The sequence below is a fragment of the Micropterus salmoides genome, unplaced genomic scaffold, assembly GCF_014851395.1.
Source record: "Micropterus salmoides isolate LMB-PRFRI ecotype aquatic unplaced genomic scaffold, ASM1485139v1 Ms_hic_scaffold_16, whole genome shotgun sequence".
Taxonomy (NCBI): domain Eukaryota; kingdom Metazoa; phylum Chordata; class Actinopteri; order Centrarchiformes; family Centrarchidae; genus Micropterus; species Micropterus salmoides.
The window spans coordinates 7,445,380-7,556,801 of NW_024040707.1; the positions used below are offsets into that span (position 1 = coordinate 7,445,380).

At 39.9% G+C, this 111,422-nt stretch overlaps 2 protein-coding genes across 7 annotated transcripts; both read right to left on the minus strand.

Annotated features, from left to right (window-relative positions):
- Positions 1-1,091: 1,091 nt before the first annotated feature.
- On the minus strand, positions 1,092-23,969 carry LOC119905144 (ankyrin repeat domain-containing protein SOWAHC). Of its 3 annotated transcripts, none has more exons than XM_038721893.1 (13): positions 23,832-23,969; positions 17,850-18,070; positions 17,172-17,294; positions 12,985-13,041; positions 12,189-12,290; positions 9,943-9,954; positions 9,778-9,780; positions 6,576-6,662; positions 5,919-5,921; positions 5,505-5,507; positions 5,205-5,277; positions 3,730-3,825; positions 1,092-2,841 (listed from the first exon to the last, which is right to left on the minus strand). In XM_038721893.1, the coding sequence occupies exons 2-13, from the start codon at positions 17,880-17,882 to the stop codon at positions 2,669-2,671; spliced, it is 765 nt and encodes a 254-aa protein (XP_038577821.1). In that variant the 5' UTR covers positions 17,883-18,070; positions 23,832-23,969; the 3' UTR covers positions 1,092-2,668. The 3 variants fall into 3 exon arrangements, with proteins under 3 accessions (XP_038577821.1, XP_038577820.1, XP_038577822.1); XM_038721892.1 differs by lacking the exon at positions 9,778-9,780 and adding an exon at positions 7,171-7,175 and having other exon boundaries at positions 9,942-9,954; XM_038721894.1 differs by lacking the exon at positions 9,778-9,780.
- A 9,972-nt stretch (positions 23,970-33,941) lies between these two features.
- plekhg5b (pleckstrin homology domain containing, family G (with RhoGef domain) member 5b) lies at positions 33,942-109,324 on the minus strand. 4 transcript variants are annotated; one of them, XM_038721863.1, is made up of 21 exons: positions 108,227-109,324; positions 87,892-87,968; positions 62,924-63,065; positions 61,704-61,803; positions 61,436-61,496; positions 60,972-61,063; positions 60,741-60,877; positions 57,367-57,533; positions 44,860-45,051; positions 43,334-43,504; positions 41,526-41,621; positions 41,056-41,256; positions 39,986-40,096; positions 39,730-39,879; positions 39,491-39,628; positions 39,277-39,396; positions 38,964-39,096; positions 38,564-38,679; positions 38,287-38,447; positions 36,467-37,471; positions 33,942-35,631 (listed from the first exon to the last, which is right to left on the minus strand). In XM_038721863.1, exons 1-21 carry the CDS (start codon positions 108,306-108,308, stop codon positions 35,622-35,624), a joined length of 3,462 nt encoding a protein of 1,153 aa, XP_038577791.1. In that variant the 5' UTR covers positions 108,309-109,324; the 3' UTR covers positions 33,942-35,621. The 4 variants fall into 4 exon arrangements, with proteins under 4 accessions (XP_038577791.1, XP_038577792.1, XP_038577793.1 ...); XM_038721864.1 differs by lacking the exons at positions 87,892-87,968; positions 108,227-109,324 and adding exons at positions 63,976-64,116; positions 74,048-74,305; XM_038721865.1 differs by lacking the exons at positions 87,892-87,968; positions 108,227-109,324 and adding an exon at positions 74,048-74,305.
- Between the last annotated feature and the right edge of the window lie 2,098 nt (positions 109,325-111,422).

The window sequence follows — 111,422 nt, forward strand, 5'->3', positions numbered from 1 at the left end:
AAGAAACTCCATATTGAACAAACTGAAGTTCATGCATTAATCATTTTCTCTCTATAGCCTCACAGAGAGCAACTAATGAGGTTATTGGGCATCTGTGACGTGACATCTACATTTTGGCCTATTTGTGAAACAATGGTAACAAGGAAGCCAGGGGCATTGGACTCTGTGTTCTCCAACTCAAAATAACAAAGCCAAGCAGCCGCTGGTGGGAGGCTGTGCTCTCATGGAAATGAGCAACTGAACCAACAATGTACCGCCTAATCTCTTCAGAGAGAGGAATCAGTTACACAGCAGTATGCACCCCTCAATGCTTTTCATTAGAGTCAGCGTGCTATTGAAACAGTCACTCCACCCCCCTGACTCACACACAAATGCACACATACATGCGTGCACACACACACACACACAACCCTCGTGTGTATCCACAGGCCCTACTCATACATGCACTGGATACAAGGTAGCCCCTCCAACAACAGAAGGGTTGAAATAAGTGGGGCAGAGGGTGGTATGGGGGTGCAAGGCCTCAAAGCATCGGATTAGAGTTAATGTGCCCTCCCTGGGTTATAATCTCTTCAGAGGGGGACTTTGTTTGAGGGGCTTGAGGGCAGTAAGATAAGTATCTATTACAGAAACTCCCTCTTATCCCTCAAACATCCTCGCTTCAAAAATGAAGCACAAAAACACTTGCCTATGTTCCCCTCTGTGTCGTCTGATATCCAAGACCTAAAAGCAAGTGCTGCCCTTTTCAGCTAATCAGGAATTAAGGTCTAAAGCCGTATGGAGAGTTTGCAGGATCCCATATTTACTCCATCTGTAGCCCACAAAGTCAGGTAGTTAAAGTGAGATCAAAGGCAGCTTAAAAAAACTAGGGTTATTGTATTGAAAGAAAGGGAAAAAAGTATTATCACAAGTTGTTCTTCTCTGCTTTTTAAGTAGGAACTGTGTGTGTATGTGAGCAGCCAAGTCACTCAGTCCAAAGATTGAAGTTTGATGTAGATCATTCCAGTGTGACAGAGAAGTGGACACACAGTGACTTACTACTGTGTTCAAAGGGAACAATGCACATGCATGAGTGGTGTAAAACATGCATATCCAGTTTGATATAAAATATAGTTTAATAGTAAACTATCGTCATTATATAAATATTGTAATGGAGGCAGGTTTTGTAGTTTAGATTATACATTTAGCTTGAAAAATACATACAACTATAACTTTTACACTGGCACCAGATCTTAAAGAAATAGTTACGCTAAGCATCTTTTACAGCAAATGAAAATGATGTCTAAAGCTATACAAAGGCCCTTTAATACCAATGGACAAAATAATTCAGAAGACTCTGATTCACAATGTAGTAGTGCAAATTTCTTTTGCAAAAGTTAACTTAGTACTTTAATGCACAGGGGGTGGACAAATTAGATTAATAATTAAAAGAATAATTTAAGCACAATCCGTTAACATTCACCATGTTGACGCAAGAGGTTTCAGAGGTAACTAAATCAAGTAACAGAGCGGCAAAGATGTTAGATCATCTTTGCTCATACTGCAAGTACATCAGTCATAAAAACTCACGTCAGTGACAACAACAATGTCAAGCACAGATGAACTGAACCATGACAGAAAAACAGTCATTACAGCCTGACAGTAGCCAGCAGAGGAATGACAGACATGTAAATACTGAGGGTGGCGGACAATCTAAACCTTGACCTGTATTAGAGTTAGCAATGGTAATGAGAAAAATGTGGCTCAGGTAGGAACACAATGATGTGATGATATGTTTAAGAACATTAACTACAAATTGCAGACACTTTAGAGACTCATTTTCTACCTTCCAAGAAGCCACTGTCTTCAGTACAGTTTGAAAATTAACTTTCAGGAAACTGAATCTTGCTAGTTAAGTAAAATTTAACACACACTGAATGTTTTATTGACTGACTGATCGATTTTTGTTGATTTATCCATTTAAGTTGTGTTATTGTCTCATAATAATTCTGTTGCTGTGTAACAGATAGGAAATCAGTATAACATGTAAATTGCAACAAACTGGTATGTTTTGGAAAATATTCAGCATGGTGATGCGTACAAATTATTTTATCTGTTGTACTTGCATGCAGATATAACAGACTAAAACAAACCACCAGTGTGATCCTTTGAAAGACAAGTCTGGTTACAAACGCGGCTGCTTTTGGTTTTTATCTCCAGTGAAATGAATCTTGATCATCTGGACACTTTTACTGTCCAGTTGTTGTCTGCTCTTCAAAATTGCTCACTTTAACACAAACAAAGACGATGACAAGCTTAAAGACTCCGTGTGGCCTGAGCCTATTTTAAATTGTAAGGCATAAGTAACTGTTAGCAACATTCATTAAAATGTAAAGGCTTCAAGAAATATTTGTATGGTTAGCATAAATATTGATAGTAGCATAGCATCATCTGCAACACCACCTGTTCACTGTTAAAGCATCTGCGTTCAGTACTTGGATGAGCCGTTTAGGTGCATCAGCAAACGTGTGGGATTGTTTCGGTAAGCATAGGTTGAATGGTGTGTGTGTGTGCACATAACATATGCATTTAGGTTTACATTATGAGTGTAATTTATGTGAATGTAAGGATTAAGTGGATGTGTGAGTGCAGGAGAGCTAGCAGAATCAGAAATGGTGTCGGTTTCTCCTCAGCGAGAGAATTTTCTGGGTCTGAATGCAGGAAGGGCGAGCTGATTCGACGCCGTCCTCTCCTCCTCTATCGGAGCCAGCTCCTCTGCTGAGCCCCACTTCTTCTTAGATTGAAACAACGATACCAACTTCCTGTTCTTGTTCCGCTCTCTGGCCTGAGGGCCTTGAAACTCTGGGATCACAATGAAACAAAAGTTAATTGATTAGGGAAAATTCATGATTACCATATTACCAACTAAGTTTTCATATCCTAGATAGCAGAAGTGAAACGCCGGGAGGTTAATTTTCATTTTTCCGAAGTTTATCTAATCAATATTTTAAATGTCTTTTTTGGACAGCCACATTGGAGATAAAAGAGATAGACTAGCTGTTTCCACCTGCTTCCAGTCTTTATGCTAAGCTAAGCTAAGTGACGGTGGCAGTAGCTTCAATATTTGAATAAGAGGAATCAGAATCACTTTTACTGGTAGGTATGTGTACACATACGAGGAATTTGAGTCCGGTCTAAAATTGCTCTCAATGTACGTACACAGAACAAGCATAAGCAAACAGGACAAAAAGCTCAACAAAAACAGACAGAAACTACCATTTGCTGATACACACAGACATCAAGTATTTGGCATACAGACGTGAGAGACGTATCTAAATATCTAACTTGTCTTACTTATAAAGAAAAATATCTTATTTTTACTTTTGTTTTACAAATGTATTTAAATAAAGTTTGGTCACATGTACTTCAGTTGTGACAAAGACGATACAATTAAATAACTTCATCTAACTCTTAACATTTTATAGAGTGCCTCAAACTTGTAATTGAAATTTGAGCCCATGACTCATTTTCCAAACAAAAAGCTACAGTACTGTCCTACTACTTACTTTAAGTAAGTCAACTTTATTTCTATAGCGTGTTTCAAAAGCAGAATTAGAAAGTGCTTTGGGGGATAGCTAAACAGAAAGAAAATACAACATATTAGAAAAGAAAAACATAAAACCTAAACAAAGTGAAATTGACAGTTATTATCCATCAAATAATTTGTAATTCAGCAGCAGGGGCACTCACGCAGCTCACAGTCTTCCTCTGGACCCTCTTGTTCTTTGATGTTCAGATAATGGCAGGCAAGATGGCCACTGTAGTCTCTTAAGTTTTCTTTAGCCCCTGATAAGAGGAAAAATTATATCTCTTAAACTGAGACACGTCATGGGAGGCAGCGGGTAAGCTACTTCACTGACACCTTACACCTAAAGCTGATGCATGATCCAAAAGTAAACAAAACTACTCAGGTAAGATTGGAACCTACTGTCACTCTTAAACTGAATGACTGCACTTACACCGAACAAAATTATAAACACTTTTGTTTTTGCCCCCATTCATCATGAGCTGAACTCAAAAACCTAAGACTTTCTCTATGTACACAAAAGGCCTATTTCTCTCAAATATTGTTCACAAATCTGTCAAAAATCTATGTTAGTGAGCACTTCTCCATTGCCGAGATAATCCATCCACCTCACAGGTGTGGCATATCAACATGCTGATCAGACAGCATGGGTATTGCACAGGTGTGCCTTAGGCATTCCACAATAAAAGGCCACTCGAAAATGTGCAGTTCCATCATACAGCACAATGCCACAGATGTCACAAGTTTTGAGGGAGTGTGCAATTGGCATGCTGACTGTAGGAATGTCCACCAGAGCTGTTGCCCGTAAATTGAATGTTCATTTCTCTACCATAAGCCGTCTCCAAAGGTGTTTCAGAGAATTTGGCAGTACATGCAACCGGCCTCACAACCGCAGACCACGTGTAACCACACCAGCCCAGGACCTCCACATCCAGCATCTTCACCTCCAAGATCGTCTGAGACCAGCCACCCAGACAGCTGCTGCAACAATCGGTTTGCATAACCAAAGAATTTCTGCACAAACTGTCAGGAACCGTCTCAGGGAAGCTCATCAGGGTCCCGACTTGACTGCAACTTCGCACAGCCATTGAAGAGGAGTTGACCAACATTCCACAGGCCACAATCAACAACCTGATCAACTCTATGCAGAGGAAATGTGTTGCACTGTGTGAGGCAAATGGTGATCACACCAGATACTGACTGATCCCCCGGATACCCACATTTTTGAGTGGCCTTTTATTGTGGCCAGCCTAAGGCACACCTGTGCAGTACCCATGCTGTCTGATCAGCATGTTGATATGCCACACCTGTGAGGTGGATGGATTATCTTGGCAAAGGAGAAGTGCTTACTAACACAGAATTTGACAGATTTGGGAAAAATATTTGAGAGAAATAGGCCTTTTGTGTACGTAGGGAACATCTTACATCTTTGAGTTCAGCTCATGATGAATGGGGGCAAAGCCAAATGTGTTGTGTTTATAATTTTGTTCAGTGTATATTGCAAAACCATGTATTTTACATTAAATCAAGATTTTAATTTTCTACATTTACTAGTAATGATTGTAAACACTAGCGTGATAAAGACTTGTTTTAAAGTGCTATCCCTGCAGCCAAGAGGTTAAATGAATGCCGTTTTTACCATATGTCCCTATGAGCAGGTCTAGAATATGCCGATGACCATGTAATGCTGCAATGTGTAAAGGTGTATATCCCTGCAGAACAAAAACAAGAGTAAAACAAAAGAAAAACATGCATAAAGAAAATCAAAAACGTGTATTTTTAAGTTCAGAATTATTCTCTATTTAGGGACAGTGGTGATGCAACCTTAACATTCACTTCACTGACACAGAAAGGGCTATGGCAGTTTAAAATTGACACTTTTTTGTGTTGAGTTCAGGGGGATAACTGTGGCAAAGTGCTGGAAAGGTTTAGTACCTACCCCCTAGAGTTTCCCAGGACCAAACACAGCCAATGAAAACAGCATGGGAAAAAATATACAAATTAGCAAAGGTTATAGAAACAGAAGATAATGGTAAAAACATAATTGCTTGGTAATTCACTGAAAATTGCATAGTTCTAGAGTTGTGCATGCTGGCACATAGACACACTGTTTTGGGAAACAATTAACATGACATGACATGATTTATTAGCGGCGTACTCCTGCAGCCGAACAACACATGCTGCTGTAATACATTTGCACAGCTGGATGTTCACAGAGATCATTTAGAAACATTACATCACTGAGGGGCACAGAAGAAGAAACTAGCAGCCATATTGTTATCCTCTTGATATCCACTCCAATCACTTACTGTACATACCCGTCACTTCCTGATTAAAAAAACAGGATACTCACATGCTGCAAGAAAGAACAATACCATGAATAAATCGGTGATTGTACACAACACAGGAAAGCAAACTGCATTGCACCATAGATTTAAAGAAGACCAGCTCCCAGAAGTAAGACAAGCTCCCAAAATTGCATTGATAATGATGTTTATAATATATAAAGTAATCTTAACAGTATGTCATGTGGTTCACACCATATGTTTGCTTAAGGGAAGTAAGTTTGTTTAATGAACACTATTTCATTAAATAATCGTTTAATGAACCATCACAGGTTAAATGTCACAACTTGACATGAGAGACTAGTCTATGAGAGAGTCAAGGGGTCGAGGCTAGCTTAGGGTTAGGGTAAGGTCTGTTACAGCAGGAGAGAGATGACTGAACGCTGTAAAAGTGTTTTGGCAACTGAGATTACGACTAAAAAGTTGGGAATAGGACTTTAGAAGATTGTTGTTGTATTTTATGGATATGGAAGAAACCCACTAAACCAGAAAAAGACCCATATTAAAAACTAAAAGTCTGCATATCTTTGCATCTGTTGTTTGAATTTTGACCATTTCACCGTCTTGCACAGAACCCCCTAATTCATTGATGTGCAGCAATAAATAGCTGTAGTGCCCCTTTAAAAATCATTGTCTAAAAATGAACAAAATTAAAATGCACTCACTGATTTGGTGTTGACATCAGCACCAGCATTTGCCACCAGAGTGGCCATGTCCCCACTGCCATGTTTGGCAGCCCAGTGCAGTGCTGTCTGTGTGCAATAAGGAAAGAAGAGTTATTCATACAATTCTTCTTCTACAATGTTGTGTACCATTGTTGGGCAAGGAAATTGCTATAGCATCATTACAAGTTGTCTAAGCTGAGCAGGCCAGCTTCTTATTGGCTGTATGTGGGCAGAGGGCCAGCTGCGCACAGAGGGGAGTGGATGGATGGAGGGATGGTGAGAAAGAGGGATAGAGAGATGGTTTCCTGCCATCTAACAGAGCCTAATTACAAAACAACACAGCACTGTGCCCACAGTTGGGGGGCCTGGCCGCCTGTCACCAGGGGGAAGATTGATGATGTTAGTGTGACCTGCAGAGTGGAGACCCACCCAGACATCACTGCACTACTGTCAGCACACATCAAGGAGGGAAACACGGGCCCCTGCAACACAACTCTTAGAGATACACCCACACGTCTACATGCAAAGATACTTAAATGTGTGCATAGATGTGAAAATAATATATGTACAACGCACACTAAAACACACAAGTCACAAACCAAACCACATCCACCTGTCGGGCTAGAACTGTGATCTCCACAGTTTTTAGTGCACACTTTAAGCTGCGTAATTATGGGCTATCAACAGGTGAAAGCGGAGCGTAAGTGCAAATGTCGCCTAAGTAACCACATCCACCCCTTCTGAGTCTGACCCTTAACACGGTAAATCAAACAGTAACCGTTTGAGAATTACCTATTAACTGTGGAAGGATGAAAACCTTACAACCTCATTGAACACTGCTCCTGCGCAATATGAAACGAGCCGGTGAGCGCTAAAAACAATCATAGCTCAGAAGACACAGCATGCTGAAACATTACCTTGTGAGTGTTTGACACACATACCATATAACTGCTCCCAGCTTGTGCTTCCATTACATCTGAGTCACAGAGCTAAGCATCTGAGAAAATAATTACCTGGAAATCTTTGGAAAACACAGAAAGTCATTAAGTCAAAACATTTGTAACCTGTTCCCAAAGCTGCGCCTTTTTATCCTAATCCAAACATAGATGGCATCTGCAAATGACATACAGTATGTCCTTGCTTAATTTATTCAGTGTGTACCAAAACTTAAACATTTTACTTTATTTTACATTTTCATTTATATTTGTTTATATTGATGTTGTTGTTCTATTTTCAATCTCAATTATAGGTTACTATTTTTCTTGAGTTGTACAAAAAAGTGATGGAAAATTTTTTTTGGCTATCTGGATTAGGAAATAGTCGCAATTTGAGAAACAAAAATTTTCTTGTGGCAGAGAGAATTTCTTTTCATCCATGTGTTTAGAAAAGCCTTTGAGGATCCTGGAAATACCTTCAGAACATCTGTTGTTAAGTGACATCGTCGGGCATTTATTTTGCAGAGAAACAGATGTTCAGCTCTGTGACTCGAATGTAACGACAACACACGAGAGGCACGAACTGGGGCTAACACGCTGCTTGAACTGGACAGACATCCTTTTGTGTTTAGGGGTTATGATGCTAATTGTGCTAATTGTAGCACGACAAGCCTGTCCAACAGCTGGCAAGAGAAAAATGTCTGCTTGTAACCACTAAAAGGGGGTGAGGGAGCGAAAGGTAGCTACACCTCTATGTGTCGGGCGTCTGGAAGACATATTGTGATAGATGCTGTCTGGCTCAAGTATCTCCATCTCTTTTGTCTGTCCCCTGTCACACCTTAAGACAGATTGGCCAAAGGGCTGTTTGACAAGCGGCTTGGCGGCTCTCCTGGTGGGTATGGGTGATGGACGAGGCTGAACAGGATGCAGCGTCTTCCCTTCCTGCACCTCTCGTTTCTGTTCCTGCCCCCCCACCTGTCCAATCACTCAGGGACGGCTCTGTCCCCACCACGCGCACCCCAGTGAGGGAAGTGGTGGCAATAGAGGGCTCACATCAACAGGAGACACAATGGCCAGTGTTACTGACACTTGATGTGGAGGAAGGCAGAGAGGAGTGATGGGCTAATGATGTACTTACAAACTGTGTGGCAGAGGAAGTCCGTCACAGCAGGAAAAGAGGTCCACGTCACGAGCAGTGCAGGAAGAGAAAAAGAGCGTGAGACTTCGGAGTGAGAGGTGTTTGACTTAGGTGAGCTCTGGGTGTTCTGACCTGTGTCATGTCTTCACTTTTAAGCAACTTCACGTTTAAACCACTGTTTGAAGTGCATATCTACTAAACCACCTGATCCCAACAAACATTTGGTCTGAACAGGAAACACTTAAGTCCTCCCAGGATGAAGAGTAATCCCTTCAGTCCTGGTCAAACATGTGATTTTGGAGCCTGGTATTTGGTACACTTAATATAACTTCTGTTGAGCAAAGTCAGGACATGACAGATCAGATCATTCAGAATATAATAACTCCTGGTTTTAAAGACTGTGGTTCTCATGAGTCTTGTGACTTTTGTGATTTGAGGTGGACGTTATCTCTGGAAAGGCATCCACCTCTGCTGAACAGGGAAAGGCTGAGGGCTAAAGGGAACATCAAAGAGGCCTGAAGGGGACTTAGCACCTTCCCAGGGACACAACCAGCATTGTTCTACAATTAATCCCAGCCTGCTCTATTACTTTCAGATTATCTTTAAGTGGGTGAAGTCTTTGTGGTGCATTAAGACTCTCCTTAATCCCCCCCCCCCCCATCTCCCTACACTTCAATGGCGACCGTGCTATCTTGTCCGGGTGGGGATGGCAGAGGCTTAGGGCTACTCTTAGAAGGTGGTCTGCCATGGCCACAGGACAGTGTGAGAACTGTGACACAGGGGAGGGACAACAAACATGAGCTCAAATCTCTTAAGCGCACAGGGAGACAAATAAAAGGATTTGGGTTGTCAGGGGGCCACAGGAGCTAAAAAGCTATCTTTCATAATCCTTTTGATAGTGGACCTTTTGAAATGCATGATCTGGATGTTTTAACACAGGGTTCTCAGAATACTATTAAGGGGAAAAAATGATACAAGCAAAACACGGGTCTGAGGAGTTTTGTGTCACATACTGATCGACACAACGCAAGTTTTTAATGCAAGCTGTGAATCAACTTCCATTTCAACAGGCTACAGTAGGTGTTATTACACACAAGGTGCAGACAGATGTACGAATGATGAAACTTACCCCCTGAAAGGGATGGTCATGGTCACAGTTGGGAGGCACAGTGTGTCAAAATGAGATAATAAGAGGCTTTAAGTCAGACAAAAATCGTAATAATAAACTTCATCCATAACGTGCAGCATGTTAGATACATTCTATTATTTTCAAAGTGCCACATCAAATACTCACTGAGGTGAAGTCCTAGTTTGACACCGCCCCCCAAAAAAAAGAGAAATAAGCAAATATTAGTGAAGCTTTGTAAACCATGTATCCAACTTCAAGAAATAGTCTTTTTGTTATTGTTGTTTTATTCACTGTGTAGTTGTGTTACATTAAAGGATAATTCAGGCTTATTACAACTCTGATCTTATTTGTGTGGATGTGTTTTGACAAAACTGGTCCACGATAATAAAACCTGGCATCTGGGAACTGGAGTGACATTGCAATAACAAAAAAATACAGGTACTAAACTAGAAACTTAAAAGTCCCTTTAGCGCATTCCTGTTTGTACGAAGATTAGGCAAATTAGACCCATGAGCAAACTTGATTTTCACACACAAAGAAACAAACAGTCTCAACATCATGTTCTTTGTATGTACTGTTGCGTGACGCTGATGTTTGAATGGATGAAAAGAGAGACTGAAAACTCCACAACCTCTCCCTCTAGCAATGATCAGTTGAGGGTGTGAAGTGTTTGCTATTTATTTCCATTTATATCGTAACTTTTTATTTCTCTTGTTTACTAGCTTTGTCCACTTATTGCTGCTGCCTCTTATTCACTTTCTGAAACGTCTCTCTCACGTTCATTCCATCCATCTAGCTCTTTTTTTTATATTTGGGAAGCCAACAACATAACTTTGTTTCTAACGTCAAGAAACATCACAAGAAATGTCATTGATACAAGAGACACCCAGTCCTTCCTTATTTTGTGAATGAAGCCGTATGCAAGTTGTAAAAGATGACCAATCACTGTTGAGCACTGCAAACTCCACTCCAATAGTAGGGATGCACCGAAATGAAAATTCTTGGCCATGTAGACTTCATGGCCTCTCTTCAGGTCAGACTCTCATACTGCAACAGGACAGGATAAAGTCGCCAACCTGCCTGTCAGCTTGCAATGGTCTGTTTCGGTGGATTTACCATAAAGCATTGAATACGTCTGCACTCCAAATGTAGGTGCGGCTACCTTAATTGCCTTCTCAGAAACAAGTGACAGAAACACTTAAAGCGGATCAGACCGTTTGTTACCTTTTCTAAGAAGTCGGCCACAGATGTAGTGGATGTGCAAGGAGACAATTCAGCCAAACAGCGTCTGCAACCGGCAATTTTTGCATCTTTCTCGGACACTTTAAAATGCTTCCACACTGCTGACATGTCAACGTAATTGTTCAGTAAAATTTGTTCGATCATTTGACTTATTACGCCTTTTTTTGCTATTTTCAGCCGATTAATTTCAGTGGCCAAACATTCGGTGCATCCCTACCCAATAGTTCCTCAACCATTAGAAAGAACTTCTCCAGGAGTAGGGACTTTTTTGGCAATTGAAGCTATAGTAGAGGAACTACATTTTTCTCTGGTCCCTCAAATCGAAACTCAGGTAATGATCCTGTGTTGCTGGTTCTTTGTCCCTTTGTCCTTGTAAACAAGCTTTAACCAGATTATGTAAACCAGTTTATTTGGAGGTTAAACTGAAAGTGACATATCAACATATCAGTAAACATCCACAGGAAATTGAGTGCACCCCTAACTACAGCAGGTACAGTAGGATGAAGCTGAGCCAGGAGGTTGGTCTGTCAACTGTGATGAGTGTTTACGACAAGAGACTCACAAAGGACATAATGGACAAGGGGTAGCCTAGCTAGCACTAGTGTTGTTAATGTGCTAGCATGTTTACTGCTGACTGCTGGCTCTGCAAGCTATCAAAATGTTATCTTATAGACCACGTTGGCTGTGGCTTTTACAGTGTTGTTTTGCACAACTCAATGCTTTATCACAACTAAATAGTCAAAACTCATCAAATAGAGATGAAATAGTAAAGAAACTGTTAATTAATAAAAATTTTCAAATTGCTATAGTTGTTTAAGGACAGTTTTATTACAAGTTGACAAGTTAGCAAGGCTACCAAAAATTTTCATAATTACAGCTTTGGCTGTTTTTGTCTTGTCACGTGCCCCTTGCCTTGCTAGCCATAGCAACCACTCGAGAGTCTCTCTGTATACAATTTTACTGTAAGTTTGGCTAGCCTTGGTTTGTCTTATCTGTCTGATCGCTTTACTGCTTACGTTTATTGTCCTATCAGACTTTGTAGTGGTGATAGCACCACATTCCCAGATGTTATTAGTATAGATAGACAGTGGATAAAAATATGAAAATAAGATCCCATTTGCAATAATGTGGAATTATCCTTTAAGAGGCAGAGCAGAGGGCAGCACTACCTTCTTGTGTGCCAGCGAGGGGTCCTGTCTGAGCAGCTGTGAGAGGTCAGGGACTCGAGCACCGGCAGCGGAGTAGATCCACTCCTTCTCTATAGGATCCAGCTATCACAGAGAGGGGTAAGGTTAGATATGCACACACACGTGCACAGATTTGTTTCTCTATCCCCGTGGGGACACATCATTGACATAATGCATTCCCTTGCCCCTTACCCTAAGCTTAACCATCACAACTACATGCCTAACATTAACCTACCCAAAACATTAACCTGATTGTAACCTGTACCCTAAAACCAAGTCTTAACTTTCAAAAAGTCTGACAGTCTTTACTCATGTGGACCTAAGGTTTTGTCTCCACAGTGACAGTCCCCATTTATGGTTTAAATCCCCACTGGGATATATAAAAAATGACAATGACACGCACACACACCCTACTGTCCACATCCTGTTGTGGGCTCTTATATATGGGCTCTGATAATGCTGAAACTACAAACCTCTAATCCATTTCCTACAAATGACTGAGTCACTAACTGACACATTGTGGGAGACACCCATGATCACACTGCACATTCAACAGTTTTCTTATGTTATCGGTTTAAAGGGAACAAGGACTGCCGGTAGTGACATCACAGGGAGAGTGGATGTGTATTTCAAAGACCAAACCCTAACGGTCATCTATCATTAAGATAAAAGAGAAACTCCAACTCTGTAGATTTGACACTGTACATGTTTTACTTACTACTCCTTTAAGCCTTTTGTTGATAAGAAAACAACAGGAAAATGCATGAAAAGGACTTACAGCGACAGCAGCGGAGCCCATACTCCCCGTACACTCCTCGTCTTGCTCTGACTCGGACTGAAAGACAGAAAACAGATGACTATTACTCAGTGGTGACGAAAAGCCCAACTTTGACACAACTTAACTGTACCGTAACAGTCATAATAGTCACACAGCATAATCCAGCATCACATGTGGTCACACTGCTGTGATGTTTTCCAGTTGACGAGACGTGACCAAAGGGTGTCAGACAGATAGAGAGGTAATGAGACAACAAGACAGAGGTGCTGGTTTCACACATAGGGGTAATGAATAACAATCCAATTAACAATTAACCAAAACACAACACGCCTACAGTCAGGCCATGTGTTTTTGTCACCATTTCAGTCTGAAGGGGTCAAGAGAAAAACTCTTCTAGCAGTGTATAAATGTGTCTCTTTAGCTGATTTATGTGAGAGGGGAGAAGTTTTTTCTTCTCACCTTTTTTACGGGGGACGTGATTGCAAATTGTTCTTAGATCATGCAGAGACATGATTTTAAAACACTCAGCCCTTTCATGTCTCTTGCACAGACTGTCACACGTCAGCATGCTGGACATGAAAAGTGGATGGATTGTATTTATCCAGCCTGTTCCGCTCCAGCACATGTCAATTTTTTGGCACTTATGGTGGAGACCAATAATAACGGGCCGAGAAAAACATTATTGAGTGTGAATGGAAAGTATGTTTCATTAATTGTAATTTTAATTGCTTTTAGGGCTGCAACCATTATTTATACTACACATTACAAATACTGATACATTTTTCAATTATTCGTAGTAATTTTTCAATTATTCGTGGTAATACAGACATTTTCCATAGCTTAAAGTGACGTCTTCAATGTTATGTCTAACCAACAGTATAAAACACTATATGGCATATTTGCCCTGATTTGCCCTGTTTTGTCTTGTATCACTATGTTCACCATTTCAGGTTTAGCCTGATGGCATGCTCAAATTTACTATTTAGCACATGTTAGCATGAGGCTGAGGCTGATGGGGGTATCATCAGTTATTTAAGTATTTAGTAGCATTGATGTTGGACCAATTCAGATTTGACCTGATGACGGGAAGAGGTTAAGGAACCAATAAATTTATTACAATTCATCCTTAAAAGGGCACGGATGTCTGTACCAAACTTCCTTATGATCCATCCAATAGCTGTGAAGACATTTTACTCAAAACCATAAATGTCAACCTCATGGTGGCGCTAGAGAAAAAGTCCTGAGATCACCAAGGTCAATAGGATTCTTTCTCTGCGAACTATGAATGTCTTTCATGACAATCTATGCAATTGTTCTTTAAGGCCAAAGTGTCGACCACCAACCAACCGTCCCTGTAGCCAAAATAACAAGAACCAAAATTAATTAATCTCAAATGCTAACTTCCCGTAACAGTTGTTTGGTCCCCACCAGAGAACTGTATCTATAGCTAGAATTCATTGCAGTTACATTGGATTTCTACAGTAATAGATTTTACGGCTTGGGGGAAAAAATGTCCATAGAAACTTCTCAAAACTCCTGCAGCACACCATCTGTCACATATCTTTTTTTAAGACGTGACACCAAAACTGGTACTGAACAAGACATGTTTCCAAAAAACTTCTGTTCTCTTTCTGGAGGACAAACTAAATGTATTTGTACTTATGGGCCGATTTATATGCTGATACCAGTATATCAGTGCAAGCGGTTGAGCTCTAATTGGAATCCATTGTAATCAACAGGAATTCAGGCTGATCAGTCTTCCCTATGAACGACCAAAACAGTGACTAAGATGCCAGGCAAGGACGATGCTCTCCTCCTGAATCTAATTTAAACTTAAGGGAAGCAGAACTGATCTGCCCCCAGAGTGTCGTCCTGCATTTGGGAGCATGATTTAATAAATGACAAATAACAACAGAGCTTACAGCCTCAGGTGTTTTGTTTAAGAACAGTGTATAAACCTGCTAGGTAGCTTCTGTAATGTGAAAGAACTTGTCCTACATACAAAGTTCAATGGTGTGACTAATACCTTAAGCAAACACATTTAATCTGATTGTGGTGCTATATTAACACACTTCAACACATTTCATCTGCCTGTTGTGCAGGTCATCAAGGAGAGACACATATCTTTCTCTCAGATAAATCCCAATCTCTTTAATGGGCACAAATGATTATTATCTTTCTAATGAGTTCCAACATGTTGCTGCTTAACATAATAACAGAGAGCTTAATTTAAATGCATATTCTTCCCCTTCTCCCCCAGTGGGTTCTCCTCCCACTAAAAATCAACATACTGTATGTTACAAATCCAGGTAATTTACTTAGCACCACCTTGTGGGTAAAGGAGGAACTACTACAGAGTAAGCACTGAACCAGTGTTTGTCCCTCACTCTCAAACTTTGAGATACAGTAAGTCCAAGGTGTGTCTTTCATCTGAGCAACTACAGTGAAATGTAATTCAAAAAAGGAAATTCACCAACATTAAATGTTCATCTAAACGTCTTTCAGAATGAGAGGACATTAATTATGAAAACTTTAAATCTATTTCAAAAAGGTGCCGCCGATCAACTAATGCGCTTACATTTATACTTCTAGTTCATCACTTCTACACACAAAAAGGTTTAAATTAAAAGAAACAATTACAACATGATAAGACAACTACCCAACAGAATATTCAAGTACAGCTAAAACGATTAGTGTTGAGTTCATTAATTAGGCAAATGACAAAAAATTTATTTGGCAACTTAAAGTAATTTTTCATGAAAAAACATTTAATGGTTCCAGCTTCTAAAATATGCTTACCTTTGATATTTATTTTTAATTATTTTGAGGTTTGGACTGTTGGCTGGCATTGTGAAGGTGTCACTTTGGGCCTGGGTAATTGACTATTGACTATTTCAACACCTAGTCTATGTTTATACTGAGGTTCCTGAATGCCCAAACACTAAAACAGTGCAGTAACAATCTATTTTCGTGTTATTTGTTTAGTTTTTTATAATGACATCATATTGTCTGTTACTATTAATTCTAATAGATTTTCTATACTGTCTGACTCACTTCTAGATCCTGACTAGATTATAATTCTGGTGATTATTACAGTAGGTTGGTTGTTTTATGCATCCTTATGTCCCTTAAATGTCACTCATCGTGTTCCAAATGTGTTGTTCTGAATGGATTTTGAACTGGATGTAACATAACACTATTAATTAGATAAAACTGGATGCTACAATATTTTTCTTACAGAAGACAAAGACATCCAAGAACTGTCTATTTTTAGGATTTTCTTTTCTCCATCTTTTTAATTTGTATTCATATTACTACCCCTTAGAGAAGCAAAAACTGGTCATTTAAATCATATATTGATTTATTTTAGTTTTCAATTTCGACTTCTGTGCTTGCTTTTACTAGCTTTCTCACTCTCAATCTCAGCACGTGTGTTACAACTGACTGAGGTTGGGGGACACGTTTCCTGTGCAGTCAGCCTACCGTAGCTGGAAGTTTCCAGGTTATTGTGACAATAAATATAATATAATATGCTAAAGAGCAGCCTCACACCAATTTGTAATCCTATTTGTGTCTTTGTGTGGATATATTTCTTTACCAAGTAATAATTTCTGTTTGTTTATTTTCAGATTAGTTGAGCTTCTCCTAAATCTTTCCAAATACCCCTTTGTTAGGAAGTATGGCCTAAAAAACTTTTCAGTAATGAAGCTATAAAATCGTCTGCTAAGAAACGATGTGGGGTTAACTTCCACTTCATGGGATTTAATCCATGAAAACCATGTTAAAGGCACCTGGCCTGATGGCAGCAGACTACTTAGTATGGGCTGCAACTAACAATTACAGTTGTCCTTAGCCATTGTCCCAGAGCAAAAAGTAATGTCTTCACATTGTCCAAAACCCAAAGAAATTCCATTTACAATCATAGCAGTATAAATAAAATAAAAACAAGAAAATATGAATAAGGGGGACACATTTCAGTTTAGAAAAAGACTTACAAAAATGAATGTATTACTAAAATGTGTTTGTGTTGATCAAATAATGACTAATTGTATTCCAGTCTATCATACTTCTGCCTCTTTTCCAGCCTTGTTTGGCCAGAAAAGGAGTGATCTAGACTTAAATTACCTACAAAACTGTCAGTAAACAAAATTAACAGTATACAGGAGGGCAATCAGCCAGACTGTCACCTTTGACCCCGAATCTTTGTCCAGCTCATCGTCCCCATTGCTTTGTGCTGAGGGTTCCTGGATTTGGATGACAGGGCATTGCAGTACAGTGTGCTGCATGAAGGCTGTTCCTGTCTGCTGGTCCTGCAGGAGTACAGACATAATGTGCTATAAATTCAAAGAGTCTCTGATCCAAATGTGTGATCTGAGTGTTCACAGGCCAAATGTTTAGCTGTGTCGAGTGCTGGCGGAGGTTAACACACAGCATTAGTACTTGGTTTGCTCTTTTCTGGATGTGGACAGTGCTGTTGCTTTAGTGCCTGTTTGAACAAATCATGTGCAAAGATATTCAACCAGCACACAGTGTTTATTTTCAAAACAGAGTTCTTCTCTGCATTAGTTTTAAACAAATCGCCCTTTATGTAAGAGAATCTTTCTGCTCCACAGTACTCCACTGTGTAAATGTGCGCCACACGACCAGCATTAAATTCTGACACATGGTGGTAGAGAAAAGACAGAGTACACTAACAAAGACGGCCTTGTTTAGAAATAAATGTGTCATTCACATAAAGACTAAACATGGTGTGTTGGGGCGATAGCAGATTCAGGAAGTTGCATTTCAGCACCCAGTGTTGTTGCTGAATCATCCCAGCCTGCCCTACAATTTACTGTTTTTACAAATGACAAGAATCGATTCACCTCTGCATCACTGTCGGGCTCTCTGCATGGCATCGGCTCATCCGTGGTTCCTTCTGGTGAGAAGAAGAAGTCGAGGCGTCCGTCACGTCCCACAGTACAGTGGCAGAAGGTCTGGCCGGCCTCGAATGTCTCTGTCCGTCCCCATCAGTCCCTTGATGTTTGGTGTATCGCTCATGCAGCATTTGCCTGTATTTCTTCTTTAGGACAAGATACTTTTCACCCTGCAACAAACAGTCAATTAGCACATTATTACTTTTGAAAAAAGTAAAACATCCACAATAAAAACCCATGTGGGTTATACTGTCTTTCTTTCTTTGTGTTTTTTATGTGTTTATCCAATAATGGGAATTTATCTATAATGCTTTATTTTTAAAGCCCCCATCTGCTAAAAATAGGTTTTGCTTATTGTTATTTCACTTGGATGTTTGAGCTTCACTGTCCATATTCTATGTGCAGAGGTTGTTTTCGCAGTCATTGCTGGAGGGGGAAGGTTTCAATACGCTCGCCTTACATATGTTTTATAGACGTGTAAGTCCCCTCCAAAAGTATTCGAACGGTAAGGCCAATTCCTTTGTTTTTGTTGTTCACTGAAGACATTTGGGTTTAAGATCAAAACATGAGTATGAGACAAGAGTTCAGAATTTCAGCTTTTATTTCCTGGTATTCACGTCTAGATGTGTTAAACAATTTATCAACAAATAATCTTAAAGTAAATAACATTTGGTGGCATAACCCTTGCTTGCAATAACTGGCTCAAGCCTGTGACCCATCGACATCACCAAACTGTTGCATTCTTCATTTGTGATGCTATTCCAGGCTTTTATCGCAGCTTCTTTCAGTTCTAGTTTGTTTTGGGGTGTTTCTCCCTCAGTCTCCCCTTAAGGAGGTGAAATGCATGCTCGGTTAAGGTCAGGTCATTGACTTGGCCAGTCTGAAACCTTCCACTTTTTCCCCTGATGAAGTCCTTTGTTTTGTTGGCAGTGTGCTTTGGATCATTGTCCTGCTGCATGATAAACTTCCTCCCCATTAGTTTCAATGCATTTCAGTGTTTCTATACACTTCTGAATTCATTCTGCTGCTACCATCATCAGTTACATCATCAATAAATATTAATGAGTGTGTTCCAGAAGCAGCCATGCACGCCCAAGCCATGACATCGCCTCCACCATGCTTCACAGATGAGCTTCGGATCATAAGCAGTTCCTTTCTTTCTCCACACTTTGGCCTTTCCATCACTTTGGTAGAGATTAATCTTGATCTCATCAGTCCATAAGATTGTGTTCCAGAACTTTTGCGGCTCATCTCTGTACTTCATTGCAAATTTCAATCTGGCCTTCCGATCCTTCTGCTGATGAGTGATTTGCATCTTGTGGTGTGGCTTCTATATTTCTGCTCTCTGAGTCTTCTTCCAACAGTGGATTGTGATACCTTCACCCCTGTGTGAGGTCGTTGGTGATGTCACTGATGTTTTGGGGGTTTTCTTCACAGCTCTCACGATATTTCTGTGATCAACTACTGTTGTTTTCCTTGGCTGACCTGTTCGACGTCTGTTGCTCAGTACACCAGTGGTTTCTTTCTTTTTCAGGACATTCCAAATTGTTGTGCTTGCTTTGCCCAATGTTTGTCCAATGGCTCTGTTGATTTTCCTTCTTTCCTCAGCTTGACAATGGCTTGCTTTTCTCCCATGGACACTCTCTGGTTTCATGTTGGTTTATCCTCTTTAACGGGAAATACAGTCTTTATAGGTTTGAACCAAGGATGAAAACTTAGAATAGTCATGCAGAGCTATTTAATGTTTGGACAATCAACCTAAAAGGCAACACATGGGCAACAAGAAACATCTGTCAGTCACATGTTCCGATAGTTTTGCTCACTTGAAAAATGGGTGGGTTCAAACAAAGGGTGATATGTCTGATTGTTTAACACATCTAGATGTGAATACCACGAAATGAGAGCTGAAATTCTGAACTCTTGTCTCATACTCATGTATTGATCTTAAACCCAAATGTGTTCAACAACAAAAACAAAGGAATTTGCCTTACCGTTCCAATACTTTTGGAGGGGACTGTATGTACAAGCAGGCTTTGTGAAGCCAGTCATTGCTTTTGTAGATTTGTATTGTTGACAGTTTGTATATAAGATTTAGTCAACTATGTATTTTGTTTAGAGTCTCGCTTTTAAAAAACTGCTCCATTTTTGAAATACGCTTATTTGCTTTCTTGATGAGAGTCACATGAGAAGATTAATACCACTCTCATATCTGTCCATAAAGTTTGAAGCTACAGCCAGGAGACTATTAGCTTAGCTTAGCATAAAGACTATAAGCAAGGGGAAATAGCTAGCCTGACTCTGTCAAATGTTTAAAAAAGTTTAATAATAACTTGTTGTTTGTTTAAATTTATACAAACAGAAATGTAAAACTGGTTTTATGGGGAAGTGCATGGTACCAGGAGGTACATGGTTCATGGGGAGGGGGGATGCACGCACATGCACATGGGTGAGGCAACACACACTCCTGTGTCCAGAAGACTGCTTGCTAGTACACATGGATGTTAACAATTAAAAATTGAAATCAAATGATTTATGAGGAAGGAAATACATTTACTACAGTTGTAAGACCTCAAGGATACATACATGTGTTTTGGTAAGTATCATTCAATGTAAACATAACTTCAATAACAACTTCACAGGTTGCTTAAACAAGCAGCTTTAACAGAAAGGTAAGACAGTGGTTTCAATCTTCACCTAACTCAAAGCAAATAAGCATACCCCCCCTCCCAAACAAAAAGTTGAAAATACTTAATTCAAACATTAAATACAGTCACATAATAACTCCTTTTAGTTTGGACTGATTCATCTTGCAGTAATATTTTGTCAATAGGTGAAAATACTTCATAAAAATAGTTTCAAGAAAAATGAAAAGTGCAGCTGCAGTCCCTTCGGGGGAAACCAGTGGGTACAAACAGTTCTGTACAAACTACGTAAACATATCGGACAGCCCCTTGTTGAGTCATGATACTTTAACTGAACAGCATCCTTTCATAGAAGTGATACTTATGCCTCAGGCTTGAAATATGACTGCTTTGAAGCAGGGCTTTTTCCACAAAAGGTAAAAATATTTGAATAGTTCACTTACATTTTCTGACTTCACCACAGCAATTCGGTCAATAATGAGCTTGAATTCCTCTCTGTATTTAGCTGCAAGGAAAAATATGTTGATGTGAAAAACTGAAAACTAAACATAGCTTTGAATTCCTACATTTGGTAATACATCAGTAGTCCCAAAGTCAAATCATATGAGGAAGACAGTAATTATAAACTAAAATATTTGTAGATTCGGCTAGAATGTAATAGTGTCTGTTTCAAATAGCTGTGTGGGTTTGTGAGTTGCAGTCTGCAGGATGAGCTGCTGGTTTCTGTTTCTCCATCTGAAGTAAGATGAGGCAGTGCACATCTGGCTGTCCAAACTAGATGCAGCTAACATAGCAAAGAAACAGTTGCTTTGGTGCAGAAGGAAAACACTGCAACACAAGCTAACAAGAGAGAGGAAAGAAGTTCCCCTCCAGCAAAGATCCAAACAGATCACAGTGTGTCCCCAAAGGCAAAAACCTGAGTCACTTAAGACCTATGGGAAATCTTTCCTGTGGGAACCAAACAAACCACAGCTGACGAGCTGATAGGCCTCATCAGATAAAGCTATCTGTCTTTGTTTACACCAGTGAGCATATATTAAGACATGTGCAAACTCTGTGATTAAGAGCTGACTCTTGTTATCAAGCAGCCAGATCGGCTACACAGACATTATTCCAGGCGTAGGTATTCAATTCATGCCTAGCTGTACACTGGCATGCAGCTCAGGACAATTGAAGTGTTTCCTTTTCCTGATGCAGTGAGATGAGTTGCACGCCTCACATTCACAACAACAGGAAAACCAAAGGAAGCAGCCACTTACATCTGTCTCAACAAAAGAATTCCTCGCTCGCGAGAGAGTAACGTAGCATACATGCTAGTTATTTATTAGCAAAAGGTCTGCACAAACATGCAACTAACACATACATACACACACATGCACACATCCCCCAACACCGCTACATTCCCCACCATGCCCCAGTTTTATTATCTGATGAAAAAGCAACCCCATTAGAGGTCTACATCCAGTCATGCATGTGGACTTAATAATGATTAAAACACTATCATCACAATTACAACATGAAAATCTGCAACCACATGTTATGACAGACTTTAAATATGTGGGAAGCACTTTTCTAATTGGACAGCCATGTCAGATGGCTGAGTATCAAGGCGGCCCTCTAAACCTCTGTCAACAACTGCAGTGCTGACATAGCATCTGGACAGTACATGCTGGCAACTGCAATACAAGGTCACTTTGGATAATCATTTAGGGAGGTTAACGTACAGTATGTATTCCAGGCAGTGCCAAAGGCAAAGGCCCTTTTTTGAATGGATAGATAATTAATCATTACACGCTTGTTATTTGTCTTCTTGGCCAAATATGTTTTAGTCATTAGTCAGTAATGCATGCTTTGTCAACTTTCTGAAATGAATAAATGACAAGCTTCCAGTTACGAATAAAAAAAAGTTGAATCTATCAGCAATAAAACGCAATACTGCTCAGCTAATACACTAATATGCTACCGCCTTAGTTGGTCAGGTATGACCAATAGCTCCTGGTGGCTAATGTTACATTATCAAACTTTAGATACATATTCCTGTGTACCTAACATTACTGAGCCAGTCTGTTGACTCTTCTCTCTTGTGTACAGATAAACATATGTAAAACAAAGAGTAAAGCCATAGTATCTCACCAGGAGACATGTTTGTTGAGTTCTGCTGTTTATTGTCTTAATCTAACTGATTCATCGTTTGGTTAATAAAACATCAAAAACAGTAAAAAGTCCATTGCAGTTTCCCAGACTCCAAAGTGACTCTTCAAATGTTCAACAAACAGTCCACAACCCATAGATTTACAACTTACTGTAATGGAAGGCCAAGAATATCCTCACATTTGAAAACCTTGAACAATCAAAAATGTGGCAAAAATGTGGCATTTTTGCTTATAAAATTACTGAAACCATGAATCAATTATAGATAGAGCTACTCATTGATTTTCAGTCGATTAACTCGTTGATTAATCAGCTACTGAATGTTAGCCAACAGAAGTGATTGGTCATACAAGACCAAGTGGCTCTCGCATGTATGATCTCTATGTATTAGCTGAGCAATATTGCATTGTATTGGTTTTTCATTTGTGACAGGAAGATTGTGTTTATTCTTATTTCACAGTGGAGCTTTAAAGTGGGATGGACAGGGTTTACTGCATTAGATAGGTGTGCCTAGCAACTTAACATTAACTTATACTCAAAATATTTGTCTGTTGAAGCCAAATATGAGAGGAGTTTTTGGTGTTAGCAATGATCAGGAATGAACAGGATTGCATAAGCATCTGTAGTGTGGGTGAAGAGGAACAGCAGAGAGATGCAGCTTTGCAGCAAGTAAGGTATTACTGGGCTGAACGCTACAATAGTGAATTTATAACTCCTCATCCTCATTTTGCTGAGGGACCCCAGCTCTGTCTGGGGAGTGACACTGCATGGCGACATGTTTTTGGTGATGGGTTGGTTCAGGTCCTCTGATCAGCTACCAGCCAGGCAGCTCTACAACTGGCCTGAAGGGAGGAAATGACACAATTCCTGCAGATCTTTGGAGGGGCATTTAATGCAATCCAGATGTCTGCTTTACAGCAGAGAACAATGAAAGCACATGAAAGCCGTTTGTTAAAGCAGACTGGGGAAAAAAACATGAATCATATGTATCCAAATATGAGACCTGTCCGGCAAACACGAGGTCAGTTGGTATTTGTAACGAGCAGTAACTGATGCCGCGCGTTCACATCACATTTCTCCATTTTCGGCCAAATATTTCCATTTACTTGAACCTACGATTCAACGACTCGCTACTTACCACGCAACTGCAAGTCACTATGGCCAATAAAGGGCTTAAATGTCTTCAGTATATCTGCATTTTTGACTCTGCCTGAATTGCCTCCGGTGGAGTAGAAATAATCCAGCAGCGACTCTTCACTCACAGCACTCATCTCAGCTCAGTCTTTAGCAGCGACCTGGCTTGCTGGGTTTCCCTTTTTAAAAAGATGTTTTCAATTCTTTTGGTATTCACACAGCCATTATGCAACCCTCTTGGCTAATTTGTTGTAGTATAGTACATGTCTAAACTTCACTCCACCCAGACGAGCTGACCACTGCGCCTCCTCCTGTTAACCCTTTAAAGACCCCAGATCTCAGCATCTTATTTTTCAAACCTCTGCGTCAGCATGTCGCCTATAACTGCTGAAATCGTTCTTTCTTTTGTGTTTACATTTACATTTGTTGTTCAACACACTATTATGTTAGTGTGTGATCGTGAATGTCTCATATTCATGTAGTAGTTCAAAAGAGACGCTTGTGTACTGTGTAGTTTTATGGTAGCCGTTCTACTTATGTAGTTTTATTCTCATAATGAATTCAGTGGTGGAACAAGTACTCCAATCTTTTATACCACACCAAGTAAATTCTCAAAAGTATCAGCATCAAAATATACTTAAAGTACCAAATGTAAAAGTACTCATTGAGCAGAATGGCCCATTTCAAAATAATGTAATCTATACTTTTATTATTGGATTAATTATTGATTCATTAATGTGTAGTCACTATAATGTTGCAGCTAGTAAAGCTGGAGCTAATACTATATACTGCCTGTTAGCTGTTTTGCCTTAACTAAACTTTTAATTATTCATCATCATTTATTTGTTGATTTTATTTAGTATTATTATTCTGAATCTGCAACTGAACTGGCAACCGAAGCTATCAAATAAATGTAGTGGAGTAGGTACATTTACTAAAGAATATTTCCATTCTAGCCTTTCTATAGACCTACCTAAGTGTAATTGTGAGGTACTTGTACTTTGAGTATTTCTATTATCTACTACTTTGGTCTACTACATTTCAGAGCAAAATATTGCACTTTTTACTTCACTACATTTATTAACAGCTTTAGTAACAAGTAACTTTGCAGAATCAGATAAAAATAACCATGATCCGCTTTGTATATTCAACTACCCTAACAGTATATGAATAAGCTCTAATAACATAACAATGAAAGGGGCCATTCTGCATACTTTTGTTTTTAATATTTTAAGGTCATTTTACTAAAATAATGATTGTTAGTAAAGGATCGGAAAGTTGCGGAAGAAATAGAAAAGAAGAAATGAAAAGATATAGCAATAACACAATGAAAAAATACTCATACGTACATACATTCGTATAACTGTAAGCAGCAATTTGTGCCACACTTACTAGGCCTAGTAAAAAAAAATCTTTTGCCGCAGCCCTAGCGAAATTCCTCTGTGTAGTTTGCAATCGCTAAGACAAAAGATGTAAGTATTGTCATCATGATAACTTTTCAAAGTTGTAAAACAGAAGCATCTGATTAAAACATGGCTAAATGACTTTACTGTCTATCTATTGTTTCTTCATCAAGACAACACTTTGGAGGATAGAATGTCACAAGTTCTCCCTGTTATGTCTGGTTGGCTAAATTGCATACATTTAGGGCAGGGTTTGGCACATGACCCCATTATGAGGTTCTCTTTTGTAATTTTAGGTGCCAGCACCCCCAATCTTATGTGTTACAATCCAAGTGTGAAACATTCTGGCAATTCAGGGTCGACATCAGCTAGGTACCAGGATCAATCTAATCCAAGTGGCAGAGGATAGAATGACTAAGAAGGTTTTTTTGTTTTGGAGTAAGTCATACAGTTTTAAACTGTACAAAGGAGCTTTATTCAATCTATGAGGAGGAGGAAATGCTGCATATCTACTGAATAATGTATGTTGTTAAATGTTAAATTCTTTAAAAAAGAAGCTCTTACTGAAGTTTGAAGAAAAATGGTTTGAACATATTCCATCATATGTGGACATATATGCATACAAATTTGGCCCTGAATCATACATGTCATTTATGTAGAAGCCAAATATCTTTATTTACACAGGTGAGAGCTTGGTTCTTCTTATGGCCTTGAGGTTGGTTAAAAACTATTGCGTGAGCTATGTGATTTGGGTGCAAAGTGAGTCCCATTTCCGTTAATATGATGATTATTTTTATTCCTTGAACCGGCTTGACAAACCCCTGAAATGTTCTGGTGTAGGCCTAGAGATGGGTAAAATTGGAATAGCTGTTTGATTTTGATGTGTTTAAGTTTGCCAAATTAAGCATGGAAAAGAGGGCGAAATGGATTATTTTATTAATATTTATTCATATTTTTTCAGTGCTACACAGCAAATGTTTCTGTCAGTGATTTATGAATTTTGCTGTTGTGATGGTCTGAAGATTGGACCATGAAAGATGCTGTAGCTGTTGTTCTACTTTTGGACTTTCTTGGTTTGAAAATGTGTACTGTGCCCTGTAATATGAAACAATAATGCAAATAATATAATAATTCATTCATTCATAATAATGAATTCATTCATTCATCCTAAACCACAGTTACCACATTTAAGCTAGACAAATCAAACTACTTTCAAAAGTGAAAGTTGTTTTTGGTGCAGATATTCCATTTTGCATGATGGGTTGCATTTGGATCACAAGTAAACAGCCCCCACTCCCGCTAACCCCGCCCCATATGCACACAACTGATAATGGTGGAGGGCCCATCAGTTCAGGTATTAGACACAGAACACATTGTCAGATTAATTGTGTGACTGTGCAGTAAATATTAAATGTGCCGGACTTACACGTTAATCCCTCTGTCCTCTAGTATAGCTTCTCTTTGAACGAGTTTCCATTTAATTTTGAAATGGGTGATTTGTATTTCATGTTTTAGGCTGCGGCCCCAAGAAGACAATATTGTAATTACAGTAAGCTTCTTATAAGCTGATACAATTATTGAGGTGAGGAGTTTATATTGTCGCATGAAAGTGGGACCTTATGCTCTTTCAATTTAGAAAACAACACAACTTTCATGAGGATAAAGACATTTGATCCTCTAGCATATGCCACGTCTTTGTGGGATGAATTTATGCCAGGGAGCAGCTGGCAATACATTATCACCTTGTTACGGCTGTGAGGTATTGTGTGGCCAGAAGAAAAAACAAGAGAGATCATCAGCCGTGATTCATTTTGTCAAGGCATCCAAACTGACCTGTGACAGAAGAAGTAGTCAGATATTTTACTTGTTTAAAAGTAATAACATAAAAAATGCAAAAAATGTCACAAATGCAACAAAAAAAATAACGTATTAACTGCTACTTTTACCTAAAGAAATAGTTCTCATTCTGCAGAAAATTGCAGATTGTGAGTGACTGATATATACAGCATATTACATTATTTGATTGTTTATAATAAAGCATCAATGGCATTTTACTATTATAGCTGGTTTGGGTGGGGGTAATTGATCTACTTTAGATACAGTTAGTCCGGTGGTTCCCAACCTAGGAGTTTGAGCTTTCTCTAAAAGGTTACAAAAGGTTCTACTACACCTTTGATGTTTCTGTAATCTTTTAACTGATTGGGCCCCAAATAGATAAAGTTAAACCATGTGAGAAGTTTAAAGGGGGGAATAAAAGAAGAAAGATTTTCAAACACTGTTGTTTATCTTTAACAATGTGTTGCATTGTGTAAGCTAATCATTATTTGTTTTTTTATGTACAACCTTAACCAGAAAAGTAACTAGTCCTTACACCTGGTAGATAAATGTAGAGAAGTAAAAAGGACAACGTTTGCCTGAAATGTTGTGGAGTAACATAAAATGGAAACACTCAAGTAAGCATGAGTACCTCGAAATAGTAGGCTACTTAATATCAGTGCTTGAGTGAATGTAATTAGTTACTCCACTGAAAGATGTAGCAATAGTGCAATAACCTGAGTGATGCTTTTAAGTGAGTTAACCCTAAATGGGCATTTCAGAATGTTAATTAACAGCAACACTGATAAATATATTATATTAGCTCATAGCAGATACATGGGTGTATATGCATATTTTTTTTTCAAATCTAAAATATCTCACTTAGTATGTATCTTGGTCACTAAACAGACCTATGAGATCCAAATCAAAACCCGGTACCGGGGGCAACTGTTTGGGCGAAATTACTGATTGACTTTTTTTTTTCCCGCCGTTTTAACTCCAAAACCCACCGAGATACATAGACATGCAGGGTACCAAATGGAAGGTCTGCTCAAGCCGGATTGAGCCCCCCATCACTGTGGGATGTTCCGTTGTCAATCTACAGGCCTGTAAAGCATGGGTGTGCTTTTGGTGACAGGAATGTTGATGAATACTCACTGTTTTTATCAATATTTCAATGTTATGTTAATTGCTCAGAGAAAGTATTTTTTGTGTGATTATTTTTTCATTTTAAATGGTGAAGTTGAAAGTATGAATTGCATTACAAAATAATGGTGCCTTTATTCTGAAGTCTAGGAATTTGAATAATTAGTTCACTAATTCACCTCTCTATAATCTGTGGGGGGCGGTTTCCACTGATATTTGTCTTTCAGTACACTACTTATTACATTTGTGAAAAAGCCATACCTAAAGTGTGTGCTTGTGAACGTCCAATATTAATGTACTACTCGAAACGAAACAATTGTGCACTTGCAGTTTTAAGGTAGAAGTCCAATTTCTGTTTTCGTCTTATTCAGTGGTGGAGCAAATACTCAAAGCTTTAGAAACATTTAGAAATGCTGTAACATGTAAAAGTAAAAGCATCAAAATTTAATTTAAATATAGCGGCAATGATCGGGTTCCAAGCAAGTCGTGAAAAATTGAATATTTATATTGAATATAAGAGAAGAACAGATGCAGATGACTTGAGAGATTAAAGTGATGAGAGAAACTGGACTTTGAGTTAATTGCGGAAACGCAAACTTGATTTTTACAACATAACCTTGAGATCAGAGAGTGTCATATGTACCTGACTACTGGATGAAATGTTCAAGCCACCTGCAACATTTTGTGTTTTCAAGGTTTAATGTTTAAGCTGCACAAACACTTTTTAGCAGAGAAAAATAAGAAAAAAGTGTCACTCGATCCAAATAAAATAGAGAACTTAGACTCACTCATGATCTGTTCACCCCAAGTGTCAGCAAGTCTGACTTGGTCACCTGAGGATTTGAACTCTAGAACTTCAGATCTCCAGAGTAGGGGACTTACTGACTGAGCTACTGGTGAGAGGTTGTTTACACACACCTTCTCACAAGTTGAGGAAGTGATATCATAAGTTGAGGAAGTGATGTGCCAGACATGGATAGTTTTGTCAGTTTAAAATTAAAATGCTTACAACAGTCAAAATATTGGTGAGAAAATTCTGAAAAAAATCACACATCATTCTGTGGTTTTGGGTGTGTTGTCAGTTATTTTGGTTGCATTGTATCTGAAACTGAGCAAAAAAGAAAATGTTTTAGCAAGATACTGAATATCACTGTAGACTCACCATTTGACCGATCTAAAAATCCTTTGAAACACTTGATATCGGCCATCCAGAGAATGTCTGTGTTGACTTTGGTAACATTTTAAGAAAGATTTATGGAGATATAGATTTTAGTTGATTTAGCATATTCTGTAAAACACAGAGTGACTGTCTTCTGAATTTACCATAGGTTGCAGTGAGGCAAACGTTTGTCACATATCAGTGTATGTGCTGAAATAATTTCAGCTCTCTAGGACTTACGGGTGATTTTCTTAGATTTTTTTGAAGTTTGGAATGAGAAATGTCTGGAAATTTACATTTCTTGTAATAAGAAATAACAAATAACAAATTTTATGCATCAACTGAGTAGTGACCTTAGATTACACAAACCAAATTTTGTACGAATTGCAGGGAATTACAAGATATAAACTTTTTGCAAGTGTAGTGCCCCCTAGTGGAAGAATATCCCAGGGAAGCTCGGACCGAGCATCTGAACAGATGTGTAAAGTTTGGTTACAACAACTTTTGCCAATTTTGATTTATGGTAATTTGTGTAAAATTGCACGTAAAGACACAAAAGTAAAAATTTATGAAAAAAACAAATTAATGTATCAAAATTCTTTTAATAACTTTTGATCAGCGCTGTCCGTAGATGATCTAGCCAGTTTTTGCTGCCCAAACACTTTTAGCAGAAAAAGAAAGAAAGAAAGACAATAGGGCTACAGCAACTTTGCTGATTGGATCCCTAATTAGCAAAAGTACTTATTATGCAGAATGGCCCCTTTTAGAATCATGTATATTATATTATTGGATCATAATTATTGATACATTAATGTGTTCATTACTTTAATGTTGCAACTGGTAAAGGTGTGGTTTATTTTGGTTACTTTATATACTGCTAGGTAGCTTGTGGATTCCCCTTGGGGAAATATCTTTTTCTAACCTATAATAAAACATAAATAAAACATAATAATTTATTTGTTGTTTTCTCTGCAGTTACCTGTCTGCTTACTGCTGTTTTCAGCAGTTCATGAGAGCAGAAAAAGGGCCAGATGTTCCCGCACACCATGTGGAGGTCAAAGCCACCGGTCAAATGGCAGTGCGTGGTACTGATCGAGGGCAGATGTTCACAGGGTTATCCATTCCATATGGCTGCCACTCGTCCACTTGCCTTTTCACAGCACAGCTCTTGTAAACACGACTTAGTTCACTGTTCTGTTTTTTTCTGCCCCTGTAAAACATGTCCTAAATCCAATCACCTAGTCCCTGTAAAGGGGATGATGTTGATGAATGGGAATGTGTAGTGGTTGTAGTGACCTATAAGCCCCTACTGAGATTACAGGCAGGCGACCAGCCAGCCAGCCAGCCAGGCCTGGCCGGGGCACCAGGAAACAGCTAGAGCTTAAATAGGGATTGTTTAGATAGACAATGGTGTCTACCTGGTTTTAATCCCCGCTCAAAAAGAGTACAGGGGATTGGCAGAGTTTAATAAATGAAAGTGCTCCTATAATCAGGATTTTTCAAAGTGCCCCTTTGTGTTAATCGGACATTTTTTACAGCATGGTTTTTGACATCTGCCACAGCAGGTGGTGTTAACCCCTCCACTGCCCCAGCTGCATGCGATGCACATATCCAGTGGACCTCATGCAGAGCGCACAGAACACAAGGTGCATACGTAGACAGAGAGGATGCAAAGTGTGAACATTTTACATATGCACTCAAGTATTATCAAGTGTTGTGTTTTTTTTTTTAACAAGGATTAGTCCAGGGGAGAGAGAAAAGAGAGGTGAAATGCACCTGTTAGACATAACATCACATACTTGAATATAATCTATGGGATGCAGCTGGCCTGCAGCGTTCATGCTGCCACAGCTATACAGCCTATGGCACAACCTGATTACTTACTTAGTAAAGGCTAATAGGACAGACATGTGTAATTACTTCATTGCTAAAATAGAAAGCTGCATTTTAATAATTAAAGTCCAGCGTATCAGCGATAAAGCATAATAAATTTGTTTTAAAATCAAGGATTACAACAGTAAATCCTGACAGGCCAGATGTGAGAGCGGGAGGGGCCGCCTCGTTCTGGGACCAGATTAAAATGAAAATCCCACAGGACTCTTTTCTCTGCAGTTTAGAGGCTTGTGTGGATTCAACATGCTGTAATCCACCGATTAGCTGATATAATCACCTGTAAATACACCTTGGCCATGATGTTACAGCTGCCCATCAAGCCCTGCTCTGCCCTCCATGACGTCCCACTGTTCGCACGTGTGTGCTGAACACTTTTGTCATCGAGGCGGGTTAGATTTCACTCGGGAACTTTCTGGGAACCAGAAGCAGACAGTCGGACCAGACAGACAGCTGGACAAGATATGTGAGCTGAGGGAGTTCCCAGAAACTAAACTGAACAGATGAATGCTGTTTAACTCCAAGTAACCCTAAATAATTCTGGCTTAAGTTTTTTGAAACAGCACTTTGGTACTTCCAACAGGGATTATTAAAGGAGTGTTAGAAGTGGTACTATATGTTTACTCAAGTACTGCAATTTTGAGGTAATATTTCTATCATCTACTACTTCTGCTCCACTGCAGTTCATAGGGAAATATTGTATTTTTACTCCACTACATTTATTTGACACCTATACTTAAATATTAATACAAATTGTAACATACAAGACATATTCAGAGCTTAAAAAGCACAATGCATTTAAATAGATTCACTTTATAACAGAATATAAAATAGACACAATTATCTCCAACTTGACCAGCTATAACATTAAAATGTTGCTTACACATGAATGCATTAACAATATTAATACAATGATATGACAGTATACCGCTCTAGAAGGGGTCACTCTGCATAATGAGTACTTTTACTTTTGATACTTTAAGTACATTTTGCTGCTAACACTTTTGACTTTTACCTGAGTATATTTTACATCGCTGTATTTCTACGTTTACTGAAGTAAAACGATTGAATACTTCCTCAACCACAATAAGATGGGACCCACTATAAGAAGTGCACAGTTCTGGAAAAAAAATGTAAAAAACTAGAGTCAGACTTAACTAATCTAAATATATGCTTGAATCTGCAATGCAACTCATTGTAAATTTGAATTTTATGCTGGTAGTGTCCATTCATGAGTGTTTCCTCACCTCATGTTTTTATTGTCTTTTACTTTAAATCTGTGTGTGTGTGTGTGTGTGTGTGTGTGTGTGTGTGTGTGTGTAGAGGGGGTTGGGGTGGCATTATTGTCCTTGTCTTTGTTTTTATAATGTGAAGCACTTTGTGTTACATGGCTTTTGTATGAAAATTGCCATACAGATAAAGATTGATTGATTGAAGATAGTTTCCTTAAAAGTTGCAAAACTACTCCATTACAAGCAAGTATCACAAAATGTTCTTAAGGTATCAAAAGTAAAAGTCTTATCAGATTTAATGGCCTCTTTCACAATGGTATTAGCGTTATTATACATCATACTTTTGGATTATTATGACTGATATGTTATAGATATATAACTGTTTAACCTATATGGGTATTTAATCATCTATTAATTGTATTAATAGAGCTGATTATACCTGATCTCAAGCTTTGTATGCTAAAACCTTAACCTGCAAAGTAACTATAGCTGCCAGATAAATGTAGTGGTATAAAAAGTACTATAATTTCACTCTGAAATGTAGTACTGTAGAAGTATAAAGTAGCATAGAACGGAAATACAAAATCAAGTGACCGTACCTTTAAAAATACACTGACGTAATAAATTTACTTCAGTCCACCTTCGTAAATATGGATGTATTAAAATCACCCTCCTCCAGAAGAGGAAAGTACATTTACTCAAGTACTGTACTTCCATTTTAAAGCTACTTTATACAGTAGTTCAACTCTACTACGTTTCAGAGAGAAATATAGTACATTTTACTCCATTACATTTATTTGACAGCTATACTTGTTACTTTAAAGATCCATATTTGATGCATATTCTGAAATATGATGCATTTAGGACTGCAACTAATGATCATTTTTATAATCATTCAATCTGACCATTAATGATGTGGTCTGAAAATGCACAATATGTTCAGTTTATAGAGACAAGCATCAAATCCTCACATAAGTCACAGAAGTTTGCTTGCAAAGTTATTGATGAACTGACTAATTGTTTCTGATCAAGATGCATTTATAGACTGAACTATCCACAAGTATACAGTTAAAATTAGCTCTTAAAATGCATGCTGCTTATAGCCACCTAATGTACTTTTAAGTAAGTACATTTTGTACTACTTGTATAACGTATATTATGAATGCAGACTTTTACTTATAATGGAGTATTTTTATAGTGTGTTATTGTTACTTTTACTTAAGTAAAATATCTCAGTACTTCCTTCCTCCAGTGCAGGCCTGCTTTGAAAACTGGTCCTGTTTTACACTCACTGCTCAAAGCAACAGGTTCGGCTTAACATCATGACATAAAAACATAGATGATGTAATGAATTACTGCCACACACTGTCACGACCTCTCTGCTGTAATTCTTCTTCACCTCCCCAAACACATTCTTTCGCCACCTGCTGTCTATCTGCGTTAAAAACACGAGGGAGGAGAACAGAACGACCAGTTTATATTGTTTTAATGTGACGCCATTCGGATTTAACCTTTCCCCTCAAATTGCTCCATTACAACGGATTAAACCATTAAAAGAGGGATTGTATTTTAGCATTTATTTTGTAAGACACTTTAAAGTCATTCCTGAAAGAGGAAAACATGTGATTTTGGTTCATAACACATTCATGCCTGGCAAGAAAAACATTATTAAGACTACATAACAAAAGAATGTACACATCATGGAAGCAAACAATATAAACAATATCTTATATATAAAACATAGCAGGCATAATAAATATTACACATAAACAAAAAAGTAAAGTAAACAAGAGTTAACCAATTTGGTTTGGGCAATGTTTGGAGTACGGTTATAAATCACTGAACATCAAGTGTGAATGTTAAGTCTCTCTGGTGGTTAAATTTTTCAGTTTCCGGGGGGGTGGGGGGGAGCTGCGTTCAACTAAAGCTAGCTCTGCAAATTCACTCATTACAGAATATTCAACCCAAATCTTTTGTTCAATCAATTATTAGTGTTACCATAATAAAGAAACACAGGAAATGAAATGTCTCAGAGAAAAAGGTGCTCCAACACAGGGATTACTCAAGTGTAGACTTCTTGATTTTCCTATGACCATGTTCTTGCTTGTGGTTTTGATACATTTAGGCCTCCAGAGGGAGTGCACACTCAAGCCCCATTATATATAGTGCAGGAAATTCCACAATCAACTCATTCTCATGAGTTCCACATGCCAAAGATTAACAGTAAAGAAGGAAGTCCGTCTGTGTGGTGACGCAGCTGTTTTATGAGCTGAAAACATGATTGGCTAGTATTGGACCTTTGGGTGCACTTTTTGTTGGTAATCCACCGGCTACTCACGTCTTCTATCTTTGGGCGTGTTAGCACATTCACAGGAGATGTGACTCAGTTTTGGTTCAGTCAGGAATCGAGGACCATGTATCATTCGAACACAGACAGACATTCATTCACACGTCCACACACACATCTGTACACAAGCAGACAGCAAATAATAAATTCAAATTCACTGTGTGACTGTAAATGTAAATTCACTCCTTAATGATTCTTCTACCAAACATAGATAACTGTGCAATTTTCTTTTTTTTTCTTTTGTAGTAGCAAACCAGGAGTAGTACAAATATTAGGATGACATCCTAGGTGCTGGGTTGGTTTTTTTGTTTTTTTTTTGCCGTGTGTAGAGAGCATTTTGAAGACTTTGTATCCGTCTTTTTCACTCTGGTAACAGAGAGGGAGAAGATACAAGATACAGCTCCACCTCCTCTCCAGTGCAGAGTGCAGGGATGAGGTAAGACCTCCGCCTGGATGTCTCCTCTCTCTGCAGAGGGCAGCACTTCCACACCTCGCACACACCCCCAGTCCACCCTAATAAAAGGTCCCAGCCCCCATAATGCTACTTCCGTTGCAAAGTGCAAGCATTTAATGTCTCTCTGCCTCTCCCTTCCACTCAAGAAATTCGGGAAAACCAACGCAAAAAAGGATTGTTATTGTTCAAATGCCAAAATTGTACGATCAGTGTCCAAAAAGCATCAGGAAGGGAGAAGGCAGCAAGAGAGAGTGCATTTGTGTCTCAAGAAATTCAGCCCATCGATGCAAAACAAGTGTTATTCCTTATTATGCCCACATGCCACTGGTCAACGATTTGGAACAGTGGTTATACCTCCCTGGAAATAACAAAAAGGACAAAAAACAACATTAATATACACATTCTCTCAAGTAAAATGAATACTATACCTAGAACCAAACTCAATATAATTATAAAGTATAAAAGGAATGTTTTCTTGCCAAGTTTTAAAAGAGAAGGTTGATTCCACTCATGTTTTTACACTACATATTAGGCTACAGTCAGCAGCCGCTTAGCTTATCTTATCTTAGCTTATCTTATCTTATCACACGGGGTGGTGATGGGGCAGTGGATAAGATGCATGGCTTTGGTGTGGGAGACCCGTGTTCCAACTCCCCACTGTGACCCACCAACCCCCCCTAGTTGCTCCAGAGGCGTGCGTCCTCTGACATGTACAGTATAGTAATTGTAAGTCGCTTTGGATAAAAGCGTGTAGAATGTAGTATATCTTAGCACAAAGACCAAACATAGGAGCAACAGCTTGCCTGTCCAAAATGTAAGAAAATCCACCTACCAGCCTCTACAGCTCACCAATTAACATGTTATAAAGTATCTTGTTTGTTTACTATGTACAAATAAGTGTTTCCTGCCGGAATATCTCTTGGCAATGCACAGTTACTTCCTGGAGCCTTGGATTAGGAAGATTTTGCTACAAGCTAGCGGTTTCCCTGCCTGTTTCAGTATTAATGCTAAGCTAAGCTAACTAGGCTTCATATTTACTACAGACAAGTGTGTTGTATCGCTCTTCTCATCTAACTTGGCAAGAAAATTTCAATTAAAAGTAAAGTAAATTAAAAAGTCTATTCTCAAAGTGTCAAACTGCTCATTTAAATGTAGTAAACCCATAAACTGGTATTACAGAACTGATGACTTACGATGCAGTGAGTGTGGAGTTGAGGACAAGAGTGGTGCGTATCCTATACAGCTGAGCCAGTGTCAACTTCTTGTGCTGCTGGGTTGGTGATTTCCTCTTTTTAGGAGACATTTCCCCCGAATTCTTCTGATCAACGCAGGCAGGTGGAGCCATTTCCCCGTCTGAGCTGTTACTTTGGGACTCGTTATTCTCAAACGGTCCGGCGGGCGCCGTGGAGCCTTGCCTGGCCTGCACCCGCCTCAAGGTGGCACAGAGTTTTTCAGTGGGCATGCTCATGCTCAAGCAGTCATCTGACTGGTCGAGGTCGCTGGACAATAGCTCCATGCAGTTTTGGCTCAGCTCTGACAGGCTTTTACTGTGTGCCAGAGGTGATGCGTTCATGTCCGGTGCCTTAGAGCTTAGTGACTGTGTGTGGAATATGGTGTTTTTTCCACAGATGCGCTGCAGCAGATTATCCTCAGAGCGGGACAAGGCCAGAGTGGACAGCCTCTTGAGGCAGTGGAGTCGTGACTGTACATGAGGCCGCCGGCGAGGTTTAGAAGACTGGACTACTGAAAGCTGGGAACCCACTGAGGAGGTAGCATCATCTTCCTCTTCTTCCTCCTGCTCTTTTTCTACCTCCTCTATTGCTTCCTCTTCCTTCTCTGCCTCCCCACCCTCCCTGTCTCCCTCTTCCTCCTCAGTCTCCTCTTCTTCACTTTGGCCGGGCTGTGGCTGAAGTTCTCTCATGAGGGACTCGGGGGAAAGGGTACCGTAGGCGCTATCCATGGAGAGAGAGCGACATGTGGGGTCCAGCTGCTCACCATCAGTCCCCATCTCCTGATCGTGCTCAAAGTAAACATTGGAGTGAACTCCGTGGGGGCTTGTGGACTGAGACTGCTGGACATCAGACCTTTCAGACAAGGGAGCCACATCGGAGTCTGAGCCTTTATTAGTGTCTCCCTCGAGGTTCATGTTGGGGGCAATGTCCATCACCGACAGGGTCTCAGTGGAACCATCTGATTGACTGAAAGAAGACATTTGGTTGATTAATTGAATGGTTAGGCTTACAACAACAACGAGCTAATGATAAAAAGTGTATAAGGAGTAACATCTGCTGAACTGAAGATACATTTATCACATACTTAATTCCAAGACAGTGTGGATTTCAGTCTTTCTAGCTGATCCTTTGACCAGAACATGAGTTGAATGAGGTTTAAACTCATCAAGAAAATAAGTATGAATGGAGCTCCAGGTGTGTGTTTTGTACTTTTTTAATATAAATGATGAAATTACATTTGCACTTGCAGGCATCTATTTTTCTTCCTCAAAAAGAAAAGTTCAACATTTTGGGAAATACGCTAATTTGATGTCTTGCCAAGACTTAGATGAGAAGATCATTACCACTCTCTATAGCCAGCAGCTGGTTAGCTTAGCTTAGCATTAGGACCAGAAACAGGGAGAAACAGTTAGCCTGGTCTGCCCATAGGTAACACAATCTACCAACCAGCACCTCTTAAGCTCACTAAATAACATGTTAGATCTTGTGTAAAGACAAAATGTTGTTTTAAAGTGGTTTTACTAGGAGTTATGTACCGAGCTGTTTCTAGGTCAGGAGCACTGATATTCTGGAGTATCATCATCACTGTGTGGTTGCCAGATTTAAATTTTTATAGCTCATCTTTTGACCACAACACGATTCCATTTGTGTTTAAATTTTGTCAATAAACAAGTAATTGGGTGTAATTTGCTACTTTTGAATGATTACATTTACAGTTGCATTTTTCTATTTTTCTTTTTTGAATTATCACTTTATCACACCTGAGTTGTACACTGTAATACCTTGAGTTCTGCTGGTCTTTGTGCCTCAAGCATGGGGAACTTGTAGTGGAGTTGCTGCTCTCATCTGCATCCTCCTCATCTTCCTCACCTTCCGTACATCTCTTCAGACTCTTCTTCTGCCTTCTTCTGTCCTCCTCAGAGCGGAGCCTCTGGAGCTGGTTCTGCAGTGTAATTATACAGCCACATTAAGTATGCAAACTGCAAAATGATGTCTCTGAATTGTAATTCTGGGCTCCATGTGCAAAACATTTAAAAATATATTAACTGGCTCTCCAACCTGGACATTGCAGATTGCATCGACCCAGCTTCGCCCCTGGGCGGCGCTGTTGGCTTGGAAAGTGTAAGCTGCCACTGCACTCTTAAACTCATTGAGGTAGATGAGGATGAATGAGCCTACCAGACAAAAAGCACAAACATTCAGTATTAAGTTATAGCTAATTATCCAGTTTAATGTCTGCAGAGAATTTTTATAGTAGTTCATCAGTGGTCTCTGAGTTCTACATGATTTAACATTCAGTAGCTTTAAATTCTAGCTCAAACAATTAGTTCACAAATCCAGTAGGTCAATAATCAGTTAAATCTTAGATATTCGCTGGTTATACCTTCTCAAATGATTTTGAAAATTTGAAAAGATTTCCTGATTTTCTTTAACAGACAACATCGACCATCAAACTCACCAGGATCTTTGAGCTCCTTACAGACGACATTGTCAATGAGGAGAGGCTGGCGGATGATTTTGACTTTCTCCACTCTTTTCACTGGCTTGGTAATTATCAGCAGGTCAGTGAACAGGACACAATAGACATCCATCTATAGAGAGGGGGAAAAACTCATCTCAGATCTGACAGAAACACATTTCATTTTGTTTTATGGTCTATTACCATTTTATGTGAAATGCGAGGTGGCTGCAGAGCAAACGTAAGAAACAAGCTGTTGAGTATAAAGATAAGAGCTGGTGTGTTTACAAGCGGGCTTGTGAGTCAGTCTTACCCGACTGTCTTTGCCCTCTTTCATCTTCAGTGCTCCCTCGAGATGCAGCTGTCGTGTCTCCTCCGGTGATATTCCTCTCATGGGAGCCATGAGGTCGAAGCAGTTGTACTCCTTGAGGATCTGAAAGGGAAAAGACAAAAGCATGAAAGCGATATGTTAAATCTATCAGATCTTTCTTTTTTGAAGTACTGGGGCCCCGTAAATGGTTTCTTACCTTCTCCACCTCTTCACTGCTGCCCTCTACAGCCTCGTAGGAGTCTATACGGGCAGAAATGGTGGCCAGCTTCTGTTGTTCCTGACGCTGTCTCATCTGGGAGTCCACGCTGTTGATGAAGCCCTCTACTGTGGCCACCTTTAGGAGGACAAACACAGCAATACACACATTGTCAGGCATTTTTCCATCAGTATAAATCAGAAAAAGAGCACACGTTATCAATTGTTCTACATCCTTACCATGCTGTTGACAATGTCGCGGGCTGACGGCTCATCCGTTTTCTTGAGAACACTTTTCAGTAGAAGTGGATATTTGGTCAGTCTCTGATGAGGTTTTGCCAACATGTCAGCCAGCTTCAGACGGTTACACTGCTTATGGGTCTCTCCCCACTGACAAAGGCAGGAAATAAAACATTTAATCAGTCAGAAATATATCAGTATCAGTACTGTAGTTATGTGCAATTAGCTTTAAGGCGAGAGGGCAGAGAGAACTGACTGTGACGTATGTTCTGAAGAGCTCGTTATCCCTGTGAAGCGTGCGCATGTACTCCATGCAGCCCTCCTCCTCCATGCAGTAGCGGATGTAGGGCTGGAACCTGGTGCCAAACTGAACCCACACACATAAACAAAGACGTGCGTCAGAGATATTACTAACATCAACATGAGGGAAAACATATTTTGCTTCAGCCTTGGTCACAAGCAAACGCTTTATTAGATGCAAAAAGTTGTTTTCTGGAATTATTTCATAAGAAATACAGTGAAGAGAAAGTCTGTCTAAACAGTGTATTTACGTAAGTACAAGGTATTCTGGGTGCTGGCTCATATTAATGTACAAATCAAAAATATCACAGAATAAATCGATACATAATACACTTGTGTAAGTGGTGTTTGGTAGTGTAATCTATGGGAATGCATCATATTTTATAAAGTGAGCATTAGTTTGTATATAAAACCTTAATCTGCAAAGTAGCTAGTAACTATAGCTGAATGTAGTGGAGTAAAAAGTACAATAATTCTCATTGAATTTTAGCTGAGTTTTAGTACTTAATGAATTAAACATGTACTATGACAAAATTAATGGAAAAAACTAAGGAGATGAAAAACAAAATGAGCTAGTAAGAGATAAAAAGGAGACTAAATAATATCAAATCTCTATTCCTAGCAAATGAATGAAGGTTTAAGGAAAGTATTCTGTTAATCTTTAAGACTTCATTTCAGTTATTTCACTAACCGTAATATTTATTGATGTATTCAGTAATATTTTTGTCTTGGCTTTGTGGCTATACATTATTGAGCATTTTATCTATGTCGAAACAGTTTATAAGCTATGCAGTGACCACTCCAAAGATTTGGTTGGGGTCAGTGGATCTGAATAAGACCTACAGTACAGTAAACTATCAGCTGGTCAAATGACTAATTAGCCTGGGTATTTGGTTAACAAAGCCACAAACTAATCAGTGCTTTGTGGTCAGGACTACAGCTGTACACGAGGCCATGGTTTCTTAATAACCCTTTTTTGTGGTGCCTGTGGCGATGGATTATATTTACAATGTGATTACAACTAACCGTCCTGAAGCCCTGGTGAAGGTCAGTGGGGTCAATCAGGGCCCGGGCCTTCCTGGCCTTATCCAGGACAGGCACCATGACCTTGTTCCACAGGGATGTGTGTAGGCAGACAATCTCTTGGATGTTGCTGAACAGCTTGGCAGGCTCCACTTCTGTCAGCAGACCGCTCTCCTGCAGGTTCAGCAGCCCACACAGGAACAGCTGTAGAGGGTGATAAAAAAGGTTTTTTTTTAAGACACTAAGCTGACATAATGCCTTTCTAGCCAAAGGTTATCAGCCTTGTGGTTAAAACAAGTCTTTTTCTTAGTGTAGAGCTTACGGAGTAGTGATAAAGGCCGGCCTCTATTCTTAGATCTCAACAAGAGGTTCATTGTGAGTCTGTCTATCTCAGTACAGAAGCCAGTTCATCTTACACAACAGTCAGACTTGTATCTGTACATGATCTTTACAGTAGTTCTCTTCACACTTACATCAGTGATGACTCTTAGTTTCTTTATGTAGGTAGCCTCTGTTTGCAGCAGCTCCCATATCGCCTCCTGCTGGTGGAACTGACGCCTTGTCAACGTCTGTGCGCACACACACACACACACACAGACACATACGCAGATCATTTTATTAAATACAGCAATTATATTCCCAGGTTCTACTTTACTATTACAGTAATCTTGAATTTTATTATTTCATTCACCTCAGTTCTGATTGGAACTGTGGTCAATCAAACATTTTCAAGAAACTGACACGCTTGAGGGTTCTCATTAAATTATGTTAGCTGTGACAATCATTCATCATGGAGTACCTTCCCCGAAGATGTTGCATTATATTGCAGCGAAATCTGAGCCAGGCTTTTTTGCTGGACAAATTTTTTACGTCAAATTCGGTAACAAATTAGGAATTTCAGTTATATTGTTAAACGGCAATATACTGCAAATGGTTTTAATTGACTTAATTTTAACATTGCACACATTTTGATAGCTGTAATAGGAGAAACTGTAGGGTACAGGTCTGTCTGTAGAGTACTAACACCTCACCTGTTAATATCAGGTTGACCTTTGGTCTTTTTCCATGTAGTTAATGATGATGTGTGTGTGTGAAATAAATATGACATGAAAAAAATAAAACAAAGACACAATAATCCTCTAGTGTCACAGACATCAATGTGTTCAGTAAACTGAAATACTATGGCTGCACAGTGATTTGTAACAGCATAATGGACAACTTATTGTTTATTTAAGATTGAGTTTAAATGTGAAAAATATGATAACTAACTATCTTTTATGAGAGATACATTGTTTAAAAACATCACTGTATAAGAGTTAGATTTGATAAGAAGAATAACGATACTCTTAAAATTGTATATTTGTACAATATATAATTTCCACTGCTCCTGGGACATTATATGTGGGCTATTCATTTTTGTATGAGGTCAATTTGTTGTGCTATAAGACGCTGGTGGTTTAGTTTCATTCATGTAATATGTAATAACTTGCTACATTTTCCAGTAGCTCAAATTACCAACTTCATCTGGGAACTGCCAGCAATCAAGTCAGTAATATGTCTTATGTAACTATCAGGTGAATGTGGGACTGTACAGCAGCTGTGTAGTATCTTACTGTCCTGATTAGTCATTTATACATTAACAGGTGGAAGCTAACGACAGTATGCAGTGAGTGTTATAATTTATATAGACGTGCGGTTCCCAGACGCAATAACAATTAAATTCTTTATAAGAAGCAGTCTGGGACAACAGGCATCGGGGCAAGTGTGACAAAGATAAATTACAAGGAAGTAAGAGACAGGTGCAAACCAGGAAGCAGATTGTGGGTGCATTGATAAGGGACTGTGTGAAAATTACCGTAATAGGAAGGTTATGCATTTTCTCTTTTTGCAAAGGGAGATTATGGGGGGGGGGGGTGATCAGGGGAGGAGCCTATATTTTATTGTATTTTTCAAAAATAGATTAAATGCAAAAACAATAAATTTAATAATTAAAACATATTTTTATACAATTTTTATGCTTTGCCTCTTTTAGTTATTAATGGTGAATCAAGTTGGATTAATGTTATTTTATTATATACATAGATGAATATTGGTGGAAGGATTGCAGCTTTTTCTGGGTAAAAAAAAAATGACTACTCTGTGTGGGCTCTTGTTTTTAATTTTTTTTTAATATGAAACAACCCTCATTCTCCACACCAATAATATTGGCTTTAAAACAAGTCTCACAATGACCTTACTACAAAATTAACTGTGATGGAAACAGGTACTGTGTGTGCTGTACCTCTGAGTTGTCCAGTAGCATTTGCCAACTGTCCTCCAGGGCCAGGTCTGTCTCTCCCTCCTCCTCCTCCCAGGAGTCATGGTGGAAGGATAGCTGCCGCGGCACCTTTGGCAGGCCGAACAACATGTAGGAGTGGAGCTTGTTCTGGAGTTGTTCCAGACGGTCCACCTCCTGTGAGAAGACAAAAACGATTTAGTAAACAAGCCTAATTGGTTTGAACAAGGTTAACGGCATGACAGTGAAAGGAGATGCAAAAATAACTCTCAATTTCTGTCCTTTGTGTGTCGATTTATTGTTACATTGGGACTGTAAGTAAAGATGAGTCCACGCATTTGCATGTAAACCCCGTCCTTACTGGCGCCTTAATTCTTAAATCCAACAGTAGCTGCTATTCAGGCCTTTGTTCAGTCTGGCAGGCCTTATGTAGTTATGAAAATGAGCTCTGTGCATTGAGACCATTTTAACAATAGAAGAGCAGGCAGTGGGGGCAAAAGCTACAGCATGGAGGGGGAAGATGGAGTAGTGGTTTATGGTTCACGAAAGCTTTCGATAAAGTACTGTTTTACGTTCATTAATAGTGACAAAATCACATTGATTAAAGTGATAAGAAATGAGCACTCCTTTTCAAAGTTTTGTGAAAGGACGGACTGACAGTGGTCCATCCACACAATATAGAGGGTGCAAAAGGTCCAGGGCCTGGTGAAGAATCTCTGGCCCTGAGGGGGTTAAGGGGGACACTCAGGGTGAATAGAGATGAGCCAGGCAGTGACAGGTGACTGACAGATCCTGTCTCTATCGGACATCTGCTACTGTGCAGGATGTGACCTTAGGAGGGAAGATACAAAGGGAGCATGTGTGTATAGGCGTGTGTGTGTGCTTTATTAGAATAACAGTTGATTATTATTGTTCAAGACCTCTGATACATAAGTAAAGGAAAGGTTCAACATTTTAGGATTTCCGTTAATCAGTGAGCCTTCGATGTGCCGGAAGGCAGATTTTTTTACCTTTGAGCAGAGACAAGCTAGCTGTTTCCTCCTGTTTCCACTCTTTATGCTAAGCTAAGTTAGCCGACTGCGTACAAGACAAGAGAAATATCAATCTTCTCATCTAACTCGCTGCAAAAAAAGCAAATGAGCACATTTCCCCAAATGTACTATTTATGCTTTTTTTTGTAAGCTGAGTTTTTAATGTTTACAAAAAGTTGGATAGAACTGAGGGAGGCTTTTCCTCCACCTACTCATTTCCAGAGCTGCTGGGAGGAAAGTATGTGAGCTAGCACGTTAGGAGACGTTAAAGGGAAATGACCTCACCAGGACTCAGGGGATATGGCCTTCTGACTAACTCCCACTGCTGCTTGCTACTGTTTTGTTTGCATTTCAATGTTCTTTTTAATCTGAGAAGTGTCTGGGCAACAAACTTGCCCCGCTACAGCTTTTAGAATTTCTGTTTCATAGCCAAGGGAAAGTGCACCACTTAAAACAGTACTCTTGCACTTCACATGATCACCTTTGCCTGATCAGTGTTACCTTGCCGAAGGACCCTGCTCCAGCGTTGGAGCTGAAGAAGCCACTGAAGCGGCTGGCAGCGCGGTTCTTCCAGCTGTCGGGCCCAACACCGATGCCAGGCAGAGAGCCACCGATCTGTCCCAGAGTATCCGGGGTAGGAATATTCGTCTCCCCGAGGAACTCTGTCATGTTCTTCCTCCGTCGTGCCTGACCCTGCAATGCAGAGTGCAGACAGAGAGAAAATTTACACAGTGTAAATGAAACAGAAAATGATAGAAGACAGACTGACATCAGTTATTTTGTCATCTCAAGGGGAAGCACAAAAGTTTCCAGTCAGACGGATGGAAAGAGACAATGAAGGAAAGAGAGAAATATACAAAGACAAAGACAAACAGGAAATCGGAGGGGAATTCTTTGCGAGGGATGACATCAGCACGACCGTTAAAGCCACCCTTATGATCAGAAACAAACAGGAGAGGGAAGGACTGCCACTTCCTCGCAGTGAATGCTCATTACATCAGAAGGAGCAGGAGGGAGGTTGTTCCATAAGAACAGACGGCCCGAGTCTGGGCCATTGTTCGTTCCCCATTGTCACCCTGTCAGCAGGCCCTGCCACGCACCCTCACTCATGCAATCTCTGTCCACTTTACGAGCACCAGCAAAGCAAACAAACAGGGGCCACCTCAGTATCTGAGGAAGCAGTTGTTTTTGCCGTTATGAGTGAGGAATCTGCTGGTGGGGAGTCGGTGCAAGTCAGGCCACAGACACCCCCTCCGCTTCAAACACAGTGACAAGGACCTTCACATTCCAGGACACTGACACTGTTGGTGAAACTGACCGACCATTCCAACAAAATTCTTTTACTGATCACCCCCCACATACACATACAAACACACACACAATGCAATCAAAACATGTATGCTGCGAGGCTGTTGGGTATCACAAAATCAAGAGTGTAAGTTTGGTTTCAGAAGAATTCCTCAAACCCTGCAAAAACCAAACATCTATATCAATACATCAGAATAATGACATTGGTTGCATGGCTTTCCAAATGAATGGTGATCTAATCATTTGAAATACTATTTGCATTAATACACTGACCGCAATTAAAAAGTGAGTACTCCACTGACTTAGCGTTGCACTCCTATATTCTTGTCGGACTCATGATGGACAGTTTGAAAGAAAAAGTGTCAAGACTGTCGCAGCAGAACCAGAAATATCCACCAACACTTCAGAGATTTTGGTGCGTTACGCCAGTAGCGGTAGCCTCAAGCTGCTAACATCAAGCAGAGGTTAGGAGCATGCCTCACAGGTCTGGTAAGCCCACTCCCCACCTTCATTTTTAAAATTTGCCATCTTCCCCAGATTTATCCGACATCAAACAGCTCTCGCTTTTTACTACTTTTTTCACATATGCAGTAGTCCTCCACAAAACATGTAAACAGACAAAGTACTGTATTTGCATCTTTACTAAGGACTCTCCTTTACGGTCTTGTTGTGTTGTTGTGACTGGGCGTCAATTCTATTAGTGTCCTTTTAGCAGAAGATTGACTGTAAACAAAAATACAGATTAAATGATTTTTTTATCCCAAAATACATGCAGAAGAATTCACATTAACTTTTTCCAGCCCTGCAGTACGCCTGTCAGACTTTTATCAACCCCTCTATTCCATCATGTGAATAATGGCAGCTGGACAGACAGAAGAGTGTTTTTTATAGAGCTTTTAGTGACAATATCAAACTTTAACGGTAACAATAAGGGGGGCAAAACAGGAGTCAAGCTTTGACAGTCAAGCTTTGAATAAATGGAAAACAAATTGTATGAACAACCAGACTGGATAAAGAAAAACATTTGAGGTTGTGCATCCCAGCTATTTAAAGTGATTTTCCATTACACTACAGATAAGGACATATCAAAGTATTGTGGCATGTGTATGTAACAAAATGAAATGTAAACATTATGAATAGCTCTAGTCAAATTGCAGGCTCCCATTTAGGATTTTTTTAACTAGAGTAAAAAGGCACACAAGTCTATACACAGTTGCATAACAAGATAATAAATCTGAGTGGTGGGTCCTACAGGTTTTCAAACAGCTTTTTGTTCTTTTATCTTTTTTAAATGATTACCAGAGAGTGACTTCACTGCAAATAGACACGGTGGCTTTAAAACAAAAAACTAGAGTGAAAGGGGAAATGGGACAGATTTAGTGGCTTTCGTGAAAGGGAAACGAGCCTGGACCCATTTAGGGTTTTTTTTAAGGGGGAAAATATGGGCCAACTGGTCAAGGACACAGGTGTCAGGAAGTGTTCAGTCTCCATGGACAAACCGGGAAAGTCTGGACCTTGTGCAACTGACAGCACACCACTGGGAAAACCGAAACCAGGAGAGTTAAGTATGTGACAACTTTCTTTTTACCGTTTGAAATGTAAAACAGATGTGATAAAGACAGAAAGGGCAGACAGTGTTTCTGCGTATCATCTGTAAGAACAACAAACAGACTGTGGTACACACTGTAGTTACGATTAAAGGAAGCAAACATGTTGAAGATATCTTTAACAAGAAACTAGTTTGACAAGACAAAGACAAGTCTAGGAAGTTGTAATTAAAAGCACACAGGGAGAGAAGCTACCAGCAGTTTCCCACCACATTAACAGTGCTCACCATTGAAGCCAGAGGCATGTCAAAAGTAAAAAATACCATCCTAATCCTTCAATTGGATTCATGGATCGCAGCCCATTCTGCAGCCAGCTGCTGCACTCAATTTCTAGCCTCCTCTCTCTCTCCACTCCCACTGGTAAACAGACGCATCCACGCCGTCAGGACTTGTGATGCCGAATCAGTCCGAGAGGCTGAGTGACAACTGTTAATGCTGCCACGTTATTCCACCATCATCAAGAGACCTGTGTTGAACTTCATGCGGTCCTGAAACGTCCCGTTCCAGCTGACAGGGTCTGGGGTTGCTCACCAAGAGCGGTGTCTGTCTGCCGTGTCCTGCCGTGCCTGACTGCAGCTTCTCTTTGAGCATGGGATGTATCTCCTGTCCTGTCCTGCTGTCCAAACAGTCAGTGGTTGCATTTCATACAGACACTGGCCTGAAGTCATAGCAACGAGGAGGATCCTGCCTCATTGTGTTGGGCAGAAAGGAGGAGGCAGGGGTGGGGGAAAAAAAATAAAAAAAACAGGGGGAAGGCTGATCTGAATATTTGGAGGTGGAGTCAGGGTGACAGCTTGTAGGGAGTACACACACATCCTGGTGTTTGAAGGTGCCAAATGCTCTTTAGGCCAGTCTCAACAGGCTGCTCAGAAGTAGAAATAAACTAACCACTCACTGCAACATTAGCTTTCTTTTCGAGCAATTACCCGAGTAAAACCAAGAAAATTACAGAGTGACGGTAAACGGATAGGACGCTTCATTCTTTACTTTTATTTGAAGTTGGTCCACTATTCTTTATGCTATCTCAAATCACTGTTTTGCCTGAAGACCTTTGAACAATGCCACGCTAGTTGACCAAAACAAGGAAAGAAATGCCCCGATAATGGCCAAACGGGAAATTCCCTTTGTTTGCTTGCATGTTTCAGCACAGTTAAATAGGCTGCTTATGTCTGGTAGATAAGCATGAGCACACCACCTTAGCAGAAAAGTCTGAAAACTTTGTAGAGGTGAAAATATAAATAATACTGAAACAATAACTTTAGCCCAAGTATAGTAAACATAAAGCAGCACTAGACGTATCTGCCTAACTAATTATGTTTACAGGGTTTCACTTGTGCCTCCTGTGTAAACCTGTCAGTCAGGACAGAGGGCAGCGAGATCCTGAGCTCTCTTCGACTAACCCGGTCAGGTTAACGATATCAACACTTGTGTTCCCTCCATAGTCTTATCTTATCACCTTGGTTTGTGGCATTAACCTTGGCCGGGAAAGGATAAAATCTTTAAAGGGGAAGAGACTGTATTAAAATAAGCGGTGACAAAGAAAGAGCAGCAAAGAAAAAAGAACACCCCCCCCCCCCGCTACTGCCTTTATGTTAGTCAACTGATAATAACTCCCCTTGATCAGGTGGGTTGATTAACGATGCAAAAACTGCATTAAACACCTTACTGAAAACATGGACACACACCAACACAGGCACACAGACACACACACATTACAAGTGTTCAAAACCAGGAAACAGAAGCTAAAAGAATCACCCCCAGTGGTCAACACATGCTGCGTGTTTCAAGGCCAGTTCATTTCCAATAACCAAGAACCGATGACGGCTGCAACTGTGATGCAAACAGAAGCTTTCAGTCTGTTGTGAGAGATGAGAGTTGTCAAATCAATGCTCCTTTTACTTGACATTGTAGTAACTAATTTAATGAGATCCGGCCACCATCACACTTCACCACAATACACAATCACCCACACAAACAGAAACATTCAAACTCTGATGTACCAGAAGGGAGATAAGATAGGATAACGGTTTAACTCCTTTGTATACGACATTAAATTGACAAACAACTAGCATATATTTTCATTATGGATTAATTGCTTAATTTTTATAAAATGTGTAAAAAATGCATGTTACAATTTCCCCCCAGCCCACAGAGACATTGTTTTCCCACCAACTATCCAAAACCAAAAGAAATGCACTTTTCTCTCTTGTGTGAGAATGACAAGCTAAAGCCAAGAAACATATTGCACAAAAAAGAAAGTTACTGCAGATTAATTCTCTGTTGATCGCTCAATCTTCTAATAATTGCAGCTCTAAAACATTTTATTTCAACTGCCAACAGAAGCAGCGAGAGATAGCACCTTTTTAAACTACAACATCAGTCTTAGCGATGCACACTGACGTGTCAGCAAACGTCTCACCTGACTGTCAGTTGGTGTTGGTTTTGTGTCAGGAGAAGGTGACTCAGGAATCTCTGAGTCCACATGCAGCAGGTTCCAGCTGTGCCAGGATGACAGACGACCAAAACGAACCATTTTCCGCACAAAAAAGTCCAAGTAAACAAAAAAAAATGCTAAGACGCAATTACAAAAGTCAGAAAGAATCCATTTCCAGGAAACCACAATCCAGACAAAAGTGCTGTGCAGAGTGAAGCATCGCTGCTACTTCCCTTTTGTGTTTTAATCCTGCAGTTACTGTGTACCGCAGGCCAAAGGCCACAAATAACAATCATAAAGGTGTGTGTGTTAACCCTGCAGTGATCCTCACCTTCAGACATCAGGGGAAGTTCTTTGTTGCTCCAGCAGGCGCGTGCGCACACACACACACACACACACACACACACACACACACACCTTTCTGGCACAGACACACATCTGCTCAGCCTTCTCAGCATGTAGCTCCTCCCTTGCCATATGGTGAATGAATAATAATCTCCTGGCACCTGATATAATTAGTTTAATTAGCAAGTGTGCCAGTAAGAGGCATGAGTCACTTACATTCTTCCAACACAAACTAAAGAAGTGGTATTTAGCAATTAGGAAGGAGTTAAATAATTCTAACATTAGAATTTACTTTACAATAATATAAATCTTGGAAATGCAAATTCTCAGATTGGAGAACCTGAAGTCTAAGAATATCTTGCATTTTTAGCTGAAAAACTTAACGATAAATTGATTAGTAAAATAGTGAAATAATACTCAGACATACTATAATTACTTCAGTCCATGCAGTATGTACAAACATGCATAATGTAAATTGTATTATGTTATAAATCCATGTAAATCAAATAAGGTTTTCTTACTTTACAAACCAGCACTGATGTCAGGGATAAAAAAGTCCAATATTTACGCCAAAGACCTTATCAACTCAATCAGACACTTGACATTAATATAGTTTGTCACACTATTAACAAACAATACTGACTGTTGTATAGAAGACCTCAAGTTTCATTGAAATGATTTAAATCAAACACGGCAATGAAAGCTCCGTGTGATCACAGCTGATTCAACCATTATCATTCAAAGTGACTTTATGTTAATCGACAACTGCCCCCATTGTGAGCTATCACAGAGGTCCGATAGTGAGAGAAGAGGTGGCTGACGGATTGAGAGCCCAGCTGAGGAACAATCGCAGTTGTGTAATGCAGGGAGTAGAAAACATACTGCAAGACCCAGTTTGAAAAAGAGGCACTGCATAATGACAATTGCGTCTGCAACATCTTTCACCTTCCAATACAAAGCACACAGAGTGCACTGTATGAGATGAATACAGCTACATGAATAAGATATCATTCACAACAGACTTTAATCCTTCAGTGGTGAAGAAAACGCACGTGCCACTCTGTTTTGGGTTCAGCATGCAAACAGTAAGAAGACAAGATACCAGCCACTCCTTTCACTTCGGGCCAGCTGAAGTGTGGGCTCTCTACATTATCACAGTGCCTCCAGCCCTGAAGGCCCTTTGGGCTTTTTTTGTCATAGCATTTCCCCCATCACTCATTGTTTATGATAAAACAGCACTATCCACATCTCCTATTTATTTCATAACAAACCCTTTCACCCCCAAGGACAAAGCCAAGAGTCACTGCCTCTTTTTGGATGTGTGAAGTAGAGCTGGCTGATGCGCTAAATGGCATTTTCTAAATGTAAATTACTCAAAAATAAGATTTTTTTGAGAAATATTTTGAATTAACAAAAAAAGCAAAACTTAACTAAATGTTTAATTTTGTCTAAATAAAAGCAGCAATACAAGACTTTTTCAAATATAAAATATTAATATAATGTGATCTGGGGCTGCAGCTAGTGATTGTTTTAATTATTGATCCATTTGACTATTATTGTCTCGACTAGTTGATTATTTATTATTATTATTTATCTTTGATCTATGAAAGGTCAGAAAATAATGGTAAATGCCCCTGATTTGGAAGTAGGTGAAGTTTATGTAGATCACTACTCTGCAACAGTCTAAAACCAAAAGGTAACATTTCCGAATCTGAAACTAGAGTTGGCATTTTTGCTTGAAAAATGACAATTAACTGATGATCAAAATAGTTTCTAATTTTTCCTATTGATTATCTTTTCAGCTCTAATGTGAACCTTGGAGGTATTATTGAAGCAACAAGATACTAGTTAGTACATCACTTTTAACATTAGTGAGGATATAATACCTGTGTTTCAGTACCGACACCAAAGTAATGCTTTCTTTGAGAAATAGAAACATATTTTTTTCCCTGATTGTTGTCCTGCTTTCTTGTTATCCTACTTGTTAAGTTAAAAAAAAGAAGCCACATTTTTCAAACTTTAAATATTACCTAAACGAAAACATCAATACAATAATTTTGGCAACATTTTGTTTTTAAGATAGGCAGTCAGTCAAGAGCAGTCAGTACCACAAGTATTTTCCCATACCCTGCCCTAGAATTGACTATAAAAAGTAATCCCTAATGTGATGGAGAATTGCATTATGGGGAGGCCTGAGCACTAACACTACGCTGTACCGAATAGCTCAAAGCTTCGTTCATAACATTGACATTCGAATTCTAAATAAACGCCGCTGCCCACAGCAGGCAAAGCAGAGAGCAGACATAAAATCCCTTCCGTAAACCAAAAAGATCATATCACTTTTCAAACTGAGGATTCTGTTCAAGGTTTAAAAAAAACAAACATTTAGTATGAAGTCAGAAAATATGACAACAGACATTCAAAGCTTCATTTAAATACCTCAACAGAAAGTTTGAATATAGAAAAATTATATTCAATACAGCCCTAACTGACACACACATATGGAGGATCCATTAGCTGACATTAACTCCCTACCAAAACCACCCAACTGCAAACTGTAATGTGATTTAGGTCACTGCAATTTGCAATCTTTGGATCTAAAAGAAACAATCTTAATGTAAATTAATATCCTGTTAAATGGGTTTTATGTATTTAACTTGAGTCAGAGAAGGTCAGTGACTGTGACAGAAAGGCAGAGCTGGCCTGCCACTCTAGTGCTATATTTAGTGTTCTATGTTAATTGATGGCCGTGTGGTTTATAAAAAGGCCAAGTGACAGAGCGAGGATCAATGTACTGTACGCTCTTACTGAAAATCACACGGTCCCAGACGGTTGAGCTATCTTTATGAGAGCTGTAAAACTTGCAGTTTCTGTTCTCAGGAAAAGGAAAGACAGGCGAGTGCCTGAACTGTGTGTGAGACTGCGTCCCCAGAGGATGCTATGATACTGTAAAAGCAATGCCAGTATTTTATGTGTCCCTTAAGAATAAAGTGTTGTTTTTGCTCCAACCTGACGTCATATTGCACTGCATATGGTCCAAAAACATCCTGAGCCATCACCCTGGGGATAAATGGCTTCAACATGCCAAACAGGTAAAATAAGTCACAGCTACTACAGTCTATACAGTAGGGGGATCCAAATTTCAGATTTGAGTTTTAGTTTTGTCCACTTCCGTGACTGCAATTGGTTATTCATCTAATAATATAGTTTGTTGAATTTGTCTTTGATGTCATGAATGTGTTTTTCTAATTGCACACTGAGTCGTGCAGGTTAAAAGTTGAACTTGTTAAAGATCAGTTGATACACTGCTGATATTGTAAGGATGTAAAAGGATGCATTATTTGCGGATGGCGCAATAATTGCGAAGCACCGGCGGGTAGCGGTGCTTTATGGGAACTATCAGCATGGTTGGAATGTGTCTTCGACCAATCAGAGAGCCTGGTCGAGGCACCCTGTTGTAATACAATCAATCTGGATCATCAAAGCTCTCTGCAGCGTATCACAATGCTGCCAGAGCCTATAAAATGTAACATGCACACAATAATAAACTTGAAATACCCCAGTAAAACAAGAGTAACTCTATACAGAAAAGGACAGCACTTGGCTGCGTTTACTCCAGAGCCTGGCACAAGCCGCTACGATGCCAGGCCATGAATCCGGTCACTAGGCAAATATCTAAACTTCTTTAAGCAAAGCCCTTAATTCCATAAAAAGTAGGCACGCATGCGTTTTATGGCGAGTGCCAAAGCTGCTGCCATAGAAACTCAAAGACCGCACTGAGTGCCCACATGTCCAAGTGGAGCTTTTGTCCTGCAAACAGCTTTCATAAAATATGGGCTGGCACCCAAAACGGATCACAGGGTTTCTGTTGAGTCTGACAAAAGTGTCAATAGACTTTAATGAGCTTAGGTTCTATGGCTATTAATTGGGTCCAAGAGTGAAATAATGGAAATAATAAGAGTCATTCTTACCAAATAGTTTCACAAAGACAGAGAAATTAGACATTTAAGGCTTACAATTATTTTCATTTTTGATTACTCTGCGGAATCTTTTCTCGATTAACCAATTCATTATGTGGTCATGAAAATATTAGAAAATAGTGACAAATGCCTAAGATAACATATTCATACTGCTTGTTTTGCCCTGGTTTTGCCTGACCACCAGTGAAAAACCGAAATATATTAGTAGTTTAATAATCCACTCATTTTCCTTTATTGACAAGTGCAGAATCTATGCAAACATTGATGAATGTGATAACAACGTCTATCGTCAAATCTGCACATCATTCTGCAGAGTGAAGCTCAAACATCCAAGTGAAGTAACAGAAAGCAAAACGCACTTTTGAGTGGAGGGGTACTTAAATGATTAATCGATCATAATTGTTGCAAATGTATTTTCTGTCCATTGACTAATCGATAAATTAGCTGATTGTTTTGACTCTACAGCAATTCCTCTGTAACGCCATTCAGTTACACTGCAGAGTGCAACAGTACCACTAACAGTCAGAAGCTCAAAGTATTTTACCAGATATCCAACACATGCACCAGAGTATGAGAAGCAGCACATCACTGCCCCCCTGAGGACTGTACTCCAGCTGATTTAATCACTCTCATCACTCTTTCCATATTCACAGCCAACAAAACTGACAAGTCATTACCTGCAGTGTTGGTGCATTGAAATTCTTTGGAAAAAATCCTTGAGGGGAATTAACACTGTCAGTAGTTTGATGGCACAAACAAAATAAAATACAGCAACAGGAGGATATGACTAAAACTCAGCTTTCCTCAGCAACCTCCAGTGTTTATGTCTCCGCTTGGTGACTAACCTGATGATTAACCGAGCCACTACCTGTCTCCCTGCCCGAAGAAACGATGACATCAAGACTAGTCAGCTTACACAATCAAACTCACCTGTAAGTAGGCCTGAACTTGCCTCAAGGATGTTGCCTAAACCTGAGCGAACACCGAAAACGTGAATACACACTTGTAGGGCCACAGAGACATAACGAAAACTACACACACTGTGCAGTGCAGTTTATCAAAAGTGCACTGCAGTTTATCCTAATGCTTTAGGTTGAGGGCTATGATTCCTTCTGTGTAGGGGATATCACCAAATATGGTTTCCATCTGATACAAAGTAATATTAGATATGTTTTACTGTTAAAAGCAGCTAATGTACTAATGTGTCTTTTTATGTTTCATCATATCAGTGTTCACCTCTTTAGTTCAGAGAATGTACTCATAATAAGCATTTGTGACTGGCCATTAAATGCTGTCTTGGGTTTTTAACATGCATGTGATTAAGTGATTAACAGAAAATAGAAAAATGAAATGCCATTTGGTAGTAACTAAACTATATAAATATATACAGAAGTAGACTATTAATAATACATTTACCTCATAAATCATGAAATATTTCTCTCTCCTACATAATAGTTTGATAGCTGCTTTTAACAACAAAAAATATCAAAACCACCCTGGCCCTAGTATTACTTGGTAATGGATAAAAAACTAATTCTGCATTGTCGCCCACCCCTAACACATGTTTAAACATAAGTAGCAGAGATGCAAATATTGCAGCAGTAAGAAGAGCGTGTACGTGCCCGGGATGTGAAAATGTGAGCACTAGTGCTATTAGAGGGCACAAGGGTGACAGCATAATGATGATTCAAGTCTGAGCAACTGTTAAACATCTGGCTATAATACACAGCAGTGACAATTCAACTGTTCATGTGAATATTATTGTGGTGAATAAAAAATCACTGCTCATACTGGAGTGGATGTTGCTAAGCAACCACTTTGTTCGGCTCCTCTTCAGTGACAACATTGTCATGCAGAGGAAGCAATTTCAATAGATGATTTATAAATATTCAACCTGGTGAATTGTGTGCTACTGCTGTAGAGCTAGCCAAGCCAGTGAGCACATAAACCTGTACTGTTGTAGAGTTGAGAAGAATTATTCAATTCAGTGATTTATCAAGAGACAGAAAATGTATTGATTTAATCAAGTCATTTATCAAGCAATCTGCCGCTCTTCTCTGTAAATTTAATATCTTTGGGTTTTATACTGTTGGTCAGACACAACAAGCAATTGACTGTTTGCTAATCTTCTCTCGCACACAGCGATTGTCCAATAATAGCCAGCAGCCATAACTAGGCTTTTGTTAAGAAAAGGCCCAATTCATGACAATTACATGCCCTGTGTAGTATTTCAACAGTATTTCACGGTGTGTAAGCCTGTCCTACATGCTATCAGAGTTTAGTGTAACATAATCGTTTGCTGTCCTGCTCTTCATTGGACTGAACATTAGCTTAATTAGCTAGCTAGCTAAAGCTCATAAAATCTTAGCTCATCTCAACATGCAAAAGCGAAAGCCGCCAGCTAGAAAAGTAAAGCCTACTTTTGTCTGAAAATAATTGTTGTTTCAATAATTACAAAAAAAAATCATTACACGTGTAGCAACACTAGCTAAACTAGTGGGGCATTGCAAACAGACAATTTATCAAAGTGGTCTCTGGGAACTCATGAGGTGCATTTTTCATATTTAGTGCCACTTTATTAATACATGATTAATAAACAAAGTAGTAGACAGATATATGTGATAATAAAAATAATTGTTAGTTGCAGCTCTACGGCTAAAGAATGGTCAATTGCTAAAACTAATCCAAAGTGCTGAAAGACCGAGTCATCATCGTTGAACTCCTGGCCCAATGTCCCAGAGTCACTATATGCCACAACATGAACCCGATGACTGTCTGCCCTATTTCCATGCTACATGTGTGGCAGCCAAGTGCATCAGGAGGCAGGCCTCAGTTAGCCTCTCAGCGTCTCTCATCGGTAACAAAACAACCACTTCCTGTCCCTCCAGGAAGTGCTGAAGTGGCACAGAGCGTTCCTGAGTGAACTTATATGACATACAAGGGATCAGTTGGCAGCACTGAGCAGGCTGGCATGCACATACAAGAGTGTGCACACAGAAAAAGAACACACACACACACTGCAGCTGGCAGTAGACTGAAGCGGGGAAACAATTACCCAGATACCACACTGGCCCAAAGCATCATGGGACTGAAGGAAGAGGAGGTGAAGTTATGGAAAAAAGGGTGTGGCAAACCAGTACGAGTCACTGGGTGTGTCTTTGTTTGTGTGCGGTATAAAGGGGTGGTGTATTTTGGTTTGATGAGTATATATATATATATATATATATATATATATATATATATATATATATATATATATATATATATATATATATATATATATATATATATATATATATATATATATATACCACTTCGGCTAGATGCAACTCACCAACAGATCTATGCTTTCTCGGCGTCCCAGGGATCCATGCTCCACCCTCTCACTGCCTGGGTTGAGGATGTAGGGGCTCTGACCGGCAGAGGGCTTCATATTGGGAAGACTGAGCGACCGCAAGTCCTTCACACCCTGCTCCACCTTCAGCTCATCACCTAGCCGTGCTAAATGAAAAGAAGAAAAACAAGACGTTGAGCAGTCTGGGAAAGGGAATCTTGGTCAATGCTGAAGTGCTATTGTTTCAAGTTCACTTCAAGTTTGAGTCATGTTCAACTGAGCATCACACCCAAAGTATTGAGCTCACTGTTTTTTCCTGAAGTTAAATCCTTTAACAAGCTCTTGTAAACATTATGGAAAGGATACTAAGCAAAGCAGGACAAACTTGGACTTAAAGCTGGGATAAGCGATTCTGGAGAAATCCAAAACCATGACAAAAAACATGATATAGAGCGAACGACACAGCAAGTAATGTAACTAACGTTAGCTACGTTGTGGGTTAGCAGACTGTTGCTACAGTTGCTACTGCAAAGCTAACATACAGAGAGGATGCAGTGGTCCTAGAGCCAGCACAACATCAGATAGCGATACTCAACTCTCCTGCAGCTATAGCTAACATTAACAGCATGTCTTTGCAAACTAGAATGTAAGCCAAATGTCTGTGAGCAAGTCATTTAATATTACAGGAAACAAGATGTGGACTCAACACTGACATACTATCAACTTTTAAGTTGATATGGCAAACAGTTGTCTCTTTTACACATCGCTGCAGACAGCCGCCTGCTGAAGATGAAAACAATGCTATGAGAGCGATGCGAGTGACCCAACACATTAAAGTTGCGGAGTGAAAAAAACAAAACAATAATTTGAAACACAATGAAACGCTTCATGTAGCAGAGGGGAACTGCAGAGTTGGGTACTAATTCTCTGTGGTTAATATAAACTTATACTGTTAACCTATACTTATTATAGCTGCTTTACTATTTGTAAAAGCTTAAAAAAATAGAGCATAACAATATAGATTCTCAGTAGTCGTCTTCATGAAAACCTCTGAATCCTCCAACCACGTGACCAAACAGCTGTGGACTGTTTGCCCTTGACCTCTGTGTTTCAGACTATATGTAACTCCAGACTGTGGTCAAGAGGTGTCGAGTCGGGAGGGTGACAATTTCAAAAGAATAGCAGTTAGTCATGGCATAGGATCTCTTTTATGGTAGGCTTAAATGGGCCTTTGATCCAAAGGCTGCAACAAGTGTAACTACAGTGATCTCAGACGGGAGGCACCAATCCCAGTTTCCACCCAGGCATCAAGGGAAAGAAAGCTGGCAGAGTCATCACGCTGCTACTGTTATTAAGAGTTATGGGAATCTTATTAACAGTTGTTCTGATCACTTATAAGGACACAGTCCACTCCTTTTCCTTCTAGTCAGAAACACGGGTGTGAGAGGAAACTGGCGCACGCCATCTGTCCTCCTCAGTCATTGTTAAAAGGCACACAGATAAGAATGGCGTGACGTCTAAAATACACCACAACTGCAAAGTAAAAGACTGAACCACTTTCTATTTTGAGATTTTTATGATGTTGTTGCTTATGTTTTATTGCTCGATTATTTCACTGTTTTTTGTTGTTGTTGTTTTACAGTGGTCTCTTATTATATATATGGCTTATTTTACTCTTATAAAGCATTTTGTGACTTCTTGTTCTGTGAAAAGGTGCTATATTAAATAAACTTTACTTACTTACTTACGGTGAACAAAGTGAAAGACGTTTACTATTGCTGTTATTATAATTTATTTCACAAGTTGGTGTGATTGTTTGCCCATCATACAATGACAAATGTCCAACAACTGAATGATAATTATGACTGGATTAGAAATAAGTGAGAAAATACCAACACGATCCATCTGCTACCAGCAGTGTTGCTAGTCATTTTCAAGAAATAAAAATGGTGGTGCAGGTGAGGATACTCAGCACACACTTGTAAAAATAAAAACTAACAGAGCAAGAAAAAAAAGGTACCAAAAAAAAGTCTCCAGTTATTAATGGAACATCATGTCATCATATTAACATAAGAACTCTCAATAACACATAAAACTTGACCCTGATTTAAACTATTATGTGACACTGAGAGATTCATGACATAAAAAATTGTTAGGTAAGACAACACAAAAACAATGGGGGACATATCCTACTGCAAATTAACCTCAAGGATCTATGGCATCAAAAGTTTTACTGAGCCCAGCAGCAGTTCATCTGATTTGCATAAAGTGCAGCTAAATGAGATCTGATGCTGGACTGTTTTGACACCTGGTGCATATGTCTGAAAAATAATGTTTAAAACTGAAGTGTTTCCTGCAGCTTCACATGACATATTTGTTGAATAGAATACATTTTAAGAAGTGTAAGTAAGAATACATTCTGCGTGAGGAAGGCTATGCGTGAAGAAATATTCATCAAGCAGCCTGAAACGGAGGATTTAAGTGAAATGTCTTTGACTAAATTATTGTTGGAAACAGATTGAATTTTTTTTTATAATAAAAGGTCTGTTAGTGGCTGCTTCAAACATCTTGCGCTGGACTGGACCTGCTGTGAGCCATTACAAGGTCAGAAGAAATACAGATTTGAGAAGGAGCCCACTGAGGAAAACCAAAAGGTAAAATTGTGTCACATTGTTGCTCTTTTGTCTTTGAATGTAGAACTTTTATAAAGCAGTGAATCTTTTTTGTTCCAATATTCTTTGCTGCTGTCACTGAAGCATTTTCTGTGTGTGAGCCCTCACCGTTTCGATCTAGCTAGAGAGTGACTACTCTCCCTCAATGTGTGCCAAATAAAACAGTGCCACAAATTTTACACCTGCTTTTCTCAGACATTACATTTCAGATGCAGCCTCATCTGTGGCAGTGGTCAGTATGCAGTGATAAATCAGGTTTGTATGAATTTAGATTAGATTTGTTTTTTTATTGTCCATAAAGGGAAATTAATTTTGATCAGTTTCAATACCATACATCAAACAAGAAAATGAATAAACACCACAGCACAAAAGATTCTAAAAGAAAAGCTATGCCTTTTACTAATTCTGTGAATGTGTGCATAAGAAGCCTAATAGAAGGGATAAAGCTGGCCCTGCCCCTGTTTGTTTTAAGCGCAGGAGCAGCAAATCTCCTACCAGAGGGCAGGATCTGAAAGCAGGTGCTTCACAAACTTCTTATTCCCTGATCCTCTCAAATTTTGTGCCTCTGGATAGGACAGACTTAAAACACAATTTGCATGAGCTTAATGCAATTTTCAACCGTGCCACTTTTCTTATTTAATCAGCGCAAGCTGGGGTTAATTCCGTGCTGAAATTCGTATATGGGTCATGTGGTGTTTTTACCTTTGACTTTGAGGTAGTGTCCTCCAAAACGGTAGGCCTCGAAGTTGAGAGACAGCGGTGTGTTGGACTGATCTAGGAACAAGTCGACCCGGGAAAGCTCAATGCCGTTCCTCTCAAATACTGGACCAAGAACCTCTCTGTTAACGATACAGATAAAGAAGAAGCTGTTAATTAACATCCATATCAAACTCTTGCAATATTTTTTTGTGGCCACTCCTCCTCCCCTCTTACCTCAGGGTTTTCTTTTTCATTGCAGGTACAATCTCTGTGTTTATGTCCACGTTGAGATCAAACTTAAGGCTGAAGCACTCCTTACTGGGGTCCTGCAAGGGGAACAGACACAGTTTAGTTTACACAGGTGGAGCTGCAGCTTTGCTGGCCCGCCTCGGGCTTGAGCTGTATGTGTGCTCTAAGCAGATCCACAGGGGGGCTCCTTCTCACTACAGTGCTTGACTTAGACAAAGAGCAGCGTGGGAGACACCATTATGTTATATCATCGTTACAGGAAATGATGGTGGCTGCTTTTGTATTGCACAACTCTCTGCTTGTATCATACACATTTATGAAAAACAATGCTTGCAAATAATGCCACAAAACAAGTGACAAATACTGTCAAGTGAACTAGCTGTAGACTACTTTCAGGTATCATGGGGAGACCTTTTATGTTGAACACTGCAGCCCATGTGTGTACTTACATCAGTGTGTCGTCTCCGTGCCTTCTTTTTCACCATCTTCATCCCCCCTGTTTTTTGCTCCCTGCGATACAGTTAGACACACATTATCATACCTTTATATGCCAGTTCTTCAAAAGAACCCAACATAAGAGAAACTGCCTGCTTAATGTGACCATCGAGACTTGGAAAGAAGTGATCAGTAATTTATCCTCCAGTGTGAAAAGACAAGAGCTCTACTGACAGGCAGGAATACATGAACACTAGCATGATATAACAGAGGGTCACCTACCCACGGTCATTGCTCCCCTCATCCTCTTCCTCCAGGTCGGAATGGGGGCTGGTGCGCGGGGGACAGGAGCGCGTAGACACGTTCCGAGCCAGGATGGAGGCTAGAGGTTAAGAAAACACAGCCATTAACTCTGTTGGATCACAACTAAGGCAACCTTTAATATCAAGCTTTAAAGGGTCAGTTCACCCAAATGAAAAAGAAACAGATTTTCTCCCCTGCCTCTTGTGGTATCTAGCCATGCAGACAGTTTAGCTTCAATTTGTCGAGGGTTTTAATATACTGTATTTGTCTGAGATTTCTTCCTCCACCCTAATACATTTAATTTGTTTGTGGTGTTTACATTACATTTACAAGAAATCAACAGTATCACCTTTTTCCAGAAAAAGTGATCATGATCATTATCTGTGATATCTCATAACTCCAGAATTTGCCTGAGAATCAATACAGCATCAAAGTAATCCTGTGATGGCTGTCTGTATATCCATGGGTACACTACAAACAGGAACATCATACTTTTAATGGTGCCAATTTTCCAAATGTAGATAAATATACAGGCTAAAAGACAGGGCTCGGGTTATACCCTAGGGCCCTCAGGGACTGAAAAACCCTGCTCTGGATAGTTTCATATGGACTATTTTGAGAAAGTAGATCACAATGAGGTCTGTAGCCTGAGTAACCAGATTCAATTCAGTTTACCTCCATTGTGTTAGGATGGAGACAGAAATCTCAGATCACAAGGCTGGGGCAAAAAAAAAATGCTCTGCATGGCTAGTTAGCACTAGCCTCTGAATTGCTGTTCTCATCTATTATCAGTGCAGCAATTCAAACAGGTCTCGCATTGACCCCACTGCCAGTTGGAAAAAACAGTCGACCAATCAGAGCTTTGTCAGCAGGTTTAGGAATGACGATGTAACCTTTCTGCATGGCCACAGGCGTGGATGAGATTGACATAGCTGTACGGGTTGTTGTAAATCCAATTACAGAGTTGACAACTTTGAAATAGTTTAAAATGAAATGAAATGAAAAAGGCAATGTACAGTTAATTGCAACCACTAATTCAGCTTCAATGTCAACCAACAATTACATCAATAGGATGGATACTTGCTGTACATTTTTTGCCTTATTTAGACAACATTTAAAAACTCTGTGTCCTTTAAGGCAATTGGTATTACATCACTGTAAGAGGGGGAATAACAAATCAAGAAATAATGTAAGTCTACCTTGAGGTTGTAAGTCAAATCGGGGGTGCCGGTCAAAGTGCATGTTGTCTGTGTTCTCTGAATGGCAGCGTGAGTCACATGACTCACACAGGTGAAGGGGGCTTTTGCTATTCAAGTCTTGGCAGTCTGGGTGGTGGCAAACCTAAAAGCAGAAACCGGGAGATACAGATACAGAAGGGAAAAGAGGGAGAGAAAGTCAGATTACATACACTGCCAAGTACACAATGTCCCCACATTAAAATACAAAAACATTTTTAAAAGACTGGGCCAAAGTGAAAAGGGTAAAACAGTCACACACATTTAGAATAAACAGCTCTCTGCCTGACTATTGTTTTTGCATTCCTGAGGTTTGCTCACTGCCACATTCCCACCATCTGTCCCCCCTCTGCGGGATGACAGCTAATTGACTTAAAGTTAGTTTATCACCTTGTGTGCTGATCTCGGACCAGCTTACCTCTTACGTAATCCAAAATTGTATTCCAAGATGTGAAACAATGAAACCGACCACAGGTCAGCAACTGGGAGACTTCCAGGCCGCAGGGCTCCGAAAAGCTCTGTAGCCTAGGCGACAGGCAGCAGACGGCTGCAGGATTAAGGATCTCTGTCTGAACGCCAGACAGATCCGACCCCCTCCTTCTGCTTTCCCCCTCACCTCAGCAGCGGGCCGGTTGGCACCAGAGGGCTCTTCTACAACTCTTAACTCCACCCTGAATCCCCCCTCGCCATCACCCACACCCAGCTGAGGAAGCGAGGATGTATGGGGAGATACAATGGAGGTCCCACTAATGTACTTCCTGTCATTGTTTCCATGTACTCAGGAGGAGCACTGTCTGTGTGTGAGTGTGTGCTTTCATGTAAACACAACACACTATAGATATGCAAGACATATCCACCAAAACACTGTTATATAGGTCTGTCTTAAATAACAATATAGTTGTAACTCAAGCATATGCACTTCCACGTGCAATAGCTATACATAACAGAGTGCAAAACAAGTAACTCAGATTTCAATACAAATGAGTCTGTCTATGTCCCCACCACCGGTACTCTACCGTTATATTCTGCAGATTGGAGCAGGAGTCTCCCTCACTCATGCAATTTGGCTCCATATCCATGCCAGCAGGCACCCAGGAACCCAATAAACATCCAACTCGCCACCTCGTTGGCCTGCTAATTCACTCTGCAACGTTCCCCTGCCAAGCCACAGAGACAAGCTTCCTTATTAATCCACTCCTCAATGTCTAGCCGGGTATAATCGCAGATTTTAGGAAGCTGGTCACAGGGCTGGAAGTGGACAGAAGGAGGGAGGGAAGAAGAGAGGGTTACAGTTATGGGAGGGTGAGGAGTCCCAGTAAAGCTATAAACCCAAGACAGGAAGGAAGAAAAAAAAAAAAAGGTCCATCCAGAAGCTTTTCAGAAGTACAAAGCCCCCCTAATCTTGCAGCCTAATTGGTGCCTGTGCTCTGTCAAAGCCATCTGACAGTCCTGCAGAGATTAAACAGCCCCGCTCTGAGCTCCACGAGCCTTCTCCTCTTTTTCCTCTCTCTCCCTTTCTTCTCTGTCCTGTGCCACCACCAGCACCAACTCCTCCCTTCCTCTCAGACAACCAGGGTCACTATACCCAGGCAGAGTCCTCAACCAAAGAGAGGTTTTAAATAGAAAGAGACTTACTGCAGTGAACATGACATGCTCTCCTACTGACAGCACAGCTCCATTAAAGGACAATTCTAGTTTATCACAAAATGGGTCTTATTTATATAGTATTGGCTTATTTCTATCATTTTAGCATCTTTCAGTTAAGTGTTTTTCAGCCAGCCGGCAATTTTACTGTTTTTTTTCAACAGGCAGGTGTTTTCAGTGTAAGTGCTTTAAAAACTGACTCTACCTGGCCAGCAGCGAGTGGCAAATAACAAAATTAGCTGCTTGCTGGTCAACTAATTGGACTTACATTAATCAAGAGGACACAACCATGACTTTAAATGAATGCTAATGTTGCTCCATGTCTACTGGATGTGTAAACAGACAACTTCTTACTAACAACGTCACCATATCAATTAGGTTTTATGTCAATGTAAAGTACAACCTATCTCTAGTCTTTCGCCATGCTAGCTGCTCTGTGGCTGTAGGCTATAGACAGGCTGTACTTAGGCACAGCGGTGCTCTCTGCTAAATGTCAATGTCACATGCTGATGTTTATCAGGTGGCAAGCTTTTCAGGTATGTAGTGGTAAACTATTGGGCAAACTAAAATCTTGACCTGATGATGGCGCTAGAGGGAAAGTCAGGGGATCTCCAAACTCCTTGGGGGCCATGAATATCTGTACAAAAAAATCATAGCAATCCACCCAATAGTTGTTGAGATATTTCAATCTGGAACAAGCGGTGTATTCCATTTTTTTAACAAACTGAGATCCTGTTCAGTCCTGTACTCACTGTGCAGTGACTATGGTACTATTCAAGACGTTTCTCAATCGTTGCAGTTGATGACATTCGATGATGTGTTGCAGGTACAGATGTGTGAAGTGTTTCACCTCTTACTGAGTCACTGACCTCAGTTTACAGCTTGACGATCATGTTGCCACTGAGACAGCTTCATTGCAGAAGCAAACAGGTCACAGAAATCTGTTACACCATCACCCTGTTCTGCTTCTCTGAAGGTGACGCATGACCACACATTTTCGTGTTGCAGAGTGAAATGTCCCATCGCACAGAGGTGGTATGTTCTCCACGAGGTGTGGAGACAGATGGCCGGTCCAGAGAAATACAAGCAAATCACATGCCATATTTAGACAATAGCCCAGATAGGTAGGCGTTTCCCATTATCAAGTTGGGGCGTTCACATTCCTGCTGCAACTAAAGCAGCAGGAAATATCTGATGCTTTGGCCAAGACAAACGAGTGCATCATAGGATGAAGCATAGTCTCTACAAGTTGACCAAAAAGCACCAAATGGAAAAAAACTTGTAATCTTACATTCTTGATAGATACCTGAAAACATACACCTAAAATGAACAGCGTTTCAACTCGGGATATGTGCAGCAGGGACTTTTGCAAACACTCAACATTCCTATCATTGAAAGAGACGATTGATACTTGGGTGAGAGGACAACCTGACTTTCATTATCTGTTTCTTGATCTGGATCAGCTTTCTCAACACAATGAGGAGGAGGAATGTAAGTCAAGCTGACTGTACGCGAATGTGGACATGCCGGACAGCTGACAGGAGGCCATGCGTGCCTCATACTGCAAGTGTATTAATGTGTGGGAGACCACATGTGTCATGTGAGAGTGTGTCGCGTGTGTCCCCGGCATGCCTGCTCTTAGATCAGGCCGGATTAGTGGGGAGGTTCAGGAAAGCAATGAGTGGCTGTAGATGAAAATACTGCATGCACACACACACACACACACACACACACAGCCCCACCTTCACCCTCCTCCCCAACAGCTGAGAACACACACCGGCCCCACGGTGGCCCTCGTCTTGGCTTAGCACATCCAATGCCACGTGTCATCCTTGTTTCCACACATCCTGCAAACACGGCAACACTCCCAGACAGACTTACAAACACAGGCATGCCCAGTCCCAAGTCTGTGTCATCGACCATCTTATTTGGAAGAAGATGACTGGACTCTTTAGGATTATAACCTTCACACTTGATCCTCCAAACACCGGCACGTAACATATGAAGGCTATTTCAACACACTCTACAACACATAGCCACTGACACACGTTAAGAGTTTGATCTTACTTTGGTACAAACTTCACACAGCTGATGCTAAAGACATTAAACTGCAGGCCCTTTATATTAACTTTAGTTTCAAATGTCTTAAACATGATTTATAATTAAGGATGGAACTTGTGGGTTTAGAGCAACAGCCTGGCAGTTCAATTTGGCTGCAACATCCTCACCACCATCACAATTTTGGCTCCTGAGGACAATTTTAAAGTTTGGATGGTTTGCCACATCCTCACAAGCTGGAAAATCTGTGGGTAATTGAGGCAAAGGCTGCCGATAAATTGAAACCCAGATTACAGATCTGACTCAATGTGAATAAAGGCCCATCTATCACAGGGCTGCATTGAAGAGCAGAGAGAATCTAGCATGCATCCCTTTATTGTGTGTTTGAGGTGTATAAAAAGGGAATGAGAGATAACAGGCTGTCCTTGCTTTGTTGTGTAAAGCTTGACAGAGTTGGAGCTTGACAGCATTTGATCAAATCTGAATCCCTCCTCTAATCTGAAGGGTTTTCAGTGTTGATCTGTATCGCCTTTTGTTGGGTGAGAAGCCATAAACACTACCAGTTATATAGATTTTTAGAGATCTACAAAATAAGATGAGTAGCACAAAATATGAAATACTGATTAAATGTATTGGGACACATTGAAATAACAGCTGTAGCCTTTTGACTTTACACCTTATTTTTCACAAGTTAATTGCTCCAAACACTGTTGATAAGCCATGTGTGATGTGATTCTCCTGACACTGACATGACACATAGTCAGCTAGATACTTTCTGTAGGGAAGAGGCACCACCCATTGAACTACAAAAGCACACGGTTCACTCACGGTCAGCGGTACAGTATTATAGAATGATGTTTCTTTTCAGTCATAACCCGGATGGTTCCTATAGAAAAGCTCACAAATGGTGAGATTTATGCTTTATTGGAAATGTTTTCAAACACTGTTTTTACTTTTACAAGATAAAGGACTTTAAAAATGAAGATTAAGTGGTAAACATATGTCTGGTTAGCCTCCCCACCTCTGTTAAAGAGGAGCGCACAGCTGCTTCCCTGAGCTTCTCTATGGGAACCATCCCAGGCAGTGGACGAGACAGTCCTGAACGAGGACCAGTACTGACATCAGCATGGATTATTGCAGCATTGACCAGACAACAACATAATTTTAGCCGTTGTGGAATAAAAGTTCATTAGATGCAGCTGATATTATTTTTTATCAGCTAAAGTGACAGTCAGTGCATGCTAAAAAAGAGAAGCTATGATTTCTACATTGCATTTGTCTAATGAAACAGAGGAAAGAGATGTAAAAGGTTCAATAAGAGATTTGTTAGCATCTAAGCTTAGCAAATCTGGGCAGAGGACTAGTTCCAAAATGGAACCGGCTATTGGAAACCAACCCTAAAGGTGGTTAAATAAATGTCAACATAAGACAATAACTAGCCAACCAGATGAATAATAAAATGATAGGGAAGAATTAACTGGTTAAGCTGGCCAAGAGAGTAAATATGCTCCAGCTGGAGCTTCTAATAATGATATTGTTATGTTTACTGTTAAGAGTTTATATATGTCTCATACTATAAGTATGAGTGTGTGGATGTGTGGGGCTGGGTTCCGGAGGTAGAGGTTAAAGTACAACACGTACATTTACGGCATCTAATAGAAAAACATACTGCAAGAGACTAAATCTTATCTTTTATTGACATATTGTGAGAACAGGAGTTCCAACACATGTACTGCTCTATAACACACACAAAAAACACACACACAGCTGTTTATCAAAGTGGTGCCCGCACCCATAGACACACCCACAAACTAAATTCCTTGTCTTTTTTCCAAAGGGCCATCATCAACCCCCACTCACACATACACACACACTCTCACACTATAGAAAACATGAAATCAAAGCCAACCTGAATCAACACAAAAACATAACAGCTTCATATTGGGGACAATAGGGAATAACGTCTGGTTAAGTTGAGCACAAACCATATTATTTGGGCCAATCTTCTGTCTGACACCCAAAGGTCTCATTGCACTTCAGTCTTTGTTAAGACTACTGGTGACATCCAGGTACACTGTGTTTAATTGCACGGGCCAACTTTAATGCTTCTCATCACTCCACTCCCACAAAGAGGCTGCTTTAAGGTCCTGTCCTAACATGAAAGTCATCACTGATTTGGCAACTGGTTGAGATTCTACTCAGCAGTAAGTTATGTTAGCATTAACACCGCTCCTCATCAGTCATGAAGGGCAGGAGGAGTCGTCTCACGATAGCTGCAAGTCAACATTATTGCCCTCTTTTTTTCTGTGAAAAACCCACCCTGGCCTTTTCATTTCTCTCTTTCTTAAACAAAACAGCACACAGAAAAGAGAAAAGCTCTAGTGCATCTCTATAAACACACCTACGCATGCAAATGATTGGTTGCCACTAGACGAGGCAGAATCGTGCACAGTCTTGTTCTAATAGTGTGACTGCTGAGAAAGTCAGTCAAACATCCAGACAGACTTTGGTCAGACCAACTAATGCAGTCTACAATGTCAAACTAATTAACGATAACCCAAAAGTCAGACGCAAGTACGCGTCATCGGTGGTTCATAGTCTAAGATTCAAAGAAAGACAACCACTTTCTCATTTTCTCTCAAATACACACTAATGTGCTGACCTTTGACCTGTGCATACATCAATACAGTACATCGAGCATAGACTACACAAACACAGGTGTACCATACCATGTCCAATGCAAATAAAGCTAAATAATTATCTGTCAGTTCCAAGCTCGCTCACCTTGTGTGTCATTTTCCTTTGCAACAATAGATCAAAAGCTAATGATTTTCTGAATAGAACTGACAAGGGCTGCTTAAAAAAACACAACTTTATGTAACTAATATCGATATTAGGTTCTGAGCATTACTGACCCAAATCAAATGTCACAACTTTAAATAAATATATATTTAATAATATATTTTGAGGATGACTACTGGTGTTTCCATAAGATATTTACATACAAGAAAGTTTTTCATTATAGGGCTGTGATCTAGTCAATCAATTTAAAAAAAGGGAGAAATTCCCATCGCAACTTCCCAGACACCCCCACGACCCTGTACGCAGGATAAGCGGTTGATGATGGATGGATGAATGAACTTCCCAGACACCTATGTGCCAGCTTCAAATTGCTTATTTTAACTCATTCAATTTTATTTTATTTTTGAACAATTAATCCACCAATTGTTGAACTTAAATATTTAATGATATGACTAATTAGTAGCCTTTGAGAAAAGGAAAACACAACAGATAATATAGTAGTAGTATTTTGAAATACAAGACAGTGGCAGTAACTTGTCTCTCCAGCCACTCACCTTCCTGTATACAACTGTGCCAACAAGACATTGATTAGTTCTTATCTGCAACTTACAATACAATATCTGCTACTGTACTAAGCATGATTGACATGATTGAGAAAACATTTAAAGAGCTAAATGCCTGCAGAGAGAATGGTCTTTTCATCAAGCTGAGCTGACAGAGACTGAAGCAGGTCAAACTCTGCTACATATTACTTTTTTGCTACCTTTTTCTAAAGAGCGAATTTTCATTGTCCTCTTGGGAGCAGAGCACATGGCCCCATAGGCCCTCCCCATGTATGCTGCTGAAGGCCTGCTTTCCTTAACATTACACAGAGTTGCCATTAGGTGTTGCCCAGTAGGTGGGATTAAAAACAGCGCCCAGTAAGGCTGCAGGTGATCAAAGGGGGAGCCTGGTCAGGTCTGGCCCAAGTCTGATTTATTTTTCAATAAATAAAAGATGCATCTGTTGAGGAGTGGCATGAGAGAGAGCTGCTGCAGCTCGCTCGCTTTCTTCTGCTGCCATCTGTCCTCTGGCCCAGCGAGGAGGCAGTGGAGGAGAGCCAGAACCTGCTTTTTTACTGCAGCCGTTATGCAACAGGACTGCCTGCCTGTCTGCGTGCCTGTTCCCAATTAACTCTACCTCATTCTGGTACCGTACAGTCCTGACGCCCTGCACACATGTGGATTTACTCAAACAGAGGCACTTGTTGTGTTTCATCCTCCCATGAGTGTGTGTGTGTGTGTGTGTGTATGCGTAATACCCAAACACATGTTAGGTATTCATCAAAGGACCCGCAGTTTTAAACTATATTCATTCACTTACAGACATGAGGATGAGGAGGTGTACATAATGTCATTGAAAGCCAATAACTGCAATCAAAAATAAAACAATGAAAGCAGGTGTATATGATTATCCCCTCAAGGCACAGTTCTGCTTATTACAATTTACTCTACAACTCTGGTACATATGCAATTTACAATGATACCAATGGCAGGTTAATCAGTTACAAAATAAGTAGTAACTTTTTAAACAATGACACTTTTGATTTCACACAAAAGTAAAGAAAAGCAGGCTTCTCATTTAACTTTCAATTCACCGACAAGTTGAGTTGGCTAAAAACTCATGTAGTATGTAATTCAGCTAACCAGTTTTAAAACATGAACCCAACAAAAGGGTCTGAATATGTAGACTTGAGGGCTACATACATGCTACAATGCAAAAAAGCTGAGGTTATAAGCTAGATGACAGCATCATCACCACCTGCTGATACATGTGCAATCCATAATAAACATGACAACAAACATAACAAACTCAATAGCATTGAGTTGAGTACACAGTAGAGCTAGTTAGCCCCAACTCTACAGTATTATAAATATTTTTTTCAATTAATTTTGGTGTTAGCCAGGCCTGCTAACATTTAAATCTTTCATTCGTGAAGATAAACACACTGTTTAGTTTTAATTTCTTTACACTTTTTCTGTGTTTTGGGTTTTGCATGGGCAGTAAAAAAAAAAGACATCACCCGTCAAACTCTTTCCATACCAGGTATCTCTATAACTAGACCACTTCAACACTAGAAAGCTAGACAGGTCAGCCATGCCTAGTTAGAGTTGCTAAGCTATGACTGCACAATCGGTGGAGTTTAGCAAACAGCCAATTAGCAAAACAAGTTACAGTTTACTGTAGTTAATTTACTTAAATCACTTTATTCGGGGAATAAAACTGAAAGTGAGTACAACAGTACTGGTACTAATAATCTGTCACATGAAGATTGAGAATGCTCACATCTACAACAAGTACCGTAAATCATATAGTCGGTTTGTTTGGCTGATAATTTTACCATTCACCTTTTATCTTCAAAGGATATATGTATAATCATCTGAATGCTCATTTGTTGCCCTCTCAGGCTTCTTTTTACTTCACAGCTTTGCCAGACCTCAGGAATTAACTTGGTGCGTACTACAGCAAGGTGGCCAAAACTCTGAAAATAAAATCCACTTTGTCATAAAATGGAATTATGAACTGGAACCCAAAACAAAAAATAAAAAAAAAAAGATCAATTTGTGTGATTAATTTGCTTGTTTGATAGTATGTAGACACCAGATAGTCTACAGACTGTGTAACTGCAAATGTAACAGCATTTCATAATGTTTTCCTCCTCTGCACAGTGACACATGATGGACGAGGAGTGGTTTTTCCCAGATTACACACTTTAGACAGTTAGGAGAAACTGATCCATTTTGTATTATTGACACAATGACATCACTTTCATGTACAGCAAACCAGCAGAGGTACGTGACTACCCTAAGTCCGTTATGGAACACAACATTTTGCATTCCTCTTCTGATAGCAAATATGCAAATTACAGGTGTGTTGGCTCCAATGTTTGTTAGCTCTCCATTAAGTGTCCTGATGGTGCATCAACACCATTTACAACATTTGTCACGCCGTGGTTATCTTTTTCCTCCTGCATCTATCACATACAGCAGAGTACTACGCAAATAATCTAAAGGTGAAATCAGACACTGCCCAAGGTCAATCTGACGGCACAAGGGCCCTCCAGGGTTGAGCATTTGCCACAGAGAGTAACAAACTCAGGAACAAACACGCTCACAGGAAATACTGGAACTCCTTTTTTGTGAAGCGGACTATGCATACCAGCGAAAGGTATGTTTCAACATGCAGCTAGTTTGCCCAAGAAAAATATTACCTCCTCATCTTCCACAACTAGCCTAATTTTTCCTATTGGACAACTGGATATGGTTCTTTTTTTGAACCGGATCCAAGCATAAATTGAGACTACAACAATTACTGGCAACAGGAAATTCCTTCTAAATTACTTTACAGTGTATTTTGCTGAAATTACTTTACAGAGTGTATAAGCAAAAAGCTAAACAGATTTCAATTTTCTTTGTTTTGAGGTCTACTTCAGCTAAAACACAACTGACCCCAACCCTCGCAGCAAATTCAAATATTTACATGACACCCAAATGACACATGGCACTGTCACAGTGTTGTCACCAACAAAAACAACACACACTCTAGCTGCCTCTTAAGGAGAGAAACACCACTAAATCCTCTTAGAGCTAAAGAACTAAACACAGCCAAGCTTGAAACTATTCAGTTCAGGATGATCAATATGACTACATGTGAAAAAATCTCCACTCACCAGCAGCTGGTCTCTTTCTGCTCTAACAAAGTCAAGTGTACTGACTGCTGTCTCAGGCAATGCTGGCTGGACTGTGACGCAACCAGCCTTCCTATCCATAGCTTCAGGGCAGGAGACAAAAGGGAGATAGACAGGAGGGCGGTGAACAAGACCAAAAAAGGAGGAAGTGAGAGCGGGGGGAAAAAGTACAGGGTATTCCAAGTTGAATGAGAACTTCAAGGCTGATTTGGACACATGCTGCTCCAAATATGACATGGAAATTGATTATTTGGAAACCACTTCCAATTAGGTATAGAAGAATATGGAAAGGAGAGAAGGCTGGTGGGTGCCAGGGGGTACACTGGTCTGTTGATATAAGAAGCAGATGTGAAATATGCAGACATAGAAGGAAAAACAGACTTAAAGTGCTGATCTGTGCAGATGTGAATGTTTGCTACCTACAGACAGAAAGGAAAAAAAACAGGCATTTCACAACAACACCAGTTGATGAAGATGTGTCCCAATGTGAATGTTGAATTTTCAGTTTAGAGCTGAAATAATTAGTTGATCAACAGAGATTAATCAATTTCTTGTCCTTGTCTTACAATAAAATCAATTCAATATCCTTGTTTTTGGACTGTTGGTAGAACAAAAACAAACATTTAATGACATCACCTTGAGCTCTTGAAAATGTGTTTTATCGATTGTTTAGTTGACGAATTGAGAAAATAATCTGCAGATAGGTCAATGATGAAAACATTGTTTGTTGCAGTTCTTCTTTGGTTCTGCTATACTTTGCTTTTGTAGATAATTAATTAAAACTGCAACAACAACATATTCTGTAATAAAAGTGTTGTAGACTCGACTAGACACTTTTGACACTAGAATATATTTACCCATCATAGAAAACTCCACTTCCCAGGAAAAGCAACCCCTTCTGAGTTTCAGTGGAAGAACCAATCAATATCTCCAAGGTCCAACAGACAGCAGGTGGTGAAAGTTTTAGTCCAAACCTAAATCAAAGTTGCTCTGTAGTCCCTCAGATGAGTGTGTGTGTGTGATTTCTTAGTTCCTAAAATAATCCCGATCTTCAGGGTGAAAACACGGGACGGTGGGATCGAAAGAATGTAACAGAGCTGAACAGGCTCACTCTGTTTACTACAGCTGTCTACTGGGAAGACACGCACAAACATACATACATAGAAAAATCATCATCCCCGCCCCTCCACCCCCCCAACCACACCCCCACAAGCTCACACACATCCTGGCTGACTCATGTTAACTCCCACTGAAACTGATCTCTTTTCTCCTGAGAATTAGCAAAGTATTCATCTGACGAACAGTTGTGTGACGTTTCAGCTGATGCAGACATGAATCAAACTCGAATTCAGTGAGCAATCGTCATTTGTTTATCCTTCATGTCTGTACTGACCGCTTTAATACTACATTTATACTTTGACCTTGAGGTGAAAGGTGGTTCAATGAGGGTGCCCAGTAGGCTTTCTTGTGACCAGGAGCAGTAAATCTAATCTAAAATGATAACCTGATCTGATATTACATTCTGAAAAAAAAATAGATTAGTCGACTGACTGATTAGTCAATTGACAGAAAATGTTAAAAGTTAAAATACTTGCTAAAGTGCTCCTCAGCCTATACAAACAGTTGTGTAATGTTTTCTGCGGTTCTTGAGGAGCTCTTTTCACATATGAAAAAAATAACCCTGATGATGTCATATTGATGTCATCAGGGTTTTCTCACTTGGGAAGACTTTACATTTGTAAACAGAAAGCCTATATTTAGTGTTCCGTTTAGTCAATCAAAATGTAATTAATCAACAACTATTTTCATAATCAATTAATTGTTTCAGTCATCATTAATAAGCAAAAAATAGCAAATAATACAGTCCATGGTTCCAGCCTCTAAAATATGAGGATTTACTGCTTGTTGTTATCATATATGACAAATAAATATTTTTTGGATTTAGAAATTTTGATGACATTGATGACATTGTGATTTTTTTCACAACTTTTTTATCGAGAAAATAATCCGCAGATTAATCAATAATGAAAATAATTGACAGTTGCAGCCCCACCTGCGTTACAAACTGGAGTAGTGGAGTTTGAAAGAAGTTGTTTGTTGTCAGGCAGGAAGGGTAACAAAGAGACACCACTCACAGTTGAATAATGGGAAATGTAGGATCCAGTGTTTTTAGAGCTTGGGACTAATGGTAAGGATTTCACAGACTCCAAGTCCACCAACTTTATGGAGATACATTACACTCGATGGGAGTACCTGTAAAAGCAAACCATTTTCTGGTTCCAGATTCCCAAATGTGAGGATCTGCTGTTTTTCTCTGTTTTATATTATTGTTAAATAAATAGGTTTAAATATTGCTCAGATATCTGATGACATGACCTTAGGCTCTGGGTAACAAGTAACTGATTAACCAAGAAAATAATCAACACATGATTATGCAGCCCTAGTGTGGTGTGGTGTGTTTAGGGAGAGTACAGTGTTGTGTGGATGTGAGATGTAAGAGCAAGTATGATTTATAGCCTAATGTCCTGTTACAGTCTGTTGCGCTGACCACAAACACTCAGCCCACTACTCTCTGTTCTTTTGTCATTCAGGTTAATCCGAGATGAACTGTGTTTAAATCCCCCACAATTAGCTAGCTCACAAAAATAAAATCCCTGAGGCCGGGGGGCCACATGTTTGGAGTAAGAGAAGGGGGGAGGTGAACCGGCAGCGAGAATGGGTAGGTTTTAATGTCCAGACCCCAGCTCTCCTTGTTCTGTGTCTTCAGAACAAGGCAACTTGTTGAATCCATGTCTGCCCAGCCACCCCCCACTGTCAGCCTTAATTAGGGGAGGCTGTATTTAAGAGTGGACAGCAGCGATGCAATTACCCTGCAGGATTAGACCCCATTTGCAGTGCCATTGTTGGAGGCAGAGATAGGGGGGCTGAACACAAGAGACCTTCCCTTGATGCCTGACCTTGGCATTAACCCCTCAATAACCATGAGCTCTGAATTCTTTCAAGTCCTCACGGGGAGCGGTTAAATAAAGGGGGAAAAGAAAGGTGAATATGAAGTGTGAGTGTGAAGATGGCAAGGATGAGCTAGCTGCTGTGAGAAGAAGAAGTGTAGAAAAAGAAAAAAGGTCAAATATTTCACCCGTGATGCTGCTGCTGGAAGTTCCACGGTTTCGTGGCTGGCTTCAGTTAAGAGTGATTTAGAGAGCAAGCGCTTCCACAACCATAATAACACGTTCTCAATTGGAGAATTTTCAAAGCTTATTATCGCCTCTCTAACTAAGCTACGCTGACTGCTATTCTCACAGCATTTCATTAAGCAGCGGTTGTTTACATTCTCAAAACACTCAGAGCAAACCAACAATTAGTGGGATTTGCCATGTGAAGACTCTTCGCATGCGAGGGATTTCTGGGGGTTGTTTTCTCAATCCATCTCCTCACAGGGGGCCTTCTCTTAAGTCTTTGAACCCTGGCTATATTGGTCGGCCCATACAAGGTCGTTTCTATTGGAGCGTCAGTCAGGTACTCTCTTCCTGTTATTCCCCTGTCTGCCGCGATGCTGCTTCCTGACTGGGATGCTCCTGGGGGGGTTGAACTGGCGTCACTGGTACACCCGCTTTACTAGTGTTTGAACTTTCCTGATGAGACACTGTATGGATGGACACACATAACTCAGTGTCCAGCTTGTTTGTTGCTGCTGGATGACTGTCAAGTTGATTTTCTTTCCATTAATCCTGATGGACAGGTTTCCTCTTTTTCCACATTTCAGTAGCGTTATGTCATTATTTTGGGTTTACGTAAAATGTTCAATAAATGTTTGATTTAATTCATTTGAATCCTGAACAAATTAGCACTTAATTTTTCTATTGAGATATTTATTTTGTTGTGGGAAAAGGTACTGGAAAAAGATTTTATTATACTCATGTATAATTAAATTTGTTGAAATAAGATTTTATCATAATTTATTTGAATGTTCTCACAATTAACCACCTGTTTTTTTCAACTTCAACTCAGGAGCAAAAATCATCCTTTAACCTTGAAAGAAATATTGATTTGACATTTATTGTGATAATTATCGTTATCAAATAATTTGAATTTTTTTATTGAGGTATTTTTGACCGTATCGCTCAGCCCTAGCCTTTCTGTTTTGCATTTACAGCAAACTTTACTGTTTTGGTTTATTCTCACCACTTTCAACAGCATGTTTTGTGTAATTTCAGATTACACTGTTGTGTGTTTTGTGATTAAACCCAATTCGTCAGCAAGTCTTTAAGATTCAAATTCTCCAATTAACGTGACACATTTTCCAAGTTAATAAACAAAACCACATACTCTGTACTGACTCTTTACTTTATATAGTCACCTCTGGAAGTTAGGTAACTGTGTGTTGTCTGATGTAAAATGAATCAGTGTCCCAGAGTCATCAGTTTCTTTTTATGGACTATCCCATCCAACATGGCTGGAAAAGCATAGCTAGGCGGAAGACACTATGTGTTTTGTTCACAGCTGAAATCCTTGTGTGTCAACAAGAGGGAGCTGCCAGCCTGTTGTAGCCTGCTGTGGTGGCCGAGATCCACATCGTAGCAGTCATACTTTATTTCTAGAGAGAAATGTGCACATAAACATGTGAATATCATGTTGGAGTAATGCAAAAGCAAATCCTTACGCAAGACTGTTGATCAAGTCCTCCTTCCAATGTAGTCAAGTCACTTACACGATGTCTCATGAATTTGGGATGAAAAGTCAGCCTATTGTAAACTCACACTGTTCACAGTTACAAATCTCATTATGGCGTCAAAAATATAAAAAGGTAAACAAACTACAAAAACAATCAGTGTTTCTCAAACTCAAACACAGATGGTTCATGCAGACTGTTCAATCATGAAACAAAACCCCTGATCATAACAAGGAGATGATTAAAAGTGAATCAGGAACCATTTGTTAAAATGCAGGAGAGGGCCAGTCAGTCTGGTCAAGGGTGCATTTTTCCACCAAATGAAACACTCTAAGGTTCACATACAAAGCTGTCAGAGTCTGCTTTTCCTTGGTGCACGGAATAACTAATATGTTTGTAATGATTTTTCAATGCATTTCAGTCTACTGGATAGTTTACAGGTCTAATTAAAGCCTGGCACATTGTAAGGCCCCTCAGCCAACTGGAGCACAACATGCTGACTGAATCTGGCATGTGCATCCAAATCCTTTTAAGCTATATTTGCGGCATGGCTCTGTGAGTGGCAATTTAGCACCATCATCAAGTCAAAATTTTATTTGCCAATACTCTGGTACTAAGATAAGGATAAGGTAACTCTACTTTACTGGAGTTTTTTCTTTTCATGCCACTTTCTACTTCTACTCCACTACAACTCAAAGGGAAATTTTGTCCTTTTAACTACATTTATCTGACAGCTTTAGTAGTTACTTTACACACAAACTCAAGTAATTTTTCATCCAAAACATTGCATGGGTTTAGCTTCTTTTTAATTATTTTAATTCATGAATGTAGTGTTAATAATGTTGAGGTTTAGACTGATGATTGGACAAAGAAATTGCACCGAAATGAAAATTCTTGGCCGAAGCTGAAACCAAATATAATGAAACAATTTGCAGAATACCGAACAAGTACATTCACACTTTTTCCATTTATTTTTCCTTTTTTTAACCATTGCATAAATGAAATAGTCAAAATTTACTTTTTACTCAGCGTTTCCCACAGGATTTGGAGAGACTATGGTGGGTGGGTCCGAGGCCCAAGTAAATTACATGTGTCCATTTCCTTTTAATGGATATGTAGTATGTTTTATACTTTGTGAATATAATCCAATTAATCTTATTTCCATACTGTATAGACACCTTATTTTGAAAACCAGACGTTGTCACATGTGTATCCTCATGCTAAATTCATCACGTCCGACCCAATTTGATAAATAATGTTGTATGTGCTTCTCGTGTTGATTAACATGAAGACTTCACAGCTTCTCTTCAGGTAGGACTCTCATACTGCAACACTTACTTTACCATAAAGCTTCAATACATGGCCACTCAAAATGTAGCTGAGGCTAGCTTAATCGCCTTCTCACAAATGGGTGACAGAAACACTCAAACCGGGTCAGACCGTTTGCTGTCTTTTCTAAGAAGTCAGCCACAGATGGAGTGGATGTGCAAGGAGACAAATTCAGTAGAACAGTGTCTTCATACGGCGATACGACACTTTAAAATGCTTCCACACTGCCAATATGTCACCGTAATTGTTTGGTTAAATTTGTTCGGTCTTTTGACTTACTAGGCTGAACACCGAAAGTAATTTTTTTGCTCTTTTCAGCCGATTAATTTTGGTGGCCGAACATTCAGTGCCTCCCTAAAAAAAAATTAGCATTAATTAAAATTATTAATAAAAAAGCATTATGAAGATGTCACTTTGGGCTCTGGTTAACTGACTGCATTATTTTCAGAATCAATCATTAATGGAGAAAATAATCAGCAGATGAATTCTTAAGGAAATAATTATTAGTTACAATCTGATACAAAATAGTTCAAAATAAGCTCCACCTCATAGTGATAATCTTACTATTTCTAATATTTCCCCAATAAATAAACACAAATCTGTCAACTATATAGATGTTGGAATATGTACCGCTGGCAAAGGTATCCATAATTTGATTTTACAGCTGCATCCTTTACAGAGAATACTGTATGACGTCATTTTAGTTAGAACAACCTCAAAGAGAATGAAGCCCAAATTTCTAATCAGTCTACAAGCACAAAAACTGTCTACTGTGCAGTCTGCAAATGTCAAGCAGGGAATGAAATACTGGAAAAGAACATGCACACTCACCCTTCCTTTCATAAACAAATTAACACCAGAGTATCTCAACGAGCAGTCATGTTGAAAAGTGATTAGGTAACTTTTACTCAGCTCCACTGATGCCTAAATGACTCCAGAGTCATCGAAGCACTGCTGACCACCATTTCCATTAGTAGCTTGCATTACTTCATAAAGTAAACTTTCCAAGAACTTTACAGTAATAGCTGAGATCATTTTACATATTCTTCCCAGGAAACTAATTTAAAGACTCTCTAGTCTGCAGTCAATTCAAGTACAATACAAGCTGTGTGAAATACATATAGGTAGCAATGAAGAAAAACTGATCAACATACTGTATTTTCGTGTTCTGAAATAAATCAACTGTGACAGCTTACTACTGAAGACGATGGAAACATTTGCACAGAGAGGAAAAGGCAAAGAAAGAAAACACAGGCAGAAAGGAACAGCATGGCAGTTAGCCCGCCAGGACTTTTTAAAAATTAAAGCTATGGTAGGCAATTTCTTTCAGAAACATTTTTTGTTATGTTTGATAAAATTTTCTTTACATTCCAACAGCAATAAATAAATCATACGCTCTGATGAGAAAACACCAGAACCTGTGGCTATCGCAGAACTGTCATAAGCAAGGCCAATCATTTCATTCAGTCCAAATGAAAGGTTGCTTTGGAGGGAGGCCTGAAGAGAGGGGGTGGGACTTTTTCGTGTGAATATTACAAAATCTAGTGGGCTCTTGCTAGTTTCTCCAACACTGCCTACCCAAGCTTTAACAGAATATTCCTCAAAAAGAACCAAAGAATGATGAAAGACAGGGAGAAGAGGCAGGTAAACTAAAACATCTGTGTGCATCCTCTTAAACACTTCTACAGTCCATATATGCTGAGCGACAAACTGCTCCCACCTGACAGTAGATTCCCTGCAGGCTGAAGGATGGCAGGTGGGATGGTGTTAGCAGGGTCAGATTTAGTGATATACAGGCCGCAGGCAAAGACCAACACAATCACAGCTAGTAAACAAAAACGATTTGGAGGTGGCTCTTTTCAGTTAACAAAGCTACAGAACTAAAAGACAAACCCAAATGATGATTCTGACTCTTCTAACACAGAAGAACTTCAGATGACCTTCAGTCAGTTAGAAGAAGACAATCTGGCAAGAAAAAGATTATAAGCATATAGTGTTTCCCTATTTTTTTCAAAACCAAACTATAGTACATGATATTTGGTAAACCATTTGAACATACACTATTCTCTAGGGGTACAAGGCCAAAGTCCACAGTGTGTGTTTGTATGCGCTAGCTCCCTCCCTCCCAGCGTATTTTAAAGATGTAGCAGAGGACTCTATGACATGGGAGGAAAGGTGACACCGACAAGAGTGACTTATTATGGAAAGTTGATTTAACATTTATTGGCTAAGTTTCATTATCGTAATTATCATCGTATTTGCAATGTGAGTAGTCAAAATTTATATTCAAGATATCTTTACCATCATTCTGACTTAGTCGAAACAGCAGTTAGATGTCTGTAATTCAGTTTTGACTCATCAATGTCACTGAAAATAACACTCAACTCATCACACATCCTAAATGACAACTGCAGATATCTGTAATCCAGTTTTGACTATTCCAAATAGCAGTTGCAGATATCGCAGACATCATAATGACTAGTCTAAATTGTTGTGCATGGCGTTGACATAGATGACAAGGAGATCAGATGGATAACTAGAAGCACATTCATGGCCCTTTGTCAAAGTTTCTGTGTGGTACCTATTTTATTGCTGAGATAGCAGTTCAGAGAGGCTCAGAAAGGCTACGGTGTGTGTGTGTCTGTGGGAGAGTGTCAGTAGATAGCGTTAGCCCTGCTGTTAATCATTTTAATGTTACAAGCTACAGTTAGCCAGTGTTCTGATATTTATCATTGGCGGCAGCTGATAAAATCCTACCTCGGAGTCACGATTTGATGATTAATCCAAATTATTTCCCAGCCACCTTGCTGGTGACTCCAATTTATTTATTTATAACAAAGATAGTGACTGTCTGTCTCCGATGGTAACTCATATTGCTACATTACTTGATTTGGCACAAATGCAGCATGCAAAGGTACAGGAAAGTCATGGTAGAGCAGTCCATTAAATGTGCATTGTGGGTGATAATAACATTGTCAAATATTCTACATTTTATTGGATAGGCCATCATTTACATTTATTCATTTAGCTGACGCTTTTATCCAAAGCGACTAACAATTGCCATATATGTCAGAGGTCGCGCGCCGCTGGAGCACCAGGGACACAATGGTGGATGGTCACAGTGGGGAGTTGAACCCGGGTCTCTCACACCACACTCTCACTCCACTACGCAGTCACCACCCATTTACATGTAGACAGATTTCTTTTTATGTATTACAGATTATTATTTGTTGTGTGAGTGATGTGAAGAAAGGACTTTTTGCCTACCTGCCCACCTATGATGTATGGTAAAATCGTTTATGGGTATGGGAACTTTTGGGGGTGGGAAATTTCTACCAGGAAATGGCACCCAATCCTTTGCACCATTCAGCCCCTTGACATGTACAGAAAGTGGGCATCCAGCCCCGATGAGAGTGTTTACTTAGCAGGCTTAGCAGTGTCAGTTAGGTGAGATTTATTGCCAAGCAGGTCAGTGGAACAGAAAGCAAGGTTAAGTCAGTAGAGCCAGTGTGTCTGTATTTGTAAAAAAAATAATAAAAGCAAAAATGGGGATGAAAAGAAAATCTAATTTGACAGCTATTGAAAAAGAGCACATCTAAAGGTTGCTTGATTCAAACACTAGTAATAAGGTGATTTTGTGCAATATCGTATATCTCAAGTCAAATTTATACAGCCAAATATCACAAATCAGAATTTTCCTCAAGGCTATACAATCTGTACAGCATACAACACTCTCCTCTGTCCTTAGACGCTATCACAGGGGTACAAAACAGCAAAGGATTTCTCACAATATGTGACTGAATAAGGACAGAAAAAGGGAGGAGAGAGAGAATGAAAGTCAACCAGACAATGGACACAAACCAAATTTCCACCAAAATGACCATAGCACATATTAAAACAAATATTCAAGAAAAGCGGATGCCAGTGTTGTGGTGAAGTCTGTTCCCCTGTCGAAAGGTGTTTCCCTCTCGTTAGAATTGTGTTTCTGCCCCACCTCGGTGGTTTGGGTTAGCTTCAGTCAACATTTTTGCCTGGACTGGCTGTTTTCCCAGCAAAAGAGAAAGTCCACCACCTAATAGCTAATTTAAACCATATATGTCTATTAAATTACACGCATTTGTAAGTACCCAAAATGATGCCCAAATTGCTGAACGCATTTCATGTATTTATTTGTCAAGTCTGTTTCTATTACGCTTTATCGTATTTTACTTCTATCAATACGCCAACTCTTGTGATGTTTCGTGGAAATGCAAAGTGGAAACCGAAAAGTCAAAGTCAGCTCACTTAAACATTCCCTTATCCAATCTGTCAAACCCATACTCTTTACACATTATCCCTGCGCCTCCAGCTGTTTGGACTGGGAGGGGCCCGATACCAAGGCAACCCACACCTTACGTGTTGTCTTGTCTGATCATGTCTTGCCAAAGCTGAGGGAGGGAGGGAAATGAAGGAGAAGGAGATAGAAGTGAAAGGGGGGTTGGGTGGCATGATATCAGGAATAATAGGCCCTTCTACGTGGGAGTCTAGGTCCAGGAAGCAAGCTCAGACTAGCAATGAGAGCTAACCAGCATAATCTGAAATGAATCCCACCAACTCAGCCAGCCTAACCTTGGATTGAACATAATCTTCCAGTTGGACACCTGCAGGCTGATTTTAAATCCCACTGGCTTGATGAACCCAAGAGCAAAGTATCCAAATAGCCCTCTTAGAAACACATGTCGGGCCATCTAAAAGCCCTCTAGTACCCTTTTAGTGCTGTTGTGTAATGTAGTGACAGCGCTGAGCTATACGGCAGCACAAGCAGAGAGGCTGAAACCTGGTGTGATTTAAAGTAGTAAATTATGATGCAGGTGAACTTATTCAGTTCCAGGCCAGTTGTGCTATTACTGGAAGAGACGCAGCCCAGGTGGGAGCTGATATATGGCAGCAGGAAACCAAATGCATGCCTGTCTGGGACTAAAATGGTTTAAATACAGTGCAGGACCAGCCTAAGATTCTCTCTCTGTTTGTCTGTGTTTGTGTCTGCTATGTGTCCTGTTGCCAAGCCACCGGAATATCAAAGAGACTATTTGTAGTACTTTAATAAAAGGTCAGAATTTTAGTTTAAAACAAAATAACAAAAATTCAACTAACCTGAGCTCCAGAACACAATGGACAGCTCTGATATTACGTCACAGAGATAAATGTATTATGTTGCAGAGATATCTACTGAAGTTAGCAGCTACCCTCGGCCGGTCCAGTGATGTAATACCACCTGTGTCTCGAGATGCTGTAGTGTCCAATCTGCACTCATTCCAACCCGACATTACGTTTAGCTGACGCTTTTATCCACTTGCTATATAGGTCTCTGGAGCAAATAGGGGTTAAGTGTCTTGCTCAGGGACACACAGCTGGATGTGTCATAGTGAGGATTTGAACCCGAGTTTCTCACACGAAAGGTATGTGTCTTATCCACTGCACCATCACCAGCCCCCACAGCGAAGTAGAGATGCCCAGAGGTGCTTGTCAATCAATGCTGCTCATGAGCTGCCTACAAGCTGGTTTCTCTCCCTCTCCCTCTCCCTCACGCTCCTTGACCTCTCCTTCCTCTGCAACCTCTACTTTTTTGTCTCCTGCCAGCACTTGAACTTTCCTGTCTCTTACTGAGCAGACTGGGTGTAAAATTGTCTTTGTCTGGCGACACACAGGAGGCGAAGCACACTAAAGTGCTGCCCGCTTCCTTTCAGCGCTCATGTTAACATATTGGGCTGTAGGCACAGCCACAATTGCATCTGACAAGAAAACACACTGATAATCAACTATTAACGATACAAATTCCTCTTGTCTGTAACTCTGCTCTGTCAATATGCTGTTATTTTGGCCAAGTCTCTCTTGAAAAAGAGGTTAAAGAGCTCAATGAGATCATCTGGTTAAATAAAGGTTAAATAAATAAAAATAAATGATCTAATGCCGATGAATGGAATTTCAGTTCTCGATTTTTCCGACCCACATGATGAAATACCAAAATCTGCCTTTCCACTATAATTATTAGAAACAGTATCACTGCTGTTTGTTCTTGTGTTTTTTAAATTGCGTACTTATTCCACATATTTGTCAGTTGAGTGACAGAGAGGAGCAGAAACACACAGGCAGGAGAGAAGCTGAAGCTTTTAACTTCATTGTAGCAGAAGAAGCAACTAATCCAGTGAGACATAAAAAGCTTCATTGATGAGGTTATTATAAAGATAAGCTCTACATCTGATGAGAAAAGAGCAGAATTTCTTAGACAATAACCTGGCTGACGGGGAAGTGAAATTTACATTTACTCATTTAGCTGAAGCTTTTATCCAAAGCAACTTACAAGTATGTGTTTAAGAGGTCACACGCCTCTGGAGTAACTAGGGGTTAAGTGTCTTGCTCTGGGACACACTGCTGGATGTGTCGCAGTGTGAATCAAACATTGGTCTCCCACACCAAAGGCATGTGTTTTATCCACTACACCATCGCCACCCACCCAAATGCTGCCTCCTGTTTGTTTGGAGCATGTGGCCAGGATTTACACATTGTCCCTTTAAAAAACTCTTTATATAAAAGTTTCATGTTTCATATAAAAATGCCTTCTTTGATTCATCTAAATCGGTTTAGTGGATGGAGTGGGCTAAAATCAAGGGATATATTTATGTTCATGTTCCCATTCTTCCTTGAAATGTGCCTCTCACTTTTGTAAAGCAAATGCAGACTGAGTGAGGCCTGTAGGCCAGGGTTGCCATTGCCCCCTGCTGTTTCAAGCTTGTTACAGGCAATACATGTATAACTCTCACAGTAAACAGCCATAAGATTGGGCTAAATGAGAAATGTGTCAGAAACGATTACACAGCACAGAACAGTTCATTTGTTTACAGTCTGGAAATGGCCTAACTATCATAACTCACCTTTTCACTGTTCTTACGTCACACCTCAATGAACTAAAATCACCAGATGTACTAGCAATTGTGACATCTTGGAATATCACCTCTTTACTATGACAGAAAGGATCCTTTTGGGGTCAAGAAATGATGAGTAAGTGTAATGATGCAAGCACTAGTGTAAAAACACTAGTGCTTGCATCATTTTCCTTGGACCCCTATCTTTTTTTTTGCCTTCTCTGTATCTGCTGTCATCTCCCCCGCCTTCTCTCTGTCTGTCTGTCTATCCCAGTCCACAATGGGCTACACGTCTTTCCCTAATCTCCTTACATAATAACGTCAAGCCTGACCCTGACCAAGGAGAAAGGTGGCGTCAGTCAGACATGCTTTCTCCCACACTGCCTCCCCCCTGTGTCACAGCAGGTCATATAAACTTGCATACACGTATTTAAAACACAGCACATAAACTCACCTTCTGCCTGACTCACCACTCAACTGCAAAAAAAAAAAAAAAACAAAAAAAAACAAAGCTAGGGTCTTGTGAGAGGGGCCAAGAAAACTGGGTTTGGGAGACTCAATAATGTGAGGAGCACAGAAAGAGGCAGCAAGGATAGTTCAGGTTAAGCTCTATAGCTCTCCCCCCCCCCCCCCCCCACACTTTATTATTCTCGGTTGCCATGGAGAAAAACTATATATATCCGTCTCTCTCCATGTGCTGACTAAATCTAAATTCACCCTCTTTTCTGTGTCATTTTCCCTTCCCTTTGTTTCCGCAGAGAGGACAGCAAAGGACAACATCTTGATTCAATGAGAAAATCCGTCTAATGCTCAGATCTAGTGGCAGGAGGGAGCCAGCAAACCAAAACAGCCAAGAGGCCGACAGATAGACCAGACACTATGTCGGTTGTCGGCCAGACTCCCATTTTCAGAAACCAGTGGCTTCAAAGGAATAATTCATTTCACAGTCTAGTGGCCAGACACAGAGCCCCGACATGCACGCCCCTTTTAACACCTAAAAAAAGAAAAGCAGCATCGCTCACAGTGTTGTAATGCAACACAAGAGATGCAAAACCTCTCGGTACAATTTGACAAGGGTCAAAATACATGCGGTTGTGCATCTTTTACTCTCTATCCTCAGTAACTTAAAGGAATAGATCAAAATTTAGGGAAATACCCTTATTCATTTTCTGGCCCATAGACAAGATTGATACCACTCTCGTGTCTGTCAGTTAAATTTAAGCCTACAGTCAGTAGACGTTTAGCTTAGCTTAGCACTGCAACACTGGTAACAGGTGGAAAAAGCTGGACCTGTTCTGTCCAAAAGAAGCTCACTAATTAACACATAATATCTTGTTTGTTAAATTTGTGGTTTTGCGGGGGGGGGGGGGGGCAGACTATTTCTTGGCCAGGCGCTTCCTGGAGTTGTCATGTAACCAACAGAGAGTTTTTTACTTTTAACATTTTGTTTTTTGTACTGATTAAACAAACAAGATATCGCATGTTAATTAGGGAGTTTTAGAGGTGTTGGTAGGAAGAGTTTGTTACCTTCAGACCGAGTCAGGCTAACTGTAAGCCAGCTGCTGGCTATAGCTTCATATTTAGCATACAGACATGAGGGTGGTATCTTCTCATCTAACTCTCTGCAAGAAAGCGAATAAGTGCACTATACCAAAAATAACCAAAATTTCATAATCTTGGGTTAAGAAAACATAATTTAAGACACTCTGAAGATAAGCCTGCTAACTGTTCTTCTTGTCAGTGAACTCCTGCAGGGACCTTCTTGATAGCTGACAGATTAAGCCAAGTTTAAGGATCTTACCTTAGAGGCCCTCCGGCGCTCAGGACAATCCGGGTGCTGGCACACCACCCAGTCCTCCTCCTGGACGGGCTTGTCATCTGAAACAGAACACACAAGTCAATTTGGCATCTCTTTCGATCACTAAAACACCAAACCAGCCACCCAGCCAGCTACACATCCATTAACACACCTTTCTAGGTAAAACTGTGAAAATATATTGTAGACACGCAGGCTGAAGTCACTACCTCTGTTTATATAAGGACGTAGCAAAAAAGAGGGAGGGAGAGTGACTATGAGCACAAGAAACACTCTCACACAGAAGAGACAGACACACCATGTCATAAAATGAAAAACTCTGGTTAGAGAGATTTCTAGCAAAGGTAAACAGAGGGAAGCGGGTGGGGTGTCTTGTTGGGAAGAGATCAGAGAGAAATGAACGACGACTAAAGAGACAGGAAGAAAATGGAGCAAATGGGAGTAAGCCCTGTTCTGGTTTTTATACAAAAGTGTGCTCATCATGGGTAAGCTCGCTGTACTCCACAATAACAAATCACCATTGTCAAATAAACCTCTAAAACCTACTTGACTAGCTGGCCAACGCTGCACTGAGGGTATGATAAAAGGCAGTGTTTACATCTGCATCTTCTACATGTACACACACGATAAAGATATCATAACAGAGCAACTGAGAGCACCAATATTTATGTCTGCCTAATGAGAAAAACAGAGAATCCATGTGCAGGAAGGAGAAGGTAAGAGCAGGGAAGGGGTGCAGAAAGAGTTGGGGGGGGGTTAGAACAGACAGTGAAGGTGCTTGTTGCAAAAAGTCTCCAGTTTCTGGGGATGACAGGACTTAGTAGCATACCCTTTACAGCAAGATCAGATAACCTATTCATTGTAATGTCAGATCTCCCTATTTGGCCGAGCCACACATGTAATATCATTACTAAATCATCAGTAATAGAGATGGGCTGTTGCTAGAAAATGAAGTCACTTAGTGGCTGAACTTTGAGGCCAACTTCAAATAATAATTTGTCACCATGAAAGAAATTGTAAAACAGCCAAGGCCCTAATCTGAGCTGGTGTACGGAAATAAGTCACCTTGAGTCATCCACTTGGCTATAGCTACACACACAGGTCAAGGGTGGTTACGGGGAAGAGGGAACACACTGTAATTGGTGCATACCACAGAGCCCGTGGCTTTCCCACTGGGAAGGGAAGGATCAACCTGTCTGCAATTAATGAATTCAGTCCAAGTAAAAACAAGACTTAAAGTCTACAGCTACGCTAGCAGATCTGTGAGCACAGATGTGTTTTGAGCTAAATGCCAATATCAACGTGCCAAAATGCTCATGATGGCAATATTAACATGCTGATGTTCAGCAGATGTAATTGTTTACATTGACACCATCTTAGTTTACTGTGTTAGCATGCAAATGTTTGATAATAAGCACTAAACATAAAGTACAGCTGAGAATGAGGGGAGTGTGATTAGTTTTTGAGATATTAGTCATTAAATGGCATCAACTTTGACCTGATGATGGCGCTATCTGAAAAGTTAAGGGATCACCCAAGATACTGCAATTCATCCTGAGGGAACAAATTTCATGGCAATCAATTTATAAGTTGTCAAGATATTTCACTAAAAGCCAAAAATGTCAACCTGCTGGTGGCCCTAACGGAAAAGAAAGGTTCACCAAAGTTTGCAGGATTCATCATCTGGGCCCATAAAAGCCTGCACAAAGTTCTGTGCGGACATTAAATTGATATTGAGATATTTCACAGAATAAGTGAAAACTTTTAAAGTGTTGGTGGCGCTAGAAGAAAGTGAGGAAAGAGGACCGTGAATGTCTGTACCAAATTTCATGCCAATCCCTCCACTAGTTAAGATATTTCAGTCTGGACATTGACATCCCTAAAGCCACAGTGCTAGCATGGCTAAAAAGCTCCTTTACAGCACCTTTTAATAATTCCACCAAAACAGAGTGTATTTTGTCAAACTCCCACCACCTTCCCCATGTCTCTGCTGTGCTGTGAGCTGGCCGAGACGCACTCTCAGCTCTGACTGTGGCCTCTGCCAGCAGACCTCAAGCTAATGGCTCCCTCAGGGTTTACAAGCAGCAGGCTGCAGAAGGAACCTCCAGCTTTTATGGAGTTTTTCCCCAAAGAGGCAGAACTCTCCTTACCACAGCGGGACTTCACAGATGACTTAAATTCAACAGGTGGACAGAAATAAATAAGGGCTAATGTTGCGCTATGTCTGCTGGATGTGTTAATGCTAACAAGTTGACAACACATCAGTGCTTTATCTACAGCTGTTTTCCGTTGCCCCTAAGTGGCCAAAAAATCAGTTAGTACAGGTTTAGGAGACAAAACTCAAATCAAAGACTGAAAGAATTAAAACTTCAAATTTAAATGAAACTTCCTTATACCAACAATACCATGAAAACAAATCTGATGTCACCTTTTGGCTTGTCATGCAAAATCTGTGTAACCTTTGCCATAACCTCATATTCACTCTATTTCCCAATGTCCTAAAGCCAAGCCTTTCCTTAGCCCTCTTTTTACTACTTGTCCATCTAAAATCACACCATTATCTGCTGAACCTCCATCTTCTCTCCTACTTGCTCATATCTTGCTGACTCTCCCTCTTTTTCTCTCTGATGAACTGGAATCCCTAAACTCAGCAGTGCTGATTAAGCCAAAAGCAAACACAAGCACACACTATACACAAACACACGTGACAGCAGACAATGAGCTTGCACACTAAAGAGACAGTGGAGCATCCCATCTAGGCAGCTCTCTGCAAGCTTGCTCACCACAGAGAGACACTGCCTGGGGCAAAGACCCATTAGGCACCCATAAATAAGCTGGAGCTGTGAGAGCAAGTTTGAAATGATGCATACAAGTTGTACTAAGTATTCCAAATTGTCAACCCCCACTCCCTCATCAAATCTTCATGAGTGCTAGCTACAAGGGAATGTAAAAAAAATTATACTGCTTAAATAATTGGTCTATTGATTAGGAGTGTGCCAAAAAAAAATCGATACAGCAGTATATCGTTATGTGAATCTCCTATAACGTGCTAACGAACATTATCATCGCAATGGTGATAATATAATCTTAACATAAACTACACATTTTGCTTCACTTGATGAGTGACATACTGTGCAAATACAGTACATATATAATACATATGTTTCCTGAGCTCTGTGTGAAATAAAAAAGAGCTGCTAACTTCACTGTTCATCCGCTACTCTGCTGCTTCAGCACTCCACACAGACTAGGTACAGCAACCCCAAAGGCTCAAAACTCTATAGCTATCACTAGGTGGAGAAAGGGCAGCACAATGCTGTGTCACTGAACAGTTATCAATATAATGTGACATACATATTAGACTTAGGTGTCTATTAAACTTAAACTGTCTTCTTAAACAGTTTGGCTTTGCAGCAAATAAATAGAGAAAAGTTTTTCACAGGCATTATGTATTCATAGTTAGACAGCTATTGTGATGTATCATTTTAGGATTGTCTAGCAATATATAGATTATTGCAGAATTGCTGTATCGTGATATTATCGCTATCGTGAGCCATGTATCGTGTATCGTATCAGAATCAGAAATACTATCGTGAGGTACCTTGCGATTCCCACCCCTATTATCGATCACGTAGTTCAGAAAATTAATCAAAGTCTCAATGAACAGTCGATTGCATCTGAACATTTGGAGGCAGGCTAAAGATCTGCACATATTTGGTCTGAGATGCAATCAAATATCAAACTCCCATGCCCTGCATTTTCATTTCCTGTCCACCACCATCTCCTTCAGAGCCTCACCCGAACGCTGTGTTTAGGTGGAGAGAAGCGGAGAGAAGCGGAGAAAAGCTGAGCCAAGCACGCGTTTAGCCGTAAGCCTTACACACGTTTTTATGAGGAATGTTAAGAATGCTTCACTAGTGAGATCTCATTATGGCACATGACGAGTGTGGTGAGCTTATTCTTGTGTTTTCTGAGGCTTCGACTCCTCTCCTGATTTTCGCATCATGTTTTTCAGGGCCCCTCCACCCATCCACCCCCTATGTAATCTAGCATGTGCCTCCTTGCCAGGAGATAGTTATGAAAAAACTCCTGAGAAAGGAACACAGATGGCAGGCAGGCGGAATGGCATACGGACTGGGAAACCTGGCAAAGAGATAACCATATCAGCACATGCAGGGTAGCAGACCGAAAAGTGAGACCATACTTTACATAAATGTGGAATGAGTAGACAAGAAGGTAAAGAAGCTCAGTAGAAAAGAAATGCAGGCAGGGATGAGGAGGGTCTAGTTACTAGATGAACAGATCAATGGGCCTGAGCAAGTAAGTAGGGAAAAATACTTCTAACTTGTTTTCAAAATTTCTCGCACAAGCCATTGTCAAATAAGTGCATAAATTAAGAAATTCTAACTTCAACATTAAAAAATGAAATATACCATCTGTCTCCCAAATGTATTTTACAAAGAATAGAATTTACACTGAACAAAATTATAAACGCAGCACTTGTTTTTGTCCACATTCACTGTGAGCTGAACTCAAAGATCTAAGACTTTCTCTATGTACACAAAAGGCCTCACAACCACAGACCACGTGTAACCACACCAGCCCAGGACCTCCACATCCAGCATCTTGACCTCCAAGATCATCTGAGACCAGCCACCCAGACAGATGCTGCAACAATTGGTTTGCATGACCAAAGACTTTCTACACAAACTGTCAGGAACCGTCTCAGGGAAGCTCATCTGCATGCAACTGATGACTGCAACTTTGCACAGCCATTGAAGAGGAGTAGACCAACATTGCACAGGTCACAATCAACAACCTGATCAACTCTATGCGGAGGAAATGTTTTGCAATGCGTGAGGCAAATGGTGGTCACACCAGATACTGACTGGTTTTCCAGTCCCCCCCGAACCACCCCAATACAGTGAAACTGCACATTTTCGAGGCCTTTTATTGTGGCCAGCCTAAGGCATACTTGTGCAATACCCATGCTGTCTGATCAGCATCTTGATATGCCACACCTATGAGGTGGATGGATTATCTCGGCAAAGGAGAAGTGCTTACTAACACAGATTTTGACAGATTGGTGAACAATATTTGAGAGAAATAGGCTTTTTGTGTACATAGAGAAAGTCTTACATCTTTGAGTTCAGCTCATGATGAATGGGGGCAAAAACAAAAGTGTTTCGTTTATCATTTTTTTCAGTGTAGATATGAAGCAAAATATAGGTATGAAGAAACTGTAAATACTGTAGTACTGTATATATATATATATATATATATATATATATATATTTATATTATTATATATTATTATTGTTATATTGTAGGGGAGTTTTTATAAATTTTCTAACCTAATAGTTGCTTGTCTAGGTCTAAAGATTATTTACAGCAATTTTGGTGGAATTTAAACAGTGACTCAATAAAAATCAATTAATAGATGAGTTGATAGACAGAAATATAATTGGCAACTATTCTGATAAGTGATTAATAATTTCTGAGGCAAAAATGCCAATGCTTTCATTTGTCATATTTATCTTTTGTCTTGGACTAATGGTCAGATAAAACAAGAGATCTGATGGACGGCCTTGGCCTTTGGGAAATTAAATAGATTTTTCACCATTGACAAAACAACTTACTTTTAATTTCCTCTCTATACTGCAGAATATGAAAATGTATTTTTAGTTAGGTTTATATTTTGGTGAAACTTGCAGCATATTGTCTAATTTTAAAGAAATACATTTTCTGATTTGGCCCAGTGGTAACCACACCACCATCAGGAGAATCGTCACCATATTTGGCTATATTGATTGGGACCAGACAGGATTACTGTCCCATTAACATTAGATTCTGTTAATGGGATAGCAAACTTAAATGAATGAGAAGAACTACTCACATACCTGTTCAATTAATCTGAAGGTAGCTTAGCTTAGCATAACAGCTGGAAACAGGGGAAACAGCAAGCCTGGCTCTGTCACAGGGTAACAAAATCTGCTTTCTAGCATCTCTAAAACTTAATCAACACATTATAGCTTGTTTGTTTAATTGGTCCAAAAACGACAACAAGTCTTAGTTTTAAGGAGGATTATGTGCTGGACTATTTCTTGGCCGAGAGCAGTGACTTCCCAATGTCTCAGCCAGGCAACCAGCAACCTGCCAAGAAATACTATTTTATTTATGCTAAGCTCGCTCCATATTGAATGGACAGATATGGCAGTGGTATCAATCTTCTCATATAACTCATGGAAAGACAGCAAGGCTGACAGGGATGTAGACAGCAGGTAGGGAGGCAGATGATTTGCTCTGCTCTGTGTAAATGGTTTGTTCCGTCCATTGTGACAAACTGAGGAAAGTCATACTTACTTCAATTATTACTAGCTTTCTGGAATGTTTACTTAATGTTTTACATAAAAAACACACACACACACACACATATACATACATATATATATATATATACGCTCGGTAACAACTCAAACCTTTACAACTGAAGCCCCAGAGTATTCCTCTACAGGTGAATGAGTCTGGGCCTAGTGAGCAGACATTAAAACACAAGCAGGTTGCAGCTGTGTCTAATGCAGAGGGTTCAGTGGCAGCGGGGGCAGGACACAGCCTTCCTGCTAAATGTTGTTTTACCCCCATAGTGGTTAAATTACACACATGTGCATCACACACTCTCCTACCCCCTCCCTCCCATCTTTCTCCCTCCTCCACCACATCTGAGCAAACCCAAGCTCCCCATATATAAAACTAAAAACCACAGAACAACAAGTGTAAACTGTTCCAGAGAGGGGTGGAGGAGCAGTCAACAATTTTCAACATGTAGGAAAACAAATAATATCTGATTTACCCTGCTGACTCATTTTGGAATTATTTAATGAAAATAATATTTGAAAAAATACAGCTTTCTCAAGACTCTACGTGCATGTCTGGGGTCTACATGACTCTGACATTACAGTACAGAGTATTAGCCAAAAACTCCATACCCTGTCACCATATTTAAGAGGGGTCATGAGGGGATTACTGCATATCTTGAATTTTTTAGGGCATTTATATCAGAAAGTACAGTAATTGGTCAGGTATGAGCTGATTATTATATAATAGTATGGCCTTTTGTGTCAGACTATTCTTTTTATGGGCTTTATCGGCGTTAAACTCCAAGCAAAATACAAGCATGCTCTGCTTTTCCTGGAACCCGTGGCTGAGTATGACCTGAGGAATGCCAGTGTGTGCCTGTTACCTAGTGATATTTTGGACTGGCCTGGTGAACATGGTGTATGAGGAGGAGGTTATAGCTGGGATAAACCTTTGAACTGAAATTTTACTGAAACCCAAATAAGGACTTACCAAACAACCTAATTTTGTTGTGGTTGGACAGCTCAACGAAAGCTTTCGTCATGTGCTTCTACATCTTGGTTAAAGCTGGAGTGCGGGACTTTTGCATATAAAATTGTTAATACAATTTGACCAACGCAACGTTGTATTGAATGCAGTCATGCCAATAAAGCCACCTGAACTTAAAACTAAACAAGATGATGCTACTCTGTCTCTACATGGCTCTGGAGCAACCGTAGCAAACAGAGTAATGTACAGCAACTGGGAGTTTGGCAGAGTCTATGGTGGAAAAACCTAAGAAGCGCCCAAGAAAAGTTTCTGATGCTGCAGATAAAAAAGAAACTCTGCGTTCAGAGGAAGGATTACAGTCAAAAAAAGAAAGCAATTGACAAGGATAAACATGGATAACCACTGGTGTAGCTTTTTCTCATTGAAGATCGCTGAGAGAAGAGAAGGAACTGAGTGCAGACACAGATGTTGCGTTACCGTCTTGGACAGGTTTGTATTTGTAAAATAATTGGAGCTGGCGCTTTAGCTACTACATTTTGTCTACCTAAATAGTGGATTAGTGTCTTAGAACTGTGGGAATTTCTCTGTATTTTTGTAAATGTTTCAGAACACATGCTCACCTGTAGGCATATGTCATGAGCAGGGGTTGAAAGTGTTTGTGTAATTACTCTCAATGCCAGAAGGTGAGTCAAAAGTTCTGCACTTTAGGTTTAAGAACAAAGCATCATGCAATACACAGACTTGGTACTAAAGCGCTGTTTTTGTTATCACTATTAATTAATACAGAGTAAATATAGTAATGTCATTTGATGTCGCCTGACCTACATGATATGCTGGAAAAACAAGTCAACTTAAAAATCTTACTCTGACAATTGTTTTCGCAAATAATCTTAAAAAACATCCATCCATGTTATGGCTGCAACTTCGAGTTATTCCTTTCACTGAACCGGCATCTGAGAGACAACACTACCCTGTTGAAATTAACGCACTGTAATTAAGTACATAGTTTATGCAGTGTACTGCATGTTAGTATACTCAAGGAAGTACCCGAATTGAGACACAGCATTAATGTTAAGCTACTGGTGACTTCCCTTTTCTAGGAGATTTTTTGGGATATATGTAACATGGCAACACAACCTGTCACACCTTAAAACAGGAAAAAGAGAGACCATATCTTTGCCTTCTACAACCAAGGGTTAGGAGAGCATTCTGAAGAAGTGTCCTTCCATATTGTACAGTAGCATATTTAGCACTTTAAGCTACATATGTAGTTTAGCTTGATGCTGGTGCAACCGCCAATAGCACAACTTGAACTCTGTACTCCCTGAACACTATCATTTAAGTTAATCCTAGCCAAGCTAGCTCAGTTTGTTACTGCTATCCAAGGGCAATTCTGCAGATCGTCCTCCCATCGGCAGTAGAAGGCAGAGGTATAATCACATAATCCTGATTATGGTGTGACAGATTGTGTTACCACATGATTTATTTCCCAAAATGTTTTTAGAAAAGGGAAGACGGTGCACTAACTCTTGCAGACGCTGGTGAGCCAATATATTATACAACGTATAACTGTTTTGTTGGACCAACAGTCGAAAGAAAAGAAAAAAATCAATTTACAAATATTAAGTAAATATTTAGTAAACTATCAGACAAAGAAAAGCAGCAAAACCTATAATTTTAGACCCTGAACCAGAGAATGTTAAGAATTCTTTCTTGAAAAATTACTGAAATGATAGATCAATCAGCCCAGGCTGAGTGCCAACAAAGTTGGGAAGTGTTTTCAGTAGAAGCTTGGTGCTTAATAACAGAGATGGTAAAAAGGTAAGGATCAAAGCCTCACTGTTCCCTCTGTAACATTCCTCTTTTCGGTCTCTGCCAAACTGGTCTGCCTCAGTAGGCACCGGCCTTAAGCTGACCAGAAAGTAGCCGGATTTCCAAGAGTCTGGCTGGCAGAGAGGAGAGGATGAAGAACATTCCTCCCCAGCCCTGTGTTATCACTTCCCCTTCACTAATGGCATAAATCGGGCGGCACAGCGGAAAGCAAGTGCCCCTGTGCCACGTCAAAAAAGCACAGAGAGGAGACAGGGAAGCATTTCAGTTCAGCTATGCACTTCTTCAGTGGTAAATATTTCATCTGTGGAGCTGGTCTCATCCGCTCTTTCCCTCGCTTCTCTCTCATGTAAGGTTGTCTTTATGCCAGGTCACTGAGTGCTTTCCACGGAAGAACAGAGCAATGGAAAAACCAAAAACATTTCCATGATGGTGCTGAAATCCTTAGCTCAAAAGTGTAAGTGAACCAGAAGTTACATATAACAATGTGAAGTCATGTCCGACCCATGTTAAATGTTACACATGTTGATGAGATGAATAAGGATGGGACCTAGTGAAGCAGGTCTACGCACAAGGTTTCTACTTATTTTTCCATTATACAGAATAATGTTCATATTATAAAAAGAGAGATTTCAACATGATATCAAAGGTAAAATTGAACCAAGAGTATAGCTTGTTACTCTTTCCCAACCACGAAGACAAGACTTAGAGTCTATAGCCAAGCTAGCAGCTCTGTGTGACTAAATGCTAATGTCAGCATGCTAACATGCTGATGTTAAACATGTGTAACGTTTACCCTGTTATCATCTTACTTTAGTGTGTTAACATTTGCTAATTAGTACTTAACACAAAGTGCAGTTCAGGCTGATGGGAATGTCATTAGTTTAGCAGGTATTTGGTCATAAACCCAAAGTATAAGATGGTGCTAGATGAAAAGTCAGAGGATCTCCAGTTATTAAAATTTAACCAGAGGGGAGCGTGAATGTTGGTACCAAATTTCATGGCAATCCACCCAACAGTTGTTCAGTTAGGACCAAAGTGATGTGCTGACCATCACTGCCATACAGCAAAAACAAAACTGGAGTCTAATCTACTTAATCCAATGTCATACAATCCTCTACTTCCTATCATGCATATAATGTTTATTTGAAATGTAAATTATATCCTCTATTTTTACATTACAGGAAAATGTATAACGGTGACATACATTAGTGGTATGTAGGCTGATCTAAAGAACAAGATTAGCAGATATGTGTGCCAAATTCTAAATCAATAAAACTATCCTTGTGTGAAAAATCGGATCTGTTAATTCATAATAAACTCTCATTTAAAAATATATTTATTTAACTATTTATTACTCTTTATTTATTTATAACCTGTGGCATCTGAGCCTATACAAGACTGAGCAAATAATAAAAAATTTAAATGGATAAACAAACCAATCCACTGCCATGCCTCGAGTTTGATTGTAAGAAAACACACACACACACACACACAAAAGTCAGGTGAGCCTCCTAGTTCCCCAGCTTACCACACAGATCATGGATGACGTCCAGGGATGAGGACCAGGAGTAGCGCTCTACTCCCACTTGGGTGAGAGAGGATGGCAGTGCTTCCAGCTCATATGCTCCGCGCTTCTTCCAGTAAAGGAACATTATGTGTTCTTCAACCAGCTGTATGGTAATTAAAAACTGTAAACTGTCATAATCATTACAATAAAACTGAACTCATCCCACATTGCGTGTTACTGATGTTACTGATATGTCTTACCAGCCCATCACCACCACCAACCCCTCCCCAAAAAACAACCTGACCTCCTACAGACAATCAATGCACCCTTCTTATCCACCATCTTTATAATATAAAACTTGCCAGCCTCAACTCAACTTTAAACTCTGCCAGCTGCCAGCACCTGCACAATTACCTCATCCAGCTAAGCCTCAAAACACTTTGCTTTGAACTTTCTGTCCAAGTCTGATTCTACTTCAAGGCCGGTCCAAGTGGGCAAACAGACTTTCCTCAAGTACAATCCATCACATCTCCAGGAGTCCATATTATTGATTCTAAACCTGGAATAAGCTTTTCCGCTGCGGTCCAGGTTTTAACAGGCACGTCTTTTGTTGGTAACAGGTGTTATAACAGAACACACTTCTTTCCACAAAGCAAAAGACTAATGCCAAGTTGCTCAGTCCTACATTTCGGTGTGTCTTCCTGTTGATTCTGTAGATTTTTCAGTTTTCCACTAATCATCCACTGAAAGCCACCCACCAACTGCACTCAAGCTCCAAATGCTTCCCTCTTCTAATCCATTTAACAGAGCTATTCATGACTAAATAAGAGACGCCCAACTGCTAAAAGGTGTTGAAAACATATCTCCACCAGTAAGTAAAATGTCCTCAGATGTCGTCTTCCCTGGGCCTCGACTTTATCCATGACAAAGTTCCTCAAACTGTACAAAACTTCTGTGTGAGACAAGCTGCTCATGTTAAAGCCCTGTGTAGGATCTCCTGGCGATAGGGGGGCTTTCTGCCCACACCACCAGACAAGTGATGTATTCATGCAGAGGTGAGTTGCATGCTGGGACAGGCTATCTGGGCCAATGGCTTTTGGACTGGGTGACACAAAGATCTCTTTTAAACCTCCTCCTACATCCAGAGTGGACTTTCTTTATGTTTTGCGCAAACTGTAAAATGCTGACATTTTTCCGCATTAATTAGTGCCCGCGCCCTTTATGTCTCCTGAAAGATTTATTCCTTTTTATGAATGCACCAGCTCTGTGGTGACTGAGCTCAGTTATTTCTGTGGAGGTACAATGCACACATTGGCCTCTTGGAGATGAGAAACACTAAATGACCTAAAGGAGTCCCACTGTAAGATGCTTATCTGAGACAATGTGTCTCAGATCCAATCCACTTTTCTAATATCTTTGAAAAACAGCTGAAGGATTAAAACAACATGCAGTTAGATAAGTCAAGAGACATAATATTTTCCCCAGTGTTGCTTAAAAGGTTGATGCACTGCTATTACGCATCTAAAATGGGAGAAGAAATACTGTGAGAATGTACTGCACCGGCCGGGGGAAGGGAGGGACGTTGTCACACACAACGACCCACATGTCCAATTTTGGGATAAGAAATTAGAGGGTAGGATGGGAGCCGGTTTGCTGCTCAGCTCTGGGCTTTGCAGCCATATGGTAATAATCTGAAGCAGCTTTGAGCATGCGGCTTCCCTTTTAATGAACAGAGCAGTCGTACAGCATGAGAACTGGGCTGCAAATACAAGGGCCAATTTCCACCTACTGCAGAAACAAAGCGAGAAGCAGATGAGGTATTAGACAGCTTCTCTTTCATCATCATCCATCAGATCACCTTTTAGCCATCGCAAGGCCAGAAAGTACCGACCTCCATTATGGCACTAGAACTGACATTCAAATAGATCTCATGCAAAACATAGCAACACATATTCTTTCCACACTGAGGGGCTCTTGCAGCTGTATGCTGGCACACAATGTTTAGGTACAGTTGAGAGAATGAAAGTCTAATAATCACAACCAGGATGTAAGTGAATCTACTTTTTCCACCACCAGTACATATTCCAGAGTTGTTAATAACTCTCAAGTTTTTAATGGTTTCCCCTCTTAAAGGGGTACTCCAGCAATTCAGTATAGTACACATAAAGTTGGGGACATTCTAAGAGACAGATTTAAAGAATAGTCAAAATCAAAACAGCAGAGATATCCTAAATTTTACACTGGACAAAAAACCCACTAGCATCCATTTACATCTGGCTTTTGTCTTTAGTGTGAGAGAGTACAATCAGCATTCACTCCTGGGTCAAATGACTCTACAGTAGTCGCAGGTATTTATCGGCTCCAGCTCAGACTGGCAGTGATGTTGCGTGTCAACCCAGCACGACACCTGGGTTGACACGCTAATTTCAGCCCCTTTTCCAGCAGGACTCATTCATCTGTTTCTATCTGTGGCTGTCTATAAAACATCTCATCCATATATTTATGTTGTATTAGCATGCTAGGCTAACAGTCTGTCAGCTGTGACTGTAAACACACCTGTCACCTGTCCAGCACAGAGCTATTAATAATAAACACAGCGGCTACATCTTGTTTTTACAGTCTATGGGCTACACACAGCAACCACCGTAATATTGTCAATGGCCCCCATGCTGCTTTCTACTGTGTTAATCCCGTTTTCCGGCGTGGTCCTGACACTGAACGCAGAAAAGGCAAACTACTACTTCTACTACTACTGGTGACAATGTGAAAGGAGTCAAACGCGGCAGGGTTCTGAATCTCCATAACAACAGGGCTACCCGCTTGAAAGTGTGTCTTTAAAGGCAGAATGAGCCCTCCTCCCTAGCCAGTGAAAGAGAGCAGCAGTGGTCAAGCGAGCCAGAGACTGAATCAAGAAATGGAGCAGCGTTAGCGAGAACAAAGCAGTGAATCAGAGAAATAAAAAGTTACTTTATGTATGTTTCGGGTCAGTTACATTATAAAGCACAGATTCCTGTTGTCCCCACCCACTCTTGCAGGTGTTGCGGTGTCTGTTTGTGCCCCCCATCCCTGTTTCTGCCCCTCTGTCCGGTCTGGTAAAAATAAAATAAAAATAAAAGCACAGATAAACATGGCCACACCTCCGCAGTCCACACAAGACTGTAGGAAGGAGCCACATTGTAGGATGTCTTGTGAATGAATCTAAAGCACTCTCTGCTCTGCAGCTCAGCCCCGCCTCATGGCCAAACAGACCTGCAGATCTTTACACTTCCACGTACAACAAAGCATAATAATGCAACTTGATCTTTTAATTAAACCCTCCCTATTTCCTAAATGTCCTCATCTTTCAAACCCCAGACAGCCAGTTTATAATGCAGGCTTCCATGCAGGAGTCTCAAACCCAAGCTGAGATGACATCACTATTTGACATCATTAGGATTATTTTCTTAAACTTTTGAAAGCTCCTCCATGAGCTCCACTCATGAGTAAAATTGGTGGAGTGCCCCTTTAAATTACACCTTGTAATCACACCTGCATCATAAGACATTCTTATCCCCTTAAAAATGAAAGATAAAATACATAAAACATGCCTGAAGATTTTGCATCACCCACAGCTGCTTTTTACTTACTGGCTTTACAACATTAGATCAACATTAGTGTTGACCTCACATATTTAATGTGGTAGTGTCTTTAGTGCTATAAACATGATGAAAGGAGCAGCGGTTGTTGGTATAATTACTTTACAGAAATGCTTTAATGGGATTTTCCAGGATGTAACAAGGAATAGTTCAACATTTTTAGCAAATAAACGTATTATGTTGAGAGTTTGATGAGAAGATTGATACATCTCTCATTTCTGTCCGTTAAATATGAAGCTACTGCCAAGAGATAGTTAGCTGGAAGCGGAGGGAAACATCTAGCATGGCTCTGTCCAAAGGTAACAAAATCCACCTAGTACAGTGGCACCTCTAGAGCTCACTAATTATCACATTATATCCAGTTTGTTTAACCTTTAAAAAGATGTTGCAGTTTTACAGAGGTAAATGCATGCCGTAACATTCATCCAATAACTTTCTGCTTCCAGCAAATAAACCGCTGTGAAACCACAACTTAATGTTTTAACACAAATTAAACAAACAAGATATAAAACTCGTTAATTAGTGAGCTTTAGAGTTGCTAGTAGGCAGATTCTGTTACCTTTGGCCAGGCTAGGTTTTTACCTAAACCTAAAATCTCCTGGCTGTGGCTTTATATTTAAGGGACAGACATGATGGTAGTATCAATCCGCCGATCTAGGCAACAAAAGTGAACGAGCAAAAATGTCAAACTACTCCTTTAATATAGACACCTAAAATATTTTAAATAAAAAAAATTAGATATCCTACACATGAGCATCAATACAACAAAAACAAATGTTGTCTAATTGGATTTAGTTTGTGACAGAAATTGCATGCATGAATGAACTAGCTTCTCAATAGAATCACACTCAATGAAGCATTAATGGTGTGTTGAGAGTGTGGGCGGCTGCAGTACGACAAGACTGTAAATGAGACTGGAGTGTGTGAGTGCTGTAGGGTTGGAAAAAAGTGTGTGAGCCAGAGTGTTGACAGAGGGAGTGCAGTTGAAGGCTTGTGCGTGCCCATGTGGAGGAGGTTTTAGGTTATATTTAGCAAGGTGGCCCATCAAACAGGCCGAGGTTAACCCTTCCCCGGCAAAGTAAGACTAGTAGCAGTCCAAGACTTCTGTGTGACTCCTCTAAAAGGATGCAAAAGATTTTGATCCATTTCAGTTTCGTCAAAGAGCCGCTCGAAAACCTTCTTCAAGACAGACATTCTGTATTTCTGTCTCTTGCTGCTAACAAGAGAGGCTACAGCCATGCTAGTGACTTTGTGATGCTGTACTGTGTACTGCACAGTGGTGCTAACATGCTGATGTTTGGCAGGTATACTATAGTACTGAAAATCGAAAGAAAATGTATCTATTTTGTATCTTACTTATTCAAGTCATTTTATCAAGCAACAATTGCCAAACATTAGCTAGCTTAAGCTTCTCCAATGTGATGATTTTTTACTTCTGACAGAATTGTGGTTGTTCAGTAATATCTAACTTTATAGACCAAAGTGTATAATTAAAAGCATTAACTGCAAATTAACCCATAATGAAAATAGTTGCTAGTTGCAGCCCTTGCATGTTTAATACCAGTTTAAGTGCTACAACAGCTTTAATGTTTTTTGGTCAACCATCTTTATGCTCATCATCTTAGTTTAGTGTGTTAGCATGCTAAAGTTAGCTAGTAAGCAATAAGCACAAAGTTAAGCTGAGGCTAATGGGACTGCCTTTTTGCAAGTAATTGGTAATAAATTAAATAATTAAGCCTAATAAAATATTTGACCAGATGATGGCGTTCACCGAAGTTATTGCATTTTATCCAGAGGGGGATATCAATGTCATCAAAATCCCTCCACCAGTTTTACTCAAAATCACAAATGTCAACCTCATGGTGGCGCTACAGGAAAAGTCAGGGGACGATCACCAAAGAATGTCTGTACTATTTCATGGCAATCTGTCCAAAAGTTGTTGAGATATTTCAGTCTGGATCTAAGTAGTGGACCAGTTGACACTGTACAGTCTTCTAATATTTTCTTTGGATGATAGAACAAACACTGATATATCAACCATCAGAACTGCAAGAAGAGGGCGTGCAGGACCCCACCAAGAGTATGAAACGTCACGTAATTTAACTGTCCATCCTTAAACCAGCAGTTCACAGGGACAAACAACCACTCTTCAACTTGTTGATATGAATAATCCCATAATTGAAACAATCTGGTTAAAATTGCAGTGGGGGCTGCAGTTGAGAAGCCAATAACAGAGTCAACAGGAATCAAAAACACTTATTCCCTAAAAGTACAGTTATTGTCGTGTGGAAGGCTGCAATATGCATAAACAGTCATTTAGCCAGGGTGGAGGTTATAAATGTGGAAGGACACATTCAGAGATAAACATTTGCTGTTATGTTAAAGAAGGTGTATGTGTGTGTACGTGACCTTAACATAGCCCCTATAATTATCTTCTGCACAGTATGAAGAGGAGCAGCTCACTGTTGGTCTATTTACAACGTGGGGCCTGGAGGGTTCAACCATATTAGTTCGATTTTTGTCCAGCTGTGAGCAGTTTTAACACTTCACATGTGACTGAAAAGAGCAAAACAGACACTGTAGTGAATTATAGAAGGCAACAACACCTGTTACATCTGTGTATTGTGATATTCACCTGTGCTAAATGAGCCATTAACGGGAATAGTTTGACATTTTGGGAAATATGTGTATTTTGCTTTTTTGCTGGGTTACATGAGTAAGTTGATAACACTCTAATACAGGAGTGACGCTATAGCCAGAAATGTGCACACCAGCACCTGTAAACGCATTTATTAACATGTATCTCAAACCGTACACTAAACATTGTGGTTTTATGGAAAGTTTTCTGCTGGACTTATTTGTCTTTATGCTGAGGTAAGCTAATCGCCTGCTTGCTCTAGCTTCACACTCATCGAACGAACATTTTTGATTGCTGTTCCGCCAGTGTATGAATGTGTATGAATGTTAGTTTCTGTTTGAGCACTTGTGAATGAATGGTGAATGCAGATGTAGTGTAAAAGCGCTTTGAGTGGTCGAAAAGACTAGAAAGGCACTATACAAATATGGAGCATTTAAAGAGCAATTACTAAAACACTAGGCTATATCAAAAAATACTTGAGGACTGGACCAGAAGATAACATCATCTTCAGCTGTCTGTTAACAGAGGTTTTCAAATAGTGAGGGTTCAAATTTCTTTTTCTTCTTTCAAATGCATGCATCTGGTGCGTCTGGTACATGAAATGAAACCTTTATGAACTCCCCATTGTAGTGAAATCCACACATAGGAAGTACAGTACAGAAAAGATGAGATACAACAAAGGAATTTTTTTTCTTTAACTCATATTTAACCAGATAAAAAAACAAGCTGCATTGCAAGGTTGACCGGTTTTTCCTGTTGTACAAGAAAAGGCAACTTGCTGTCTCTATCCCGTTTATAAGACCAAGAGTACAATAATGATTATCACTGTAGCCATGAAAAACTTATTACAGAGCCTGGCATGCTAGCACCATCAAATGCAGTGCAGGGCCTTCATAAAACAAATAAATGTTGTTGTGCAAAAATATTAGCATGAGTTGCAACATTGCACATGAAGCTGGGATAATCATTCTTGAGCAGATGGACACAAGAGAGAGGAGCAAAAAGCAGAGATACTGTGACCCGGAACACCATCAGGAAAAGGCAGAAGTGCAAAGAGTGGAAAAGAGAAAGGAAATTACTGTTGGGGAAAAAAACAGAACAATGGAAAGAAAGTCTGAAGAAGGAAGTTTGAACTGTAACAAGCCACGAGTCAGACAAACATCACTAACACACACACACACGCACATACACACACACCATGCACACAGATTACACCAGTGTAGTCAGGCTCGAGTGTTGCAGGAGGAAGACTAAACACTCTAAATGTTCCCTCAGAGCTCTGCAGCCTTTTCAGATTAAAACCCCCACAAATCTCACTCCAAGGTCAATTTAGAAGTTTTCAATGGTATCGCATGACCTTCATCAGTAGATAGGAGTTTGCCTAGTTGTTAGATTCCCACCGTGAGCTCTTTCTGTGCAAACTCAATCAGCTGATGAAGATCATGTGACATGACTAAACGGATGATGATGTAACTGTTTCTCAAATGCTGTTCAATAATGACCTCTGAACTGCATCTTTAAAGCCAACATGAATGAGTAGTCTTTAGTGCTATGAAAAAAAGAACTTTTAATTCCTACATTCATTTGATATCATCAAAAGCTCCAGAACAGCTACTAAATGGACCTTGTGATGACACTGCTTTGTCAAGCAAAATATCTGTAGGACTGGACAAGTTGTCTTGATCTTAAATAAACCTTTTGTTTCGCACTTACTGTCTAAAAACACTTGTACATCTACGACAATGTTAGTATTTTGTAAGCAGTATTCTCAGTAAATGTTCCTTGATTCTTTTTCTGAGCGCTTTCTTTAAAAATTAGAAGCTCATGTGAAATGATTAAATACTCAAGAACAGCTGCTAAAGGGGGCTTGTAGTCACTTTTTTTCTTAACTGCTGTTTCCAAGGTCAAGGATGAACTTTGAACTTTGAACTTCAGCTTTAAAAACCGACATGGACAACACAATCCTTCAAGTGCTAAGAGAAATTGGAAATTTGAGAATCTACAATTCCAGGACAGCAGGGCAAACGCCATCCGCTGATGAAGATCATGATCAAAAGCTCCAGCTCCAGAGCAGCTACTGAATGGACCCTTATGGTGAGATTAGGCTATAGTTTGACCAGTGGCATTAACCTGCAACCAGACTTATATCTGTACAATAGATGATACAATAAAATTCCAACATAAACATATCAGTGCATCAAATGATGAAAATAAAGTGTTGGGCTATGAACTAAACTAACTAAACCACATTCTTGAAATCATTAATTTAAGCCAGCACATGTAGCCTTTCTACAGATGCCATCTTTTATGATGGCCAACACTTTAATATCCTAATAGTTCATAAAAACGAGCTGAGATTCCTTGTCCTTGTTTTTGTTTTTCGGTGGTGGACAGAGACCAGACAAGACATCTGGTCCCAGATTAGACCAGTGTGTTTAAGACAGGCTTAAGACTCCGGTGGCCTGGAACATTGAAGGGTTCCAGACTCAACCAATTAAGGCTGCTAAACTTTAACTCCATGCTTACTTCACTTACCCATGAACCCATGAACTGCCAGCAGTGCATACGTCACACACGCAAAGCCTACGAGAGCTAAAAGCTTGAGCTTGCTACGTCCAGAGTTGAAACAATTAGTCAAGTAATTAATAAGTAGACTAATAGAATATTAATGTGCAACAATATTGATCATTCTTTAGGTCTCTTTTTTTTTTAAAGCAAAAATGGCCTAAATATGAAAAAGAGTATCATGTTATTGTCAACTCAGTCTCTCTGGGCTTTCGGACAACACATCCCTCTCTGGGAAAGAGCAATAGGCATTATTTTCTTTTTGATTAAGAAAACAATTGTTAGTTGCAGCCCTGGAAAAAAACTAAACATTAAAATTTTCACTGTCATCTGAATTATGAGCTGGGAAGGAGAGAGGAGGACAGATGGCAGGTCTGTTATGGTGGGGGTGCACAAAAAATAATGTTGGTTGTAGATTTATAAGAGGTAATATCTATCATCTGCGTTTATGCTGAGTTGTCCCAAGACTCTTTATCATGAAGAGAACTGAAGATCAGAGTGTACTGTCCTCTCTGACTAAAATACCCCTGCCTCCAGCTGAGATAATTTCTCAGGTCAGTTGCCAAATCCAGCCATTAACTTTGATGACTGGAGGAAAGCATTAAACAAAGATCTGGCGCCTGAGGATCAAAGTCATGAAAGCTCCTCTGTTCACCTTCCTATCTGACTACTTGGAGAGCAACTTAGGTCACAGAGTGTGTTACACAAGCTGTTTTTTAAAGAACAAAGCATTCAGGTGACTCATTTTAAGATGCTGATCCAACAGCTTGGGTGATCAATAGCTGAATTCGTACTTACTGAGTCGTAATCTGAGACCAAGCCAGCTCCTTGGTGGCGATTTGTGCAGAACTGAATTCATGGTCCACTTGTTCGGCACCATCTATGCAGGCAATCCTTCTTGGGGGGGGAAAAAACAACCCTGCAGCAACACCAGCACCTCACAGGTCTTCCTGTCTTGGTGGCAGGCTCAATGCAAATCACAAAGCAATGTTTAATAAGCAGGCTTCCCTATGTCATTCTCATACCCATGTCTGCTGTCGCCCTCCTCTAAAACGCAATTCGCTCAGCCTATGAGATCTGGTCGGTGGCGAGCACAAAGCTGCAACTCACATCACGGTGAACGCACGGAAAAGAGTGGTCAAAAAAACAGAAGCATCCCTCGGTTTCATACAAGGAAAAGTTAGCACCGGTCTATTAACCACTGGGTTGCAGCTGCAACTTGGTCGCCGTGCTAAGCTGTAAATAACCTGTTGCTGGCTGCACACACTGCTACGAAAAAGAAATCTCCTCGACGGCCAACGAAAACGTATGCTGGTCATAGACTGTATGGTGAAGCTCGATCGATGCGGGAATGGGGTTACGAGGCAAAAAAAAACCCCAACACTTTTCAGGGTCTTCAAAACAGCATATCCATGGATGGACGTCCTTCTATCAACTTTACACAACGCGCTGCTGAAGTTTAACACACATTATCCGCTGTTTCGTCTCGCCGCCCACTGTGATCAACCATCGGCTCTCCTCCATTCATTCAGACAACCTGGATCCACAAAGACTGAATGCAGAGTGGCGCAATGTTTCGGCTAGAGGCGCCAGAGACATCAACAACATATTCATTCAACAACAGCAGCCACGCACAGACCAGAGGTGCGTTCAGTCTCTGGGTGATTTTGACTAAAGATGGTTTAGATTTCTGTCCTGCTGATACAACCTGACAGCTGATAATAGTCTAAAAGAGTGAACACGTTATCCAATTACCATATGTCTTCATTCCACCTTAAAGGGGGTGAGGTCTTTTATGACATTGCCTTAATGTTAACGTTAAGTTACCCAAGTTAAGTTGAAGTTACCTGGCAAAGCATATAAGTTATTGTTGCCATGCCTATCAGGCTTGTATTGAGGAGCACATAGCGGTTTGTTACAGTGATAACATGGCAGATTCATCACTCAAAATTAGTAGTTTTAGCTAATTGTTTTTCCAATTTAACATGCACATGAACAAAATCAGCTTCTCATTGCTGCCAGCTGACAAAATTTCTTGACTGAAATGACAACCGTTGCTAGCAGATCTTAGCTAATGCTAACGTAAACAGTAACATTTTGGTTGAAAACTGCTTCAGGTTTTATTTTAAAAATGGAAAACCTGTTTTAAAAATGCACACATTGTACATGATATAACGCTAAAATACTGATGCTAAAGCAACTCAGGCAAAGAGTCAGCAACCTAACTTACCAGACATGATAATTAACTTGTGGTAGCTATGGCGCTAATTAGCATCAGTAACTTACAGTAGGCCTATTGTTTTAACTGTAAATAACCTTAGTGTGTTATTTACTCTATAACCTTTGGATGTTTAGAAAATAAAATACTTGGACAAGAAAAAAGTTAGACTTATGCTTCAATGTTTGTATTTTCAAACAAAGAGAAAGGGATTGAAGTATGAGGGATAACCAATGACTTTGAAAAATGCTATCTTACACTAGTTTGGCTGGAGCTGCTAGTGTAAACTTCTCCAAGCCAAATAAATAGCAGGGCAGAGTCACCATCATTATTCTAAACTCAGATGTACTCTTGGCTCCCATGTAGTGGATGTTCCAGTCCAAAACAGTTGACCATCAATCATAATATACAGGTTAGCTAATGGCATTCCACTTGTCTCTGGAAATAATGCTTTACTGCTTTATGTTGGGAACCTGGAAATATGCATGACTTAATATCACCTGTCTTAAGGGACCCAGCAGCTAATTTTTGTCCTGAGGACCCTTAAGACATCGAGCCATTGTGATATTATGTTATGTTTGTGTGGCGTCAAAAATCAAACCGTATCACGAAATAGCCTGTTAAATATGTGGGGTCTTCTCTCTTATTCACTGAACATAGGGGATTGGAGAGGTTTAACAAGTACATTGCCTTTGCAATGTTACTTGATTCAATTGTCTTTGCTCTCAACAGATGCACTGTTTTTTTGGGACAGATATGAGAGAAATCAAGCATTTATTGCCAACACAAGGTCTATGATTAAAATATGGTTTAAGTACAGGCACACAACAAAGGTTTCTATATGACTTTGCCTGTTGGCAGGTATCTGGAATACTTTTCTGGATGATGTTCAAGACTTTAAACAGATGACTGATAGCATGTGAAGAATATTTAAAATATAGCCCTGGTAAAAACAGCTGTATGGTAGAGAACGTTTGGAATTTTTGCTTGGAAAAACTGCTGCTACTTTATCAAAATAGTTTTAATATTTTTTTATCAATCAATTAATCAACTAATCATTTCAGTTCCAATCCTTTTTGAGCAGTGCTAGGGGTAACAACGCATGCAACGCAGAAAGCATGCAATGCTCTATTCGATTTACATGCATGCTTTCTCTTTCAAACTTTGATGCCAGGTATGTTTAACATACTCTTAAGCTTTCCTTTGAAGTTTGCAAATACATGGCAGCAGCATCAAATGAATCCAAAGAGTTAAGGAACGATATATTTCACTCTAAGTCTGTTTTTTGCTTGCTTGTTCTAAAATAAATTTAAATTTGTAGTCTGCATTGGAATGCATTTCAGTGTTATTTCTGATCACACAGGTTCATGACGACTGCCTATTGGCACCTCTACAGTGGGATTTGTCTTTGGTTTGCATGAGGTCTATGGGAAAACATCTGACCTGACAAAGCCAAAACAAAGACTCTGCCAAAATGTAGCGGTGTTGTGTTTGTATGCTCCGACCCTCAATAAAGAGGCGGGGAACGGCGAACAAAGAAAAGCAAGGGGGCAGAGAGGGGATGTTAAAACAGCCCACTTAACAAATTAGCAATTCTTCACTGCCTGAGTGGATGTTTACAACCAAGTCCTCCTTCAATTCTTCCAGTCAGATAATTTAAAGGTCGATTCACATACAGTTCCAAGTCATTCAGATCGGGACTGTAATTTCTTAGATTCATCTGGATTTGCTTTTAAAACCATTATAAAACCTTAAAGTTATTCAGTATTAGAGGCC

What these genes read in the sequence shown, in the direction of transcription:
- LOC119905144 (XM_038721892.1), bottom strand. Translation starts at nt 17,882, where the DNA reads ATGCCATGCAGAGAGCCCGACAGTGATGCAGAG. An exon ending in TGGGCTCCGCTGCTGTCGCT is followed by an intron (nt 12,291 to 12,984) that starts GTAAGTCCTTTT and finishes TCTCTGTGATAG; the next exon opens with CTGGATCCTATAGAGAAGGA. An exon ending in CCTGCTCATAGGGACATATG is followed by an intron (nt 3,826 to 5,204) that starts GTAAAAACGGCA and finishes TCCTCTTATCAG; the next exon opens with GGGCTAAAGAAAACTTAAGA.
- plekhg5b (XM_038721862.1), bottom strand. Translation starts at nt 73,427, where the DNA reads ATGTCATATTTGGAGCAGCATGTGTCCAAATCAGCCTTGAAGTTCTCA. An exon ending in AACTAAGAGTCATCACTGAT is followed by an intron (nt 41,257 to 41,525) that starts GTAAGTGTGAAG and finishes CACCCTCTACAG; the next exon opens with CTGTTCCTGTGTGGGCTGCT. An exon ending in GCAGTGAAGAGGTGGAGAAG is followed by an intron (nt 39,397 to 39,490) that starts GTAAGAAACCAT and finishes TTTCCCTTTCAG; the next exon opens with ATCCTCAAGGAGTACAACTG.